Raw genomic sequence first — 121,819 nt, forward strand, 5'->3', positions numbered from 1 at the left:
ACCATTTGATTAAACCCAAAACTAATTTGCTAGAAATGGTTAGCAGAGCAACAACGTTGATGCAATGCATTTACATTCAATTATTAGGTGTTCAAACCACTGTTGCATGGAATCAAAGCAACCTCCATAAAATACAAAACTCTGTCACACCAAGTTTGGTACTCCATTCTCTCTTTTTATGGGTAAAAAGCCTATGTCTCTCTAATGCCTATTTTGCTTTTCTTTTTCTTTCTTTTTTTTTTTAAAAAAAAAATTAATTTTAAAATATTTGATCATCATCAGACAGAAATAAAGCAGCTGCTGCTTCCCCCATTTTGGTTGTATAAAATCTTGCATAATTTCCCCTAAATTCCCTACTTCTCTCCACCCACCACGTTCCCTGTTCCCCCACTTTCTTCCAATAGGATCATGCCTCATATTGCACGTTGGATCTGAGTCTCACATAATGTACGCTCCAGATCGCTTATATTAATACGCCAGATTTCTATTTTTTATTTTTCACTTAAAATTTAGACTTGTGGGTTTTTGTTTTTCTTTTTTTTTAAAGAAAAGAAAGATGAGGTATATCTGAAACTTCTTTGTCTATCTTCTACTTGCTTCCCTATGGTAGTGGCGGTGGTGAGATCACAGTTGAGCTAGTCAAAGTACGTCAAGGTCAATCTGGACCGTTGACTACTCCACGTGTCAGTCAAATTTAATAATAGTATGTCTTCGACTCGAATAATTATTCACTGCGTCACAAACTTAATTAGAAAGGTAGGCAGAAGACATCACTTTCTCATATGATTCAACGGCTGATATTTACCTGAGAATTGCAAATTACGAATTTTTTTATTGAAATAAAAAAAGAAAGAAAGAAAGTGGGTAGGACTTAATCGATCAACAGTAACTAAAATACTAAGGTCTGGGTCCACCGATATATAGATATTTATCCCATTAATATAAATATTTCTCTCATTTTATATAAATTATTGGAATTTAATTATAATTATATTGATGTATTGATTGAATTAAAAATTATTATAATTTATTTTTTATTTTTCTAACATATTAATATATTAATATTAAAAAAAATGAATAATGTTTATCCAATTGATAGAGTATGGAATTAAGTTATCCAACTTTATTCAAGGCTTGATGGACTATTAGTAGGCCCCAATTTTTATAATAAATCATGGATAATAAGCCTTGTAAACGGCCCCTAAATTTGGAATAATTTTTTAGAAAAATGCGTTAAAATATCTAGTGACTTTTGGAATCATGGTTATGCAAATGCATCACATCCACATGTCCTCCTAACCGACTCCCCAATGATTCGGATATAAATTTTTTTATGATAGGTCTTATATCCAAATTCTAAATATGTGCGTGCATGTAAGGTGTGCGAATTTAAAAAATATATATATATCATATATCAACAATTTCCATAAACTATTTTTATGGTACAAAGAAGAAAAATTTCTTGAGATTTTTCTCAATTTTTGGAAAGTGAAAAATAAAAGTAATTATATACAGAGAAATATATATATATATATATATATATATATATAAAGAGAGAGGGGATCAACTTCTCTTCTCATCGCACATATGTCGCCTTGAGAGTTCCATCCTCACTCGGGCGTAGCTCTTTATTTCAGATGTTTAAGGAAAAAGTGATGCCATTGAATCCTTTGTCAGAGTAGGAGCTGCTGTTGTTCAAAAATCTGTTTTAGAAAACATTTAAAAAATGGGTTAAATTCATTTTGACCTTTTGTGATGTGTAAGAATATCAAAATTTTTAATATAAAAAATTACTCCTATGTTGTGAATAAATAACTCTGGTCAACTTGAACCTACTTTTTTAAAAACGGTGACTAAAATACCCCTCTTAATCAACTGATCAAACTAGGTCTATTAATATATATTATTTTAATTTATAACTATTAAAATATACTTATAATGTATATAATTATAATTTATAAAAAAATTCAAAATAATAATTATAACCCACCCCCACCCCCTCCCCCATCCTCTTCCCCTGCCATCCCCACCCCCAACCCAATCCCAATCCCAATCCCGACCTCCTCCCTCTCCCCTTCCCACCACTCATCTGTCAACCAAGGGTGAGGAGGGCGCAGCTTGCAGTGAAACCGCTGTCGCTGTGTGTTTTTTTTTTTATAATATATAAATTAATTTTAAATTAATTTAATTAATTAATATTTTATTGTTAATAAATATAATATATATAATATTTTAATTAAATAATTATTTATATATTAGATGAGAGAGAAGAGCAAAAATGTCAAAACAAAGGTGTTTTCATAGTTGATTCACAGTCAAAGGACGTGTGTTCCAATTTTTGTATGGAGGATTTTTTTTTTAATTTTATATTATATCATAGGAGATGTATTGAATACTTTAATTTTCGTATGAAATTCTTTTTATCATTTATATTATCACAGGGGATCTCTGAATTTTTTTTCTTTAAAAAAGTAATAATATTTCAAATAAAAATAATATTCTCCAGAATTTATATCTTATCAATCCATAGGTAATATGCTTGGTAGAATAACTATACGTCTTTCTAAAAAGGAACTCACCGACGATCACTTACCATTCATCAAATGATCATTACCAAAATACACATCCATTTTCCTCTAAAATAAAAAGAATCCTGTTTTCACTTTTTAACAACCATTTGAAAGAGAAAAAATACAAGATCTATATATATATATATAACCCATATTTTAAGCCAGATCAAATTTGGCGTTACATGAAACAATTATATGGCAGGTATAATATATTTATTGTATGATTGGAGTGTATAGTTCATGAAAATTAAATCAATCACATGGCAAATGTACCACACTTGATCTGTGATTAATTTGATTTTCCCAAACTTGATTTGGATTAAAAAATAAAAATTAATTTATAAAAAAAATGAAAAATGAAAATAAAGGCAAGGCGGCCTCCATTCTCCATGGCCAATATATATCTCATCTCACCCCTCCACAACTCACACACACACACACACCACATACTACTTAGCAGCATTCTCCCAAATCCCCTCTGCTCTGCTCTGCATGCTTGCATTACATGCACCAACACACCCTCTCTCCTTAACCACAAAAACCCATCATCATCACTCCTTCTAAACCGCCATTCTCTATATATATATATATACACAATCACCTCCTCTCTCTCGCTCTCTCTCTCTCTCTCTCTCTCCATATACACGCACACACACATTTTCATGGAAAGTGCAGAGTACGAAATCCAGCAGCGTGCGGAGGTGCAAATACCACCAACAAAACCCTTCTTCCATTCACTAAAATCATCCCTCAAAGAGACTTTTTTCCCTGATGATCCTTTCAAGCAATTCAAGAACCAGACAGTTGCAAGAAAACTCTTGCTCGGCTGTCAGTACTTTGTGCCTATACTCGAATGGGCTCCCCGCTACACTTTCGAATACTTCAAAGCTGATTTCATAGCAGGGATCACCATCGCTAGCCTTGCTGTGCCTCAGGGCATTAGCTATGCTGGTTTAGCAAGCTTACCTCCTGTAATTGGCCTCTGTAAGTATTCAACACCAACCATATATATTGCAAGTTTAGAGTTCTTGTATCTGTGTGCATATATGTATCTATGGATGATGAATTCTTGTTGCAGATTCCAGCTTTGTGCCGCCGCTGATATATGCAATGTTGGGGAGTTCGAGGGATTTGGCGGTCGGGACGGTGGCCGTTCCGTCACTTCTCATTTCATCAATGCTAGGGAAGGAGGTTAATCCTCATCAGAACACTAAGCTCTATGTGCAGTTGGTTCTCACTGCAACTTTCTTTGCTGGAGTTTTCCAAGCAGCTTTAGGCTTGTTAAGGTGATTGATTAGTATATTTCTTCTCCAATAATTAGGAACTGTTATGATCTTTTATTACATTATGTTATTAAAATAATATATAGAAAGAGAGGGTACCGATTTTCTCTAGTGTAAGGGTTTTCCAGGAATCTTACTTATGAAAAGAGTAGAATTATAACAATGCTAGAGACGAAAAATAAAGTTGAGAAAAGAACAAAGTTAGATATGAAAAGACAGTGGCATTAATGTGTTAGCTTCCAACAATTTAGGTAACCACTGCGTAAATTTGGTGATCATGTTTTGTAATATTTGCAGGCTTGGGTTCATAGTGGACTTTCTGTCACATGCAGCGATAGTGGGTTTTATGAGTGGGGCGGCCACGGTTGTGTGTTTGCAGCAACTGAAGGGCATTCTTGGACTAGTTCACTTTACTCATGGAGCTGACCTTGTCTCTGTCATGAAATCAGTATTTACCCAAATACATATGGTACGTGTATATATACCACTTTAATATATATATATATATATATATAATTCTCTTGTTATGTACCACGTGTATGTGTAAGAATTGCATGTTTTTGTACATAATACTTTTTAGGACACTTTTCTTAATTTAGTGTGTTGTGTATGTTTTGATGATTGGTGATTCAGTGGAGATGGGAAAGTGGAGTATTGGGCTGCTGTTTCCTCTTGTTTCTCTTCACCACTAGATACTTTGTAAGTACTTCAAGAACTTCTTATGCTAAATATCCATATATTAACCCTTTCTTGAATTAGAGGATTTCCTCGAAGTTGGGAAATAAATTCAAGAACTTCTAGGGAAATTCTAATCTTGACAGTCGAATTTGGTAATTCACTTGAGTGTGATTGATGTATGACCAATCATATCATAATTAATTTAGTTCGATTAAACTTAATTTAGATAGAAGTTTTCCATACGAGTATTTGGGCTTGTTTACAATTCAATTATTTTCATTAAAAGTTACTCTGGGCAACAAATATGTGTTTGTATTGATTTTAGCCAATTTTGTGAACAAACAGAGCAGGAAAAAACCAGTGTTCTTCTGGATAAATGCTCTGGCGCCGCTAACATCTGTTATCATGGGAAGTCTTCTGGTTTATCTCACCCACGCAGAGAATCATGGCATAGAAATTGTAAGTCAGATCAGTTTCTCTTGCACAAGCACATACAGATAGCGCGGTAGCGTTATCATCACACGAAGAACTATATTTCTAGGTTGGTGATGATTTTGATGTCACAGATTGGACACTTGAAGAAAGGGCTGAACCCACCATCACTGTCGGAATTGGAGACTGCGTTTGGATCAGCATATCTCACCACAGCAATTAAGACAGGAATCATTACCGGTGTTATTGCACTTGCTGTAAGTAGCAACATGCATCTTATGCTGAAAACACAGGGACTTAAGGGTTGTTTTTAGAATGTTAGCCAATCATAATACTTGGTTAGTTGTGATGGTCTAGGGAGTCTAAATCTTGGATCCTCCTAAAATTTCCTGGGATTTAAGTCCCTGGAAGACACAAGTTCCAAGACAACGTAAAAATTCAACAATAATGGTCTGTGGAACAGTCAACTCAGTAGATCAGACAATATATAGTATGAAGTATATTTCATGGTGTGTCCTCCCTTTTGGCTAAGGCAAATTGACAATGACAACCATACAGGAAGGAATAGCTGTGGGAAGAAGCTTTGCAGTATTCAAAAGCTATCACATCGATGGAAACAAAGAGATGATTGCCATGGGAATGATGAACATAGCAGGTTCCTGCACATCTTGCTACTTAACCACAGGTATCTGTCCTCACGAAATTCTCGCAGTCGGGGCAATTTTCTAAGTATTCTGCCTATCTAACTTTATTCGTAACGATTTCCAGGACCGTTCTCGAGGACAGCAGTAAACTTCAATGCAGGATGCAAAACCGCAGTTTCCAACATTGTGATGGCAACTGCAGTGATGATAACCTTACTATTTCTCACACCGTTATTCTACTACACACCCCTCGTTGTGCTGTCTGCCATAATTATAACCGCTATGGTCAGTCTTATAGACTATGAGGCTGCCATCCACCTATGGGGTGTTGACAAGTTCGACTTCATCGTGTGCATAAGTGCATACGTTGGAGTCGTCTTTGGCAGCGTCGAAATTGGACTAGTGATCGCGGTATGTGAAAAGATATAATTACTTAGTCATGCCTAATTGTACAGTGATCCAGTTATGATATATTGTTAACTAATTCAATCTCCTTTAACGAGAAATAGTTACTTGATGACAAGTATATACTGGATTTCTTACATTCTTATTCAAAGAGGTGTTGTATCTGTGATAGGTAGCAATATCCCTGCTTCGCATACTTCTGTTTGTAGCAAGGCCGAAGACTTCAGTCATGGGTGGAATTCCTAATTCCATGACCTATAGAAGCATTGAACAATACCCAAAGGCAAATTTGGTTCCTGGAATTCTCATCCTTCACATAAATGGTCCGGTTTACTTTGCCAATGCCGGTTACCTAAGAGAAAGGTACATAAACTGCATGCAAATAGATGTTTACTGGATTCCAAGCTTAAAGATACTCACCCTAGTCGATTATGTTCTCAGGATCTCAAGATGGATAGATGAAGAGGAAGAAAAACTAAAACATTCGGCAAATGACCTGCAATACGTTGTATTAGATATGAGTGGTAAGTATTCAACTATGATAGGTCTCCAGCGATTCATTTAGTAAATTTACTTAGGTTACTTAAGATATACGATCAAACAACAGCTGTTGGAAGTATTGATACAAGTGGAATCAGTATGCTTCAAGAGGTCAAGAGAAATGCCGACAGAAGATCCGTGAAGGTGCATGATGTTCATCTTAACAAGCTGTTGATTCTACACTTTGTTATTTTACTAGCTAACCCTCTTTTTGTTATAATGCTCAGCTTGTATTAGCTAACCCCGGAGGAGAAGTAATGAAGAAGCTAGACAAATCAAAGTTCATAGACACAATTGGGCAGGAGCGGATCTACGTAACCGTTGGGGAAGCAGTAAATGCTTGCAACTTTATGCTTCAAACATGCAAGCCAAAATCTAAGGCAGTTGATGAGGAAGCAGATGATAAAGTTTGACAGGGGAGAAAGTTAGATCCCTATAAAACCATATTTTAACTGGGATTTGGTTTTCGTCCACAACAAGAGGAACCATTTCTACAGGGGATGTGAAGTCCATATGTTAGCCTGCAAATTAAAGCCTAAGGAGCTTGTCTTCTTGTTATTTAGTGAATCATGAAGCTATTAGATGTATATCGTGGTTCATTCTCTCCTCGAAGCATTTCAGGGGGAATTGTGTTAATTCCAAGTGCTTTACAATAATGCTCTCCCAATCTTGGCTGATATTGAACGAAGCAAGTGATTGTGAAGCACTGAACTAGCAGTGTGAAAGCACGTAATAGGACTAAAAGATTAAGTCTTAACTCAAAGCGTAGCTTCAATTGCCTATGTACATAGAGCAAGCTAGCACATGATAGGGACTTCAAAAACTAACTTGGCTCAATTATCCAGGGACCCAGCCTGGCCTAACCTGTTGAGTTGATGCCAAATTTATCATCACAAGAACCTTTTTATCTCTCTAAATTGTTTTTAGGTGCCCGTAGACTGAAAATCAACCTAACAGGCAAACATGGAAGTCCGTAAGCCTCTGGCTAAGCTCGTAAAATCGGCTCAGAGGAAAATTTTCCACTCAAACAGCTAAGTTGTTTATCAGTGATGGGTATTAGACAAAATCAGTACTCTGCAAATGGCCATAACAATCTTTGAACTGGGAAGAGTTACGAGACAATGTTGAGACAAACTTGGTGGAAATAAGGTAACTTTCTTACATGGACTTAGGCAGGTAGAGGGAAGACTTGTTAGGTTCCTGTTATCACAATAGTTGTACATGGCGCAAGGCGCTTCTGTTATAGTGATGCACGACTGACGCCATGGTGCGCCATTCTGCACCATTGTGAAATTTATTTATTTATTGAAAAAAAAAGAAAAATTATGAAATTTACGTAAATAAATAGGTCAAGAGTGAAGAAGTAGGGATTTGCTGCTTTACACCTTTCTTAAAACATTGATCTTCTACTACTGGATATTTTTTTCATTTTTATATTGACAATGTACAATTTACGTATATTTTGAACTCTACGTTTTCTCTAGGATTTGTTGTTTTGCTTATGCTTCTTTTTAAAGTTATGATTGGAATGTAGAAATAGAGTGGGAATATGTGATTAGTATAAGTAAAAAAAGGAATCGGTGATTCCATTCGCGCATTCTTACTCCCTTAGGAAAGGGAATAGTATTCTACTCCCACACCATGATATTACACATTCCTAATATATGGAGACTGATTTTTTTTTCCTTGACAAAATATTAACATCTTGATTCATATCACTATAAGCACAAGGTATTATATAATATATATTATACATTGTTGTATTTTGTATATTCGGTATGTATGCTAATGTATGTAAATAATAAATATTTAGTTACAAATAATTTAAATATAAAAACTTTCAACAATATAATTCAACATTCTAAAATAATATAGCTTATGTAATGAGAGATGTTGCTTAATTGTTTTTTTTTTTTTTTAAATTTTTCAAGTTTCATTATTTACAAAATATATAAATAAGTAATTTGAAATGCTTCGATTCAATTCTTTCTTTCATTTCTTTGATACGCCAAACATAGAAATGATATATCAAAATCATTTCATTTTTAAGTTTATTCTAATCCCTCCATATTTATTCTTACATATCAATTACAACCTTATGGTATGATGATTTAAATAATTTCTAGTGTTTATATGTAATTATTTGTGCATTTTTTATATGAATATATTGATGTATAAAATATACAATTTTATTTTTCTACATGTGCATCATACTTTATAAAAAAGCTGTGCGCCGTCATTAACAACTATGGTCCAAACTCAAACTCAAACTCAACATGTCAAATTCCTTGCTTGCTTAGGAGGTTAAAGCATTTCCTTCCTGTCTATTTATAGACTCTAAAGCATCTACATACACGTAATAGAAATTTCTAGTGTGAACGATGGAGCTGAGGGTGAGTGATAGTGTTTCCCGATATTTCAAGAGCTGCAAGGATCAGTATTACGTGAAGAGAAGTAAATTTCAAGACAAATGAACTGTTACACCAAATCTTTCGTTATGTCTATAACATGTTGGCCTGTAAATCAAGAGAATCAAAAATAGGAAAAAGTAATTTCATAAGCAAACCCAGAAAGGAATTCCAACCTTTCCTACCAAAAAAGACAAATTCATATCACACAAGCAACAAAACTGCCACAAATGAAATTTGTTTTCCTACAATTAGAGCATTCATTAACCGCAGCCACTCCCAGAGGATCCAGAAAATTTTAACTATTTCTAAGAAGAACCTGAATCTCGACGATTCTTAAGCTGGACATTGACATACAGGATCACCATCACTCCGCATCATGTCTATTCTACTTCTGATAGAACAGCTCCATGATCTGATTACCTGTGTCCTCTGAGACTTCATCCAGGATAAATTACATGGTTCATGTATATAGCTATCCCTGCTTGAATACACGAGGCAGAATTTCATGCACACCAATATCCAATGAAACAGGATCCCTGGAAATAATTTGGTTAATAGAGATGTTAGTCATCAATAATGAACTCCAACTACTCCATATCTGGCCCAACTTGCGTATAATACAATAGTAAACAGTCACAGCATTATCAGAGTTGTATATCATCTTAATTATTCAAATTTGTAAGTTTCTGGACCACCACAGTCATTAAGCAATAATAAACATCTGCACAACTAAAAGGACTGGTTCCAATGTTATCCAGTGGGGTTGCAAGTACACAGTGTATGGGGTAAGGATACATAGATGGACACACAAATGGATTATAAATCCATTAGTCAATAGAACCAAATCATACGCCTATCTTATTTCCGTATTAATGTCTGTGAGCAGATGTTTGAATGTCTGGGTGCACACAAATACAGACACACACATAACATGAGGTAAGTAGAGAGACCTGCACAAGGTTTGGCCCTTCTCGGTAGAACTGGGAATGAACCATATTTTCCGCAATGAAGGTGATTCAAATTGGAAAAAGAAACCATCATTCTGTCCGTGCTTCCATTTTCTTGATCCTTGGCCTTTCCACACCTACATTTACACAGATAAGCAGATATACATGTTCAATTTTGGAGGATGGGAAAAATTGCCGGAGAACAGGCTTAAATGATACAATGTTTTCTTTTTTTAAGTTAACACAGCAGAAGAAAGTTTATGCGAGACATGAACCATCGTGAATCAACACTATTATCAACAAGATAAAATAATTTCAAGCTAAATTCGACAGAAAAAACAGAATCCAACACATAAAATACAAATTAATATCTTAAGTTAAACAGCAGAAGGTGGTTTATGGAAGACAAGAACCATCTTGAATTAACACTATTACAAAATCAACAACATAAATAAATAAAAAATATTCTCAACAGACAATACAGAGTCCAACTCATGAAATACAAAGTTAATATCTTACTTCTAAGATTTCTAAGTTTCTGCTTCTGAGAACTTAATTTATTTCATTTCACACCCACTATAATGAAATATCATAAAAATGGATTCAAGCAAAGGTAAGTCTGGTAACTCAGGACTCACAGCACCAAACCTCTCATGTTTGCATTAAATAGATCATGATTATCACTACTCCCGATGAGTAAATAATAAATATCTCCTACCAGCCCAAGCCCAAATCTACAGGTTAAAGTTGACAGTTCCAAGTAGGTTCGAACACCTCTAAGGCATTCAACTTGCTGAGGTATATATGCATCTTAAACATTCGAGCTAAAAGGAATGGATACCTCATGGAAATTGAACATTACCCAAGGATAGGACATTATACAAATAATGGAAAAGGTTATGGAAGTTAAAATTACCTGGGGATAGGATATTAAACTTTTTGGTGCCACTAGGCAAGCGGCTCTAGAGAAAGACTCTTCAGCATACTGCCTGAGGAATGAAAAACAATTGCCGTGTGTATGGGGTGATTCAAATGCCTGTAAAGTAGCATAAAAATTAAGATTATATTTTTATCCATAATATTTGCCCAATGATGTTTTACATAATGAAATAAGATGCTGAATCAAGTAAAATTGCATTAATATCCATGCAGAACCACTGGGGCATATTCAAATAATGAAATAAGATGCTGAAACATGAGCAAGCCTGCAAAACCATTTAAGTAGAGGGATTAACACCTTATCAATATTAACCACTGGGGCATATTTTTCAGTATCGGTTTTATCCTTGTGAAGTAGGAAATAAACTCTAGGATCCACAGTAGACTTCTCATGCCATGATCTTACAGCATTCTCCATTGTTTCAACAAGAAAAGAGAAAATCTCCTTCCAATTGTCTTCAGCTCTGTGCTTCACAGACTGCAGAAATAGAAACCTATTTCAGTCAATCTCAAGGTATATAGGTGGGCCTAATCGTAATCAAATAATAATTAGCAGACATCGAGAGGAATTTCTTATATGTAAAGCGGGCTTATAACATATATTTTGGCCCTTGTGCATGAATCATTCATGCAGAACCCATCGCCCAACTCTTAAAAACTTCAACATATACTCCAAATTGATGGAAAAATTGAAAATATCATAGAAATTCACGATTCATCTGAAAATGACATTGCAGAGAAGGTATTGGATGTAATACTGCCACAAAATTGGAAGCCACCGAAGGCATGTTTCTGTGAAATACAGTTTACGTGAGTATGCACTTACTAGTTCACTTTTCACGGAATCCAAATGTTTTGACATGTCCACATTTGATCTCATAGTTTCCACTTCTTGCGCACGTTTTTTATCTCTTGCCAACTGTGTGAGCCTCTTGATCTTCTTTGACACCTCAGAACTCTGAGAGTTGTACTTCAAGGCAACTTCAAAAGCAGCTAAGGCCTGCACAACAACTCATGAAAATCGGTATTTGGTGTCTAATTTGCTGAAAAAGCTGCGTGTGAAGTATAAAATCACATACATCTTCATATCGTTCCATAGCTTCTAAGACGCATCCTTTCCTGAAATAACCCTGTAGAAGCAATCAGTGGCATTTCTTACGCAAAAGGCACAAAACTAAAAGATAGAAACGAATAATGCCTAAAAAGTGCACCTTTTCCCAATCTGGTTTCAAACTGATAGTTGTCTCAGCATCAGCAAGTGCTTTGTTAAGTTTTACCAAGTGCAGAAATGCTGCAGCACGATTGCTGGTAAGGATCATAGTGAAAAGTGCACGGAAACAGTTAATGATAGGAAAATACAAAGTATCTTCTGCAAGAATCAATATAACACAGGCAGAAAAACAAAAGCTATTGTCTACAAACCACAAATGCTAATGAACTGAAACAGAAGAAGAAAAAGAAAAAGAGAACCCAAAAGGGAACACGGGAGAAAGGGGAGCAGGATCAGTTATATCACATGACTTCTCAGGTCATCCAAGCACCTCCTTAAAAGGATACTACAAACAAATTTGTCCTAGAGATAGGAACTGCAAATACTTAGTCAGATCTTTCCAATATTTATCTAGATCAGGAATCTTGTTGTTTCAGAAAGTGCACATTATGAATCTTATCACAAATAATATGCAAATTTCTTTGTCCTTCTGAAAAGTATCATTCTGTACTTCAAAAGATGCCTAAAAGCATGTTCAGATATGCTTTATAATGTGCTTTGGCCTTTTAAGGTTCTCTCCTCAAAGCACTTCAACCTTACATTGCTGCAAGGAATCAATTAAGCAACAAGGATACTCTTTCCTTCTCATATGGAGGCAAAAATATAACCTGTTTATGCACGTTAACTAATCCGTTTGAGGCTGCTTACTCTACATCCTAAAAAACAGATTCATTATGGCAGAAACACCAGCACAAGAACAGCAGAGCAACCGGAAAACTCCACTATCCCATGACATTCTATGTTGAGACAACCAAAGATGATTAATCTTGGAAAAAAATCAAAAGAAAATCTTGGTGAAGAAAAATAGTAAATAAATATAACTGCCTTAAGAGTTTAGAAAGTAAAATCATTAAGTAAAAGAAAGACGACTCTGAAGATCGATACTGCAAACTTGAAGCAGCAAGTAATCGATACCTCACGCGAAATACGAGGAATACATAAACCAAAAACAACAATGTGAAGAATTATCCGCATAAATTGAGATATGCACACTTGGATAACAAACCCAGAAGCCAAAAGAACAACAGTTAAGCCAAAAATCCAATCTTGAACTGAAAAAGAAACTACAAGCCACCCTAAAAATGACCCAGACAAGAAGCCCAAGTGGGGTTGCCGCACTTAATACCTGTAAAGAGTGGGATTAGAGGGGTCCTGCTTAATAGCCTGAGTATACAAAGCAGCAGCTTTGAGATAATTCCCCCCTTTGAAAAACTCATTTCCCTGATCTTTCAGTGAAATCTCTGCCGCTTTTTCCCCCGATTCTCCCATTTTTCCTTTATACAGTAGTTATTAACACTATTCTTCTACCTTGATCTGGGTTTTGCTTAGGGTTTCTGAGGTTCTTGATGTGCTTGCTAGCTTCCTGTAGTACACGGAGGAACTGATTTCATAAATCGTGGGATATCTAAAATCGTGCTTCTTTTTTGTTTCCATGAACGAGATAAAACTAACTTGGAATTATGATTTAATGTAGAATTTTCCAATCATTTTATTCCGTAAAAATATGATTTAATGGATTTTAGAGCAAAATTATATCTAATATAATTCTGATTTAAAATTTTAAATTTGAACAAAGCATTTATAATTATAACAAATCTCATAAAAATCCGTGATAATTTATCATTATTATAGTTATGGTCTTAAACTTTCAACTACATATATAATCTATGTGATATATAAAGTGAGATTGGTGTCTCACTTAATTTTGGTATGTCGATTTTTATTTTTTAAATATTTAATTAATTTTCTTTATATTCTTCGTAACTTTCCATTTTTTCTTTTCTCAACTTCCACATCTTCTCTCATATTTCTTTATTATTTTCTCATTTTTTAGAATTTTTATATTTCATTAATTTAATTAATATATTTTTAATATATATTTTAAAAATTTTAAATTAATTATATACAGACATATAAATGTGCCACATACAGTCATATATACGAAAGCCCTTACATTTGATTTGGGGTGTATTACCTTAACTTTAAAGACATAAATACGACAAAACCTACCACTTACATATTTTGACACGACAACATATCATTAGACCCTATCAATTATTGTCACCAAGCCAATCTATTAACATACCTTGTACATAATTCACAATCATAATTAAAATAGCCACCTAAAATAATATATGCCTCTCGTCTAAGTTTAATTTCTATTCGATACTGCAGTAATATTTTGTTTCTATATTCATTCTCAACCAACTAAAAAAAAAAGGGCTAAATTTATGAATTAACGGAAGTAAACGTATTAATTATAACTTGAGTCCATAAATATTTAAATTCTTTGAGAAAGTATTATGATAAAGAAATTGAAATTGAACACTTCTCATTGACCGATACTTCATATACATATATATATATATATACGAGCATTAAATAAATCAAGCTTGAAAATTTTCTTAATTATGTATACTCGTCATTATTATAATGCAAAGATAATACAATTCTAATTAAGTGGACATATTAAATCTAAATCAAGAAAAATAAAGTTGCACTAGTAACATACTGATCACGATGAACATTTACTATATATGTTATGTACAATATATAGTTAAATTTTAGCTTAATTTTCTAAGTAGCTGTTCCGCAACAGCTAAATATTTATTTCTGCTGCCGATGACGCATGAGATTTTTATATTATATGAGTTCGTCTGCTGAATTTGGTAGTTTTGACTTTTGTTATATTTGCAGAGAAAACTCAAAGGATATATATAATATATATTAGTTTTCTAGAATCGATTATATACTTGTGAAATTTGATGTAATTTTTTTTTGGCATAATCGACATGTTTTTGTTTTTGTTCTTATTGATAACAAAAAATAAATTACAATAATTTTGAATAATACTTCAATATGACTAACTATGATAAATAAATTACTATAATTCATATAAAGTAAAACCAATACTCACATAAAATGAAACAGATATCCACACATTTGATTGGACTTAAACCCATAATTTCAAATGAGACAAATTATTTATGTGCGCTGATTAAATTTCGAAGAATTATTTTTTCTCAATAATATAATAATATATATTGTAGTTTGGGTCTCTTATATGTATTGGGTTCATATCTTTTCATATCTGATAAATTCCAACCTAACTTATGAAGTCTGACTTTCACAAGTTTCCACATGCAAGTGGAATTAAATTAAACAAAATTTAAATCACAAGACTCAAGTTAATAATTAACAAACATATATATATATATATTGAGGATGGTAAATGACTCTTTCCAGCTAGCTATTATATAAGTTCACCTGCCACCTTATGTGACTTTACCTTATACGTTGATAAAGTTTCAAAGACCATTTCTTCAATCAAATCAAGTGACAAACATTCATAATTTCACATCCAACAACTTTCCCAAAACAAAAATAGATTAATTAAATAAAACTTTTTGTACAACAATTCATATATATATACAATTAGTTATAATTAAGGTTTTAGCCAACTTCTACTGACTCAGTTTGTGAGAACCGCTACATTTTATTAGAAAATTGTGTGTTTGATTCTTTTTATCGATGCGAGTTTTGTATTAGTAAGTAAATTTATAAGTATCTCAACAAACAACTTGTGGTTTATCGAGTCGGGATTTGTGTTTAATTCTGCACGTATTTTTTTTTTTGTGATTTATAGTGTCTTAAATAAAATCGAATTGAATTTTCTATTCCAAATTATATTACATCTTCTATCTTGTGCAACATATATACGTCATATGTATAAAAATTATATTATTTATTTTATTTTTTAAAAAAATTAATATGCGTAACGTGTATATGTTAAATGAAATTGAAAATATAATATGACTTGAAACAAAATTTTATCTAATCATGTGGAAATACAATTCAGTGACTTGGAAGCCAATGGAATGCCGTATTACTCTTAATTATTATTTTTGGAAAAGGTGAAAAAGAAAATTGAGCATGATTATTAAGGTTTCACATCATTTACTTTGTCAATGCACGCAAGACATGCAATAAAATACAAGTAGTACAATCATACGAAAACCTAATTTGCTTGATTTTGGCAAGTCCAAATTCCCAACCAACATTTATTTTCAAGTGTAAGAAGGAGGCCTGTACTTATCTCTCCTCAGTCTTCTTCCAATTAAAAATTATAACAACATGCTTTATAATATAAACAAATTCAATGAGCCCATTTCCCAGTACTTAGATATTGCGAAGACCATAAATCTCTGTCAGGGTGCAAACATTAGTACATTACTTACATATAACTTAACACACACATACGGAACATTAATTTTAGAAAAGGAAAAAATAACAATTTTCTACTATAATTTAGGGCTTTTACGATTTTGGTTGGATGGTTATGAGATGTTTTTTTGTCTTATAATTTAAAAAAAAAATAGCATTTTTAGTCATATGACACCTTTTCATTTATTTAAGGAAAGACCAGCGGTCGTTAAGTTTCAAACTCAGCACTTAACTGTACGTAGGTGTCATTTTACATTAAATATCTGACACAAAGGTATTAAGGACCAAAAAGTGTTATTTTTAAAAGTTATGAGATAAAAGTGAAAATCCGATAACTAATGAGACCAAAATATGAAGGCCTTAGGTTACGGGATAAAAAGTGTTGTTGTCCCTTTTACAAATTTACAATAAATGAAAGTCGCATTTCTATAATATTTTAATTTCAGCTACCAAAACTTAAAACCGTGTTTCTGGTGAAATCAGAAGCTAATCTGCACCCGGCATACCTCTTTCACAAAAAAAAAAAAGAAGAATAAGAAGAACCATCTGTTTCTGTTGAAGAAGCAAGAAAGTGTGATTAAAATAAAGGTAAAAGCGTAAAACATATGGACAAGAGGAACTTTCAAAGCCACCTTCCATTTGATCACTCAAGCTCAGATTTTGATCCTTATATATATGCACTGAACAGCTGTGTATATACTCCATTTTTAGCTAATCGCATCATCCAATCTTGAATAACACTGATCTCCTGCCTTCAACCTTAGCCAAATCAAACACTTTGATGAAACTAATCTCATCAAACCAGCTCTAAACCAAGAAATAAATGAAGAACACGCTTTTAGCATTCGCGCTATCACTTCTAGTCATCTTGATCTTCACAGAACCATCACTCCAAGAATCAAACTCTCCCACTCTACTCCCAAACCCTAGACTTCTCAATGCATTCATAGCCCTCCAGGCCTGGAAACACTTGATCACTGATGACCCTAAAGGCTTCACTTCAAACTGGTATGGCCATGGTGTCTGCAACTACACCGGAGTCTACTGTGCGCCCGCCCCCGATGACCCTCATATCACCACCGTTGCTGGGATTGATCTAAATCATGCGAGAATCTCAGGATCATTGCCCCAGGAGCTAGGCCTGTTAACTGATCTAGCTCTGTTCCACCTCAACTCCAACAGGTTTAAAGGCTCTCTCCCTGACGCTTTCCGTCATCTTCGCCTCCTCTACGAGCTCGACATCAGCAACAATCTCTTCTCCGGAGAATTCCCTCCGGCTCTCCTCTGCCTCCCGTCGCTGAAATTTCTTGATATTCGCTACAACAAGTTCAAGGGAAAGGTCCCTTCCGATCTTTTCAACCTGAAACTCGACGCCCTTTTCATAAACAACAACAATTTCGACTTCACCCTGCCTAAAAACATCGGAAACTCCACGGTTTCTGTATTAGTCCTGGCTAACAACAATCTCCGGGGGTGTTTGCCAACAGGCATAGGCAAAATGGCTAAAACCCTGAACGAGATTATCCTCTCGAACGCCGGCTTAAGTGGCTGTTTGCCTGAAGAAATTGGATCGCTGACGAAATTGACAGTGTTTGATGTGAGCTTCAACAGTCTTGTTGGAAGTCTGCCCAAGTCAATGGGAAACATGAAGAGTCTTGAGCAACTCAACGTTGCGCATAATAAGCTTTCGGGGGCGATTCCTGACAGCATTTGCTCATTGCCTAGGCTGGAGAACTTCACCTATTCCGATAATTACATCTGCGTGGAGCCGAGTTCGTGTTTGAAGCTGGAAGATAAGGATGACGCCAAGAATTGTATACCTTACAGACCCAAACAGCGTTCTCCGCAGGAATGCCACGACTTTTATTCACATCCCGTGGATTGTAGTGCTTTTGGCTGTTTGCCGCCTTCTCCACCACCACCTTCGCCACCACCTCCGCCCTCACCGTCACCGCCTCCACCTCCGCCACCACATTATTATTAGTATCATGATCAAGTCCATGTTGACTTTTTCCAAAAAAATAAAAATATACATTATTTGCTTTAATTAGTTCATCTGTTGTTACAAGAAATCATAATAAGGTGCAATGATGGATGTTATTTCCCTCTCACTTAATCATTTGTGACCTCGTGTATATGCTGAAAGAGTTTGTGTATTTCCTATGATGTTGTTCTAATTTGTTTAATACTAGAGTAAGATTTCTGTACATTCCGCTGCTTTAATGCTGACTGTTCATGCTCATTTTTTATTCCATAGAATTAATGGTAAGGAATAATTATTCATGAATGAGGAACTCATGCACTCAGGATGTTTTTCCGAGACATTGAAGTTTCAAGGTTGTCATTGACCGGCACCCAATTATGAATCTCTACATGATTGTGGATGGAATAGTCCAAGATATATGCATGCCTCTGTCCAAGCTAACTTGATTTTTCTATTCCAAATTCGATTGTATCTTTTATTTTATTTAATTTATATACTTTACGTGTTTAAAAATAATATTATTTATTTATTTAAGAAAATATTTATACACGTACTGAGTATATGTTAATTGAAATAAAAAATACAATATAATTTGAAATAAAAAGTTCAATCTGTTATCAAACATTTTAAATAAAAAAATTTAGTGACAAAATATATTAGGATAATTACATTGTCTTCATATGAAATTTGATATAATTACACGTAAATCCCTATATTTAAAAAGTTACATCTAATACTGCTAATGAGTTTAACAAATAGACTTATTTGTCAGCCAAAATTTATCGAATTTAGTGATATTCATAAAAAAGTTGAATAAAAATATATATTTACCATAGATTAACTTATTATTGACCTATCATAAGTCAAATAAATTATGTTCTAACCAAATTACCATTATACATTTTCACAAGTTAATGCATGTGATGATATATATATATATATATATAAGTGCATTTTCATCAGAAAAGATTTATTGGCTATGCATTAAGCGAGTAATAAGTCAATTGAGGGTAAATATAAATTTTTATTCAATTTTGTTAATAAGATAAACAAGTTTTGTGTATTTTGATTAACAGATGGATCTATTTATTAGACGGAAACAAACGTCAGGAGTACTATATGTAATTTTTCAATTCACATAAAATTTATGTGTAATTACATCAAATTTTAAAAATGGATGATGTAATTATCTCAAATATAAGTACCTAACCTACAAAAAATTACTAAAGAACTATCTACCTGCCAATGTTTTTTCTTATAGGTATGGTCAATTACATTATGCATTACATCCAAATATCAAAAGCTGAATGTTGATACTTATATCAATTAGTTATATATATTTGATACTGATAATTATTAATATATATTAATTATTAATAATTAAAATTTATGATATAATTGGAATCAATTCTTAAAAAAAAGTAACCATGAGATCTTAATAATTAATACTATTATTGAAGTACACAATACTTATATTCATATGTTTCATTGTCGATAAGTAAGAGCCTCAATTTCATCGATGCCTCGTTAGATTCACAGGGTAGACTTGTAAATGCAATGAAATTACAAGGACAAAGATGACTTTCTAGTTATTTCTTTCTGGGTTGGGCTGGGTTGAAGAATCAGCCAACACAAAAATGGAAATGCTTGTCAAGGATTTTGGGCCTAATTAAAATGAAATGGGCCACCAACCACCAAATTAGTATGGTATTGGGCCTGATAAGAAAGGGCATCAGACCCAATCAGGTGAAACGGGCGTCGAGCAAGTGAATATAAAATGCAGAGAATAGCTAGGGTTTTGGCTGAGCGCATTTGTTTTAAGAACAGAAGAAAAAAGAGTTTCTCTCACTGAGAGCCGTCGCTCTATCCTCCAAAGCTCAGCTGCTCCGCCACCATGGCCGTCGGGTACGCACTCTTCTTCTACCCATACATATACATACATTGATGAAAATGTTTTAAGGCATCATATCTAGACTGCTTTCCTCATACAACTTTGAATTTATATGTATTGCGGACTGTTCAATACTGTTGCTTTTCTGATTTGACACAGGAAGAACAAGAGAATTTCCAAGGGGAAGAAGGGAGGCAAGAAGAAAGCGTGAGTCTTTTTTAAACTTTTGTTCTCAGTTTTTCAATTGTAAGTAACATTGTTGTGTTGGGAGTTCTTTGAGAACGTATTTGCTAATTTATTTATTTATTGATTTTATTAGTGCCGATCCGTTCGCAAAGAAGGACTGGTATGATATCAAAGCCCCGTCAGTTTTCAACACCAGGAACGTCGGCAAAACTCTAGTTACTCGTACTCAGGGTACTAAGGTAACTTTTTCTTTCAAATTTCTATGAACTGATTTTCAGTGGCATTGTTTCGTTCTAGCTGGATATATCGATCTTTATAAATTTGTTAGTTTCATTCTTTGAGCAGTTTATAATTACTTCATCTCGCTTTTGTTTGTCATGTTTTTATTTTTCTTCGTAGTTGGATTGACGACTTCATTTTCTGTCTAAAGTGTAATGATTTCTTCTCTGATTGCTGCTTAATTTGTTTGCTAGTATTTATTAGTTACTTTAGATTACTTGCTTTTGTTTAATGGATCTTGGATTTGCGAGAATATTGAGGAAATGGCCCTTGTTTGTTTGGTTTTTCTACTACTACATGAATTAGACGACTTCACTGAAATGTATGTTTGCAATATCATGCTGCCACTATATCTGTTTCATTGTCCGGCTATGTGTTCTGTTCACTATGCTCCTTACCAGCAATCGTGCTGTGAAATTCTTTGGTGGAAAGCATGTGTTTTGAAATTTTTACACTTTCTTCACTTAACTTCCCCTTACTTCAATATCTGAACTTTAAGTCAATCCCTTGATTATTAATTAAAGAATCTGAATCTCGGACACAGAATGGTCAACTCTTAAGGGAAGATGTAATTTTCAGTTTTGTTGATTAGTTGGTTATTTTAGTTTTGAAATATCTTTCTTGCTTGTTATCTGCTGTCCAAGTATCTAAGTTCCACAATTTTCTCAATCAGATTGCTTCAGAAGGACTCAAGCATCGTGTATTTGAGGTGTCCTTGGCTGACCTTCAAGGTGATGAGGATCACGCCTTCAGAAAGATCCGTTTGAGAGCTGAGGATGTTCAGGGGAAGAATGTCCTCACAAACTTCTGGGTATGGGGAACCTGAAGGTTCTGATTCTTGTGTTTTATTGATGAATACTGAAGGCTGTACTTCCTCTTGAATGCTGCAGGGTATGGACTTCACTACTGACAAATTGAGGTCACTCGTCAGGAAATGGCAATCACTCATTGAGGCCCATGTTGATGTCAAGACAACTGACAACTATACTTTGAGGATGTTCTGCATTGCCTTCACGAAGAAGCGCGTGAACCAGCAGAAGAGGACATGTTATGCACAGTCAAGCCAGATTCGCCAAGTAAATATTTCAATTATTTCACAATCTTGTTCCTTATTATTTGATTGACATGAATTTATAAGATATTGGTGATCTGTAATGAGGCTAAATTTTAGGAAAAAGGTCATTTTCTTATCGTTATTTTAGTCATGTTTTATTAGGTGATAACTCTGTTTTCCCCATTATTTATATCTCATCCGGTCTTTGGTTAGATCCGGCGAAAGATGAGGGAGATTATGGTTAACCAGGCACAATCATGTGATCTCAAGGATTTGGTTCAGAAGTTCATTCCCGAATCAATTGGCAAAGAGATTGAGAAGGCAACGTCAAGCATTTATCCTCTGCAGAATGTGTTTATTAGGAAGGTTAAGATCCTGAAAGCTCCCAAATTTGACCTCGGGAGGTTGATGGAGGCAAGTATCTTTTACTCCTTTTCTTCTCCTAAAATAATTTATACTGCTTGAGGTAGGCAATTTTTGTCGCGTATGGCTGTAATTAATGGTTACAAATTACATTGATACTATTTTTCACTTTCATTGGTACCATTGTAGGACGCTCCATTCATTTGCTGTGTAGGTACTAGATTGCTCTTTCCTTGGTGTAGTTTTATTTTTTATGACTGGAATTACTTTGTCCCGATTCTTGGAAGTTTTGGATGAACCAAGTGAAACTGTTCTATACATCTTTGAACAATAGAGCTTGGGCGGTGGGAAAACACCCATCCCCTATAATTCTATGGTCGCTTGTGGATTAGGTGTTGCGCATGGTACAGCAGAGAACCTGTATTGTTACTGCTTGTCAACTTGGATTCTCCTATGAATTTTCACAGCTTGAATCCACTTCTCTTATACATGCTCCAGAACAATCTGATTCCAATGAAAAGTTACTTTAATGGCGGTTTTTGATTTAGAGCTTCATGTGGAAATATCTCGTGAACAAAATGTTTTTGATGTTTTGTAGGTTCATGGTGATTACAGCGAAGATGTTGGTGTGAAGTTGGACAGGCCAGCTGAAGAGCCAGCGGCTGAGCCAACTGAAGTTGTTGGTGCCTAGATCAATAGCCTCCCAGTCCTTCCTCCATGTCGTTGATTGCAAGTTTATTCTTGGAGTGATTTAGGAAGAGATTTTGTTTTCAAGAGTCCATTTCCTCCCAAAAACCATTAGATAAAGTTACGTTATATTACCAGCACATTTTACATTTGGTGTTCAATTTTGTTGAGTTAGATTTAATTTGGAATTATTTATACCGTTTGCTTATTACTTCCCCGTTCGGTTTACCTTTTGGTTACATACAGAGGTTGTAGTTCTTTATGGATGCAATTTTACGCCTCCTTTATAACTTGTTCCTGAAAATTAATGCATGAAGCTGTTGGTGTTGGAAGATGGCTAAATGCCAATAGTGAAATTCGTAACCAGTCGATGCCGGAAGGTTGAGAAAATTAGTTATCTAATCTAACCTGATGTTGGACTTTTCAAAACCAGAATTTCAATTTCAATAACCAAATACTGATGTGTATTATCTATTTAATTGCAGTGGGTAATAGTTATTAATCAAATTAATGTATGGAAACAAATTTACTATACGGTGTACTAGGTAAGATTCAAATGTAATAGTTGAAATTAAGTACTTAACATTATTATCAAGTGCAAAAAATACTGAAGTTTCAACTTTTTTCCCAACCATACTGAAAAAGAGGGCAAGTTGAAAACGCAGTGTATTTTCTTAATTGGTAGGGAACAAAGTAACACCAAACAAAGTTGAAGAGGGCAAAGTGAAATTGAGATTTTAATTGTTAAATGCAGATTTTGGATGAACAGCTCTCTGTTCTTTTTTTTTTGGGATATTTTTTGATGAATCTGGGGACTCTGAATTTCTGGCAAAGCAACCGACATATCTACTTGCCAAGATCAAGTGACTTTGCTGGTTTGCTTTCAAGATTCACGATCATGGATTCTTGTGATAGACAGATGCCATCAAATATTGCACGTGAAGCAATAAAGAAAAAAAAACAGGTGTAATTAGATAGAACCACGTAGCTGCTCAGAAGTTGCATAGCGCATGTTTTTTGCATGTAAATTATTGATATAATACCAACAGATTTAGTTGAAAATTTGTAATAACAGAAGCAGACAATTGGAATTAGATAAAGTCTAATTCTTGCAGCTCCTCTACACTAAGGAGATCGGTGTTGTCCTATTAACATAATGCAATTACCATTCCAAAAACAGTAGCGAAAAACTCAAGGGCTGCGCCCATTTCTACTAGTTGATGGCCTAAAACATGCACAAAGAGGACCCTTCTTACGTCTTCCGCTGTTAGTCCTTCTATTGCGGATGAAGTCTCTCAGAACAATCGTTTTACTCCTTAAAAATCTGCTTCTCCCTTTGTTTTTCTTTTCATCCTCCAGCTTCAACAACATGTACTGAATTTTCTGAAGCTCTAACTGCAATCTGCCAATCCTTTCAGACCCTTTTCTTGCCTGTTCTATGACTTTCCTTCTACGTGTTTTCATCGCCTCTTTCAGCTGTGGCGATGCCTTTCCGTCAGGAGAAGCGCACTCTTCTATGTTCTTTGCCAGCTGGCCATTTAAATCCATTAGATTCACAACAGCTTCCTCTGCTTCTAGTAACTGTTCTTGAACTGTTTCAAAATCAACATTCTTAGCCTTTCTACTCTTTTTGTTTGTCTCCAGTTTCCTTCTCAAGTTCTCTACTGCTGTCTGAAGAGTTTCCAGTTTCTCAGCATCAGAGGCAAGTCTTTCCAGGACCCTTCTAACATTCACTTCTCTGTTGGGCTCAGAACGTCTTGTTGATAGCATCAACTTATCCACACCCAACTCTTTCTCGACATCTGAATCTGTGGAGGGAGTCTCAGACTTACGCTTTACATTTTCAAATTGATCGTAAAGTATATCCTTTTCACTCAATTTGTATGACATCCTTAGCGACTCGCCAATTGTTAGATCTCTTCGGCTGTCTTCAGCAGTTTCCCATAGCTCGAGCATCTGATCATCTGCTCCAGCGTTGCTTCTCTTGCGTCTTCCATGTAGTGAGCGGTCAGAGACTTGATCAAGAGGAATATCCTTCATTAGCATCCCGTTCCGAGCTTCAGAGGCTTTGGTTTTTATTTTGTGCAACTTGGGAGTATCACTGAGTTCATTTGCATATCCTTTCTTTCTGCTGTGGTCGTGTTTGTCTCTGCCCAAGCAAAGACGGGATTTTAACTGCTCAATTTCACCCTTTGCAGGTTCTTGTTTGCTATTGGAGTTTGATCTTCGATGCAATAGGGGTTTGTTCATTTCTTCCATCAACTTGCCAACTGCTTTAATTCTCATCTGCAAGTTCTGCAAGCTAACAAAGGATTGATCTTCCTGAAGCACTGCAGAAGTACTTCTACTGGGATCAGCAGCAACTTCCAAAATCTGAAAAGATGAAGGAATTTAATTCCTGTGGTTCAGTAAATCCATATATATATATATATATATCATGTCAAGAATGCCAGAATATTACCTCAGACTCCTGATTACGTGATGCTTTAAGCTTTGTCTGAAGAAGTGCATTATGCTCAAGGCGGGTTATATCATCTCTTAGGGCAGCTACTAGTGGAGCATACGCATATAGCTGCGATTTTAACCCGCTAATATCACCCTCCATCAGACAAATTTTCCCTTTCATTTCCTCAATCTCCAATGTTTTTGAAGCATTTTCATTCTCAAGAGTCTGACATACCCCAGCAAGCTCCAGCACCTTATTTTGGAAGAAAACTTCATGGATGGAGGAGACCTGAAGATCAAAATAAAATGCTGTAGCTTCTGCCTCCCATAGTTCAAACTCATTGTTCTTCTCCTGGAGTATTGAACTTAGAGTCTGCTCTCTGATTGCTTTTTCTTCAATTTCTTCACGAAGTAGGCCAAGTTCAGACTGTAAGTTTGTGTTAATTATATGAAGGCTCTCAATTTCCTTCTTATTAATGGAATTATTTTCAGACAGCTGGAGTGTGTTCTTTTCTAGATTTTCCCTTATCTGCATTGATTCTTGAATATCAGTCTTCAGTTCATCGACCATCCTGCCCAACTTTAAGTTCAAATTTTCAGCACCTTCAAGTTTTGCTTCTGCATTCAGGAGCTTTCCTTCCGTTTCAAGCAAACATTCCTTACCAATTATAATATCCTTCTTCATCCGAACATTATATTCTCTGATCCCTTGCATCTCGCTTTCCAATCTGTGAACAGCATCTTTTAGTATTATCTTTTCCGCTTTTTGCAACTCCAACTTCTCTGTCAATATACCCATTTCCCTTTCAAGCCTACTGTTGATTTCATGTTGTCTGTTCAGATCTTCAAGAAGTAAGTTCAGTTCTGTAAGTTTCTCCTCCCCAAAGCTCCTAAAAGTTTCTGATTGGCTAGCAGTTGCCAGATATTCCAGGAGAGCAGCATCGTTATACTGATCTAACTGGAATTTCTCCTCCTCTAGATCAGAAAACTTCTTCAGTAAACTTCTGTTATCCTGATTTGCTTGCAAGTATGCTCCCTCTAATGCATTGTAAGCTTTACGCAAATCAGCTTGTCTGCTACAAAGACTCTCCAATTCAGCCTCAAGTATGGCAGCATGCTGATAACTCCCACTCACATCTGATTTCAATTTCCTGTTCAAGTCTAGGAGCTTTTCTTTCTCATTTTTCACCACGGCAAGCTTCTCTGCCATGGCTTTGAACTCCTGCTCCAAGTATATCTTCTGCGACTCTATTTCCGTCCCCTTCGACTCCAACTGCTCAAGTAGAGTTAGCAGAACTGAGTTCTCAAGCAAGAGCAGCTGTTTATCATCCTCATGTTTTGAGATAGAACATTTCATGTCTTCAATAATTCCTAAAATATGATGCACAACAGCCTGTTCATTCTCAATAGTGTCCTCAGGAGCACAATTGGAACCAATTTCAAGGGCCCTGGAAACCTGGTATATGCCCAGTTTCAGTCTTTCAATTTCATCCAACATGAGTTCAGCTTCTACCTGCTGTTCAAGACTTTCACTCTCCAGCTCTGAAATCAGCTTCTCAGCCAATTTGGATGCCTCCACATGCTTTTGACACTCAATAATAAGAGAGTAATTCTTTTCTTCCATGTCTTTTATGAATTTCTGCAAGATGGATATCTCAAACTGAGCCTTTAGAGATTTGTCCAGTTCTTCTTCATATTCCTTCTTCCTCAATCTGATGTGTTCTTGAAGGAAATGAATCTGGTTTTCTAGTCCAGCCAACCTGGTCTCACTTTGGAACTTGGTGCTTGTTCGTTCTTGCTTCTCCACACTCAAGGAAACCTTGAGTTCTTCAACCTGACAGTAGGCGGCTTCCTTTTCCTTCTCTAGGTCAGCATATTTTTCTTCCAGCCCCACATATCTTTTCTCCAGGCTTTCAAGTTTTCTCTCAACATTTTCCAACTTAAGAGCCATGGAGCCTCTTTCAGTCAAAAGATAGGACCTTTCATTCTTAAGCAATTCACAGATCTCTTGTAATCCCTTTGATTTTTCCCTCAAACCTTCAAGCTCAACTTTTGCAGTAGACAGAGAGTTCTCAAGAACAGCATTTTTCTCCAATAGCTTGTGCATATTCTCAGTTATAACCTGTAACTGAGACAGAAGAGAATCCTTCTCAGCAATAAGTGTGACTTTATCTCCATGGAGAAATTGGCAAGACTCTAGTAGTGTTTTGACCTTTTCTCTTGAGCTCTCCAGCTCACTATTCAAGTCTGATAGCGAGCTTTCTACAGAAACCTTTTTCTTCAAAAGTTCTTGCATGCTTTCCAGCTTTTTTGCCATAATTTCTTTCTCATTGCTGTCCTGCTCATGTAATTGTCTCAGCTTTGAGTTCTCGGTCTGCAAGCTCTTCATGGAAGTCCCCAAACACTCTGGTTTCAGACCTGCTGCTTCCACTTGCTCAACTAAAGCCTGGTAGCTCTTATTCAAGCCTTTTATTTCCTCTTTCAAATGCAAAATTTCCTGCTGAAGGGAGTTACTTAGATCATTATGGTATGAAACTTCTTTTTCAAGTCTCTCCTTTATCTCCCTTAAGCCAAGTATTTCATTTTGCATGTTCTCCATGGAAACAGCTGAAGACAAGTTCGATTGACTCAAACTCTGATTTTGATCCCGAACCTGCTGCATTTCCTCTTCCAAGCCATGTTTGCTTGCTTCCATGTCTTTGAGCATTTGAAGCACGTTTCTGAGCTCCAGTGCCATAGCTCTTTGATCATCTTGAGATTGAGAGTGCAAATTTTGCAGGGTCTGGAGAGTGGCCTCAATTTGTGCATGGCGCAAGTGCTCACCTTGCATACAAGTCTGAAGGTTTTCCAACTCCTCCTGCTTCTCTGAAAGTTCTTGATCTTTCATAGCAATCTTCTTTGCAAGATTATCTGCCTCAACTCGCAGTGACAAATTCGACATCTCCAACAGGGTACACTTCTCTTCAGCAGTCTTAAGTTTTAAACTTCCAATCAAAATATCGTTGTTAAGGCGCTTTACATCTTCTTTAGCACTGGATATATCTTTCTTGAGCTTCGATATAGTCTCCAAGCAGCATTTGTACTGGAGTGCAGAAGCTTCTTTCTCCTTGTTCAGATCAGCAACAGACTTTTTAAGTTCGGAGACTTCATTTTCAGCACTTTCTGCTCTCTTCTTAAGCAGTTTTGCCTCATTTTCAATAACTGAGATTACATTCTGTAGAACTGAAAGTTTGCCAAGACACTCGTTGTACTGATGAAGAACCGTTTCCTTCTCGAGCTCTAATCTTGAAATCTCATCTTTCATAGTTTGAGCTTCACTTTCTGCTTCTACGGCTCTTACGTTAAGTCCTTTCTTGTCTTCTTGGACTTGAGAAAGCATAGCCTCCAGATTACATATCTTCTCCAGATACTCCTTGTGTTTGATCAGTCCAGCATTTTTCTCAGCCTCTAACTGAATGAGGGTTTCCTTCAGTGTCTGGACTTCAATTTCAGCTCGGCTGGCCTCGTCATTGAGCCTTGTTGAATCCTTTTGCGCATTATTGAGCTCTCCCTCCATATTAGATAGTTTAGCCAGACACTGTTGATACTGGAGGAGCACACTTTCCTTTTCAGTTTGCACATCAGCAAGAGCTTGCCTTAAGCCTTCAACTTCACTCTCAGCTTTTCCCTCTCTTTCTGTTTCCTGAAGAACCATCTCTTCAAGATTCTGATTTTCATTTGACAATTGGAGCACTTCATCACTAAAGCTTTCTTCATTCTCTTTTTCCTTCTTCAAGCCTTTCCTGACCCTTCCTCCAACAGATCTTGAACTTTGGGCTGCTGCTTCTTTGTCCCCTAACTTCCCATGTAATTTCTTCAAACTCCTCCTCTTCATTCCATCTTCTGAATCTTCTTTATGAGACACCATCGTAATTGTGGAATGTGCGTCGGAGTCAGAAAGCTCCTGTGCATCATCAAGCAAGTCGTCTCTGTCAAATAAAGCACGCACAGGAAATTTCATTTCTGGCGTGTTGGGCTCCTTGTCTTGTGCCAAAGGCTTCGAAGGTGAATTTTCAACCAGTTCGAAAGGTACATGGTCAGGAAACGCTTTTGCGATTGTGCGATGGGCATGCCGGAGTTCTGCTGTTGCATGATCATATCTTTCAGCTAAGGCACGGTATGCGCGGTAGAATTCCTCAACCAATTTCATCAACTCGGGCCGTTTTTTGTAGTACATTTCTGCCCGTCTTGCAAATGAGTCTGCATCTTCTTCAATTAGCTTGATCATGGATTTGACTTTGGCATCCATATCTGTCATGCAATGAACAAGTTCAGTAATTTCTAAACACTCAACCCAGGAAGCAACCAAGAAAAGTCGATCAGTTAAAATTCAAGCAGGTTTTATAAGCAATCAAGAACGTGAATGTTAAAGACGAACTGGATGAATTTCCCACATGATAAGAACAGTGTTTTTGTTTATCAGAACAAAAAAGATGACGTGTGTGTTGGATTTGACGGATACTAAACGTATTTATATAAACAGAAGTCATGAAGCATATTGCCATTTCAAACCAATCAAAGAGGAGAAATATCCTATGCCATTGAACGATTGAAGACGGAAGACATGACTAAACGTGTACGAGAGGAACTAAATACTGGACTTTACACATAAGGCCCATGTAAGTCCTGGTGGGTTGGTCTGCACTAAGGTCATAGAAGCATTTGAACACAACCTAAGTCCATTGTTGTTGAAGAAATTCTTATCTATTATTGTAATGATGAACCTACGGTATGAAGTTAAGTTTTACATCAGACATCCTGAATCATAAAATTTTCATTATGAACATACATAGGGAAAGAACACAAACATGACCACAATCACCAAATTCCATAATCTCAAAAGGGTGATAAGGAGTTCAATGGGAGGCAGAGTGTGGAAGAAAAGTATCCACCTGTGAGATTTTCTTGGAGCCATTTAGAGTTCTTTGGGCTGATGTGACTATCCCACCACCAAGAGTACAACCGTCTGGTTTCAGAATGTGTTAAGGTTGCCATAACTCCAGCAAAGAACAGAAACTCAACTACCTCCGACCTTGTAGAAACCTGATCCTTACACCAGTAACACAATAAGAGGCCCTCTGTCCAGGCCAGTAACTAGAACACTAAGCTGAACGGACAATGTCTCACACCTGGAAGAATAGAATCAGATGTAACAAAATATGCAACAAACATTTCCCAGCGTTATCAATGAAATATGCCCCGAGAACTAAAGACTCAAGCTTTTCAGAGTATCAAGGGATTTGATAATACCTGCTTGGTCAGAAACCAGTTGCAAATGCAGAAAATGATTGCTGCACCTCTATGCTAATCAATGAAAGAAATCCTGAACCAAATAAGTATAACATTACTCAGACGTCACATGCATTAAGCAAACTAAATGTAGTATATTCACAGAAAGTAACACAAAGTAAAGAATCTAGTAAAAGTAAATAGGTTCTTGAGTTGATTATAGTCCGCAATCGAAAGTATTCTTGAAACAAAAATAAATTATACACTTATAGTAAAATTATCCAAAATTATCCTCTATCATAATATGAAAAGAAAATAAACAAAGCCCTAAATTAAACTCAAAGAAGTGAAGAACATCAAATTGCCAGCGCTTATGGCACAAAACAGTATGAGCAACGGCTGGAGTGTTATTTAAAGAATCAGCTGAGGGTGAAAATTCCAATCCCTCCATGTCAGGCAAAGTTAATATTCATTGTAAGAGTTAAATTTCAACAAACAACTTATTCAGACAAAAATTACCTCAAGCACTTTCTAGAATAATTGTAAGAGTATTTTAACAAATGAAAGACAAAACACTGCATATATCAGCTACTCCATCAAACAAAGAGACAAAATATTTAACAAGGAAGATGGCTTTTTCAAGCCAATTAGCTTCCCTAAAACTGCCAAAAAACAAAGAATAAAGAGGTGAATCTTCACTCATAACTCAGATCAAATCAACAACTTTCAGAAGAAATGACTCTGGAGAGAGAGAGAGAGAGAGAGAGAGAGAGAGAGAGAGAGAACAGCAAAGCACCAAAATTCACACAAAGTCACATTCTCAAAAACATCTCAGAAACAACATGACATTCATGCAAATGGGCTGTCCAGAAAACCTCAAAAGATCAAATCTTTGGACATCAACAGAAAAGATGAATTTCAACGGTTTTACAAATAAATATTGAAAACTCACAAAAGAAAAAGGAAGGAAACAGAGTCTTGATCAGCAGCTGTTGTCAAGAAAACCACCCCAGCTGCTAAATTTCCACATTCACCCCATTCTTTCTCTCACTACGCTCTCCAGCTTTCTTCTCTCCCTCTCTCTATGTTTGATGGGTCATCCGCAATATGCACTCAGACTTTGGTTCTTGGTTGGTACAGTGTCAGTATGACAAACTGTAAAAGTACACCCAAGTGATAAACTTTTATCTCTAGACCTCTGACTAGTACTACTATACAATACATCTAGATGTATGTAGACGTATATTCGTATATATAGTATATACATACATACATACGGCTCTGTTGTATACGCAGTAAATGTGAATATGATTTTTTTAAAAAAAGGGAAATTGACGTTAAATGATTTCAATGAATAGGGATTCTGATAACGGACATATTTTGTGTGTGGACTTTGATGTCTTTTGTCTTTGCTTTATTGGGTACAGAGAATGGTGAGTACTCATTACTCAGATCACTCTCTGATCTTTTAAGGATTTCCACTGCTGATTTTTTTTTCCCCTAACTTTATTTATCTTTGCAAATCAATTTGTATTAAGAAATTAAATAATTTCTATATTAATAAATTTGAATCTTTACCAATTTTAATTAATCACTTTCACTTACACAGATATACTTATAAATTATCTATCGATGCAGTTCTAATATAAACTTCGAGTACACGACTTTTCCTTATAGAAAATGATTGTTTTTATCAACTAAAATTCTGTTTATTTTATAATATGAATAATTTTAACAATTTTAAAAAGAAATCCATATAATAATGATATAGTAATTTGTATTGAGTTTGGGAATAAAAATTGAATTCTCATGAAAAATTAGCACTTTATAAAAATATATTGAAAAACTTATCTAATCTAATAATGAAAAGTAAATTAAGCCTAAATCAATATGTGCTGTAGTAAAAAGTGAAAATAAACAAGAAAATGTCGGGGCTTGATTCGAGGTACAACCGAGCAGCCAAGACGTACAAGTGAAACAACATAATTCACCTAGATATAATTTTTAAGACACTTGTGCAAGATTTGGTGTCCAATTTCAGATGTAACATGCCGACTAACTTGAAAAAGAATGGCCGAAAGTTGAACGACAAGCAGCTTAGTAAATGAGTTGGTTTCTTGGTGTGACAATTGTCAAACAAATAATAAATCGACATTAAGTATAAATTATTATTTTAGCATAGGCATATATAGGGATTTTTCTAGCTCATTTAAATCACTATCCAAAAGGGCCATTTGCTTATTAAAAATTAATGTAAATCACATTGATATGTATTAAGTTAGGTTTAAATACATATATATGTATATACATCACAACATTACACGTACACTTGAAGAGATATTAGTATAATGTACATCATAAGATATTTGTATAAATTTTTATTGCTGAATAAAAAATATATTTATAATATTGCAAAGGCCACCAAATATTTATGCATTTAAAGCTAACTTTAGAAGACGTTGCATAAAAATTAATTACATTTATATATGAGAAAAAAATGGGCAGAAGTAGGTTGTGGGGGGGGGGGGGGGCAGTGCTGCTTGTAAATTAGTGCAATGATTTTATTATGTTTGATTAATTATGGTGGAAACGGATCGCAAGAAATACGTATAAAATAGAATTCTTGTACTAGAATTATGTTGTACTGAAATCATGTGAATAAAATAGTGCAAGAGTGTCTGTGTATAAGTACAAGAATGAGTGGATCTATCAGTCAGTATAGATCAGGTACATATTGATCTAAATATAGACAATATATAGTAGAATATTGTGTAATTAATCTCTAACATCGTGTCATAATCACCAGTAGCTACTAATATATATATATATATATATATATATAAAATCCAGATTCAGTTAATAATTAATTCTTGAAGCTCTATTCTTTTCTTTTCAAACTTCTGTTTCTTTTGAGGAAATAAAATGATTAAATTAATCATCAACATTGTTATAAAACTATCGACAATAAATTGCTATTCAAATAATAAAGTTGAAAATTTTAAAAATTGAGCATGAATTTAATCATGTGAAGATATATATATATATATATCGTTGATTCACTAGAATTAATTACTTTTTCACCCCAAATTTCTTAATATATATCAAGTACGGATTTAAATAAAATTTCAAAAAAAAAAAAGGGGGCCCCAAATTACTTATTATTTATTAAAGCAAAAGATTGTATTTAGGATAACATGTTGAAACTTTACAAAATGTGGGGCATGTAGACACACACATATACACATATATTACCATATACATGTATTATATATATATATATATATATATATATATGTAATTAAGTAGAAGTTGTAGGTGCATGGTCTGTCTTTGTGTGGGATTGGCAAAAACATAGGATGCGACCAAAACATATAAACATGGGCTGCCCCTTCCACACTGATTCTTCTCAATAATTTGCTTCCACAAAGAGCAACCTTGTATATGTGTATATGCACATCACCTATCTTATAATTCACATACAAAAGTTGTGGGAACTTAATTATAATTTGGTCAAACTTCACTCCCTTTTTTCACAAAAAAAAAAAATAATATTAAAGATATTTTGACTTCCTGCCCTTCCAAAAAGTTTTAAGTTTACTTTCTCATTGGGTTTTGATCCGATTTCTCTTTCAGCTTCAATATTATACGTACCACTTAATGATCTAGCTCAAATTAGTAGTAGTGACATAATCGATTAGAACTAATTTATTCCTTGTGCTTATATGTATTGAAGTAAACAATATATTAGTAAACAAAATTGTTAATAATCTATATCACAGTATATTATAATTTCTCTTGTAATAATAGTGGGAGCAATTTTTGACAGCAAGAAATGGGCAGCAGGTATGGCTGAATATTAGAATGTATCGATGGCTCAAAATTTCTTTGATTTATTTATTTATTTATTGGTGTTCTGAGACAATGAATTGAGGCATGCAAAACGGCTACATTTTGTTGATATAAAGTGACATTCATGAGCACGAAAAAGCAGTAGAATTTATGAATGTGCACATGGAAGTTGCAGTCCGGGTTTTGTAAACAATTTGTTGTCATATATAATCATCCACTCCAGGTGCAGAGGGTCCCCTTACATCATGTGGATATGGTTTATTTGTCCATTCAATACTGTGAGCTAATTAAATTGGTTTGTTTCTTTGAGTAACATAAAATCCACTTATTTGATACACAATATTGCATTCAAGTGTGATCTTAAGAAATGATGCTATGCACTACTGCTCATGTATTAGCCTTCACATGCAGTTGGGAAAATTGGGCATTAATTCCTCTATAAATATGTGCACATGTACCGCCCTTATAATTCTTGTTTGCTTTGTTTTTACATAATTAAATAAATCATTCAAGTTGGAGATAAAATTTTGGAATTTGGTGTTTTTTTCACATTAGAATATGGTGACTTAAGACAAAACTTGGGCAAAATGCAACTATAATTTTGAAGGTGGCACTTTTTGATCCATTCTAATCTTGATGTTGTAATTGAGGACAATAATTTTAAAAAACGTAGTCCATTTCGTCTAATCTCTGTCAGAAAGTGGCAATTTATCTGGAAAAAAAAAATGGGGTTGTCATGTGCCAAGCATGCACATTTTGCGGCAGAAATAGGATCAACTGTGCTACCTTTTTTAAACTTGTCTTTAGTTACAAAATTAAAAAATTGAAAAATGCTATCACACGATAATTATAGGACAAAAAATATATTTTTTCCACTTATTTTCTGTCGACCATTTTATTGTAAAGACAACGACATCTTTAGGCCTGCATCAGTTAAAACAATTACTTGCTTTATAATTAATTAGTGTAACTAGATCTTGAAAGTGAAGAATATCATATAAGGGAAGTAAGGAATAGTGTGCTTATACATTATTATATATGGATAAGTAAAATTGAAGCTACTATATATAGGTGGTTTGCATTATTAAAATAAATAAATGGGCATTTGATTAAAATACTTAATAATATTGTAACTTTTAGTATAATCACGTTCTTGTATGATACACTCTGCATAAACTATAAACATGTCATGCATGCTTGTCTTAAAAAATCTCAGAATAATACTCTACTGTTAAATTTTTTAATGTTGCACAAAAATTACAAGTGATCAATGGCTTTATAAATTTGTTGTTATTTTGTTGTTTATTACCAACTAAATTAAGTTTAGTCGTGATGGACTTTTGTAGATAGAAGTGGGAAAGTATCATTGGATAACAAGACAATGTTCTAAAAAAGACATAATTATGGGATGCCATCATTTTACTTGTGTTTGGCACAAAGTACCAATGTTTCCACTTGTTACCTAAAAACAACAACAAAAAAAATAAAAAAAATCATGCATATGCCTGAATAAGGTGTGCAGGAGTAATCAGCTTGTAGAATCAATCTGGCACATATATATATATATATATATATGATTAATTACATTTAGCATTATCTGAAAATGTAATATTATATTTTTTTTTAAAATTATACTTACACCCTTTCCAAAAAAATTGGTTTACATCTGACCCCCTTTCATTAGAGTTCAGACAAAAATGATTTACATAAATTTTTAATTTTTTCGCTTATTTAATATTTTCAAAAATATTTTTGTAATTATAAATGAATAATATAATATATATATATATATGGAGTGTAAGGTTAACATCATTACGTTTTTTTTCCTTATAAGTACAAAATTATTACATAGGAATATTAATTGAGGGGTAAAATTATAAATTTATGTATTTTTTTTGCTAACTTCAGTATTATTCGTCCAAACTCTAATGAAATGGGGTCAGGTAGGATTGTAAATGTCATTTAAAATTTTTTAAAAAAATATATAACTTTATATTTTGAGAGAGGGTCTAAATATGTGTGTGTATATACATACAAGCAACTACGTTTTTAACAATATTTGTTTGTTAAACAAGCCAAAGTCGCATTTTTATTTTGCTTTAAGTTGGCATTATTTGTACCCCACTCCCAACTGTACAAGTACAAGACGTGGATATTAAACAAAAACAAGAACCCAATCAAATCAAGGGAGAGATGATTTTGTCTTCAGATCTGCAATTGCAATAATTTTCTATTAGAACTTTCAAGAATTATCGGTTAGATTTGAATCTGTTTTCTCCTTCCATGAAAAATGTTTGCTCAACTCCATCTATGTTGACACTTAGTTAATTGTCTTTGTCTGTTTTGTTGAGACCAAACATGTTCATGGCCACACAATATTTAGATTCAGACTCATTGTAATTGCTAATACTCATATTTGGACTCAAACACATTGAAATAAGGTTTGAATATAAGTCGAATGTAGGCCCCTAAATACTCGTGGTATCGAATGAGTAAAATTTAATAAATTCCCTCTCAAAACAAATAAATCATAAATCTAGGCCCCTACAACTTCTATATATGTGGCCTTTAATTTGGTTGGTATGTGGGGAGCGATAAAGCCACGTTGTTAATCATCGTCACACATAACTTGTTACTGCATGATGTTTTGTTGAACTTATAATGTTTCAAAATAAGATTGAGAATTTATGATGTTGCAATTACAATTAAAATAAAAAAGGTCACGAATTACTTAAAAAAAAAATGGTACATTACATCAAGATAATAATACAAGTAGAAAAAGTTCTTATCCAAACCAATAAAAAGATCATTTGCTACATGACTAATTATTTTTTTTGAATTATACACCAACCATACTATAAATATAATATACTTATTATATAATTAATTCAAATCTAATCAGACTCAGTCTATATTAGAATTTCCCTTAAAATAAATACTTGGACAAAAATAGCCTGATACAAAAGGTAATTGCGTAAGATTTGTGGATTCAATTACAAGAGAAGGTAACAAACAATCTAACCCAAAAGAACTGTCAAACAGTGTTCTAATGTTTCTCCAGAGTCACATCACTTCCTACAACCAAAATGACAGCAACACATATACATATATAGTGTGTCTATTTTGCAATTTGGTGGTTTGTCCTAAAGCAAATATTACTGTCTACTGGCCTTGATGTTGCCCTCCACCTGTTTGTACAATGCCTTGAATTTATGTGAACTATAGCTGGACTTTACCGACACACATGATGCCCCCCCTCTCTCTCTTCAATAATATTGGGTGCGAGAATTCGGTAAAAGGGATAATTTTGTATGAACACTTTTGCATTGGACTTTGAATCCGTATCATCAAAATTTATGTATGGATTCTTGGTCCTTAGATTTTGTTTTCTATAATTGGTTGGATTAAATTCAAAATAATTGGAAGAAATAAGTCGTCATTGGATGTTTTTTCACTGAAAGGTATTAGAACATTATTTAACTTGCTCACTCTCATCCTCTAATTCACTCATAGAAAGTAACAAGTTTTATATTTTCACTTATGTTTTCGATGTCTTTGTCATAAATAGAATTCCTCAATATTTGGATCATTCGGAGAATATTAGGAAAAAAGAGAAAAAAATGTAAATGAATAACATTTGATGAGGAGACGCACATCTATAGACAAGCGCCCATGTGAAAATATTTACTTGTATGCATGTAACGTCCTTCCATCAAAAGTCCCGAACAAGAAAAAGAAGAGCTTGCGTGCCCGGAAATCGAGTAAAAGCCAATTAGAGAGGATATTAAAAGTGATAAAATGGGGCCTAATTGCGTAAAAAAGTGTGTGGTAGGACTAAACCAGAAAGAAAAAGTAATAAAAATGGGGCCTAATTGCATAAAGATGGGAGATAAGATGCAGATTGTGATTTTGTTTCTTAGTGAATTGGGAGCTTTAGACACTGACGTTCCCTCAAAGATTCGAACCCAATTTTGTGGGTTTCTTTCTACAAATAGTTGATTGTTTTTTCAAGTAACCAAATGGAGAAAATGGGAAGCCATCTTTATCTCCAAATCCACCAAAATTTTTAGTAGCTTGAGAAAAATCTAGCCCATTTATGACCCAAATGTGTTTTCTTTTTTCTTTTTAATTGTGTAACTTAGGTTGTTCTTTGAACAAATTAGTTTTTTTCCCCCGTAAAAACTTAACCTAACAATTAAAATCAAACCCACGTGTCTCTACATATAATATGGACTCGGATATGGGCCAAACAAACGGGGTTTGGGGATGGGCTAAACCGGGCTGATCCTCTGAGCCCATAATTCCAGCCCACCTCAAAACTTCCTGTTATTTCGTAAAATATCTTGAGTCCAAACCACTGAGTCGTGCTTCGAGAACACCAAGGCAGAGGAATTTGCAAAAACCATAATTTTTTTTCAAATGAATGAATGAAGATTTCAAGAATTGAGATGCGATGAATAAACAGTGTGCGTGGTGTGTGTGTGTAGTATACTCAAGCCTAGATATTAGGTTCTTGGAATACGTACAATACTTCTTCATAAAACAAGTAGTTTTATTTTGGGGAAAAAGAAAGAAAAAACAGCAGCACTACTTATTATACAAGAATTAGAAGGGCAAAACTCAAGGAAGCATAGACTAACACAACATATATCTTACATAACTACAAGGGCCACATCAAGAAGCTCACCGCGCGGAAAAGATCGGTTCACTGATTTGGGGTGAGAGAAGGGAAAGACGGTATCGATTGAAGTATCAGTTTTCTGCTGCTCCGGAGACCGGGGGACGTACCCACAACACCATGAGGAGGAGAAACTCTCTTCCCATTAGGAGACAATGATTTGATGCCACTGACTGGTGATCCTCCCTGAAGAAAGTCGGGCATTTCTTCTTCTCTAACAGTTTCAAAATGCTTATCAAACTTGGGTGGTGGTGGCAAGAATCTTGGCTTGCCGAAACCTTGGCCAGCATAGATACCGGATGAGGAGCCGATAGAAGGAAAAGAGGACCTTGGTGGTTTCTTCTTTGAGGAAAATGGGAGCTGAACTGATTGCCTGGCAGAACAATAACATAACAGAATTTGTGGTCAACACAAGGAGAAATGTTAATGAGCATGCAAAGTGAAGATACTACTGTTAGTGTTTTTGTACCTTCCAGCCCGTAAAGGTGTTGCCGGAGGCGCAGAATCAATGTTCTGCTCCAGGTCATTTTCGACTGCAGTGTTCTGGAAACTTGGGTCCAGCATGCTCTTTTCTGGCATATCTGTTTCATCTTCCTCGACTTCCACTTCCGTGCTTATTACACCCGATCCTGATTCAGAAATGTGAAGAGAATTTTAAAAATGGCTCAATCGGTAGTGACAAATTTCATAATTCTGTCTCTTGTTCTTTGAAAAATACATTGAATCGATTCCCATGTTAAATTTTATAAGCAGTAGTGACATATCTAAATGTATGCTCACCATCCTTTCTACCAAATGCATTTTTACACCCTTCACATCGGCAGTTAATGGAGCAGCCAACACCACCCTTCAAGAAGAGGCGAAAGTTCCCATCAGCTGACAAACTAAAGATAAAGCATATCCTAACAGAAAGATGAAAAGAAACCTGATAGCATTCACAGTATTTCTTGAGGCAACCAGATTTCTTGCAATTGCATCCTCTTTTATGCCGAGCGGAAGCAGGAGTTTTGCTGGAGTCGTCCTGCAAGGAACAATTAAACAGAATAACTAAATGCACATAATCATAAGTGAGCATAACGTAAGTCCAGAATCAGTTTCTAACCCCAGTTTCTGATAGAGAATCAGGGCCCCTGATCACTTTGGGAGCAAAAGCAAGAGGATTTCTTGACTCTATCTGTTTGCGTGTTGCGAGGACAGTGTCTTCATGGATGGGTTTGTTGAAGCAATCTATACAGGCGCACGGCTCCACACAGTACACCCCAGCAGCAAAGCACTCACAGTAACTGCATGCAAAAGCTACAGGTTATTCATATGTGTTTCTTGAGGCAATATATCAAGCAATAAAATAGGCCATCATATGCAATTATCACCAAACAGATTAGATGTCACATAGAATATACCAACTTGGTAAGACTGCAAAGTAAGAAAGTAGTCGAGCTCATAACTTAAGGAGGCTCCAATTGCAATGTGAAGGGACAAGATTTGTGCCATAGGAAGCTCCGAAGATAAAAGAACTTACAGTTTTAGGCATTTTGATTTCTTGCAGTTACACCGCTTACAGGCTTCACCCTCCCCAGATTGTTCCACCCTACGCCTGAAAAGTCAATTTGAAGTTGACAAGAATTATAGCAAAAACCAGATATTGTAATTAATCGGTTTAGGAAAAGAAAAACAAGAAGATGTACCTCTTCTTCTTTGGACTATTCTGATTGATCTCTTCATTCGCCATATATCCCGATGCCTGGCAATCTTCAACGGGCAGAAGAGCATTATCAATGCCATCAATTTCTCTGTCCGATGGGGCAACAGATAAAATGTTGTTCAACAGTTCTTGACCAGTAGTTGAAGGATGGAAATTGACCGATGTGCTAGGTCCAATCAATAGTCTTCCAGAAGCTGACGAATCATGGTTGACAATTTTGTAGTCCTTAGGAGTTGTTGCAAGAGCATTCAAGTGTAAGCCAATGCCAGGCAAAACACGACGTGAAGAATCATTTCCTGTTCTCATGGGAAGTAGTTTCTGGTCATTGGAGGAAGTGCTGCCATCAGATTGCAGCATTGCAGAAGAATCAGAGCCTGAATTCTCATCCATATGCTTTCTGCGGCCTCCTGCCATCTCAAAGACAAGACAGCGTCTTCTCATACCGCGGTAAAGACCAGAAAGATGCTACAAAAGCAGAGAATGGAAAACATTAATAAGAAATACAGATTTCGGGCACCAGGAGTAATCTATGCACAGACATACCCATGCAGAAACAGAAACAGATGCTTACAGGTCCTTCAGCAGTTACATACTAAAAGCAAATGGCAAAGAAAAGCATGTTATTTTATATTATATGCTTGGTACTGGATCCTTTATACTTAAAAAGTGAATTACAAATTTGACTATGCCTAATCTTATCATAATTTCATCTTCTTTTATTCCTCGGCTATCAAGCACCACGTCAAAGTAACTGCAATTCAATATTACCTCATAATCCATCTTTTCAGCAGGATTGTCCATTTCAGGACCAGCAATTATGTCATGGCTATCAGCAATTTCTGTTATCTCACTTCCTTCTCCAGGCTGGGTGGACAAGTGCTCTGGTTCACCTCCCTCTCCAGCTTGCTCACCAGGACCCGCTGCACAAAGAGAGTGCATATTCTGCATGTCATTCGGTATACTTGCGTAGAAACTCGTCCCAGGATCAGTTGATTTCTTGTAAGAATCTGTACCATTTGGTGATTCAAAAATTAACAGATTGGAGGCATCAGAAATCAAGTTCTCCCAGTCACACGATGAGACATCTTTATCTTGATCAACCTGGCTTACCCCCTCAATATTCACTTCACTTCCATATGAACCCCTTTGAGAGGCCTCTTGTACAAATGGCACAAGTGTTGAACTGTTGCACGCATAATCCGCCATGTGTTTGGCTTTAAGACCACAGCTAGGTCTTAAGCCGGAGTTGGGACTATTAAAATCATAACTCGGATCTTCTGCAGACTCAACTACAAGCTTTGAGCAATCATAAGATGGCCCACCAGCCACTTCACCATCAGATACCCTTTGGTTGAGATTTTCCCGCTCTTCATCCGATTGTTTACTAGACTCAATATTTACCTTATTTGTATCAATTGTGCTCCGTTCATCAGAAGAAAACTCGGGTTTTGATGGATCTGAAAGCTGATGCCTACAAGAAGATAAACAGTTTAACCAAGAATGCTAATAATTGATACCAGCCCCGGTAAAAGGTGTAACATTTGTGAAAGGTGGATCCATTACCTTCGAAGAAATCTAGATTCCCTGAGAGAACTAACATGGGGTGAAGTGAAAACAGATGGAAGAGTTGCAAAACTAAGAGGATTGATCGTCTGAGTGATGTGTATGGATTTAACTGGCTTGATGGGGGAAAGACTGTTGAGAAAGTTAAAGACAGGGGAGTCCTGCAATCAAAGAAGAAAAACTATCATCAAAGAGAGAAGAAAGTGCCAGACAAATTTACTATCAGTTCAAAGCAGAGGAAATCAATAAATTTGCATTAGCTAACAACTCAACAATAGCAAGATTGCATTCACCTGAGCGCAACAGCACAGAGGTAGATCTGCTGGCTACTTTATGCTCACGAATGATTTCAAAAATAGAAAATGACAGACTCAAAAGAAAGATTTTGAAGGCATAATTTGTGAAATGAAAGGAGCGCTGAAACTAGAGCAGATTTACAATGAAATACTATTAATTTCACCATGTCAGATAGACTGAAGCAAAAAAAAAATCCAACCAATAAAGGGAACACTACCATTGAGAAACTTCTCCATTTGACCAAAAAAATTAAGATAGATCTCACTTTTGGTGACAAAAAATGACATGCATAAATGAACTTACAATTCCACCATACTTACTGATTTACTAGACAAAGAAAATTCATAAACCAAAGTATACATTAAAAATAATTTTCACAGGGTTAAAGGATATCAAGAGAAAAAATTAACATAACAACTAAAAACCTAGATACCAGATCCTTCAGTAGCCAGACATAGCCAAGAAAAAAAGAAAGAAAGATAGATATGCATAAGCATGAAGTCCTAGAAGACGGAAAACCGTTCAAACTATGAGCATTCATCCAATTGCTCCATACTCTTTTCCCATTTTTTCCCAGTAATCAGAGAAAACACTTGAATGAATTTAACAAAAGTCAAGTCAAAACTTCACTTCAAAAACTGAGCAAGATTTTGCTGGAAATGACTTTTGTTCAGCAGATCAAAAAAGCACAAACCAAGATTCAATACACCTAGAGCCCAAAATAAAGAAACAAAAAGACATCCTTCACATAATTACGAAGAGCACCAGACATCCAAGATCAGTTCAGAAAGAGAAAAAAACACACACTTTACTGAAGCCACTCAAAACTCACTTTTCAAACCATTTCTGGCAGTCAAACAACCCAAATCAGCACAAGATAAGAAGAAAAGAGGGAAAAAAAAAAAAAACAATGCAGGGTCCCCAAAAGACCCATTAGAAAAATTAAACCAAGAACAACAAAGATGCAAACTTTGCGTGCAATAAACCAATCACCAACCTCAAATTTGCTTATAGAAGCTGCGATCTGGTTGTTCTTGCTCCTCTCGGGAGTATCCATCACTTCCCCTTCTTCTTGATTGCTCTCTTTTGCAGAAATCTCAAACCCCTCCCCCATCTCTTGTTTTTATGTATACGCCTATCTATCTCCCTATCCCTTCTCTCTTTGCTTTACACCACACCCTCCCCAGAGAGGAAGAAACAAAATGGTCAAATTCAAGAAGAAGCGGGAAACAGAGTGCCGAGGGCAGTGACTGAGAGAGGAGTGAAGATAAAAAAAGAATGGATTTTTCTTGTGCTGACAAAAGAAATGACCCCACCACCCACCAAAACACACACTACACACAGCTGTTGTCCATGTGTTGTTTTGTTGCGGGTGAAGTTATATGCAAAGCCAAAGGAGGCAACGTTAAAAAAGAGGGTTGGGAGGGAAACTAAAGAAGATAAATGTTTTAACAAAATGGTCCTTCCCTTTTACAGAAATTCTATATTCGCCCCTCTTACTTCTTGATTTTGTCATTTTCACCACACTATGTTTATTATTCAATCATACGGGATTCCATGTGACTTTGTCAATTGAAATCCATTCAGTTTCCACGAATTTCTGCTAATCAGATTTTATTTTTGGATTTCAGTTATGAATTTTTGTTGGCGAGTCGGTTTTTATGCAGACTGAATATCTTTTTATTTATTGTGGTGTAATTTTCATTTAAGAAAATATTTGGTCAGTCAATCACTGGCTTAGATGCTATTAAATTTTGTTTTAATGCCATTATCTGACAATTAATGTATTACAGGATTTAATCATATATTTATTATTTGGGTATAGGCTGATTTGTCTCACTATGATTGTAGATTGTGAATTTATTTTGTGATTATCATAATTCTTTTTTCTTCGATATAATGAGATTCAATCTGGAACTCAATCAATTAGTTGATAATTCAGATATTTTATTTTTGATATATGTATTTTATAGCATACCTTTGTTATATTTCAAATGTTCAATCATTGGGTTATATAATGGCAATTCGATAATTATGAAAAAAATATATACGTTCAATAACATATTGTAAAATATAATATTGTTGATTATAATCTCGATCAAAATATTACGAATTTAAATATTAAATAATATGTTACATTTATAGCTAGAGGGTGTTCGATTACATGTATTTAAAACGTTTGACGAGCTTGTACATCTTATAATGTATTTTTAAGAGATAGGTTTTATTTTAAAAATATATAAACCCTCAAAATTATGAAATTTATAAGATGTGAATAATTTATAATTTGGGTCAAGAAAATGGATAGTCCAAGATGCGGACGGAAGCGGGCGACCCGGGAACATCCGAGACAGGCAGGGGCTACAGCTACAGTAGTCAGTAGCATTCATGTTTAGGCGCGGCACCGAATTTAAAAGGGTGGACCTGGACCATCCATACATCGATGGGTCCCACTCTCGCACGGTCCCTCGACATAGCCATGATTATGATAATCAACGGTGCTCATTTCTTGAATGCATCATCACATTTTCTCGTGAACATACAAATTTATTATCACACCTCTGATCTCACATTTCACTCAATACACTGAAAAATATGTTAACTGTAATTCCAACATAATTTTTTATTTAATTTGAATGATAAAAAATTTGGGTTAAGTTATTACTATTAGTATTTAGAAAATTGAAAATATTATTATATGAAATTTTATTATATGCAATTAGTATAAAATTATATTGTAGTAAAATAGAAAAAAAAAACGTTGGAGCTTATTACATATGGTTGGTGACCACGACATAAAAATTATAAGAATAAGTATTTTTTATTGCGACCGAATAAAATAATACAAAAACTTATATATTGGCCATGATTAATTAATATTTACCATTATTTTGATTATTGCTAAAATATTTGCTACGAGTTTTAGTTATAGCTAGTGTTTTAGCCTTGTCTGCAAAAGCGAAAGATAAAGCCATTGTGTCCATAGTTAAATAAAACGCAAATGTTATGGTCAAAATTTTTGCCGTGATTTTCAGTTATAGTTAGTGTTTTACACCATTACTTGCAAAAATAACAGATAATAGTCATTGTGCCTGTAGTTAAACAAAAACCGACGATTATGCAAAATATTTGCATAATTTTTAATTATAGCTAGTGTTTTACCCTTGTTTGCAAAAGTAACAAATAATAATCATTTTATCCGTAGTTAATTAGTATTTACTATAATTTTTTAATTTTAACCTTGATATATATACCATAACAAAAGTCATATTCTTTTTTTTCCTAATGATAGTATCTTTTATTATAGCAGCCAGACTATGTTTTTTTTTTTTTTTTTTTTTATAATTGTCATTTGATTTTGCAGTAACCTACCTACCTTATATTTGTTGTGATGTTATTTATTTAAGTAAAATGTGAATCGACTTTAGAAAAAAAAAAGGTGATATTTAGTTGTTTGTATGATGTGGTCAACATGTGAAGTCATAATCAAGGGTGGCAACAATTGGAAAAATTATGTCCCTAACCACTCTTTTTTTTTGGATCAAACATTTGTGTTCTTCCATATGCTCATCTACCTTTTAATTTGTTATATAATTTCTTAATTTGCTAATTGTGTTTGCACAATTATTTTGTTCATGTAACAATCATTTGGGTAATTAATAATTTGTAATAACCCACTAAGACATCTTGATGATGATGATAACCAATTATTGAATTTTACATACCAAATCTAGCTAGCTAGGTTAAAACTCCCAAAAAATTTATAAGGGTTTTGTATCTTTTATAAATCATCTGATTATTATGATAATATAACGCTCTATTACACCTAATCTAATTGAATAAAATATAAATGATTGATATTTTTTAAGAGCAGATCGATAACTATACTATTATACTAAAATATAAATTAATAATTTGATTATACCCTTTAACAACTTTTACATGAAAAAATAAAAACATACTTATAACATATTAAAATTTTAATTTGTAAACATTAAATTGAAATCTATTTATTAGTTTTTGGAGTTGGGGCAGTCAGAAATCCTACCCAAAGGTTGGACCCATATAAGTAAATTTGGATGTTTTGATGAGTCAGCTTGACATGTGTAAGTTGGTTGCCATGTCTCCATCATGATCTCATCATTGTTAATTTATTCTGTCTTTTTTCCCCCTTTGATTTTGTAGGCGTTAGGTTTTGAAACTACATCTACATGCACTCTAATAAAATATTATTAATTTTCTAAAAGAAATTAATCGCACAAGAATTAGAAACCCTAGCTGATAAAATGAACTTTGGGGCAATTAATTTTAAAGAGATTAGGTATAACTTATTTTGTTTTTTTGTAGTTATATCGATCTATTATTTAATTTATTGAGATATTGATATAATTATCTAATTATAATTTAAAAAAGCAAACTAATAATATGTTTATGGTATATAAATAATTTAGAAAAATAGGAAAAAAGTCCAGTCGGGTGGAATTTTTTAATTCGATCTAGCTTACTTACAAGTAGTAATTATATATAGTTCAAATTAAATATTTTTCTATCAACAAAAACTTTTAATTAATTAGCGTAAAAAGTTATTGTATTAACGGAATAACAGGTACAATTTACATTGTACCAATATAGATTAAGATAATCAATGATGTCTTAACTTAATGATTGCGGCTAAAGATGAGGTTCTATGAACAAATTCAAGATTATGTGTTTAAGTTCCATAGATCGTGTGAATATTTATCTTATATTATGTAAGTTGTTGTAATTTATTTATTGTTGTTGGTTATATAAGATATTGTTATCGAAATTAAGTTATTATAATTTATATATGATTATTAATAAATAAATATATATATAGAGAGAGAGAGTAAGATATGAGGTATTAACCAGCTTTTGATTTTTTCCTTAAACCTTTGCATTTTACCAAATTATTGCAAGTAATATGGTTACCTGCTTTGTTGGTGGTCCCTTCGCATAAAGGTCTTCTAATCACGTGACGTTTCCCCCTCCTCCTCCACTACACTCCACTCCTAAAGTACACACAAATTTTTTCATAACATTGATAAACATTTCTCGTTTTCTATGTACTTTCCCACCTTCCCACATTCTTTCAGACATCAACTTCATGTGTTATGATAGTGTCCATGCATGCGTGCTCTACCACGTGACAACCCTCTCATAATCTGAATTCTTCGCCATAATTATTGAAAAAATAAAAGTACGTAAAGGGATTTTTTTGAATATATATATATATATATATATTTTTGGTGCCGTTTGATATATTGTAAACAAAACTAGTATAAAATAATAAAAATAAAAGATTATTTATTCGTAAAGTACAGGAAAACGAACGGGCACTACTACCAAATTAAGTTTACATGTCGATGAATTCTTTTAATAAGATAATCTAGAACTGGAAAAAAAACGTCCTTACTCTCCAAGACTTTTGGTAGAGATCAGATTCCCATTTCATTGTATATTATTAAAAACATCGAAGTTGACTAAACTCGTAACAACACTAGATTTAATAAAGTTCAGTCTAATTACAGGTCGCAACGGGACAAAACAAGAGTCGGTAGAGGTATAAAATTATTTTAAGTGTATGTTTTTGGTTGTAGTGTGGTATTCATGAGTCCAAGGCGTAAGTGGACAGCTTTGTTGCATATTTTTGCAGTTCGACAAGGCTGGGAAAATGGGCTTTTTGTCTCTCATTCATTGTTTCATGGGAAATGGAGATAAATATGTGTTTGTTGTAATAGGGCTTGTCCAAACATAAGATTCCTAACTTAGTCAACAAATTTTGTCCTAATGTTGCATTTTTCTACTTGTCCAAATTGATTCATTTTGATTCAACTTTGAAAACCTAATGATGGTACTTGTGATTGGTTTTAATTTGATCTGGGATTGCATCATTATAAGTCAATTGCATAGTTAAGCTTGACTTCGAGATTATAATCTAAGTCAAATAATAAACTTTTACAGGCCATCGTAATTCTTAAAAATATTTACGGTATTTAGTTCTTGGATTTTAGAGAGAAAGGTTAAAATAAATAATTTCCTGACTTTAATCATTGTACTTTGCATTTAATTTTATTTAATATTTTTTTCTTCACCCAAATATTAATTAAGCCATACGTCGCATAATTAACATATTATTTCCTTTGATTTCATGAGTTAGCAGGTGTTTAGTCATGATTCAAAAATATTCCATTAAATAAAAAAAGTCGAAGTTACATTACATTTAAATTAGTAAAACACTTTTTATATACTTTTAATATTTCATATATTACCATTGTACAAAACATATTGCAGGACATAAACTTTGGATTGCGGAGATATATAGAAACTCAATAATAAAATTGGAATTTAATCTATAACTTTGACTTATTACTAATGTCTTACTCATTACAGAGCATAAGGAGTGCTTTGAGAATGTGGACGAAAATTGTAAGATAGTCCAATTTTAGGGAGAGGGTCAATCACCAAATTCTGTCCTGCTGCTGCATTTTCCTGTTTGTCTTGACTCCCAACTGTAATATAATTAAATTAAATTAATCGTTGCATGAATATTATCGTATATGGTTCATTGTGCAGATCCATGCAGTCGTATTGCCAACGTTCACGTGATTATACGTCTGTAGATGATCAAGGATGCATATATAGACTTCTTTTTCTTGTCAAAAAATGTATATTTGAGTATTTTTGAAATATATTAGAATTCGTGGTCGAGTTCTACTAGAAGATTTGATGATGAGCTTTGTCTTTATGGATTGTAATGAGACGTATAATCTGATTATGGATTACATTAAAAATACGTAATTTGAAAATTCAATTGCGCCTTGTGCAAGAATGGAATGCGTGGAACAACATTGAGATGATCTCGATTAGAATTCTTCAATGTTTATTTTAGCAATGTCGTAGGAGAGAAAGTATGGAGGCTGAATGTTCGTGTATCAAAAATTGTACTTAAGGCATGTATTGAGAGCTAACTAGTATATATTTACAGACGATATTCTTGAATTGCAAGATTTGACGTCAGCCATTGATCCATGAAAGATCGGATGATCATTATGAGTCCATACATATCTGAAGTCAAATCAGGGTAGGATAAGATCGATACAACCCTATCAAAATAAGCACAGGATTTGTCATCATTTGTGAGGATATTGAGAAGTTTGAAGGCATTTATATAAATTTCATACACCATTATGTAGCTACCCCCCTGGAGTTTTTGAATAATATTGAATTGCGACATACTATCGTGAATAATAAATCAAACATAACGTGGGTTCGAAGTTTTCGTCAATTACGACTGTAATTGCTATGTAACTATTTATGTACAATAATTATGCCATTTTAAAGCAATAAAAGAATATTTATTAAATATATACATTACAAAAACAATAATTTTTTTTCATTTTTAGGGACACTATTTACTTTTTAATTATTTTTCCTTTTCCTTCTAATAATACATATACAAGAACAACATTTTCCAACTTCCGAAATTCTAATTCAAATCAAGTTTGGTTGGATCTGAATCAAGTATATGATAAATGTAATTATACTTATCGTAATGAAAGTGATCAATTATATAAAAAATATATTTATAATTGATTTAATTCGATCGAATCAGACTTGAATAATAATTTTCCAACATATTCAGCCAACAATACTTGTGATTGGATGGTTTTCCCTTTCATCACTGCTCTTCCTGCACCTCATCAACATCAGCCATTTAATATTCAACTACCAAATGCTGTAGTAGATAGATATTTCTCAAGTAAAATGGTTAAGTTCATATCATTATTTCAATTTCAATAAACTATGTATTAAGTACAAAATAATTATGCCACTAACATATATCAAAGTATCAAATATTTTCGATGAATAACGTATAATTATAATTCTTCGTTGGAAAATTCTTGTCCAAATAAAAGTCTGATCAAATCGAATTAATAATGCAACAGACGCAATGTATTTGTATAATATTTGCTATATGAGTAGATGTAAAAATATTTTCAATCCAAAATGTGAAATGAAATATATTTTTGATTTTTTAAAAAGATAAACATTAAAAATTCGAAACAACTGAGCTATTGGAAATCTTTATCTGTTCAAAGCTGACTCCAGATATAGTCAATAAAACATTTTATTAACAAAATCCAACATATTAATTAAAAGTCCCAATATTAATTTAATTTTTTATTTACACTATTATTGTCCGGGTTGAGTTGAGAGATCCGAATTGAAACATGCAACCCGGTCAAATGCGATGCGGGATGCCCAGGATCCACCCACTACTTCACTGCTTGCAGATTTTTAGCGCTGTTCTTCTTTACTTCTTTTCCCTTTTTCTTTGAAATTGGAGATTTTTCATTAATTTTTTCCTCCTTCTCATGGCTGTATAAAAAGTTATAGTAGATGCGTTGTCTGAAACTGTGCGCATATATATAAATACACGTATCGATATACTTATACTTACATGTATATCCATTCATCACAACGGCCACACCATCATGGTTTAATGGGTCGTGTTCTCTGATTATAAAAGAACATTAGTTTTCGAGTTTTTTTAAATAACTTTTTGTTGGGCTTTCTCACAATTCAGTTGTTCAGAAAAGGAGATAACTGAAAATCCGCATAGAAAATGAACTACAACAATGAGAAGTGAGTTTCTTGAATCTCCACTTAATTTTTCCTTTGTTTTAGATTAGTGGGTAGTTTTGGTTTGCATTTCCTTATCGATCCTTTTCTTTTTTGGGAGTACTGCTGCCCATTTGTTGCAGATTAAGCTTATGGTGGGTTGTTGAGATTAGAAATGCTTAATTTGTATGATATTTTTTGTGGGTTAGCTTTTTTGATCTGCTTTAATGATGCCAGAAAATTGGTGTGATAATGAGGATTTTTTGTAAGTTTTTATCGGCCAATGCCTCTTGGGTTCTGTTCTTTTTTGACAATTTTATTGAGCATTGCACGTATTATTGATTCATTGCCAGAAATGTAAAGGATCATGTTAGTGTTTTTGAGTTAAGTGTCTATGGAGGATTAGTTAGTCATAATTTTCAAGGCAAGTTATTTGATATTTTGCTTGGTTCTGCTGTCTTTTACACTTTGCTTAGCAAGTTTTCTGATTAATCTGGTCAATGATGAACCTTTTGGTTATTTTTCTTGCAAATAGAGGGCTTTGGAGATCTGAACTTATTTTACATTGAACCGGCCTTCGGCTTCTTGAGAATTGTATTTTTGTGGTTTCATGTTGACTTTATGATTTTGGGCATACAATACATTAATTTTTATCTCTGGACCAGTAACCGTGACATGTGGGATTGGCAAGGCCAGGACTATGATCTTGAAGATAATGCCAGCACAGGTGAGTTTGTCTTGCTTTAGTTTTATAGCTCCTATCCCTGATAGAAAGCTGTTAACTGAGGCATTGATTGTGTAGCTTGTCTTACTAATGTTGGCAGACATATCCAAATGCCTGTTGAATGGAGTGAACCAAAATGAAGACCATCTTTCTTGTGCGTTCGATAGTGCAACTACACCAGTCAAGGCTTGTGGGGATTTAGCTTACCATGTAACCAACAGTGGTAGGATGCAACTTTCTTGTACATTTGTTTTCTCCTTCTTTACCCTGGTCTCCATTGGACATAGCTTATTTCTGTATTTTCTCTCTCGATGTTTGAATGCAATACCTTTTCAAGTTAGCTATTTTTGTTGGAAGTAACTTTTGTATGTGCATGTGAGACATCATGTAGCTTTGTAATGGTAGCAAGGTTTAGCACTAAAATGCTAATTATGCATTGGGTCTTGTAATTCATAACCCCTACACCTTTACTGGCTTTAGAAGATCATTTTCTTTCTAATGCATTGTCTACACACTATGCTTATTCCCTCACCCAAATTCCAGATTTCATTGGCTGAATGGTTCATGTTTTATCTGGATATCAAATGTGTTACATGCATATGAAATTGCATGAAAGACCATGTCCAACAAAACCAGAAAGGGTTAATTAAGCACCAGCTAATATGCATTTCTAAATGAACTGCAGAAGTCATGGGGAAAGAGTTAGAGGAATACAGAGAGCCTTCCTATCAAGTAAAAAGGCGTCGGATGCTACACTTTGAGTCTGAAGTCCTGGATGCGCCTCTTTGCGATGATGAGATCTTTTTAAGATCTAAGGTTGATGCCAATTCATGCTATTCTTTTGGAGTTGCCATGCCTTAGGCTATGTGATTCTGGTACAACCACATATACCGCCAGCAGTGATGTTGACTAACATCTGAATTTGTTTTACTACACCTTCCAAATGCTCTATAAAAAGTGAATGACCTTCCTTTGAAGCATATTTAGTTTATTTGGCCATTCGTAGATTTGTTATCCCTTCTGGAAAAGATGATAATTACATATTTGAATTGAACTTTACATAGAAAAATCTGTATGTCAAAATTGAGTTAACGCTCTGGTGCTTCAAACAATCAGTTTTCTTGTCGAAGAGTTGTTCTATAGCCTTATTTATATTGCTTTGTAATCACTAAATCTGCTGTTGTTTGGTGTTCAGGAGACACAGGATTCCCTTGATGATACTTTCTCTGAAATTTCAGAGTGGGTTGCTGGATTTTCAGGTTTGTTTCCCTCAAAGTATTTGTTTGAAGGTAGAGAGGAATTGAATTGATGTACAGAATATATAGTAATAATTCCCGGTATTGCAGAAGGCACTTCTGCATCCAGCAATGAGTACTTGGACCCATCATCTGAAGGATGGATTGTTGATTGCTTTAATGAGGCTGAGATGCATGTCACAACTGAAGAAATGTATGTTTGCTTAATCTTTATCTTTGAGTTCACCAAAATAATATTTCTGATTCAGCTTTCGTGTGATATATAGGATGCCCGGATCATCTGATGTTCAAGTCGATATTTCAGGTACCCAAAAGTTTTCGGTCCGTTAATTATTGCTGAACATTGTTATAACAGCAGCGTTTTTATGTTGCATGCTTTATTTTCCAGCAATTTGCCTCCCCATCTTAATATGGATAATGTTCTATTGCAGAGCTTTGCAACACTCCTCCTGAATATGATGTTAAGGCAGTAGAAAAACATCCTGTTCGTACTCAACGAAATGTTGTTTTCAAAGGTAGTTATTCCATATAGTAATTTGTCATTTAATTATGATAACCAAGTGCCATATGGCCCTTAAGGCTCATTCTTTAACTGCTGGAAATGTCCCATTTCCTACCCTGGTTTTCTTTGGCCAAACAGGTAGAAAGTCGTATATGCGCACACCTCCTAAACTACCCTCTTCCGTTGTCTACCCATTCACCTTCATCAAACCATGTGGTGTCCATGGCGATGTGACTCTGAAGGACATAAACCAACGGCTGCATACTCCACCAAAATCGAAGCAAAACGAGCAAGACCCTACTGCTTCTTACCCCACATCAGCATTTTCTGGGAAGCCCGTTGTTGGGAAAACTAAAATCCGCACAGAAGGTGGAGAAGGCAGCATTACTATTGTTAGGACCAAAGGTTAATGTACCTTTCTCCTACTCTTTGATGCCTGTTTCTGCTACCCACTGGAAGAAGCTATAACAGAAGCTAACTTTAAAGTTAACATTATGCATAGAGTTCATAATACAGCATATGAATGCACCTGCAAATTGTCTGTCTAGTGTAGCTGTCTTTACATATGATCGATGATTTAGTAGTGTTTAAGGATCTTCGCTCTTTAGAGGAAACGTTCGTACTTTCTACTGTGAAAAACATGTGTTTAGTTCGTATTTATCGTCACTTGTGTGATCCCTTTGTACTTAATTGTGGAACTTTAACATTGAAACCTTATTACTTCCTTAATTTCTCTATTCCAACCTTATTAGTTTTTGTTTCAAGAGCTTCCAGAAAAGGCTGGAAATATTTGCAAAGTTCGATTTTTTGGTAATGCAATGGAGATATTATTGTTTGGCGTCCCTGCAGCAAAATGATTTTGCGCCATGGTTCATTCTTTCTCTTTAATTTTAACTAGTTTTCATCTCTAATTTAGAGGTAAATGTGACAACTTTCCTCTTCACATTGTTGCAAGTTTAATGCTTTGACCACTGAACAATTTCTTTCCCAATTTTTTAAAAAGTAAAAGCAATCAATTATTATTTATTGAATAAATTAGTTCAATAATTAATATTAAATAATAATAATCGGCAACTATAATAATTATATATTAGTCATTAATATCACATTAAATAGAATAATAGATACTATTAAAGTAAAACAACATTTTTTATTATTATTATTTAAATAAAACAAAATCTACTATTAAAATGGAACAATATTTTCATATGTTAGTGGGGTTCGAACATATAATCTTAACATATGAGGTCTCAATTTTATCAATTAAGATAGGTCTCACCGACCAAATCCTTCCCCCAATGGGGAATGAAGAAATTAGGGTTGGACTGGGTGAGCGGTATTGTTGGGAGTATGAACCCCATGTTCAGAGCCCACCTTGCAATTGCACATAATACATTTTCCCTAGGGTCACGAATAATCAGGGTTGTTAACGGGTAGGATTTGAAAAATATGGATTCATCTACCAGAATTTGAATTTGCTCCCAGTTGGATTCTTTGCAAGTTAAACAAATCCATAATTGCATCCAACCCAAATTAGGGTTTTTTTTTCCTTTCTTTTTTCCGATTATAACATGATTAAGGTTTTTACTTGTAGTTGTTTGAATTTCAACCTAATCACCACTCAATTAAGTGAAAAAAAATACTAAATGATATAGGATTAGTTTGGTCTCAATAGCGAGATTTTTACTGTATTGAGTTGACATGATTCACCATATTTTTCCAACTTAAATAGTATAAAATAAATTTAAAAATAAAAAGAAGTAGAATTTAATATCAAAATCTATATAAAATTAACTAATTAAAATATATTTTTATTTAATACCAAAATCTATAAAAAATTGAAATACATATTTTCTACTTAAAATTAAAAACATAAACAAAGAGGATGGTGTTTGGTAAGTGTAAGAGGTGGGTCAATTACAAATTGGGCGTATGACAAATTCTTGGTATGCATGACTTAATAAATTTCTTTAATGTCAACAATGTGATGTAACATTATTATACTTTAATTCCAACAGGAAAACTTATGGTGGCAAAAGACAAATGAGTTTCACATGTTCACAAACTAGTTTTACCTAAGCCCCTCCTCCCCCTTGTCCTAATTAATTCACAACTATATATGGACTTATACTAATTATTCCATATTATTTTTATTTTTTAGTTCAAACATAAAACTCAATAATAATTTATTAAATTTAAATAATAATGTATCTGGCTTGATTTCTGTAATTGCATGAAAAATATTACTATAAGTTTATCTTAATTGATTAGTTTCAATTTTTTTAACAAATTATTTCTATTAACAAAGAATAATTCGTACGATAACAATATTTTATTCTCATCTTGATGTGTGTAATTTAATTTTAAATTGTGTTTACGTGAAATATGCTTTTCAAATGATTTGAGTATGCCCAAAAAAATAAGTCAGTTCACAAAATTGAGGTCCTTAAATATTTATAAACAGTTAATTAATAATTAATAATTGTTTCCTTATATATAATATGTTAATATTATTTTATATTCGATCACTTTACTACACTATAATTTATTATTGTTCAGTGAAAATGAATGATGATGAGCTTTATAAATTAAATAAATTTAAAATTCATGAAAATTGGAAAGCATAGCAGACTCAAATTATTAATCCATAAATAAAAACCTGATCAAATTCTTGTTAAGTAATTGTCTCCGGAATCCAAAAGCAAGCCCAAATATTTGGATGAAGGGCATTTTGGTCCATCCGTTATTGCAATTTTACAGGTAATTTAGTTGCAAGGACATGCACGGAACAGTACATTTGTTCTTGGGTATCGGTAGTATCTTTCTATGCTGTGCTGTCCCCCTATTTTATTATATATATATTTATATATGTATATATACCTCTCTCTCTCTCTCCTCTACTGTTTTTCATTAAAGAGAACGATGCAAAAATAGAAAACCTTAATTGTGGGCAAGCCCCGCGCTTTTCTCTCTCCCCCCCTCTTTCTCTCTCTAAACCTCCTTTTCTCATCATTCTCCTTCTCCACATATAATTGCTCTTATTTCCTTTCTACACATATATTGACCAGAAATCTGTTCTTGATATCTCCTTTGAGCTCACGGAAAGGTATTCAAAGTGTTTTGGTCAATCTTTGCGTCTCTCTATCTTTGTACTCTATTTCTTGGCCCCTTCTTTTTCTCTTAAATCTTTTATTTGGGTTTTGAGATATATAAATTTCTGGGAACTTTTAGTTCTTTTTTTTTTTGGTGGTTGGGGGGGGGGGGGGGCTAGAAGCCCTTGGTCTAAGAAGAAAAGATGGGGTCGTTTTCTTGGGGGTTTACTTTTCGGTTTAGATTGAATTTTTGTTGGGTATTATCAAGGTAGAGTGGTTGGTGCTGTGAAAATTATTGGGCTATTGAATTTTCCAAAGTCAATTCATCCTTTTTTTCTTCAATTATTGATCTTTTTTCTCTCTCTCTCTCTCTCTCTCTCTTTTATTTTGGATACTCATGGGTTTAGAGTAGGCCTTGCAATTGACTTCTGGTTTTAAGAATTCCATTGAAGAACCCCTTTTACCCATTCTTGTCTATATAAAACTCAACCCAAGAAGCTTATTTTGGGATTTTCTTTGTAAATTCAGATGAAGGGTTGGATATTATTACATCTTGTGTTGTTTTGCTTATTTTATTCTCTTGGTGCCTATTGCTGATGATGAAAAGTTTCTTTCTTTAGAAAAAAGTTTGATCTTTTTCGTAAAAAATATAAATCCTTGTCTATTTCATGATAATTTGATTGGTTTCTTTGGAATTGATTGTATTGGATTGATTATTTCAGTCAAGTTATTGATTGAGAAACATATTAAGATTCGTTCTTTGCTGAGTTGACAGCAGAAATTTCTGAATTTTTGGAAACATGGAAGGGAAAACGAGTGAGGAAGGTCTGGAGGTGCCCAAACATGAGAAATCATTGAGTCAGAACGTGGCCTTAGGGGGTTTGAAATTGAAGGGCACAGGAAGTTTAAGTGATAAGGGCATGGAGCCGAAGAGTGTCGGAAGCATTAGCAGCAAAGACATGATCTTTCGGGCTGATAAAATCGATCTCAAGAGCTTGGATGTGCAACTTGAGAAGCATTTGAGCAGGGCTTGGTCGAAAAACGTTGAGACACAGAATAAGCAGACACCAAAGGAAGTCTGGGAGATCGATCCTTCGAAATTGGAAATTCGGTATCTTGTGGCTCAGGGCACTTACGGGACGGTTTATAGGGGTACTTATAATTCGGAGGACGTTGCAGGTAGCTATATGTATTTACTACAATTTTGTCTGTTTTGTATGCTTTACGGAATCATAGGTAGATGGATAGATTTGATGATGTTGGTTTTCGGTCGCGTTGATGTTTTGTGATGTTGAATTATTTTTGTACCTAGTTGTTAGGTACAAGTATGTGGAGTCTCCTGATGTCATCTCAATAGTTTGTGCTCAGCCCTTTTTCTGACAATGCTTATCAGTTTGCCTCTTATTAATACCTGTCCTTATGATTGTTTCATCGAAGGAATAACTGGGACAATCTCAGTTCTCTGACAGATTACAGTGCATATGCTTTTCATTGACTATAGTTGCCGAATAGTTTAATGACGCCTGTAGGACAAATGTATTAGGCTGCTATGCATATGGTTAGTTGGTCCATCTTGACAGATATTTTAGTACTCAGAAATTCTGTCGCTGGTATATGTGTAATACCGGAACTACATATTTAACTTTAACTATTGAAATTGTTTTCATCTAAATGTCAGTTACATTGTAGTACATGTTTTTGCCTATGTTTCTGCTTCCATGATTTTATGGGTATACGAAGAGCAATTTGTCCTCTCTGGCTTTGAAGACATTTTGCTATATTCCAAATCTATGTGAATCATATCAGACTTGCTTACAAAAGAATTCTGCACACATGCATTTTCTGCCTACTGGGTGTGTGATCAATTCGTTAACTCATGAACATGTATGTACTTTGGGACTAATTTTCTTCGCAATGAAAGTTCTTGACATCATGATGCTGGCAACTTCACCTCTGTGTTTGTATCGACATGCCACTGCAGTAAAGGGAACCCTCTTGCTTTTACCTCTTTGCAATATGAGGACCTCAAATTTTCTCCCCACAACAAGCGCCATTTTAGAATGTATTAGTACGACGGAAATTCGCTTGGCGAAGGTTTCTTTAGATCTCATTGAGCTTTAGATCTGAGATATGAACATTGACAAATAAATAGATGGCAATTACAAAGTTGTTCTCTCAGTTCAACATTAGAGATGTTTGCATGTTGCAGTACTATCCACATTGTAATATGGCCTTTCGACTTCCATATTGCCAATGATGACAATTTTGGAGTCCAATTTTCAATTAAAGTGTTCTTTGAATTTATTTTCTATCTTGTTTAGTCCTCTTTTCCCCTTTGTTAGAGTTCTTACTGTAATATCATCTATTTTACAGTAAAGCTATTGGACTGGGGAGAGGATGGTATGGCCACAGCTGCTGAAACTGCTGCACTTCGGGCATCATTTAAACAGGAGGTTGCTGTTTGGCACAAGCTTGACCATCCAAATGTTACTAGAGTAAATCTCTAAGTCCTTGACTTCCCTAGTTTATCGTTTCCTGAGTATGTGTTTTGTCATCAAGTTCATGTTTGATCTTCACGGTGTCAGGTTAGAGATCTTAATGTCTCCTTAATTCTATTTTTTCTTATTTACAGTTTATTGGTGCTTCAATGGGCACTTCACAATTCAAAATTCCTTCCAAAAACCCGTCTGAAGGCTATACCAACCTTCCATCGAGGGCATGTTGTGTTGTGGTGGAATTTCTCCCTGGAGGGACACTGAAAAAGTTCTTATACAAGAACAGGAAGAAGAAGCTTCCCTTTAAAGTTGTGATCCAGCTTGCTCTTGACCTATCTAGAGGGTAAGTATCCATTTGTACGTTTTTCATATCGATTCTTTTGAGTGAATGTTTACCTTGACTCATACGACTTGCAGACTCAGCTATCTACATTCCAAGAAGATCGTACACCGTGATGTAAAAGCTGAAAACATGTTGTTGGATACTCAAAGAACACTGAAAATTGCTGATTTTGGTGTTGCTCGTGTCGAAGCTCAAAATCCAAGGGACATGACCGGTGAAACGGGGACCCTTGGCTATATGGCTCCAGAGGTATTCTTTCTTTCAAATTTAGCCAGATTTCAGAAGTTTTCCTTTGTGGAAATTGTAAATCATTGCAATAAATATTAAGTTAATTGTATTTTTTATATTGAATGCATATTTTCCTAGCATGCTAAGATAGTAGGTCATCTGACGAATTGAGTAGAGATTGATGCCGTTTTGAACTACTCAGGTACTAGATGGAAAACCTTACAACAGAAAATGCGATGTCTACAGCTTTGGAATTTGCTTATGGGAAATATACTGTTGTGATCTTCCTTACACAGACCTTAGTTTTGCTGAAGTTTCTTCTGCTGTTGTTAGCCAGGTAAAATTTCTTGTCCAGACAAAAACTTCTACCTGCTTTTGTCGGATTGTATTTCGTCCTATTCATGGCTGGGTCAAGTTGATGGGAATGCTACTCATATCTGGAAACTTGCTTACTTTGTGACATATATCGTTTACCTTTGTATTTGTACAGAATTTGCGGCCAGAAATCCCTCGATGTTGCCCAAGTTCTCTTGCAAATATCATGAAGAAGTGCTGGGACGCAAACCCAGAGAAACGGCCCGATATGGATGAGGTTGTGAGGTTGTTGGAAGCAGTCGACACGAGCAAAGGAGGAGGAATGATACCCGAAGACCAAGCCGGAGGCTGTTTCTGCTTTGCTCCCACACGAGGACCATGAGAAATTATTTCCCTCATTCCCTCTCCACTTAAATCTACCGTTTTTACTTGTTCACCAGGCGATTGAGATGTTTGCAAATACGTGGACTTAGAGACGACTCTTTTAGTTAGTTGTTGATGTGAAGTATCATTGTTTTATGTCGGAAATAATTGTCTGGTTATTCCTTGGCGAATTCTTTCTGCAGATGCAGACACATTTTATACAGTCGTGCTCTAAACATTTTTCTGACTTTCCGGCAGTGATGGATCGATCATACATTGTATATAGCACAAAAAACCAACATTCATAATAGCACTACTATGTTGTTTTTGTCATATGGACAGAGGCAGATGGAATCCTACTCTGTCCAAAGGTTGATGTCTTTGTGGTAGATTCTTACAAGTGGATTTTTAGCCTGTGCCAGTATTAAGACAAGATGGTAGCTGACTACTCTCCCATTCCATTTACTTTTTACTTCTTGTTTGGCAAAGTAGCAGACATGCAAATCCAATCTAATGTTCTAACTCTTTTTCTGTGTATAAAGAGGGTTTTCGACTAAGTTTATTTAGAATATCTTTATGAGCTCGTATATTTTATAAGATCTCATTTTACTGGCAAATTTTTAAAGTGTTTGAATAAAATAAGATTATAAAATTCATAAGATGTCGGTTACGATAATTTGGTAACTAATTCGATTAAAATTGAAGAAATTTGTAAAAGTATTAAAATAAGTCTAGAATTTCTTACTTCTTTTAAAAGAATTTATACTGAATATGTTATTTTTAAATCTTATAAACTCATCCAAACACCCTCTAAATGATACGAATGTTGATGGATATAATTTTAAAGCTCGCTAACTTTTTTACTTTTTTAATAATAACAAGTTTTTGAATCTAATAATTCACAAACTAATGACAACACGTAAGGGAATGTGTCTGATTGGAAGAAATGGTATTGATGATAAGGTTGTCGTAACTTTGTTTGTAGGGTTGATTTTGGAAAAGGGCAGCAGCTGAAGAGATAAGAGTGAGTAGTGATGATGGTGCTGACATGACCCTAATGAATTTGGTCTCTTGTCCAATTGATATACATATTTGTTGGTTGCAAATTGCAATGAAGATAAAGGTGATTGTGCTATTATTATTATTATTATTTCCGATTCTAAGGTAGGAAGAATGTATATATATATATATATATATATATATATTAATGCTATCTGAAGGGGCTTCCTCTAATTCTCTATTTCCTTATCCTTTATTACCCATTTCTTGCACGCATGATAAGACTTAAAGCAGACTTTTCAAACAACCTTAGTGGATACATGTCCCTAAAATAAAAGGACAGCTGAATTACAATTATCTCAAATTTGATATAATTATTTTGTTATTTAAATAATATAAAATTATGATTCATGATACAAAATCATACTTTTATCACAAAAATTGAATGAAAACCTAATAAAATCTAACAAAATGGTCCAGTTGTTAGATAGACGTTAAGATAAAAAGATACTTAAAAATTTTCAAACAACGAGGAGGTATTATAATTATGTCAAACTTTAAGAGATTTGACTGTAATTCAGTCTAAAAGAAAAGGAATAATCAATTTTTGTATTTTTTTTATAAAAAAAAAAAAGCATTTTAAAGTAATAAGTAGAGCCATAATTTGTAAATATTATAGATAACTGCTATGGAAATATGGTCAGGACTTAGGCTGAGTATTACGAGACATAATTTTTAAATTTTGTTTGATGTAAATTTTATCGAAAGAACATTATAGATCATTTTCAGTGAAAATTAAATTGTTTGTGGCAGACCAGAAATTAAGTGATTTTGTTTATATCCCCATATATATGGACATTTGGCATATGCTAAATTCACAGATTCTCCAATATTTTGATAGTGTGATCACTATCATCTCATGACTACGAATAATAATGCTCCAAATGCCACTCTCATTCTCTTCTTTTCTCCCTTTCTTCTCTATAATTTTTTGTTTTAGTAGAAACCAATTCATGTTCTCGTTTCCAGTATCTGCCTCTCTAAAATATTATGATTTTTTGTTATTATTATAAAAATATCATTGCAAATACCAATTAATCATAATTGGTTTTATAGGAACAATGGTCATAGTTAAACCATGGTAACTGTTTACACATGTGAAAAATTAATTATCTTCGCAATACTTAAATTTTTGTATTGATTTTGTTTAATCACAATAAAAATATTAATTTCTTATGATTTTTGAAGTATAGTCATTCATATATATATATATATATATTTTGTAGTATACTTTACATTTTCAGAAACTCGTAAACTATTTTTGGAAATTCCATATCATAATTTTGAAAACAAAGTAAATGCAGCATATTTTTAAAAACAAATATAAAAGTTAAGAAACTAGTTATGATTAATATTTTTCTAAAAAATTATTATCTACTAAAATATATATTGTTTAGGCTTAAACTTTTTCATATTTATAATTTAAAATATTTACATTTTTCTTTATACTTTTTCAATGTCAGACAATAAACTTGGCTTAAGCCTGTTCATATTTATAGTCTAAAAAGTTCAAATTTTGTTGTATACTTTTTCAATGTGGGACAATAAGCTTAACTTAAGCTTTTCAATGTTTATAGTTTAATGTGTTAGTATTGGCTTATGCCTTTTCAATTTGGGATAATAAGTTGGGCTTTAACTTTTGATATATATAGTCTAAAGTGTTAAATTTTGACTTAAGCTTTTTTGATATTGGATAATAAACTTAACTTAAATTTTTCATATTTATAGTTTAAAGTATTCAAGTTTGACTTATACTTTTCTAATGTGGGACAATAAGCTTCATCTGACAACCAATGTTTAATAAATTAATATATAATGTACTGATATGTTATAAATTATATATATAACATATTTCTGATTAACTAATTTTTTGAATTCGATTTGAACGATCGAACTAATGATCCAATAATTCAATAATTTATGCAATTCAATTACGGGTCCAATTTTCAAAACATTGGCATTATCTATGTCGCTATAACCACTGCCATATTCTTTACCAAAAAACAAATTAAGACAAAAAAAAAAAAGTGAATAATTAATAAACAATAAGGGTTTCAAAAAATAGTCAGCATTTGCGTGACACCAACCCTGACCGAAAATATTTTTAGGGACAGTTGTCAAGAGACTGGTTACAGCAGACGCAAAATCCGTCGCTTATAAATTGGGAGATAATGGTTTCTCCTCATTCCTGCCAACTTTTGCTTCTTTCTCAATACAGAAAGAATAAAAACGACTCTTCTTTCTCCTATTACGATAACTGCCACCGCCACCACCGCCATCATCGCCACTAAAACCGTGGCAACCACCCCACCCCGTCTGCGGAAGATATATAGACAAAACGAGAAGGAAAGATATAAATTCTGAAAAAAAAAATCATGGTTCTTGAAACTGTAGTTGATCATCATCCGAATTCGTCTTTCATGGCAAGTTTCCTCCGGCAGTGCGGTGGCTACGCGGTTATAGACGGTGGACTTGCGACGGAGCTAGAGCGCCACGGCGCTGACCTCGATGATCCACTGTGGAGTGCGAAGTGCCTCATAAACTCACCTCATCTCATTAGAAGGGTACTGATTGATTATCTTTACACGAGATTCTTAATTTCCTAAATTGCTTAGATATTACGAGGTTCTTTAGAAATTTTTACCTCAAGTTAACAGTTTTGAGTACGAGGTTTCTTAATTCAAGAATTCATGCAACTATTCTGTTTCGTGGTTTACTGAATCACTTCAACACGCACAAATATCACTAGGAAAGTGCGAGTATTTTACTGGCTGCTTTATTTCTTTAATCATGATTTTGATTAGATTAATTACAAAGCTTTATCTCTCTTCTTCCTTTTTTGGTTAAATTTACAGTTCTATGTCTGTATATTTACATTTATGTATAAGTCGGTCCTGTTGATTCTTTTCTTTAGTTGTCTGAGGTTTTCAGTTCCATTGTCATTAGTTTATTTCAGTAGTTACGTGGAGAAGCCACCTCGTTCTTGTTTCTTCCAGCAGTTCTTTCTGTACGACACGTGTTTTCCTTCACTGAAAATTATTAATTCTATTATAATCTTTATTTTATTTTATATTTGGAAAGAATGAATACAAAAATATTTTAATTTCCTTGTAAATTCAGAAAATAACAGAGCCCAGATATTAGGAGGTGATTAATTAATTAGAAAATTTAAATGCAGCTTACCATATTCACTAATTTTGATCTTCAGACACCAATTTGCATTAGTAAATATCTGCTGGATCAAGAGGAAGTATAATACAGTTATGATTGATCATTTTTTTAATTATATTCTAATTTTACAATAATAAGAATATTATACCTATCATATAATTAACATAGAGCTCCCGTAGAAATAAACGTAAACTAAACTATAAGTTACATGAATGTTGCTTGTCAACAGGTTCACCTGGATTACCTTGAAGCTGGAGCAAACATCATTATATCTGCATCTTATCAGGTATTTGATTCCGTGAATTTATTACCCTTCACATTTGAGATTCCCACAAGACGGATGTCCTGAATTTTCGGGGTTATGCACAAGACAGGCCACTCTTCAGGGTTTTGAAGCCAAGGGACTTTCCAGGAAAGAAGGAGAAGCCTTGCTGGTAAAAAGTGTGAAAATAGCGTGTGAGGCTCGGGATATTTACTACGACAGGGCCACCAAGGGCTCCTGGGACATTTCTGGAGATGTACTAACGCGACAACAGCGTCCTGTTTTGGTTGCTGCATCGGTCGGAAGCTATGGAGCTTATTTAGCTGACGGGTCCGAATATAGGTCGGTCTATCCTGTAAGAACGTTGATCCGGATATTGCTCTGCAGCTGTTTAATGTTTTATAGTGATTTGTATTGCTTTTCTTTTGTTTTGCAGTGGGGTTTATGGAGACAACATTGGTTTAGACACACTGAAAGATTTTCACCGTAGGAGAGTTCAGGTTTTGGCTGAGTCAGGGGCTGACCTGATTGGCTTCGAGACCATTCCAAATAAGCTGGAAGCTAAGGTAACTTTGATGTTTGAGATTGATTCAGACCATTTCATCTGTTTGAGGTTAATGTGACCTGTAGCGAATTTCTGATAGCTGTTTGACGGCACAACGGTTCTTTTCCATGTAATAGGCATATGCAGAGCTTCTTGAGGAGGAGGCCGTAAACATTCCTGCTTGGTTTTCCTTCTCTTCCAAAGACGGCATCAATGTGGTTAGTGGCGATCCAATTCAAGATTGTGCGTTGATTGCCGACTCGTGTGAGAAGGTTGTTGCAGTTGGAGTCAACTGTACCCCGCCAAGATTCATTCATGGGCTGATCCAATCAATTCAAACGGTACGAATCTCCCGTGGTTCTTGCCTCTTTAGGTTCCTTGTTTATTGTTTTCGTAGTAAATTTGCTGCTTCTACACCCGGCCAATTTGCAGGTGACTGCCAAACCAATTCTTGTATATCCCAACAGCGGCGAGACTTATGATGCCAGCAGAAAGGAATGGGTGGTGAGTCAACTAATACTAGCTTCTTCGCGGATACTAAGAATGTAATACTATGATGAACGAACTCGTGCCTATAGGCCAAGAGGGCTTGTTAGCTTCCATACTGATCATACAATGGGCCTAATCATCAGTTTTCATGACTTTTTCGTCTTAGATTGTCTGATGATATGTAGTTACTGAATTATTTACTTGTCTCTTGATGAAGCCATCAACTGGAGTGAAAGACGTAGATTTCGTATCATATGTTGGGAAATGGCGCGAGGCTGGTGCTTCTCTAATTGGAGGGTGTTGTAGAACTACACCAAACACCATTAGAGCCATTTCCAAGACTCTTTCAAGTTCTGCTGTAAGGACCTGATTTGGGAGAGAAGACAAGTTGCTCAACTTTGTGCTTTGTATCTGTTCCGACCACATTAAGTTTCCGAGCTTATGTATGAACCTTATGAAACGAGCAATAAAACTGTATGATATTTGTTTCCTTTAGATCCAGTACCATATATAGTTTCTGAATGCTTACTGGATTGATTTTTTGGTTGCAACTTTTTAGGTGTTTAGGGATTTGATATCAGTGAGAAAATATTATTAGATCTATTTTATTTTTAATATGGGATGAGGTTACATGTAACGAAAATTTAAAAAAAGAGTGTATTTTTATAGTTAAACATTTGGGTAAATTATAAAGGATTTTTTTGATATTTATTATAATTACAATTATTTTAAAATTAATAGACGTCTAACAAAATACACTTTAAAATGGACTGACACAAAACATATTTATTAAATGATGTTTAATTTTAAAAGTATTTATAATTTTTTCAATCGATTTAGAATAATTAAAATTATTGCAAATTTTAGAGTTTGTTGTAAAAAATTCCACCGAAATCTTTTACAAAATATCCGTTAGATTAGTAGGAGTGAACATATAATTTTAATTTTGTATTGTGATTTTAATTTAAATTATTAAACATTAAAAAAACACAAGGAGTAAAAAAGAATTTAGCCTTACTTTAGTCAGTTGCTTTTGACTGCAAAAATAATGTCAGGAGAATTAGACAAGTTATAGAGGTCATTCTATTTTGGACACACCTCGGGAGGTTTATGTAATTGTTTCTTTTTTAATATGCAAAATTGCTATGGTGTTATCAATTTTAATCTTGCGATTGGATAATTAAAATTCCATTATTTAATTCTGAACAAAATGAGATAATTAAGACTACGCGAAGCTGCAAATGAATAAAACTGCGAGAATCGACCGGCGGCTGCTGGCAGTCAAAGGTTGTGGAAAGAGAGAACACTGCGCAGCTAAAATACTGTAACTCGCTATGACCTCCACCGTTGTCCTCTCCTCACCTCCCATGACCATCCCCTCCCCACCAAATTTAAACCCACAAATTCAAGTGCAATCAAGACCCATTTTATACAACCTCGTACTGGAAACTGGGTCTCTCAAATCTTGCAAGAATCTTCAAGAGATTAAACAACTACATGGACAGTTCACAAAACATGGACTAATAGGTGACGCCGCTGTGCTAACGAAGCTCATTGACAAGTATTCGCAATTGGGGTCTTCTGAAAGCTTAGAGTATGCCCAAAAAGCCTTCAAGATATTCAAGAACATCAGGGAGGATTGCCGTAGTAGGATAATTTACCTGTATAATTCTTTGATAAGAGGGAGTTCCTCGGTTGGAGCTTTTGATGAAGCCGTTTTGCTGTATGTGGATATGTTGTTTGAGGGTGTTGCGCCTGATAACTATACCTATCCATTTGTTTTGAGTGCTTGTGCAAAAGGCTTGAGGCTTTCTGAGGGAGTACAACTTCATGGTTCTCTTGTGAAGATGGGCTTTCATAGTGATATTTTTGTGCTGAATTCTTTGATATATTGTTATGGAGAGTATGGAGAAATTGATAGAGCGAGAAAAGTGTTTGATGAAATGTGTGAGAGAAATGTAGTGTCATGGACTAGTTTGATTTGCGGGTATGCCCGGAGAGAGAGCCATAAAGAGGCTGTTTCTCTATTTTTTAAAATGGTAGAAGAGGGAATTGAGCCCAATGAAGTTACCATGGTGAGTGTGATTTCGGCTTGTGCGAAGTTGGGGGATATGGATTGGGGGGAGAGAGTTTTGGATTATGTGGAGAAGTCAGGGATAACAATCAATACTGTCATGGTAAATGCACTTGTTGACATGTATATGAAATGTGGAGCTGCTGAGAAGGCGAGGCGACTTTTTGATGGATGTGTTGATAGAAATTTGGTTCTTTACAATACACTCATGTCTAATTATGTAAAGTTGGGGAAGGTGAGAGATGCACTTGATATATTTTGTGAAATCCTTGATGGAGGAGCTAAACCGGATAGAGTTACTATGTTGTCAGTAATCACATCCTCAGCTGAACTAGGTAATTTTCGCTTGGGGATGCAATGTCATGCATATGTCTTAAGGAATGGGCTTGAGAGTTGGGACAACATTGGCAATTCACTTATTGATATGTATACCAAGTCGGGCAAGCAAGAATGGGCTTTCAGAGTCTTTGATCAAATGTCCAACAAGACTGTTGTTTCATGGAATTCTCTACTCGCAGGTTTCGCCAGAAATGGTGATGTGGAGTCAGCTCAAGGATTGTTCAATGAGATGCCAGAAAAGGATATTGTGTCTTGGAATACAATGATTGGTGCTTTGGTCCAACAAAGTTTCTTTAGAGATGCAATTGAGCTGTTCCACTCCATGCAGAATGAAGGGATAATGGTAGACGAGGTCACAATGGTGAGTGTTGCATCAGCCTGCGGCTATTTAGGAGCTCTGGATCTGGCAAAATGGACTTACAATTACATTAAGAAATATGAAATTCACTGTAACATGCGGCTTAATACAGCTCTTGTCGACATGTTTGCTAGGTGTGGGGACCCTCAAAGTGCATTAAAAGTTTTCAGCACAATGAAAGAGAGGGATGTCTCAGCTTGGACAGCAGCAATTGGGGCAATGGCCATGGAAGGTAATGGGGAACGAGCGCTTGAGCTTTTCCATGAGATGCTCGGCCAAGGGGTTGTGCCTGATGAAGTAGTTTTCTCTGGAGTATTGACAGCGTGTAGCCATGCAGGTTTAGTTAAGCAAGGAATGCAAATATTTAACAGTATGAAAGAGCACGGAATCACTCCGCATATTATCCACTATGGTTGTGTTGTTGATTTACTAGGCCGGGCAGGTTTGTTGGATGAAGCTCTTGATTTCATCAATACCATGCCTATGGAGCCTAATGGTGCCATTTGGGGTGCTTTTTTAGCTGCTTGTAGAATACACGAGAACGAAAAGATGGCAACTTGTGCAGCCGAGCTGATAACCAAATCTGCCAAGGACAAAACAGGAGTCCACGTTCTCCTATCGAACATATATGCTTCTGCAGCCAAATGGGATGATGTTGCAAAGGTGAGGATGCAGATGAAAGAAAAAGGTATGAAGAAAACTCCTGGTTCAAGCTCAATTGAGGTAAATGGAGTGGTCCATGAGTTCACTTCTGGAGATGAATCTCATCCAGAGAATGCACTCACTGCCTCGATGCTTCAGGAGATAAACTGCAGACTCAAACATGCAGGCTATGTTCCTGATTTAACGAATGTTTTGCTCGACATTGATGAACAAGAGAAAGACTTTTTGCTCAATCGACATAGTGAGAAGCTAGCCATTGCCTTCGGCCTTGTCTCTTCTAGTCAGGGAATGCCCATACGAGTTGTTAAGAATCTGCGGATGTGCTCAGATTGCCATTCATTTGCAAAGATGGTGTCAAGAGTGTACGACAGGGAGATAGTTATTCGAGATAACAACAGGTTTCACTTTTTCTGGCAAGGCTCATGTTCTTGTCGTGATTACTGGTAATATAACCGAAGTATCTGGGCCTAGATTTTACCAATGACAACAGTGATGCTATCAGCATATCATCCCTCTTCTTGTGTCAGATGTATATACCATTCTTTTCATCCTCAGTGATGTAAAATATATGTTAATTTGTTGTTGGAGTATCAGTATTATAGAATAGTTTTACCGACACATGGGGTAAGAAAACGACCATCACATGTAACCAAAAATCCTATATCTAACAGGCAACGGATATCTAAGAACAAATGCAAAGCTTAATAACCAAAGCTTCTTCACAAGCCTGGATACCCTATTGGATTCTAGGAACATAGATTCCTGTTCTTGGTGGTTGTATTTCACGACCCCAGCTTAGGGAAAACGGCATCAATGAAAGAATGATACATTGGATCAGCTGCCCAGACTTGAGCCAGATGATGAGAAGACGAAGTGCGCCGGTGGACCTCTTCAATGAGCCAGATGCTGGCCTCGGCTTTAGACGGATGGATGATCATGTCTAGGGGAACATCCTCATCCTCCGCTCCAAGCCTCTCTTGGTCCAAGCGTTTCAAGTGAATATTGGTGAGGTAGTGGAGAGGTTGCTTATACATCTTCTTCATCGAGCTGCCTAGTCCAGTCCATGAGGTATAGGGAATAACAGTGCCACGCTTAGTTGGTATTGGGATCAGCTTCATGTACTCTTGGTAACTTTTTGCTCTTCTGAACAGCCATGCTGCATTCCAGGGCACAGGAAAAACATGAAATATCGAATCCATTCAGGCCCAACAATGGAGGTAAACTGAATTTAAACTAGAAGTTGTGGGATAACATTAAAAGATTTAAGTCATAATCAAGGCTACATTCGACTTCATCATTTGCAAATATTGCCATTTAAAAAGCAACCAGATTTTCGATTTCGGAGTTCTTAAAATCATGCGTGCATCTAAGTTCTTGGTTGTAGAAGAAACACAAACACCCAAAAGCAAAGGTAAGTAAGCAGAAAAAAGGGGCAACCATCTTTCAGAAAGATGGTTCTTTTGTGGTGAAACATAGATTCCTATAAGAAATTAGGAATGAGAACTTTGCTTCCACATCAATTTATAGATATGAATCAGACATTGGTTATGATACATAAAAGTTTACTGAAGTAACACTTAGATCCACAGGGAACTAATATTGTATTTTTGTAGCTCTTTGTTATTTACTGGTATTGATACATATGCACAGTTGTACAAGAAAAGAAACAAGTCGACACCTTTGGCATTCACAAAAGATTCGTGAGACAACTTTTTGTCAATTAAAAAAGGGCATGCAGAATCTCATATTAGAAGAAACGAGAACAAAATCCCAGATTGTTCCACACTCTGCACTTTGACACCAAGGCTGAAAGAAATTTTCAGGGCAACAAAATGCATTCTTATATCAGTCCCATCAATTTCTGTTGTTTATGAATTTTGAAATAACATATCCAGATCCACATTATACTAAGGTGCTTCAAGTAAATAAAACATAGATGGTGATGATTGCACATCAAATTCATAACCCTTGGTATTTCACATCAAGATCAACATTATTTACGTATGATATAAATTGTACGAGCTATGTAAACATGATCAACTAAAATGCAAGGTTGAACAGTTATTTAGGTCATAAACAAGACCATCCATATATATAAAGCAATGGACCATGAACCTCCCCAGCAAAATGTTTAGATTAGAAACATAAAATATACTTAAAGACTCCTGCTGTGGACATAAGTCAGTAATCTCTTGCTATTATGTTTTCTACAAATATAAATTGCAGAATGTTTTGTAACTGACAGAAAAACAAGGTCATAAATAATGCATAGAGAAATAAAGTCATAAGGGACTTCACCAGTGAAACTTAATTACCTTCAGAAGATAATTCTATGGAAGGGTCATCATTCAGCTGCTGGCTCATCAAGACATCATTGTCTGCATCGGAGGAAGAAGAATCATCTGATAAAATCTCTACTTGCTCATTAGACAGCATAGGTCTCTTCATGGCTGCACATATACATTTGCATTACAGAGGGACCTTTTACATAAACTAGAAAGGGTTGGAGAGGAATCACTGGAGACAAAATGCGATTAAAAGGACAGGAAATCAACTGGAAAATGAAAATCAAATACTAGTGGACTTCTTGGTTTCAGTTAAGTTGGTTATTGAAACCCCCAATAAACAATGAAGATTTTCACCCTAAAAAATATATCAGTTGTGAAATGAGAAGCAAAGGACTTCCCTAGAAAGTCTATGAACGCTCTCAAAATTACACCAAACTTTCCTATAACTTCTTATTTTATTTAGTCCCCAGGCATAAATGTAATACTACTTGAAGCCATGCGAAATTGTTGTATTTTAGTAACACTAGATGTTCAATGCAGAAACCCACTCATGCAAGGAAAATATCCGGTGTCCAGAAGGTTATGAATTTACTGTAATGTTACGAAAACATGAGCAAACAACACTAAAGTAATTCTAACCAAAACAGAAAGCAGTGCACAAGCTACTGAATGCCCTCTATCAAATACCAAGATGGTTTTCGCCTTAACAGGTTAACACATTTTAGTTTGAATTTTCTAAGTCAATCAAACTTCAACACCGTGAATCAAATATTAATTCTATGTGCGATGTATATTATGAAAAAAAGTAATCTATATTATCTCTCAGCAGCAAACTGTTGTTTACATTAATGAACAATTTTTAGTATATAGTTTGCTTGTTATTGTAGCTGAGGAAAAAGGGAACAATCCAAAAAATTAGTCCGCTGTCCCCCATGTCAATCTTACAAGATAAAACACCATGTGTTTATGTATTTTAAAGACCAATGAGTTCGATAAGCCCTTTATTCCAAACAAGACATCCTATTACAAGCATATGGACAAGCGTCATGCTATATAAGCAAAACACTAAACTTCAACTAAGAAAGAAGCTTGAAAAATAACATTACCACATAAGAAGACTAGAAATGTCCAGAAGAATGCAATGCTGTAACCCTGTTTTATCCTGATGCCCACCGTAACCAAACCCCCAACCCCAGCCCCAAAAGAAAAAGATGCAAAACCTGGGCTGCCGTTTTTCCAACTGATCTCAACTTAAAAAAATTAACGTTCCAGTAATAAAAGAAACTCTGGTTAGCCAAGAGAAACGCTATTAGCACAGACGACAAAGGGTTCAAGAAGGACAATAGAACATTTCAAGAATGTAGAATCAGATATCACAGACACCACAAAATCAAGAAATAGAGTAGAGAGAAACAGGAGAACCTACAAAACCAGAAATCAAGAAATAATAAATGGGTTGGCGCTCTTGATAAAGAAACCTAATCCTAGTTCAGTGTAACAGGGAATGCTCTAAAGAATTCTTTACCACCAATTGATCAACAAGCACATACAAAGAAAGAGAGGGAGAAAGAGAGACGTTACTTACTATGGGGAAGAGCGATAGCGAGAGCGAGTAGTGCCTGTTTTCTATGACTAGTGTTTCCAAGGATCTGTTAGATTGATATTAGATTCAAATAATAATTTCAATTAAGAAAATAATACTAAGAACAAATGAAGGACAGTGAAAAGAAATAAATGTTAATAATAGTAAAATTAAAAATAATAATGTTTTTTGAAGTAATAAAAATAATGTTTTTTCATCAACATTGAAATAGGACTCAAATGGGCTTCCCACTCTCCTAGCCCAAAGTAGTGTTCCCAATAGTTGGGCCTTTTGGGTCATCTTAATGGATTTATCAAATTACTTGACAAATAAAATAGGCCCAATGAAGGAGTAGGCCCATCATTATCCCCTAAAACCAAATTCTTAATGTCAACTTCAAATTTGATTGGTAAGAGAGAGAGTGAGAGAGAAGCAAAGCATAATTGGAGATGAGGTGAGAGTGAGCGCACAGGATTAAGACAGAATATGTCTTATTAATGAAAAGATGAAGGAGTAAAGACAAGGTTAAGGAATATAATCCAGCTTCCCAATTCCCAATTCCCAAATCCCCTCTCTCTCTCTCTCTCACTAATAAAGATTTGAATCTGCAGCACAGCAGCCTTATAATTCTTTGGGATTCTCTCTCCCTTTTCCTCTTATATATATAATAGGGATAATTACACTTCTTTTCTTTGAAATTTGATGTTATTACATATAAATTTTTTGTAATTTGAGAAATTACATCTAACACTCTTGAGGTTGCTTCAATCCAACAAATAAGTCCATTCGTTAGTCAAAATTCACTAAATTTGCTTAAATTAATAAAAAATAAATAAAAAAATTAATATTTACCTTTGATTGATTAATTACTGGTCAAATATTTTTTTAAAAAAATTAAAGTACCCTTATAATGAAGAAGATATACCTCCTTACGTGCATTGATGCATGAAGATATATGAGGTAATTTGATTATAAAAAAGATTTATTTAACTTGCAATAAGTGATTAGTGTTAATATAGATTTTTTTTTCTAATTTTTTTATTAATACAGCAAATTCGATGAATTTTGACTAATGGAGGGACTTATTTTTATGATAGAAGCAAATTTCAAGAGTGCTAGATGTAATTTTTAAAACCACATGGGGTTTACATGTAATTACGCCAAAACTTAGGAGAGGAGAGTGTAATTACCCCTATATATTATATAAATGTGTTTATAGAAAAAAAATGTAATTTCCTTCTATGATATGAAAAATAAGTAAAAAAAATTTTGTAAAAAAAGAACTAACAAATTATCTCTACATTTAGCATAAAACTTTTTACCCATTTCGCATATTAAATGGGGTAGATTACATTTAATTCTGTGTATATACGAATTTTTATGAAAAACGATCCTTTAAAAAAAAATCTCTAGTATTATTTAGTACATGTGAATTATATCCATATTCACAGGGTTAGAACCTATTTTTTTATTTTAATTTTATATTTCAATCGTAGCGTGTCGATATATTGAATTAAATACGTGGGAAAATATTGAATTTGGTGGTTGGTGTAGATCATATGCATGAGATGCAACACGGGAGGAGTTGAATCACAGCCACAAACGCGCAACGATTTTGCATTTATTTCTAAATTTAATGCACCAACTATAATAATAACAATACAAACATCTTCCTTTAATTTTCTTTTTTTTTAAATGCTACAAAAAATGAAATAGAAAAAAAGAAAGAGAAAAGATTATATTGAGTTAGATATGAAATGTTGGTGGATACATAGCATTAATAATTTTGAGCCAAATTGAAGGTACAATAGAAGATTGAGTTGTTAAAGGGAAAAGGATTTGGTGATTTGAATGTCATAGGGACCAAACCACAAGGATAAATGCACCAAACTAAAAGTATATATATATATAGAGAGAGAGAGAAAAGCAGAAGATGAATATTTCCCATCTTTGACTGCCTTTCTACTCTTCAATTTTTTCCCTTCCATTAATCTATCATATGGGATTAAATTTACATTTTCATAAACTATGGGATCAAATTTGAAATAATCCTAAAATATAGGTTAACTTTTGCAATTTTGCCACCCAATATATATATGTTGCTCACTCGATATTTATACTAAAAACTTAGACAACTCTTGATATTATACAATCCGAAATATTATCGATTTGGATATTCAGTTATTGATTTCGCAATCCGAAATTAGAAAACTTCAATTATTTATATTCATTATTGGCAAAGTTTTTCTTTTGAGAAGTCATTTCTTGGTACACTTATATTTCAAGAAACAACAATACATTATTGTATGCATCAATAAACAATTATCACAGTATAAATATTAATGAATGAAATAATTGACAGACTATATCAGAATTAAGATGTTTTGGTTGATTTTTAGAGGTAATTTATTTACGTATATGAGAGATGTTGTCATGGAAATCTGAGTCAAAGATAAAAGTATAGGACCATATCTTCTTCTTTGGCCTTTAGATATTCATTTCCGAATGATGGGCCATCCCCTCTTCGTTTTCACCCAATTTCCCACTTTATCACTCCCTTTTTATTATTCAATTTCCGCTTTTCCCATTTCAAATAATTCCAAATTATAAATATATATTCGAAATTATTAATTGTAGTGCAAAACTATATAATTAAGTAAGCTCATGTTGGTGGGATGCGGAGTAATTGATAGTCTCACTCTCCCATTTATTTTATTATATTTTATAATTAAATATTTTTATAAAGTTATAGAATTAATACCAATATTCTATTTTAAAAATTTATTGAAGCATTAATGTGGTCAGAGGTGTTTGGCAAGAGAAAGAGACCCATCGTCTTTTTTTTTTTTTTTTTTCTCTTTTTTCGGCAGAGTGGGAGAGAAAAAGTAAATACCGATTGTTTTGAGTTCGGAGTTTGTTAAAATTTTAAAATAAATTCAGTATGTAAGTTGTTTTATAATTTTTTATTTTTAAAAATTATAGATTCAGTTTGCTGATATATATATATATATAAGAGTTAATTGATTTAATCGAAATAATCATTATAAATTGTATATATATGTAGTGGTGTGTGGAATTATTAAATTGAATTATGACACCAAGAATTGAGCATATGATATGGCAATATTTTGGTGAGACAGAGTTCGTATGATCATGACTCATCTATCAACTTAGAAAAAAAGGTAGATTGCGAGATCATGCAACGTTTAACTAAATAAATGTAAGAACATAGTTGGAACATGCATTATGTAATTCCATAATCACTCAACATTTTAACTAATTAACATATGAATTTTCAAATAAAAAATCCCCTATATTTTCTGTTAGTTACTTCATTTTATTGTAGCAGAAAAAAAAAAAACCACGCATGTATAAGGAAGACATACAATTTTCACAAAAATAAAAGATGCCGGTAATATATAATTACACATAGCATGTAAAATTAAATTTTATAAAATATTTTTGTATTCTTGAATATATTAAAAGACAAAAAAAAAGAGAACTTATTATAACATTATGGGACATAAGGGGTTTAATTTGAGATGAGGTGATGCATCCACCCAAGAAAATGGAAATATGAGGAGGAGGACAGGACAGTGGAGAGGACAGGGCACGCCCTTATGTATAGATGGCTTTAATTTTATGAATATATATACCTTAATGATCACAAAGTTTTTAATTTGGGTCCCAAAATGAGTAGTGGATGCTTCACTTATTATGGTTAGTGGAGGGGTTTTCTCAAGATTATTACCATTTCTATTCGTTCATGGCTGAGGTTCATGGGACCTAATTAAGCACTTCCGCCGTCACCTAATTACTGTACTTCTAATTAATTAATTATGCCTGCATAATCCCATCATTAATTGATTGTCTTGGCCCCTACACAATCATCAACGTTGTTCATGATGACCCAAAACCCTACAAGAAAATTAAAAATTAAGGAAAAAAATGAATAATTTTAATATTGTCATTAATTATATATATTTAATAATAAGAAATTTTTATTTTGTCACAATCTAAATTTTAAAATTTTAATGATGAAAATTATTTTATAAAAAATATAATTAGCAAGAATTAGTGATAATATATTGTGTATTAAATTGTCACTATAGTGACACGGGTATAGTGAAAACCTAGTGATAATAATCACTTATTGTCACTTATTTATATTGTCATTATAGATATGTCATTGATTCTCTATAGTGACAACGTTATACACAATTTTTGTCACTCATAACTATATTATGACAGGATCGAAATCGTTGCCACTCAATCAATATTTTTTAGATAATTTAAGAATTGTTACTTAATATTTTGTCACTAATATTATATTTTTTATAGTGAATAATTCGATCTTTTACCATAAATTTGTATCGCAATATTTATATAAATACATATGTGCTATAATATGCCTAAAATACTTTTCCAAATGTATAAAGTATATGAATTTTATACATGTAATGTAATACATGAATATGTGAAATGTAATACGAGAATATGTAATATTAATTTAGAATAGATGGAGATGATATACTCACAAGATATGTACGGAAACAATTTTAATTAATTTTTATTTATTTATTTATTTATTTATTTGTGTGTTTTGAATGTAAATGAGGGGTTTTGAGGATTAGTCAACCAAGATTTTATTATAATGTAAAAGCTAATATTTAGTACTAAGTGTTTGTTTCTTGAATTTCTTTTTAACCTTATTTTTGGGCTTTTGATGCTTTTCTAGTTGAGCATGGTTTTTAAATATTGAGCCGTGGGATGAGCGGATGGTTGCATGTAATCCGAGAGACGGGTGGCGGCAGGCGGAGCGGCCGCCGGCACGGCACAATAACCTAGTATGGATTTTTGCATTTTGACCATGGGAAATTTGGGGTTAATTATGTATTATTTTAAGAAAAAAATAATAATAGAATAAGCCTTATAATAAATCATATTTTATTATTATTATGTTAGAATATTCTGTTTGGGCAAAAGCCACCAACCCTAAAATAGAAACCTCAACTTAGGAGGAAAAAGAAAATGAAAAATACCAAGAAACCCTAGCTAAAAAGCCTTCATTGTAACATGCATATTTGAGATCATTAGTACAGTTGTTAATGTTAAGATATTGTGAGTTTTGAGTTCTACTATACAGTTGAATCTTTGTCTAACTCATTATAAATTATAACGAGTAAGTATTTGTCTTATTTAATATAAATTTATTTTGTAAAAAAAACTAAAATTCTTGGTAAGAAAAACCCAAACCCAAAATATTGGTCAGTCAATGGTAAGGCAGTTAGAACCCCACATAATTGTCAGCTTGTGCTATATAGCAACTTATGCATTGTAAAGAAAAGGACCACAACCCCCTAAATTCAGACATCTTCTTCTGTCTATATGGCACAAACCCATTTTGAGCCTCAAATTCTTCATAAACATTCCCTACATCCCTCCCAACCAATATAGTTGCTTTTCGACATTCTACAATTACTAATGAAGTTAATGTTTGCGCATCTGTTAACTAGATGTTTCATATTTTTCATCTACAAGGAAAAGTAGTTGTTTCATCGAATTTTACATGTGCTGTTTGTCTGTATATTTAAGATGAAGTACTAATAGGTAGTTGGCAAAGCTGATTGATTTTTAAAGTGAATTCTAGTAACGTATAGATTTTTTTTTTCCCATAGTTCGACCCCTTTAAATTTGATTCGATTGGTGATTTAGATCGCATATCAATTGGTTCTAATCGAGTGTTTTAGAAACTTGAGAACAAAAAAGATGAGTGGCCCTCAAAGCCCACCAGTATTTAAGTCAATTTGTAAATTTGCAGTACCCCATCCCAATATGATTGCGAAGTATTTATAGGGTCAAATGCTCGTAAATTGATTTCACTCATCATGATCTCGAGATCTCCAATACATAGTGATCCAATGATCTTGGCTCTGAATCCTTGTATTGGGTCGATCTGGTCCGAGTGCGATTCAATCCGGATAAAAAGTGCGCGGATCTTCACTTACATGGATATATTGCCTTATTGGGGAGGGGGTAGGGGTATTTTGGCCCTTTTACCATCAGATTAACATATCCCCATCAAAGTTGTATTTATTTGACTTTTCTTTTAAATACCCTAGTCCTAATCTTTTAGGTATCTATCGTCCCGACTATAATTGAGGTTTACATAGTATTTCACTCATTATATTTTGTTAATATAGAATTTTGAGAATTTGCACATTTACAACTTGATACATGATAATTGAAGGAGATGATTATTAAAATCAACTCCACATCAATGTCAAAATCATCGAGACAAGTTAAAATAAAACAACTTTCAAGATCCCGTTGCGTCGAGGAATCACTTGAGCCCAGGTACATTTTCATGGAGCTAAACCAATGAGCTATTAGGCTTTCTTCGGAAGATGGTTGCTTCCAAGCCCACCTCCGGGTCATATTCGCTCCATCATCTTCCTTTTCCACTAAATACTATATACATATATATATATAAATGTAAAAACTGATAAGACATAGTCCAAACAATTCTCTGTGGTGGGTAATAATATGATTACATATGTGCATTGGACAAATGATGATACTATTGAAGATTCTAATAAGACCACAAACGCCCAAGACAGCCCTTGTAGTTGTAAGAGAAGGGGAATGCTTTATTCACAAACAATTGACAATACCTTAGACCACCACTCCTAAATTCTTGCAGTTGGGGACAACAAAATCCAGAGCCCAAGAAAAGAAGAAACAATGTATCTTTAGAAGAGCAACATTAAAAAAACCTTAAAAGAATCACACATAACACAAGAAAGAAAAAATGAAATACAGCAATGCTACTATTGCTGCTACGGACTAAACTTTCTCTTTATCTGCTTTAACTTTGATGGCAAGACCGAATGCCAAAGGGGAAACAAATTTGTATTTACTCTTTTTTACCAAATCTCACTCTCTTGACACTTTTGCTGACCGGTGAGGGCAGGTACACGGGCAACTAACCAGGTCGTTTTAGGCTTTGAAGGCTAGCAAAACGACGTGCCCAAGTTGCCCCATCAATCATGCTGGGCCGGCCTTGGGGTTTGGGTTGAAAAGGGAAAGCAGCACGCACACACCAATGTGGGTGTGTGCGTGAGTGAGATAGAAAGAGTGCCTGTTATGTTATGGCTGCCCCTGCACTTTATTCTATTCAAATTCGATGCTTTGCTGTTACTTATATTTTGCTACTGAGAACGAGGCTGTGTTTCAAGAAAAAGGGGGAAAGGAAAAAAAAAAATTAAAGAAAAAGGAAAAGGCCCCCTTGAGAGTTGAGACTCTCTCTCTCTTCCCCTCCCTCTCTCTCTCTCATAATTGCATTGTCTTGTTCTTAAGTTGGTCTTGTCTCATTTTTGTATTGCTCATTCGCATTTGGGGTTCTGAAGTCGGGCTTCTACTCTCTCCTCTCTCTGCTGTAGTCGCATTCAGTGTGTGTTGTGTGTGTACACTAGTTGTGTGAGCATTACAGAGGTAATTCACGAAAAAAAGATTGAATTTTGATGTGAGATTCATGGTGAGATGCCCAGGAACTAGAATGCTGGAAAACTGAAGATTTTATGAAACCTGAGGAAGCCCATTTCAGTTTTTTCACTTTTTGCATGAGAGTTGGTTCTGGAAACAATTGAAGGCAGAGAACAGTAGTGAACTTTAAAGGGCTTGTATTATTGGAGTATCTCCTTTCCACGATTTCTTCTTGAGTTGATTTGAGCAAAGATCAAATTTCTTTTGGACAAGGGGGGTGGGAGGCGAAGGGTATACAGATTACCATATGAAGAAGTAGTGAGGATTCTGGAACAATGAAAGATGAAAATTCCAAGAAAAGCAAGGTTTCTATTTGCCCCCGTCTTGTTTTTCTTTCTGGGAAAAATGTAAATTTCCGTTTACTTTTTGCTGAGATGAGTTTTTCTCTTCTTTTGGTGTTATGTGAAGCTCTCCTGGTCCAAGAAATTGATTAGAAGATGGTTCAATATCAAGTGCAAAAGTGATGAATTTCAAGCTGATGAAGCTGTTTACGGAGGTGAGTATTCAATCTTGAGTAAGTGTGTCCAATTTTCCAATGGGTTTACAATATTTTGGAGTTCTTGATTACTTTATTGAGATTTTTTTGTCAGATTTCTTGTTATTGAAATGGGTTGCACTTTGAATTTTTTTGTTAATTTCGTTTTCCTATTTCTGGTTTTTGTAGCTCTGTGTTCTTCTTCTCCTCATTTTGTCTTACTTCTGCCTTTACTACCTTATAATAATATAAATATCATTAATTGGCTGCTCAGAAATCCAAATGAAAAGAAACAATTTGGCCGAGTTTCCAATGATCCTGTTTTGTCTTTCACGTGTTTGTCTTACTTCACAAACAATCAAATAGCTCCTTTTTGTATTGAATTTTAATGAATTATTTCTTACCTCAGCAATGCTAATTTGAATATATTTCTCTATGTTGAGAAGGGCTCTGCTACGGGAATATCTATTGTTTCTGTTTAATCTGCCTTTGAAGAAATACTGTCAACTACAGGGGATTCTGTTCAATTGTTCTGTTTTTAAAATAGCAGAATACAAATTGATTTGCGATTGCTTACTGTTTAATTTTGAGAATTGAAGTTCAAAAAGTATCTATTTTCTCCTTAGGTGGTGATGTGGAATGGAGGAACAGCTTTCCTGAGAGGGAACCATCCACAGTCAAGAAGAGTAAAACTGGTTAGTAGCATCATATTTCTACTCCGAGTCTACACTTGCAACGTTTCAATCATCCATGAAACTCCGATAAAATTTTTAGGGCGTTAGACATGTTACTCTGTTAATAATAACATGTCGATTCATAAATGTGTGAAAATATTGCACCTTCCTCCGTGTTGATGACAAGGATTTTGAAGAGATTATTGACTTGATTTTTCAGAAAAATCAACCAAGAACATAGAGAGATCCTTTTCCCGTTCACGCTCCCGTTCGAGGAGGGGGAGAGGTTATCTTGACCACCCTCAGATTATAAATGTGCAGAACTACAGGTTTGTTCCTTGGTAGATGTTTCCATTTTCTAGGCTTTAGCTCTTTCTTGAAGTTATTAACTCCTCTGATCTTTTGAGTAGTGTTTTTGTATCAACATGGAATGTGGGAGGAAAATCACCACCAAGCAATATGAATTTAGATGATTGGCTACATTCTGCTCCTCCTGCTGACATATATGTGCTCGGGTACGATCTTGATTTATGATTCAAGGGACTGGATATTATCCAACCTTGCCTATTCTTTTATAGCTAACTTTTCTTTTTCCCATCTCGAAACATAGGTTTCAAGAAATAGTTCCTTTGAATGCTGGTAATATTCTGGGAGCTGAGGACAATGGTCCTGCCAAGAAGTGGCTTGCTCTGATAAAGAGAACGTTAAACAATGCTCCTGGCACTAGTGGGGGCAGTGGCCGATATACACCATCACCTGTTCCTGATCCCATTGCTGAGTGGAATGCTGATTTTGAGGGATCAACCAGGCACAAAGCCTCGACCTTCTTACCTCGTCGATCGTTCCAGACGCCACAATGCTGGAGAATGGAGAATGACATTTCAGCCCAACAACCTCGCCTTGAGAGGAGATTCAGCGTATGTGACCGGGTAATTTTTGGTCATAGGCCTAGTGATTTTGACCCAAATATGCGATGGGGTTACAGGCCAAGTGACTGTTCCTCCAGTCAGAGGCCAAGTGATTATTCTTCTGGTCGCCGTCCAAGTGACTACTCTTCTGGTCCCCGGGCAAGCGACTATTCCTCTAGTCGGCGGCCAAGTGACTACTCTTGGGGTCAGAGAGCAAGCGATTTTTCACGATTAGGTTCGGATGAAGATTATCTCCCTGGTGATTCACCCAGTACAGTTTTATATTCTCCAATGTCCTACAGTGCATATGCACCGGCAGAAGATGCATGTGCTATGCCTGGACGCTCGAGATACTCTTTAGTTGCTAGTAAGCAAATGGTTGGCATCTTTCTCACTGTTTGGGTCCGAAGTGAGTTGACGGAACATGTTAGGAACATAAAGGTTTCCTGTGTTGGCAGAGGATTGATGGGCTACCTTGGTAATAAGGTAGTCATTTACATTAATAACAGTTGTCTTTGCTAGTCGTTGTGTGGTTTTTGCAATAATTAACTAAGAGGCGTGACCACCTTTTATTGCAGGGATCCATTTCAATAAGCATGTTATTGCATCAGACCAGCCTTTGCTTTGTGTGCAGTCACCTGACATCTGGTCAGAAAGAAGGTGATGAACTACGCAGAAATGCTGATTTCATGGAGATCCTAAGGAAAACTAGATTCCCACGAGTTAATGGCATCCATGACGAGAAATCCCCTGAGACAATCCTTCAACATGAGTAAGATTCGCTTGCTTTCTGTTCTCGTTCTATCACCTTGTTCCCCTAATTCAACTCCTAATTAGGAGAAAGAAGAAAGTCAAATGATGAATAGAACAATAATGTTTCATGGCATTATTTTTTAATCAAATGTACATGACATGTGGTTGTTTGGTGTCTTTATGCTAGTTAAAATGGAACAATAATGTTTCAAGAATTGATCTTCTTTTTCTTAATTTGCTGTTTACTGATGATCAAAATTTGGATGCAGTCGAATTATCTGGCTTGGCGATCTGAACTATCGAATAGCGCTGCCATACCGGTCTGCCAAAGCACTTATTGAAATGCAAAACTGGAGAGCTCTACTAGAGAAGGACCAAGTAAGGCATTGATTCTCTCACCAATGAGCAATTTGTTCAGCTCATTGGAAACTATTTGGCCTGATCTTCTTTGTTCACTAGCTAATACTCGTTCGACTGAACAATCTTTTCTTTCCCTTGGCAGCTGAGGATAGAGCAGAGACGAGGTCGAGTTTTTGATGGGTGGAAAGAAGGGAAGATATATTTCCCACCTACATATAAATATTCACATAATTCAGACAGATATGCTGGTGATGATATGCACCCAAAAGAGAAACGAAGAACACCTGCATGGTAAGTACACCTAGCATGACTTTGTTCTTCTCTAGGTTCCTGCATCCACTTTTTACTGAAAATAATACAAGTTAAATGCATGGAGAACTGTATAATTTGGCTTGGATGCATTGCATCTGTTGCTGAACAAAGTGCTGATGGGGGTACTTAATATCTGAAGGTGTGACCGAATTTTATGGTATGGAAGTGGCCTCCAGCAATTATCATATGTCCGCGGCGAATCACGGTTTTCAGATCATAGACCAGTTTCCAGTGTGTTTTGGGCGGAAATAGAGTCAGTCCCCAACCGTTTGAGAAAAAGCATGAGTTGCTCAAGCTCAAGAATTGAAGTAGAAGAGCTGTTGCCTTACTCGCATGCCTATACAGAACTCTGCTTTTTCTAAGGAATGTAACACCGACGATTCTGATATGGGTATGCCCTCTCTCCACCCTCGCAATTAAGTATCATAGTAACATTATCATCCATATGCAGGTTTGACACGATAAAAGTCTTATTCCTCCTCACCATAACTTAAACAGCAAAATGCATCTAGACCACATTTACAATCGCAATATGCATAATTTCCAATATTTTATTTTCCATATGGATATTGTTGATTTTGCACTAAGTTGTTTGATCCCTTTGTTTTGTTTCGCATTTTTTAAGCTTTCTTATTCACTTCTCTTATGCATTTTTGGTCCCCATATGCAGGCGATAATCTCTTTCAAGAAACTCAATCTGAAGAACGATGGGGACGTCTCTTTGCCCATTACCCGAGAAAGGTGAGTCCTTTCTCTTCACTTTCTACATACTGCTGTGCACTTCTGATCTTTGTCTAATTTTTTCTTCCTCATATCTTGACCAGATGTAGATACTTACAATTTCAACCTGCTAACTTCACACAACGTGGCTTGATTACCTCTGACCCCTATTTCCTCCTAACTGATTGCATTTTGTTTTGGAGTCTAATTCAACTTCAAGATTGGCAAATTCCTACAATGAGGTATCGTGTTTATCGCCCGTTACTTGCTTTTTATTCTTTCAGACGGAGGAGTTCGCTTCCGAGCTAACGATCAAACGCTGTCTTGCAGGATGAAATTAAAGCCACAGAAGTGGGAACACAAGGCTCCTGTTTGTTTTCCTTTTCAAATTTCAACCCTGAAGATTCTTTATTTGTTAGGACAGAGATTCTTGACAAGAAGAGAATTAGAGATATGGTGAAAATAATGATACCCCTTTTCTTACCTTTCTGTTTTAAATGAAGAGAAGTGAGAATGTGATGTAACACTCATTGCTAACGTGATAGGAGAAATATAGTACTGAATGTTGCTGTAAGAGGCCCTCCCACTTTGTTTGTAGCCCAATGATTTTGCTGAAAAGTTGTTTTCTTGGTTGCCTCACCATCATGCTCTTTGTCTGCTTTATTCTTTCCTCTTCTGAAAAATTAAAAGACAAAGCTACTCCCCTCACTACAACCTACAAAAAGTAAAAGACAGGTTTTGCAGATGTATTGTGAGTGTTGATGTGTTTTTCTTCTGGGGAGATGCTATTGCCAAGTATTCTATGATCACTTCACAATGTAGCAACATGCAGCTGAGATCCGAACAGGGTATGACCCTAGTAGTGATTGTAATAAATCGAGTTGAGACAAAGATGTCAGTTCTCCTCAAACAAAGTAGTCTGATTACGATAGAACTCATCCGAGTGAAATATCGTAACTGTTATACCTATGGTAACGAGTATGAGATCTCGATTGAGTCCCTCAATTCTCGTGTGGTTGTCCTTAATCTTGTGATGATAGATCCGTAATTTCGTTGTCTTTTTCTTTCCATCACTATGGGCCATTTTTATGAGTTTTCAGGACAATCATAATCATTTATGTGGCATTCATGTGGGTCCCACAGTACGCTGATGGTCATAATTGCACGAATTTTGAGGCCGTTCGAATTTAGTTAAAGGGGTTAAAGTAATTTTATAACATTTTTCATGAGCTTGTAAGATCCTTCAATAGAGAGGTTGATGTTCGCCTTTCGAGTGCATAATGTAACAATGTTGTCTAAAGCAGTCTAGGCAACTGAAGATTGTTAATAGGCAGATGCACTAGAAACGTACACTAGACCATAGAATTTTAGGATTCTTCCCATCATTGTAAGATGAGGAGCTAATGGTAAAATTATGGTTGCTTGTGTTAGTGTCAACTGTGAACTAATTAAGGGTCGTCTTCAACGCATGTAGGGTAGGGGGTGGGGGTTAGGTGCTTTTAGTCCCACGCCCACCCGAGTGGGCTGTCATGTTGACAAGCTTCTGCACCACTTTGAGGGGCAGCATCACCCTACTGCACCATCGGAGGAATAAAGCCAGGCGCATGGTCAACTACGTACTGTCACGCTAATAATCTTCCTCATAAATCCGTAAAAATAAATTGTGAATTATATTATATCGCCGCATGCTCGATTTCTGTGCATAATTTTTCATGTAATGTATAGTTTGCATAATTTTTAAATATCTCTTATGTATCTTTAAATAAAAAATTAAATTTGAGAAATTACACGAATCAAATTTTCTTACTCTTGTTCTATATTAAACAAAAAAAATTGTCCGCCATTAATGGGGAATTATGCATTCAAAACTTGTTTGATATCTAGCTTTTATTTTTCAAAATTTTGAATTTTGATGTAAGTTTGAAAGGGCATTTATGCTTCAATGTAACTGCTGCAGTAATATATAAAATATGTCGAGATTTTAATTTATTTAAACCCATTCTTTAAAAAATTAGAAGCATGCATGTAATCGAAATTCGAATGATTCCACCTTTCAAATGATAAAGGAACAAATATCCTTCAAATGTTTCAATTTTAAATAATTACTGACCCTTATGACAAAACTTTCTGCTTTACTGTTTTTTTTTTTCTTTTTGAGAGAGATTAAAAATAATCGAGAAAAATGAATCTCTCACACCCACCCACCCACATATATGTGTATTTATCTATACTATATATATATATATAAAGGTCTTACACATTCATAAATATTGGTTAATAACATCACCGAATTAATTTTTGTAGAGCCAAAAATGTCCATAAACTGATAAGATAACTAACTTATTCAACTTTAAAAATTTTACGTTAACTGATAAATTAGTTTTTTTTTTCTTTTTATTTTTTAATATAATGTATTGACTTATATATTTTATTCTTATATAATATATGTTAAAGTATGAAATATTGTTTATTATATATATGTAAATTCGGCGTGCCACAACGGCTAGTATATTAATAAAGAAAAATACACTTTTGACTCTCAAACTGCAATTTGTTACATCACTATATTTGTTGACCTTAAGTTGATTTTTTTTTTAACTTTTTAAAGTATGATTGGGTTGATTTATATATTTTTTTTTTATTTATAATATATTTTAAAAAGGAAAAATTATTACTTATTTTATGGGATAGTTAGTATTAAAAAAATCAAAGGAAAATCGGAAAAAAATTTAATTAATTGAGGATGAAAGGTTTTAGAGTGGGAGGTAATGATGATGATAAGCAGATGCAGCTTTCTTTTTGCTGCTAATGCCACACCCACACTCACACTGAAAAGTTTGATGCCCATTGCCACCGATTAATTATGACAATCCCCCCCTCCTTACATTCTATTTTCTCTGCAATAGTCAGACAGCATAACTCAATTAGACAGAAAAAATAAAAGACAATTTTGCAGATATTTCCAGACCATTATTTATTTGGACACCCTCTTCATCTTTCTCTTTAACTCACACCACTCCTTGCATGTCTCTACCTTCTTTGCAGAATAAAGTGCCTTTTGGTGAAAATATATTGTAAAAATAGTCATAATGTTTGAAAACAAAATTTCAAAGTGACAAAATATTGAAGTTGAAACATTTGGGAAAACAAATTAATACTTATGGGTAGAAGATGTTTATGACTTTTAATTTAAACAGTTCAAAATAAAAATTAAAAATAAAAAGCACTATTTTTAATTTATTTTCAATAATAAGCTGATAATCGCTTATTTTAAGCAGTTGTATATATTCTGCTGAAAGAAAAAAATGTGCATAATTTGGGGATATCCACCCATGTTGGATCACTACTTTCCATGATCATTAGGACTGTTTATCTGTGGATGGTTTCAGGGCATGTTGGGAGGTCAAGAATTGCTTTTCTTCTGATACAATCAAGACCAGCTTTTGTAGGACCATCAACACCGTTTGTCCCCTCCAAAATTTATACCAAAGTACCATGTTGCAATGCACTAATATTCCATGTATAATTATAAATATCTCCTCTAAAATTTATCTGAATTTATTATAACTTTTTGTCAAGATATCATAATTATCAATACATTTTCTGGCAAATGAGACGTTTTCAATGCACAAATTAATTATTGGAGTTTTGTTAATTTATAATTACACTTCATTGAAGCTGTAAGGTTACGTGGAATAATTTGATTTGGAAAAAACATTTAAAAATATTTCAAATAATTCTATATAAAAAGAATTAAAATATTTCAAATAATTCTATATAAAAAGAATTTAAAAATTAATTATTATTGTAGAATGGAACAGCTATTCTTCTCGGAGATCAAATGGCGGCCCAGTTCAGAAGGGCCGGCCCAAATGCCTAAAGTTTCAAACTATAAATGTACCGTTTGCTTTTGGCCCAAATCCAATTTAAATATTCAATATCTAATGTGTTCGGCCTCATTTATGCAAAATTAAAAGGATAAATACAACTGCCTCTTTTGAGATTTATTATAATTATAAATACACCCTTATTGTTTGAAAAATTATAAATATTTTTAATACTTAATAAAATTATGTAATTTTTGAATGGAGGTAAAATTATCAACTTTGCTCTTCTTGTATTTTTTATTTTATTTTTTAAATACTTATAAAAAATTGAACTGGTGGATGAATTTTTTTAAAAAATTATAAAAAATTTAGTCCATAAAAAATTAAAAATTTTAAAAAATAAATAAAATTATAATTTAATTCATATGAGTATTTTGATCAGTTTAACACAAAAAATAGATGAAAATCTAATGGATTGAGCTAATTGTTAGACGAACCGTTAAAATTAAAAGGTATTGATAATTTTTCAAACAACAAGGAGATATTTGCACTCATGCCAAATCTCAATGGATGTTGTTGTAATTTGTCCAAATTTAAAATATTAGAAACAAAATTGATAAGATTGTGACCGATACTAATTTCTATGAATAAAAGAATATATTTAATAGCAAGGGAATTTATTTTTAGACTAATATTGAAATAACCAAAAGAAAAACTTCAAATATAATAATTATTATATTCCAAAATATTCATACAATTTTGGTTGAATTGAGACGCGGAACTGGGAATATAATTAAATGATGGGTAAATTATAACTTTTGAAATTTGTTACTTATATATATTTTTTTGTTATTTGAATAATTATAATATTTTATGAAATTAATAATTATCTAACAAATAGTTCTATAATACAATATAAAAATTAGATAATTAGTAATTTTAGAATGTATATATAATTTTTTAAATAATAAAAAATATTTATTTTTCTATTTAATTTGGCAAATTGGTTTGTCGTGGCGTCATCATGCATAGTTCTAATTATTCGATGTGGTCTTATTATTATTATCTATATTATATATAATTCAAAAGGGTTGAATTAGTGTCTTCAGTATATTAATTTTAATATTTTATTATAAATTTAATATGAATTTATTATTTTATATATACTTTATTAAATAATAAATATTTTATTTTAAATAATATATATAAAAGCTGCACCTATACTAAATATGCCACAAATTACAATTTATTATAATTATTTTCTTCCTTTGAATGATGAACAACCGTACAAGTGCATGCACAGTGACAAGTGTTTTCATGGAACAGGACGTGTGCTTAAGTCATACGACGAGGATGCCCCTATATGCGTCATTAATCATGGATGATGTCGACTCACTTACAATGTAATGATCCCCACAAATTAATAATTAATGATTGTATGGAACTGTAATCTTTCAATCAGTGTTCACGTCCTAGTATGGGACAACCCACGACCCAATGATTTGAACTATAACTGAGAGTCTCAGTATTGAATTCAAATTTTGAGTTATACATAATTGTGTTGATTATGTATATGAGAAGGGGAAAAGAAAATTTGTTCATATCATACTTTATATATGTATAAAGCAAGCAGAAATACACATATATATATTTGTAATAGTTACGAATAATTAATTCAAATTTTAATTGTTCATGTCGTATCGTGAATTTTCTTTCTCTGAATTGAATAATGTAATGGTAGGGGAAAGGTTTGTTTTCTCTCCACAAAAAGTAAAAATTGAATGTGGTCGTACTGTTATATTGGGTCGCTTTACTATATTATGTATATTATCATTATTATTATTTTTAAATAAAAATAATAAAGTAGTATTTTTTTTAATTAAATTATAATTATTAATATTAAAAATTTACATCCACCAATCGTGAATAATTGTAGTAATTATCTACAAATATCAACTCAATATATTATCTAAACAAATAATATTTATTATTAAATTGAAATAATATCCTATATATTGTTAAAATTCGAAACTCATAATTTTAAAGTCATAAATATTAGCAAATTGAACAGGACCCGTCCACGTTAGTTTTGTGCATAGCTCAAAACAAAAGTTGTAACCAAAAATAGTAAATTTAGACAAAAATAAAAATGATTGAATTAAGCAGGGGTGAGGAGTTCTTATCCATTCGGCTCCATATTTCCACGTCCCAGCTACACAACCTTGTTGTCTACCTACTACCGAAGTCGTACTTATCCCTTTGTAGCATAGGATTGTTTGCAGTCGAATTGGATCTTTTGTCGCGATTCTTGTCGAATGTTCTATTTCACTTTATATGTGGAGTTAAACGTAATTTATTCCTCTGTAGAATGCGGAAATAAACATTTATAAAAAGAAAAATTTAAATTATCTTTCTATGAACAAAATAAAAAAGTTTTTTCTTTTTTGCCCTGTTTTTTTGAAAATTGAGGGTGGAGTTTTATTATTTGAATTATAATCAAATTAAAATAATAATATTGATAAACCAAACTATATAATCCCTTAATCCATTGTCCAATTTCGCAATGAAATAAATTAACAAGTAGATTAATTATGACAAAAGTTACATAATATTTGAAATCAATTGGTCATAATGCTCAAACCTATGACTAATAAAAGAAAATAACTAATTAGACATATGGAAACTAAATGAGATTTTAATTGAATTAATATTAAATTACCAACAAATATAAACTTTTAGAGCGATTTAATTAAATTTGTGTCTAAAATCACAACAATGCCATGCATGCATATATTCCTCTTTCGTTATACACTTGTCAACCATGCATGCCGAAATTCATTAAACCCCACCATGATCATCCACCACACTACTCTCAAATCCCCAATCTATAAATCATCACCGTTTCTTTCCATTCCAATATATCCCCATCATCACAAACTTCTTGTTCTTGGCATCAACAATGGCTATGATCAACCTCAACACCAGACTCTCTTTACTTCTTCTCTTGACTCTTTCTCTTCTTCTCCTTCCCTCCCACTGCTACACAAACCCCGAGCTGCAAGAAGGAGAGGAGGAATCAGCTGAAGAAGGGCTGTTTAAGTGCTTTGTCAGCTGCGAAAAGCGACGAGAGAACGAGCATGAATTAAGCCAGTGTGAGAAAAGATGCGTGCGGGAGTATCAGGAGAGAAAGAGAGAGGAGCGAGAGGAGAGAGGCGGCCGCCGCGGTGAGGAGACGGTTGTGCCGAAGATAGACGAGCCCAGGAAGGTGTATGAGCAGTGCCTGAGTCAGTGTGGCAAGACTGAGGGGTCGAGGCAGCAGTTTGATCAGTGCAGAAGAATCTGTGAACGTCAGTACGAGCAGCAGCAGCAAAGGGAAAAACGTGGCGGCGGTGAAGGTCCATAGAATTTGATTGTTTTGTTAATTAATTCTGAAATATTTTGCACGGTTGTAATCATATATGATCGTAAGTATTGCAAACAGGTACAATAGAAAATCATCACCGCCGTGATCCCGAACAGCAATACAAACAGTGCCAAAGCAGATGCGCGAGAGAAGAACGTGGAGAGCAAAGGCAGTATTGCCAGCAGAAATGTCAATGGGAGTATGAAAGGCAGAAAAGAGAACAAGGGCGCGAGCACGGCGGAGGAGGAGGTTCGACGAATCCCAGAAAAGAAAGGGAAGAAGAAGAGGAACAAGAAGGCAAGAATCCATACTTCTTCGAGTCACAGAGGTTTGATTCTAAGTACAGAACTGAAGAGGGGAACGTCAAAGTCCTCGAGAGGTTTTCCAAGAAGTCTGAGCTCCTCCAGGGCGTCGACAATTATCGGTTAGCGGTTCTGGAGGCGAATCCCAATACATTCGTGCTTCCTCACCACTTTGACGCTGAATCAGTCCTTGTCGTCGCCGGCGGTGAGTTCTTTACATCATATATACACATGTACATATACATATATACTTACAGATATTATAATGGGAATTCAGTATTCTTGAACTAAGGGGTTTTTTGAGGGGTATATATATATGTTTGAACTATGCATCTCGTGACAGGGAAAGGAACGATAAGCTACGTGTGGCAGAATCGAAGGAAATCCTATAACGTGAAGCTTGGAGATGTAATGAGGGTCCCTGCTGGGTCAATCGTGTACTTGGTAAACCGCGATGACAACGAAAAATTATATGTTTTGAAGCTGTTGCAGCCTGTAAATACTCCAGGCCGCTTTAAGGTAACTACCTGGATCATGTCGTCTCGTTTTAAATTGAATATGGTTTAAGGAAGTGACTGGACATCATGATATATATACATGTATCTAGGAATACTTTGGTGTGGGAGGAGAAAATCCAGAGTCGTTCTACAGGACCTTCAGCAATGAGATTCTTGAGGCTGCCTTCAATGTAAGAAGGAAAATCTCCGGATGAAATATTGTTTTCCTCTGTTTCATGCTTAAGTCATCAAAATTCCTGGCTTACTTGGATTCGTCATTCCAGGTTCCAAGTGACAGGCTGAAGAGACTTTTTGGACAGCAGAAGAAGGGTGTAATAATCAGGGCTTCTAAAGAGCAGATCAGGGCGTTGAGCCAAGAATCTGAAGAGTCCTCCAGGGGAAGAAGAGAGGAGTCTTGGGGCCCATTCAATCTGTTGGAGGGACGGCCCTTGTTCTCCAACAGATACGGGCAGTACTTCGAGGCCTCTCCCAATGATTATCAGCAGCTAAAAGACCTGGATGTTTCAGTTGGATTCATGAACATCAACAAAGTATGTATGATTAGTCTCTCTTTTCACTATATTCTTTAGGTTGAGCCGTAGTTACCGAAAAGTTCTTAGAAATTCTAACTTGGAACCCGAATTTGGTCAAACCAAATCCGATTTTTGTGTAAGAAATTTTAAAATAGATGCTCAATTTTTTAAAATTACATGATTATAGGGGGTACTGGTGTAATTTTTTAAACTTGATAAACTTTTTTGTAATATATGAAACATCATAGGGCGTTTATTATTTTTCCCAGAACATATAGCAACTAAAACTGACTTTCTTTTGTCCGGAACATGAAGGGTGGAATGGTAGCACCTTACTACAACTCAAGGTCCACAAAGTTGGTGTTGGTGGTAGGAGGGAATGGCCGCTTTGAAATGGCATGCCCTCATCGCTCAGCCCGAAGCAAACAAGGGAGGAAAGAAAGGCAAGGAGAAACAACTGATGTACGCTACCAAAGGGTGAGTGCCCGTTTGTCCATAGGCGACGCATTCATCGTCCCTGCCGGCCATCCTATCGCTATGATTGCCTCCCAAGACTCGAACTTGCAACTAGTGAGCTTCGGGATCAAGGGTTCTTACAATCAGAAATATTTCTTAGCCGGTGCGTTCACACCTGGTGTATTCACGAAGTCGTGTTTTACTTACAAAATTAATTAGGTAAACTATTTGTTTGATGTAATAATGCAGGACAAGACAACATATGGAACCAGGTTGAGTCAGAGGCAAAAGAGCTGTCGTTCAAGATGCCGGCAAGAGAGGTAGAGGAGATATTCAGAAGGCAAGAACAGTCGTATTTTCTGCCTGGTCCCGGACAGGGAGAGGAGAGGGGAAAAGAGCACTATGTGGCTTCGATTTTGGACTTTGTTGGCTTTTGATCCGAAGATACGATGATGACTTTTGGTCTTTTCTGATGTAAATTTGAGTAGCTGTGCGATGAGTTTGTGTGAATAAATAAGAAGGTGAGGCGATATGTACTTAGCTAACTATAATAAGTGATGGAGTTTCAAACCTTTTGTATATTTCTTGTGAAAAATGGACCAATTTTTATTCTAATTGTTGCTTGGGGTCGGAGGATTTTAGTTTTGGTCTGGAAATTCAATTTCTCTAACATATAATTTGATGTAATGTAAAAACGCTATTGAGTAGATGTCCAAATTCGAAGGGATATTGGGGTTCGAAATTTTCAATGAATTTTCATCAAATAACTTAGTAGTTGCACATATAAGAGGGATCCGTATCTAGTTGAGCACCAAATGACCTACCTTTATTTTACAATACTTGGGGAAGCAAAAGTTTTAATGAATAATAGGTCGTGGACTAAGCTAATTTAAACTGGAAGTCAATGCAGAGATTGCGATCTATTTCTGGTTTAGACAGGGTTTTATTTGTTGTAATGATTTCAATTAAGTTGAAGTAATTATTTAAATATTTTTTTGATCAAAATTTAAAAATTTATCAATTTAATTAAAATTGTGTTAGTTTGTTTACCTAATCTGTGATTGAGCTAATATAATTTAAGTCCGGTTTAGATACTTAAATATTACGAAGAAGAAAACGAAGAAAGTGCGAGAGCTAAAAAGAGTACAAGACATAAAAAACCTTAAAAGAATTGAGAAGTCCAATTTTAGTAAAGGCCTAAGGTGTTCGAGAAAATTTAGTAGGAGGTCCTAAAAATTCACATGGAAGGTCCCTCTAGAAAGTAAATTGGTCTAAGGAGGCCTAGTGACATAGAGTCAAGAAGAAAACCGTCCAGTCTATGACAAGAAGAAAGCCGTCCAAGCGCACGAGGAAGTGAGGGGTCCAAGTTCCCCAACCAAAGTAGGGGTCCAATCACACTCAAACCATACCATGAGACGTTTAAAGATGGTCGTCCAAGTACATCCACATTGGACCTCTCAGGCTACGTTAGCAAGCCCCACAAGATCGGATAATTAAGTACTAACAGCAATAGGAACACATGGTGACTGTAGGAGAAGGGTTAGGGGAATCCTTATTCCTAAGGTAACCACATCGATGGGAATCCGGGAACCTCATCCACTATAAACTCTCTTATTATTCTCACGAAAATTAGGGATTCCAGCTGCTAGAAGATAACCCTTCCATCAAACCCGTTGAGAATTCAGATTTATCCAACGAACTGAGGAGTTAGTTATAAAATGCAAGCTCTCCCAACAGAAAAAGTCAATTTCATTCTCCCATTTCTCACAAAAGAAACAAGTAATTTCTCTCAATTTCACTCATTGTACCCTATTAATTTCTATTACATTACTTTATTACTTTGCGCTCCAACTGAATTTTTCTTTAAAAGAACGCTCCAACTGGACTTGAGCATCATTTTTTAGTTGCATCACAAACATACCCATATTTATATCATGCATTTGTCTATCATCCCCATCTAATTTAGTAAACAAGACCTTAGTTTGTTAAAAATTAAATTAAATTTTCACTAAATTAAGTATTATAAATAACATTAGTTCATAATACATACACATAAAATGATAAGCTCAATTTTCATTAAATCAATATTTTCAATCAATCTTAATTAATTTATAATACACTCACATAAGACAACAAATTTTATATTTTAATGAGATTTAAATGTTTAACATTTAAGTGGAGAACTAGTGGTTTGACCCTTACATCCTAGGCTTGATCATCAACGTGGAAAATAGACAAAGCACAAAGCAAACTTACACATGGACAGCAGTTTCAAGCCATAACGTGAAACGAAAGATTTATTTAGCCTTTCTTTTTTTGAAACAAAACAAAGGGGAATTGTGGGGATCCACTCTCATCTAAATAGAAATTAATTACAGATCATTGTCACAAAAAAAGGCCCAAATAGTGGTAAAAACCCGAAGAAGCTGCATACATGTCGAAAGGCCAAGAAAATTAAACTAGCGCAGTTAGAACTCGTCTGTAGCCCATAAAGGGGCCAGTCTGTCCGCCTCAGGAGAGCCCAAAGGTTTCCAGTCCAGTTGGTCTCAAAAAAGAGTATGAAGGCCCATTTTCTAATTTTATCTGATTTATTTAAGGCCCAGGTTGAGAGACCTGATTGTTGTAGCCCACAGTACAGAGGCCCAACTCATCCACAGAAGGATCGGAAACAGCCCAAATAGGGCTCAAAAGAATCCAAAGCCCATAGGAAAAGCGTGATTGCGAACAGGCTTCTTGTTCTCCAAGACGCTTTCCCTCCTACACAGAAAAGGAAAACATGATCGGAAGGCAAAATCAAATACAGATCTGACTGACAAATCAGGAGATAATCGATATCTCTTTGCGTAAATATTCAGTAGAGAGCAAAAATGGAATCCGTGTTTGGACTGGTCGGCAAAGATTTCGCCATAGTGGCGGCGGACACATCGGCAGTCCACAGCATCCTCGTTCACAAGACTAACGAGGATAAGATCATGGTGCTAGATTCTCACAAGCTCATGGGAGCCTCCGGAGAGACCGGCGACCGGTGAATCCCTTTTCCCAATTGCTTACCAATATGTGTTTGTTTCTTTATTTTATTGGTCTTTTGTATGCCTGTGTCATTGAGCGTGTTTGGTTGATTTTGATGTAGTTTGTTTGTTGATGTTTAATGTACTGATTCTGTTGGAGTCTCTGCGCGCGCGATGTGTACAATCATTGTAAGATTAGGGTAAATCTTTTGGGCAGAAAAGTGTACTCAGAATTGGATGAAATATGTCTGATTTGAGATAACTGGGAGAACGCCTGGTTCCCTTTCCTATAGTTTGTGCTGGGATGCTATGGTTAAGGTAGAATATTTAAATACTACGAATTATTGCAATCAGTGTTATATGAAAATGAAAACATATTTTCTCAATTGTGTACGTAAAGAGAGTAAGTCTGTTGAAATTTCTTAAGCTTTAACTTAGTCTATGATGAGTTAAAATTTTAGAAAAAACATTTATTAATATTTGGAGAGGGTTAACTGACAATAAACTATTGGTGCAACAGACAGCTCTAAAACTTACAAGATGTAGTGAGTGAAGGTTTTAACGATCAAGGTAGTTGCTTTAGGCCTTCCTCGGTAATGTATGCTAGTTTTATGTTTGATAGTGAGCTGATCATTGTTTTCTAGTGCAAAAATATGGATTAAAGGCAATTTTAGTCCACTAACTCCAGCCATTTCCCATTTTAGTCCTGTAACTTCTTAGGGTTCCATTTTAGTCCTCAAATTTTTGAAAATGCTCAATTTTGATTCACAATTGGCCGGAAAATTTCAAAAGCCACCAAGGAATTAGAGGACTAAAATGGACCCGAGGAAGTTACGGGACTAAAATGGGAAATGGCTGAAGTTAGTGGACTAAAATTGCCTTTAATCCCAAAAATATTGTGGGTGTCGCTTTCATTCTAAGTTTGTAACCAAGATATTTTCTTTCTGCCATCTTGTTTATTTTGGCAAATTGATTGAACTTTATTTGTTTACATTTGGGGGCAATAATAATTTGTTTCTGGAGTGTTCATGATTAAATACCATCATCGGATCATAGTTTTACAAGGTGATGTTCCATTCTATATAAAAAAAATTCTTAGCTGTTATGCTTAGTTCTTTTTCTGAATCACTTATCTAGTTGCTCTTCTGATTTGCTGAAGCTCTATCGCATAAGTTTATAAGTTTAAGTGATTAACTTTGATGGAATGGTGTCTTAGGGCTCAGTTTACAGAGTACATACAGAAGAATGTATCGTTGTACCAATTTCGTAATGGCATTCCTTTGACGACTGCAGCTGCTGCAAACTTCACCAGAGGCGAGCTTGCCACAGCCTTGCGAAAGGTAATAAAGTTCTTTAGGGATTCCTCTATGACTGTTTGATCTATCTAGTAGAAATTTTAACCCTTAGACTTCTTTCCTTGATTACTTTGTTATTACTGTTACAATCCTTTGCAAGATTGCTTGGGATCATGAAGTTTTAGATTAGGGCATAGATTAACATTGGTGCCAGTTTGTATGTTTTGAACTTGAGAATATACTTTTGGACTTCAGGGACATGGTTGATGATATATATTATTTTCAATCTTTTTCTTTATCCATTTCTTTCTTCGTCGACTGAGTGATTTCTGTTTTTGTAACTGTGATAGGAAAACCTCAAGAATGTAAAGATACAATTATGTCTGGTTAAATTGATAGCCTAAAGAGTATCTTTAACTTCAGAAAGATAGTTGTTTGGTTCTTCGAAGTTTTGCAAGACTTTGAGTAAAAACCATGAAACAACATCCAACCTGAGATTCTTCTAGCACTTCCATTAATTTGTCTTCTCCCTAGTCCCTATGGCTTTAAGTACTTGAAGAATATTAGCTGATTGTTCATGGTGATTGCCTTTTCTAATTCTTAGGTTTATCAAAACTTTCACAATACATTGGTCTTTCTCTGTATTGCATGTTCGGATCAGTGATGATATAAGAAGAATAGGAACTATAAGATAGGTGCTCAGACATTATGCAAAAAGTGGAAGAAGAATGAAATTAGATCACGCTCAATTCACAACATTTTGCTTATTGCTTGTATTTTATTTGACCTTTTCATTTTGCTGTTTTTCTGGTTATCTCAGAATCCATACATGGTGAATATCATTCTGGCTGGATATGATAAGGAGACAGGACCTTCTCTCTACTTCATCGATTATATTGCATCCCTTCACAAGCTTGATAAAGCAGCATTTGGTTATGGATCCTACTTTGCCCTCTCCATGATGGATAGGCACTACCGTCGTGACATGACAGTTGAAGAGGCCATTGACTTGGTCGATAAGTGCATAATGGAAATAAGGAGTAGGCTGGTCATAGCCCCTCCAAACTTTTTAATCAAAATTGTTGACAAGGACGGGGCGAGAGAATTCGCGTGGCGTGAGTCTATCAAGGATGCACCTGTTTCTACCGCAGCATGATGCTCTTTACTTGTTTATTGCTGCTGAAAATTGCAATAGACTGTGTTTACATCTCCATATACTGGAAATGCTTTGTTCTTGCAGTTTGGGGAAATGTATGTGCGCTTAATGAACTGTGAATGTGAGATGTCCTCCTTGCTGAGAGTATGCTTCAGTTTGTTTATCATCATTATTACATTTCCTTTCCCCCACCCCGCCAAAACCAGTTTATGAATAAAGAAAATTATAACGAAATTGATCCAGTTGGCCATGTCAACACATTTTTGGATCATGTTAATAAACTATGATGACCCGGAAACACTAGCAATACCCTTCACATAAGTGAAGTACATGATCAAAAACTGGGTTCAAATCAAATAAGACCCAGTTAAAATTTTATAACGGATGTCATTAGTAATAAAAATACCAAAATTTGTCAATATTTTACGAGCTTTGCAGGAGTATGGTAACTAGTAGTCCCATTCACTAAGCGGTGACTTAAATGAAGGACAAAGTCACTTATTAGTACCAGGTAAAGAATAGTAGACTTTAACATAGAGGAATAGACGGTAGGCCCACCACTGCCTGGACACCCGCAGCGTCCTGCTATTTCAATACTCTACTGCCACTCCCAGTTCGCATTCGCCCCTTCAACTTTCCTCTCCAAACTCAGGAACTAATCATTCAACGTTTAAGGGAAGAATTGTTTGATTCAGTACGTTTTGTTGACCCTTTTCATCGCTTGCATTAACTGTGCGTGCAATTGTTCTTAATAACTTCCTCTTAGCTTAAAGAACGTGGGGCATGTTATGTGTGTTGCTTTTTCTTTTCTGAGAACCCTTGATTGGTTTTCTTAATTTGAATGCGTAATCGGAGTCTGTATATGTTTTGCTTCGATCTGCATTGATGTTTTCTGAGGACCCAATTGAAGAAAATACGGTTTCTGTTTTCGGTGAAATTCTTGTGATTTGACGTTTTGGGTTTGGAGCATCTGAAGTACTTTCTTACGTGTAATATGATCACCTGATAAATACATTTGTAGGTCATGAATTTATGTTAACTTAAACTGGTTGTTGCCTTTATGGTATTTCTTCATCAATTGAATGTTCTTGTTGATTTTGCTTTGGCTTTGAGTGGGGTATTCTGGGCATCAGTGTAATACATTGTTGACCTCTGCATTATAAGGTTTATTTCTTCATCAGTACTGAACTGATCTCGGTTTTATCTTCGGCATGAAGTCGGTTCTCGGTTGGTTTTGGAATAGGCTTGAGGAATGTGGAGTGAACTCTTTTTACTTAACAGAGAGTGAAGTTCCAGGATACTTTTTTGCTTTTGACAATTCTAGGTAGTCAAATTTTTACCACTGTATCAGTTAATCCCTTTAAAGTTTTAGTCTTCATTTTCTATATGTGTATTTTTCTAAATGAAAAAATTATAGTTTTTGCATTAAAGAATGCATTACCTGTGCAGTTCTATTGCCAAAGGAGAAGGAAGAGTTAGCGAAACCTGTTTTTAAGATATATCAGCATAATCAATGTTTTCAGATATGTTGGCTTTTAGCTCCTTCAAAAACTTGTGAATAGGTTATGTTTCTGCGATGCAGTATGTGATGACTGATGAGGCGTAGCACTCAGTTTTTGCTTACTTCTTAGATACATGAATGTGTTGTGTCCACAACGCTCTCATTCTGAACATCTCATGAGAATCTTAACCAGTATATTGGGCTGTTTATTTTCTCCAAACACATCAGATCAATATTCACAATGTCTTCATGAATTGAGAAGCAAATGTAACCCATCTGACAAAATAGTTATTTTATGCCATCCCTTAGGATGTCCCAAGCTAAGTGCTTGATCCTCCACCAATTTGTCCTTCATTTTGGGTAGTCATCTATATGTAAACATATCTAATATAGCAGCATTACCTGTCCAATGAAATTATTGTCTTGAGTCTTATCCTGGGTGTTCACCTTTTTTTTTCCAATCAAAATACTTTGATTTTCTGCTAGAGATGATGAGATTGCTTTCACATAGCTGGTTGAATTGAATCTTGCAGAGCTTCTAGAAAGCTTCCTGCAGTCATTGATGGGTACAGTTCGTGATAAATCAGATGATGAATACTCGGTCATTGGAGATAAAGGTGACATTGGATTCATAGATATTGAAAATTGTAAATCTATTTGTAGCTACAATCCTTCTGAGGAGAGTGAAATAGTCAATATATCTGTTCCATTTCCTTTAGTTAAAGGAAAACCTCAATCAGGATTTGTTGGAGAGACACTATTTGACTCGATTACTATAAAAAACACTACTGGTGAGCCATTAGATCTCTGGTCAGTCAGTATTTATGACTCTAAACCAGAGAATTCATTTACAATTTCCATAATGGAGCCTCCAACAGTCAAATCCGACGTGGAATACATCCAAGATTTCATGGAATCATTCTCCTTGGAAGACAGAGTGCTGAGAACAGATCAGGCTCTGACTATCTGGTTGTCATGCAAACCTAAGGAAATAGGTCTGCACTCAGCCGCTGTGCACTTCAGTGTTGGGGATGAGACAATAGAAAGGCTGGTGTTTGTGCTGGCAGAAGATAAAATCTCCCAGTCTCTATCATCTTCAAAACCATACCGAAGATCTAGGAAAAAGAAACAAGATGTGGTGAATGCTCATGCTGCAGATGCTGCATATGTTGTGGGACGCCGTCCTTCCAGAGGTTCAAATCGTGGGTTTAAATACCATCTACCTGACTATCCTATTCCAGCACAAATCCGGGACATCGTAATTAACCAGCAGATCCCCGATGTAGTCCATGAGGGTTTAACAGAGACAAATTATGGTCCATTCTTCAAATCTTTACTAGCTATGGAAGAGATAAAGTTAGAGGTTTGTGCCAATTCATTTTAGGACGTAGATCTCTTTTTACCTGTGTATTTCTCATGGAATAATGTCCCTCACGTTAGTTAGCAATTAAGAGCCCTTTTCTTCTCCAGGAAGACATGCGGGCTTATGACATGGAGTGCATCACTATGAAGAGGAAAAGGAACCAGTTCTTGTCTGTTGAGGTCCCTGGACTAGCTGAGAAAAGGCCTTCACTTGTTAACGGGGACTATATATTTGTGAAACTTGCTACGGAGGACGAAAGTTCAAATGTTGCATATCAGGTTGGTCCAAACTGCATAGACCCATTGGTTTACTCAATTCCATTATCTGATGACTCACAGATGATCCATCTTGGAGCAATGCAGTTCTCCAGCGCTCCATCTTCTACGAAGATTTATGGTGGTCCCAATGACTTCATTTCTTTGTATTACTAAAATTTCCCCCCCACATCTAATTCTCTTTGTGAACTTAAGACCCAAAAATTATCCAATCCTCTTAAATAGAGCCATTTCTATTGTGCTTGTTTGCTTTGATTTTTCCTGCTTTCGCATTTGCTCACTGTAGGTCAGGGTCTAGAACAAAAGATCTGCTTGTATATTCTCCTTTTCCTCTGTTAGATTGAAACATAAAGCAGAGGAATATGTGGGCAGGAGTGACAAGTTATCATGGTGAATATACTCACTTTTCCTTCTTTTGACAAAAAGCATGTAAAATGAAGATAACCAAGAGCCCAACCCTTTGTCATCAGTGAGGTCTTAAATGATTAACTCAAGCAAAAGTGACAACACATTGTATAACTGGCTGAATATGATAAAGTGATTCATTAATATTAGTTGTCATCAATTGATGGAACAAGTTGGGGAGTCAGTCTTTTAGGAAGGATCTTAAGGCCTACAATTTTATTGTTCTCGAGCAGATTGGATGCATGTTTGATCTTTGGCTGTAAACTGGCTGGTATTCTACGTGAAGAGCCAAATAAGGCTGGGAATTTCTGATCATAAACCTAAATAGAAAAAAGTTATGCTACTAACTTTGTTGCATGCAGCTTCTCTTTAAAATATGGAAACCTTGCTGTTGGTTTTACATGCTTTAAGTTCTGATCTTCTGGATGCTGAAAATTTTGTGGTTGTTTCACAGGGTTACATTCACCGAGTAGAGGCTGAAGAAATATACTTGAAGTTTGACGCAAAATTTCATAATAGTCACAGAGATAGTGACCTTTATAATGTACAATTCACCTATAATCGAACAGGTATGCGCCGGTTGTATCAGGCTGTTGAAGCTGCTGAATGTTTGGACAGGAACTTTCTTTTTCCATCTTTGTCGTCCAAAATCAGGCTAGCGCAACACAAACCAATGGTGCCGATGTCTTGCAACCTCAATGAGGAGCAAATGAGTGCCGTTGAGATGATCCTTGCCTGCAAAGGAGGATTTCCATATCTAATTCATGGGCCCCCAGGTACAGGCAAAACAATGACTCTTATCGAAGCTATCCTGCAGATTTACAATAACAAAAGATATGCTCGGATTCTAGTCTGTGCACCTTCAAATAGTGCAGCTGATCATATATTGGAAAGACTCCTCGGTGATAAATCAGCAAAGCTTCACAAGAATGAGATCTTTAGGCTTAACGCCTACACACGTCCTTTTGAAGATGTCAACCCCAGTTACATTGAGTTTTGCTGTGTTGAAGATTCCATTTTCCAGTGTCCTTCACGTTGGGACCTGGAGCAGTATAGGATCATTATATCAACATATACAAGCGCCTCGCTTCTCTATGCAGAAGGCATCAGGAGAGGGCATTTCTCATACTTTTTCTTGGATGAGGCAGGCCAAGCTTCGGAGCCAGAGACAATGGTTCCATTATCCCACCTTTACTCGAAGGATACAGTTGTTGTTCTTGCCGGGGATCCTATGCAGCTAGGCCCTGTAGTATTTTCTAGAGATGCTGAAAGCTTTGGACTCGGAACCTCGTATTTGGAGAGACTCTTTGACTGTGAACTGTATAGCAGTGGAAATGAGAATTATATGACGAAACTTGTTAGGAATTACCGGACCCATGAGGCAATTCTACGCCTTCCTTCAGAATTGTTTTATGATGGGGAATTGATCCCATGCAAAGAGGAAACTAAAAGTTTTTCCAGTTCCTGGGAAGACCTCCTCCCAGATAAAGAGTTTCCATTGCTTTTTATAGGCATTCAAGGTTGTGATGAAAGGGAAGGAAGTAATCCTTCGTGGTTCAATAGAATTGAGGCTAGCAAGGTAGTTGAGATAATTAGACTTCTAATAGAGGAAAGGGGGTTGAAAGAGGATGATATTGGGGTTATAACACCTTACAGGCAACAAGTTTGCAAAATAAGAGGTGCACTAGAAAACATTGGTAAGCCCAACATCAAAGTTGGAAGTGTCGAACAGTTCCAGGGACAAGAGAGGCAGGTAATTATTATATCTACTGTCCGTTCGACTGTAAAACATAATGAATTTGACAGGGTTCACTATTTGGGATTTTTGAGCAACCCAAGGAGGTTCAATGTTGCTATTACCCGAGCCAGATCTTTGCTCGTAGTTATTGGAAATCCGCACATCCTCTGCAAGGTAAGTTTGAACTTCTATTTGTGATAAACTAATTTTTAAAGTGATATCAAACTTCACTGTTACTAGTCCTGATGCCATTTCCATATCTGCTAACTATTCATAGACTAGTATATTCTGCTTCCTTAGGTAAACAAAAGCTAATGTTCCTTTATTTTTTACTCTCACAGTCATGACATCACCAGAGTCCATTTCCTAGGAAATTTATTGCTCTTATATTTGCTAATACTTTTAGTTTTATGAATATGGTAGGACTCAAACTGGAACAATCTCTTATGGTATTGTGTGGAAAATGGCTCCTATAAAGGTTGCTTCCTCCCAGAAAGGGAGGTTTTCGGTTTGGAAGGACCTGCAGGGACTGAACACACAGACGCACCATACTTGGGCTATGAGGTGGAAAATGCTTGTCAGCCATCAAATGGAAAATGGGATGAGGAAGGGGACAACTGGCGGCCTTCTGAAACACAATGGGGTGAAGAGGCGGATGATTGGAAGCCTTCCGAAGATCAATGGGGTGACGAAGCTAACTGGAAACCGTCTGAAGGTCAGTGGGTTCAGGAAGATCATCAGAGTCAGCCATCTGGCATTCCTCAAGCTGAAGCAGAAGACCATTTTGTGCCATCTGATGTGCCATGGGTGTGAATTTAATGCAGAAGAGACCGCAGGAACTGTTAGTGATGAAGCTGAAAGTCAGATGGTTGCAGATAATTTGTTCCCCAGTGCAGATTTTACAGAAAGTTGGTTGATTTCTCTGTGTATATATATATAAATTTTTGTTTTATGGTCATGAAAACCAATGCATCTTTGCTCTTCTTATCTACTTTGACACAAAGTGCGCCAGTATAGGATTCATGGGATTGACACAAGAGTTTAAACTTCTACATAAAAGTTTTGGTGGTATGTCTTATTGATAGTTTTAAGAATGATGAGCCACAATTACATTTAGAATGCATGGAGTGGAACTAAAATATATGTAAAAGAAGAAAAAGGGAAGAAAAAAGGCAGAAATTTGATCTCCTTGACTTGACGGTGCATTATGGTATCTTCTAATTTGAATTCTTGGATATTTCTCACATTTCCTATGCTGCAAGGAATGAAACAAGAGAGAAGGTTATGTTTCAACTACTTTGGGAACCTCTATTTCAGTCAATGCTACACATCATTTGAACAAGAAATGAATCTTCAAAAAGATACAAGCACTGTTAAGGGACAACATCCCAATTGGCAGTGTTTAGTCACTGGTCCCCTAAACTATCCTTTACAAAAACCATTCTATACAAATCAATGTGGATTCTTGGCTCACAGCTGCTTATTTATAAAGGAGTCAAAATGTAGACGGAGAACCTTAGCAAAGTCCAAGTGAAAGTGAAGGTCCTTTGTGTTGCAGATGAAATTGTTGTAGGGATGGTTGATGAGCTTGGTCGAGGAGGTAATTTATCTTCTGCTTCTTCAGTTGATGAACTGCCACCTGCTGGTTCATCAGTTGATGAATTGCCACCTGCTGGCCCTTCAGTTGATGAATTGCCACTTGATTCTTGAGGTGAACCCCTCAAAGAGGGTGGAGGGCTATCGGCCCCTGCCAAATGGGGTTAAAGATTCAATATTTCAATTTTGTATCATTTGCTTGATAACAACCAGCAACCGTAAAGAATGGGGACTGCTTTCGCTTTTCCCACATTAAAATTTGCTATTACTTTATTAATGAACCTCTTTGAGAACACAACAGTCTTATCTTAATCTAAAACCCACAACTACTGATCTGTGAATAAGGATATAATAGTAGCAATTGTATCCTCTTGCATGATACAAAGAAAAGTACTATCAGCTTGGCAGAATTTTACCATTATTGAGAGGCTTTGCGTTGCTGGGACCTGTTACATAAAATCGCATATGTTTAATACACATAATTTCACCATATCAAGAGATAAAAACAGGAAAAGATGGTAATAAAAATAGACTTCGCTGTAGCTTAGAAGATAGGAAAGAACCTGTTATGCTTTGAAGCGGAGGCAAGGCAGCTGATCCTGATGGATCCATCACCCAAAAAAAAAACCATAATTGTAGGTTAATTTAGCTTCACAGTCTAAGAGTATAAACATTAAGCAATCAACAAAAGAAGAATAAGATAGATGTACTACATTAGTTAAAGAAAATAACTATTAACACTAGTTTACCAAATTTAATTAGAAAAACTATCGAAAACCAAATAAACTCAACATAAGAAACACTTTACAAATCACGTAATCACTGTGTATCCAATCACTAAAGTATGAAATTAGGAACCAACACTCATAATTGACAGCATGAACCATAAATTGAACGCGACCCGTCAATAATTTATCTAAAAAAATATATAACTTTGCAAATAGAAGTTACATAGGCAAAATGCGAGAAAGACCTGAACAGAGTGTCTCGAGAGAGAAATCAGCTTTGGAACTTTTATCTTTCAGCGGGCAAACAGAGGTGAGAGACAAGAGCTTGGTAGAATTGAGCGGAAATCCAAGAATTTTAGGTCGGACAACGAAGTAGCAGAGACAGACGGAGGAGCCGTTGCCGAGGACGGCGGCAACATCGTCGCAGCAAAGCTGCGAAGGAGAGTCGGTCAGATTGTTGGGGAAGACCGCGACGTAAGGGAGACAAGTGGAGAATGTGACCAGCTCGTCGGAGCAGGCGGCTGATCCAGTCGTGGGTGGCGAGTCGGCGGTGGTGGAGGTGACGCTGAGGCAGTGGAGGAGGAGGAGGAGGAGGAGAATATGATTCATGGCGGTTACAATTAAGCTGCTAACAGAAGCGAAGAGCCTTCTGGGGATGGCGGGGTAATATGAAATGTTTTATTTTACCCAATTGCCCTTCGGTTGGAAGCTTATTTACGAGACAAGAAGACGATGTATATACTATATACATACATATTCTCGCATCTAAATCTTTTATTCCAAAGTGGTGCTATATCATATATTAGGCTTCATTTAATAAAACTCGCGTCGCGTATATATTTAGAAAAAGTATATGTGCATCTGGTATGTAAATAAAAAAATATAATACGAGATACGTTATACTTCCATATAGAAAATTGAATTGTATTTTCTGGCTTTTATTTTTTTTGATAAACGGAACCTTTTCAACGTGATTTTAAGACGTTGGTATTTGTAATATGGTAGATATAAACCAGAATTTCGTGCAAATTTCGATAGTTTTAGGCAGATCATAAGACAACTATCTTAGCTAACTTCATCACATGTAAGAATTATAGGTGGGCTTTCTGTATTTTATGGTCTTACTTAAGCATAGCTGATGTCTAAGAACATGAGAAATATTTGTACTGTATCTGTCACTAACATAAGAGATCACATAGTTTCCATAGAACAACAAACAAACAATATTCTCATTACAAATGTCAAGATATGAAAAACATCCTCACTCCTCACAAGTCCAATCACTCAAATATATGAACAACCAAAGAATATTTCTTTAATACAATCACAAAGTTAAGACTTCCACTAATAATTCTTCAAAGCAATAGCTCCAAGAATAGCCATAATATGAAAAGGTGAGATGCTATATGAAGGGTGGGCTGCTGATGGTGTCACTCCTGCCCTGCTCCCCGTGTTGCTCGTTGGGGCTCCACCGGTAGTCGTTGGAGCTGGTGGGGTTGGAGTTGCATCGGCTTGTGGAGCCTGTCCGGGAGATACTGGTTCTGCTGCTGCAGCATATAAATTGTGCATCAGATTCTTGTTAAATTATTAAAAATCCATAAAGTTCATGTTGGATGAGAAATGCCACTAATTTTGTATATACTAATAGAGTGGCTTAATTAATACCGTTGACACTAGGAGAAGGAGCTGCATTTGGAGAAACTGATGGTCCATTTGCCACAGGCCCTGTCGTAGTAGTATGTTATGGATCAAACTATGCATGTACCATAAGAGTGGTAATAAAGAGGGGGGAAAGAGAGAGAGAGAGAGAGAGAGAGGAGAGTGAAACTCGGTAAGCTCATAAAGTACCTGGAGCGGGAGCTAGAACTGGAGCACCAGCAGCTGCAATTTGAAAATACATCAACAGATTATTAGCAAACTCAAGTTAAATCAAATACTAGGATTTCAGTTTAAGTAAAGGAAATGATTTTCACCTTTGCACTGAAGAGGCACACCGGGCATGTTGCAAGCACGAGGCAGAGAAATGGCAAGTGATTGATTAATGGGAATACGGAAAGGCATGCTGCCGCTGGTGATTAGGCAGAGGCAGTCCCGTCCATTGCTCATGAGGGACTTGAGTGAATTGCAGCAATCTGCAGGAGGAGCAGTGCTGTTGACACTGCTATTTGTGAGGAAATTCATGCATGGTGAGAAGGTCGTGATCATTGAAGGTGTACATGGCATAGTAATCTGCCCGGAGACAGGGGAAAGTAATGCGGCTGCAGAGAATGCCAGAGCAAAGATCAAGAAACGGAAGGCCATTGGAAAATGATTGTGTTCGTTTATATGTAAATTAGAAGGAAATGTGAGAATATGTAGATGAAAAGAGAGGTGTTTGTGATTGGATAGAATATGTTGATGATGGGAAGAGAATGAGGGGAATGAATTTATAGATGGAGAGTTTGAATAAGAAATGAGGGGAGAAGGAAAGAAACATGAACTTAAAGTGGTTCTTGTGGCTCAACTACTTCTAACTAATTATTTGGGATGCACTTTCATAAGTTGCCTTTGGCTTATTGGTTTCGTGCAACCTGGTAAGTTGTTAATCATCGAACACCCATTGACCCTTTCTCTCGGATAAAAACTGACATGTTTCAGCTTGATGATTGGCTGAGAAGATTATGTAATTCTGAGAACTGTAAATGCAGAAACGTTATAACTACAGAATCTAACTTAAGAGTTTTAGTTAATGCAACATTTAATCTTGCATAGGTTCAGACGATAGCAGTACACATGATTAACAAATTACAACTATGAAGTCTAGTTTTTGGACCGACGGTTCCTAATCAGATTCTTTGTATACAAAATAAATTGCTAAAGAACACAATCCAAATAGATTAAAGTATGAACTTTAAGTCAAACGGCAAGAAGTATTAGGTAACCAACCAGATGTTTTTTATTCTAAGCTATTAATATACAGAGAAACCTTTGCAAAAGACTTGGTAATATTTAGACAAGTACATCCCTGAGACATTTATATGACTTCTTTATGGTAGCATAGCATATCTGTTGTCTTAATATGGCACGTTATGATAGTTTTGATTAAGTAAAACGAGGTTCTTACCTCATAAGACCTTTTTAGTTTACCAAATACTACTTTCTGGCAATTGAAAAATAAAATCCATAATTAATTAAATGAAAGAACTTGTAGTATAAAATCATTCCCCTGTGTGAACCCAGTGACACCAAAAACACATAGCTTTGTCTTTATTCACATTTCTTGGCACAATACTCCAAAGAATTTGAATTCATCAAATGGCGCCAAAAGCAATCAAAGTTGGCATAGTGCTAGTTGTGCTAGCCTTTCTCTGTGCAGTAGCTACGGCTCAATCCGGCTGTATGAGTGTGATCATCAGCATGGCATCGTGCCTCAATTATGTGTCGGGAAGTACCCCTACACCGTCTGCTTCGTGCTGCTCTGCACTTGCTAACGTGGTTCAGACTCAGCCCCGGTGCCTTTGCACCATAGTCAATGGTGGTGGTGGCTCATTGGGCGTGAACATTAACCAAACGCTAGCACTTGGGTTGCCTAGTGCCTGCAAGGTGGAGACTCCGCCAATTAGTAGGTGTAACGGTAAGATTTGAGAACTTATGAAACACTTTTACGTTCATTTCTTTCAAGTACGGAGTCAGAATTAATATTATTAGGAAAAAATTTCAAAAGTTGGACTTTCACGTAAATGAGAAGGGCAAATTTTTGGGGTGGAAAAACTTGAATATTTCCATTAAATAACCTAGTAATTAAACATTGAACGCTTGAGAAATTAGCATATATTTTTTTGGTATGCACATTTTGATATGTATGTGAATTTGATGTAAATTTGTTTAGTTGTTAATGGGCCTACAATGTCTCCTGTGGGTTCTCCAGAGAGTGCACCACCTGAATCCGGAGATGGAATTCCTGCTGCTCCAACTACCCCATCTGTAACAGGTAATTAAGATTCACATATTTATGTCATCATTTCCATTTTGTGAAAATATTTTAGAGGTGAATGTATCTATTCTATTGAAGGAGTTAATTTTATTTTTCATGCTACACTCGATGTTTTGTTCATTGAAATATATGGATGAATGACAATTTTAAAAAATGAAGTACGTGTCAATCATTCACCCACCCAATATATTGTGCACCTAGTGTGCTATACTGGAAAAACATAAACATTTTTGGAATTCAAGAGCATGTGATTAGTATAATAGGGATGAGTTCAATGCATATTAATATTTTGTAATGATCAAGATTAACATTAGTAACCAAATTTCATATGACTAATATTCAAGGGCTAAGCATGAGTTGAATAATAATAATGCTGAGTTACATGTAAGAACAATGATCATGAAAATCAATTTTTTTAGCATTTGCTGAATTAGGGTTATGTGTTTAAGGAAAAAACATATATTAGAATTTGTATTATCTAAAAGATTTTGAAAATATGTGCATATTATATTGATAATATGTCTATCTCAGCTTCTCGTTTCTTCGGCTTGTTTGAACGTATTCGTTGGTTTGAATTATTGATGTATTGAATCAGTTTTTGAATTTTAATGTATTAAATGATATAATGAATTGCATACTATAAAAAAAAATAACTGAACTAACATTTATTCGACTCGTATTGTTTACACACACAAAATGAGCAGGATCGAAGACAACTCCCTCAAGCGGCACAACCTCAAACAGAAGCACAAAGATGAATGTTCTTGGAATTTTTACCAATGTGTTCCTCTTCGCCACAGTTTCATATGCCTTTGCAGCATTCAACAATGTCCTTTGAGTTCAGTGTGCTCACTAATATGTGTTTGTGTGTGCATCTTAAAGCTCTTTATAAAGTTTTCTAACTGCGTTTGAGATTTATGTTTGGTGAGTTGGAGTGTTACTTTCTCAGTGTTTGTCTGCAGAAGTTCGTTCAATACAATAGTTTGTCCTATGTTGTTCACTTTATGATATAAATGGGTAATGTAATAAATGTACTTGAATCTTTTTTTTTTCTTTTTCCTTTTCATTTTCTGGACAAAGGAAGTTGCTGTGTGTGATAAGCAACATTTGCTTGATGCAATAAGAAGTACGAATGCTAATTTTACATCAATGGATATTATATACATAAATAAGAAAGTATTACAAAAATAAACTACATTACTTACACCTTCTATAAGACATTTTCTCGTGCGTGGAACGTTTTGACTTATAATTATCATATATATCCGGATAAAAGAGCAAAACTTAGGGGTGCTAAAGTAATTCTCAAAAAGTTTGGTTTATAGCCTAGGATTATTTTATTTATTTATTTTCATTACTACTCTTTAAATAAAACTAAGACAATAGAGGAAATAAAAAATATATACTAAAAATATGTAATTTTTCCTATTTTCTTAATATAAGAAACAAGAACTTTTAAATGGTCATTTTTGTAGGTGAATATAAATGAAAGTTATCTGTCGCATGCACTTTACAGTGTTTTTCTAGTTTATTATTAAAATGGGAAAGTTAAGAAAACATAATTCTTAAAAAAGCTACCCCATGAACAAGTTGGTAGGCTAGTTTGATTTTCTACCTCAAAAAGTTGTGAGTCATGGACTTTGAACCTCTTTTGTATTAGAAAGGAGAATAATCACTTGCCCACATTTTGATTGAATTAAGAATAAGGTTGCTCACCCACATTACTTGCCATTTCCATCTGTCCTCAAGCTACATTTCTAAATCCAACTACAGACAGTCCCCTCCTCAAAAAAACCTTTGAATATCAAATATATGTCCTAAGACTTCAAGAGTTGGAGAAAGTTGGTAAACCACACACCCCCTACCTCCCCACCTCAGGTCTTCATTTGACTCCTCGCCCCGGTCTCCACTTATATAAACCCCAAAACCATGACCAAGGCTTTCCATCAAACACCAAACCTCTTCCCCATCCCACAAGCATTTCCAAGAAACTAACACTCAATAACTTCATCAATGGCTCATCAAGAAGTTTCAATGGGCCTAGCTTTGATTCTTGTCAGCATGCTTTGGGCTGGCACCACGGCTCAATCGACTGATTGCACCAACGTCCTCATCAGCATGTCTCCGTGCCTCAACTACATCTCCGGCAACTCCTCCACCCCGTCTTCCGCCTGCTGCACACAGCTTGGCACGGTGGTGAGGTCCCAACCGCAATGCTTGTGTGAGGTGCTCAATGGCGGAGGTTCAAACCTAGGCTTGAACATCAACCAAACTCAGGCTCTAGCCTTGCCTACAGCTTGTAATGTCCAAACTCCCCCCGTCAGCCGATGCAATGGTAAGAACTGATCACAAATTCAAAAAGCTTCAACTTTTTGACATTGAAGAAATCAAATTCTTTTGCCCCTTTCTCTAATCTATTTCTTGCAACTGTAGCTGCTTCTCCATCTGGCTCTCCTGGTTCAACACCAAGTTCTCCTAAAACAGATCCAGGTTCAACAATTGTTTTCTTTGAATATTGGTTTTCGCGAAGTTACTGACTTTTGGACTGGTTGAATTTTGATGCAGGGAGTGGATCAAAAACTGTTCCATCTTCAGGAAGTGGTTCCTCAGATGCAAACTCCAATAAGTTGGCTGTTTCTATGCTGTTCAGCCTTCTTTTCATAGCGTCCTATGTTTCAACGCTCAACATAGCCTGATTCTTCAAATTCAGACGTCCTTTCTTTCTTTACGAATTAGACATGCTGATATTACTCATGGCATGGATTCTTGTTTCTTTTCTTACTTTTTTCTTTTTGGTGAGGAAGTGGGTGGGTGGAGAGTCTTTCTATTTTGTGACCTGTTTCTTGGAGTCTTATCAAATTTTGTATCATGGTTGAGGAGATTGTTCTCGGTCTTCTCTTTACAGTAATAAAGATTATTCCTTGTGTACATAAAACGCGTAAAAGAATGCTTTTGCACTTATGAAAGTGTACTAAGAATCTGAGATTAAAATATTAATGGTCTCAAAAGCGACCACGAACCCAAGAAAGCCATTTTATGCTAAAAGTAGGATGCCAGAAGAATATGAAATTAGAAATAGAAGCAAGAAAGACGATGTCGCCAAGAAATTTTGCTCATAGAATGAACTTTTAAGATTAGGACAAACAGGAGTACGACAGCACATGACGGGGAATGACTACAGGATTGAACAATACAAATTACCTCAATGGTCTGATTTACACCAAAACCTATGCTCTCATCAGTCATACAAAAATGTGAATTCAAGATATCAACCAAGTCTTATGTACACAAATATACATCATCTGTCCTTAAGCCGAAAGTTCGCCCGCATGGCAGTTGAGGGGTTACCAAACAAGTGTGCTAATACATAGCAAGACCCAAGGTGATTATTAGCTTCCATTGTAATTATAATTGATACACATAAATCGGTTTAAGGAACTATAGGAATTGACTTGTGTCGGAGGCTTCACTTAATTGTGTACAAAATTCATCATGGCATAACAACAATCTGAATTCCACGCCTCATATATCGTTCTAGGACTACAGCAGTTGAGACCAAATAAAAAGCTCTAGCTAGAGATCTCATGTTCACTGTAATTAGGAAAACTAGGTGTAAGAAACTAATAAGCATAGTCCAAGAAGCCAAACCATACAAAACTAGATAGCATAAATATCAAGTGCTGATATGTACAATAGCAAGGGAAACATTTGCATCTCAGAAAGCATCATAAGCGGCATGTATGTGTATAAACTTAGAAGAGAGAAAGAACTATGGTAATTATGGTCAATACATAACACCCTGCTTCTGTATATTGCACAAGGCTGTATCACAAACAGTCAAGGAAGACTACCCACATTAGGCAAGTTCTCAATATCTCCACTGACTTCCGGCGTCATTAACTGCATCTGCAAGCCAAACATGTCATGGTTTAGTGCAAAGGAAAGAAGGATAAATCCTCCAGCAAAACATTTTCAAGATTACACTAAAGATTTTGTTTGAAAGACCAGATAATAGACATTCCAGTTCTCATTTATTTACAAGGTTCCATAAGAAGAATGCCGAAGGGAAATAAGGATAGAACACCTGGAGCCAAATGGAAAATTTGGTTAAACTTCCTAGGTCTCTCCTTAAGGAAGATGAATGAACACAACAAACTACTCTCACAAAAAACAGAATCATACTAATACCAACTCCTCAAGAACCAGGGAGAATATCAAAATGAGCAGAATTTATTAAGAATGAGGAATCAAATTCGAAGAATTATGGAAACAACCATGACATTCACAAAAAGGAAGAAACTAATATTCCATCAGTTGTTTGTATAATTTAAACCAGCAGCGAGTGGCATGTTCAATAAAATGAAGTTGACAATTCTCAACAATATTTCTCATGAATCCAAACATAAAAGCAAGATCTCATGTCAACATGCATTACTAGTGAACAGTTTCACTAGTAAATACCACTCCTAGATCCTGAAGTTAGTGTATGTAATCCAGAAAATACACAAACATATATATAAAACTAAGTGAGGTCACATCTAGTCACATCCATAAAGCTTGTTTCGATTTGAGTCTTTTCACGCTTCACATGCCAGACGGTTGACCACTTCATAATACCTAATTTCAAATGAACTTTTAACACAAAGGCCACAACAGTGATGGTTCCCACGTAGAAGTTCAATATTGGAAGACTCCAAAAAGGAGGTTTGAGTAAACAGAAGGACATTTATGCAGTGATCATAGTAGGCAACGGCTCATGGTGCACCGTGGCGCAAAGGGCCCCTGGAGCCATGGCGCGGCACGCGCCTTTGCTAAGGACGGCGCTAATGCACAAAAATAATTTAAATATTTGTATAATTAGAATTTTTATTGAGAATAATATAAAAAAGTACATTTTATTTCTCATAAATCAGAAATAACATAGAAATCAGATTTTTAGTAAATTTCTGCACTTTTAATTATAGCATAAATATACTTAATACTCTAGTATTCGAAATTAAATATCATCAAACTATTAATTAGCAATAATAGCATAGTAATTTCAACAATAATAAACAATTAAACCTTACTAATTTACTAGTAATTACTAATTAAAATAGATATTAGAATATACAAGCAGAAAACAGAGAAAGAACAAAAGAGAAGAGAAAAAAGACAGAAACCAAGTTGTACAAAGAGAAAACTGAAAAGGAGGTCTGAGATCTGAAAGAAAATGAAGAAAGGAGAAAGATAAAGCGCAGAAAAGCAGCAAATATCACTGATTCTGAAGGAGAAAGCGATAGGCATGCAGCAGCCAAAGGGTTTTTATCGTTTTGGACTCTTATTTTTTATGTTTTTCTATTCCTTTTCAAATGGCCCCAGGCCTGGGCTAGCAAAGGCGCACCAGGGCAACAGCTGAAATGGCGCCCAAGCGCACGCCACGGCGTCGCCAGGGATAAGCCCATCGCCACAGCAGAAGAATGGCAATTAGCTTGCGCCTCTCGCCATGGCATGCGCCATTCTGCAACATTAACTATTATGGCAGTGACTTAGTCATAGTTGAGTATAGCCAAAGTCACTTGCAATCAGCTGGTCCTTAATGTAGTCCAGCTTCTGGAACCAACTTATCCTTTCTTTCAACCACCATAGAACTTCTGAGCTTGTGAAAAACAAAGGATTTAACAAGGTCTGAAGCAACAATGTCAGGTTAATAGACCCTTCCTCCAAATTCTCTGCATTCTGGTGCTTAAGAAACTACAGGTGATGAGTAAATCATGCAGACTACAGTATTTCATCAACCGCATGCTCCCGCAATACTCAAATATATAAAACCAAAATGATTAAACAAAATAGCAATTCTTAACCTATGCTAGGATGATTATACATCCTTCAGTCATAGACTTAACTAAATCTGAGAAATCATTACATCCACAGGCTGACCCAAATCCAAATTTTCAAGATTCATGAATCAAGTTCCATAATTTCTAAGTGAAAAAAAAGAGACATTAAAACAATATCATTAATAAGATCTTGTCAAATGTCAATATCGCATTAGTAAGACGCACTTACCTTTGTTGACATTTTGGTGTATGTAATAGCTAAACGGAATTAGCGAAAAGAATGAAACATGAAATAGAAAATTGTCAAATAGAAGAATTAACTTACCCTAACGAGATCGAGATCGCATAAATTCTTCAAGTTTGTCCCACACCTCAAGAGCTGCAGCCCTGTCCTGGTGTCTCTTATTTTTGCTAATCTGGACATTAATTCTAATTATATTAGAAAAAAGTCGAGATGTGATAGAATAATAATCACAGGTAATTAACTGCAATCTTTGGAGATATCACTGATCGAGGTGAGCAAAACATGCTTAGAAGTTACAAACTGACCGAGATTATTTTGACATTCCACTGCTTTACAGTTTTTGCTGATTCCACGCTGTCATCCTCGAACCGCATGTAAAACCCAAGAACTGCAATAAAAGCCAAAGCACGTTTATTCGTTGTAGTAGTTACGCTCCAAAGGAGAAAACTGACAAATACCCATTACATAAAGTCCAACATCAGTGCACTTGCAATATCTTTTGCCAATACAAGTCATAATTTATTAAATCATGCATTATGTAACAAAATCAGATGTAGTCATAAATGTTGTTCCAAATAAACCACATCGCTTGTGGGCCACACTGTAACTTTACGCAAAGGACGCCGAATTGGGTCTAATCTTTTTCACTACATCATATGTTATCCCAAAGATTACAGCCATCAAATCTCCAAAACTAGTCAAAAAATTTGATACACGTGTCCCCAATGCAGTGATACGGCGACAAATGTGCACTTTATTACATAACAAATCCACAAATAACTCATTTGACATGTCAAACATTACGAAGCTTCACTCCGTAGTCCGTACCAACAAAACTTGTTTAAACAGCAGGATTATGACCCCCAAAATCTGACAAAATCAACTCTATACATATGTTCATAAGGTGACTAATTCGCGCTATTATTGTATACATAGTCCAAGATATGCTCAAAAGCAGAGTAATGCACACTACCATATTCAGCAAATGTTATATGTAAGTTATTCAATGTGTCAATCAACATAACATCCATAATGGAACACAGATTCAAATGCAGCCAATTAATTCCTGCTATAACTCACTCTTATTGAAGATCTCGACATGGTCCTTAAAAGGCCAGTCTTTGAACTGCCACTCCTTTCCAAGCACAAAAACTGCAACCACACGATCCCAATCATCACTTTTAAGTGCAGACGGCTTGTCTCGAACCTCATACGCTGTCACCACACGATCCCTACTGAACTTCTTCTGCACCGTCACACAATCAGGCTTCCCCCCTTTCACCTGCTTCAACTTCACATCTGTCGGAATAAACACCCCATCCTCCAAAAATTCCTTGACATTATATATCGTGATCAGAGTCGAAAATGCACTTGGTACCAAAATAATAGGCACCCCTTCCCCAATCTTCCGCATCTTCGTCGCCTCCTCACCCACGCCAAAACCCCTACTTTCAATTCTATTCTTTGCCACAATGTTATCTTTCCTCTGTAACGCCTCCATCCTTTGCCTCTCCTCATCTCGCTTTGTGGCTGAAGTCAACACACTGTAAAAATCCCGCTTCTTGAACACCAGCATTGCTTCCCTATCTTTAATTGGCTTCTCCTTCGCCATAATCAGTTCAATCGCTTTATTCCCGCTCTCCAAACCCACGGCATGACTCGCGTCATTCTGTACGTTGCGATCTAAGTTAGTGATTTGAGGATTAATGTTAGGGAAATCTAGGGGAAGAATGGAATCCGAGGATTGGACTTTCCCGGTGAGGTAATCGAGGAGAGGTTTTCGATCAGGGAGAGTGACGGCGGGAATGCGGAGGGCCCGGGCGTTCTGGATGTAATCGGTATGCTTGAGGTGGTGGTTGGTGATGAAGTGGACTAGGGTTTCGAGGGTATAGCGGCGCGTCTGTTGTACATGCTTGGAGCGATAAGCAGTTTCAATGGTGGCGGGGAAGGAGTAATCGGTGCCGAAGCGGAATTCGTCGTTAACTCGGACAATTTTGTCGAGGGAGTTCCGAATGGTGTACTCGCGGAGGAGGGTTAAAGGGTCCATCGGAATCGGAGGCGGAGCGGCCGCCTAGGTGGTGGAGAAGAGGGGACTGAAGGTGTGTGTATTCGAGTGAAAATGCTCCGCTCTATTTTTGTCTATGTATTTTGAATAATATTGGGGATGGCTAATTAGAGAAGACAACATATGAAATAAATTTTCCTACTATTTAGCATGGCATGGCTCCTTCAAATCCTAGGGTTCTAACTTCTAACAAGAAAAAGAAAAGGAGTTCACATCAATTAATAAAATGTTAATCCTCCTTCATATCTTAGACTTCTTTCAAAACAAGAAAATTGATCATAAATAAAGGATTAAAAAAATAGCTCTTTGGATGAATGTAAATTGCATAAAATATAATTAGTTTACATACTTGTTTTCCTGTCATGCTTTTTGTATTGTAAAGACTAGTTATTGACTGCAGATTTTTGAACGCGTTTCAAAAAAAATTTCGATTCTATTTTGTCCAAATATGATAAATAAGCAATGCCAAGTTTTTTAAGATTTGCGACCTGATCTGTTTGACTAATAGCAACCCAATTGATACAAAATCCGCAGAGCAGCTGTTACAGGAGCTGGCCACTCCGACCAGACTACCCAGAAATCAATTCCCTATGAACGAGCAACCAGATTACCTATTCAAGAATTCGGAGGAGAAAAACCGAGTGATGAAACAAAGGAGCAACTCTTGTGGTCCGAGAATTCGGACAAGGCGAATCAAAAGAAGATGGCAGCAGAAACACAAAACATAATGTCGTTAGAAGAAATTGTTACAATGTAAAGGAGTAGTATTCCTCCGTTTATGATTTTGTTGCAGTAATGATGTAGTGATGGATGTTAGTTAAATTTCAATAAAGAAGGGACGGGGACCTCGAAAAGCTTCCCCCACCTTCGGGTGTTAAAAAAAAAAAAAAGTAACGCTAGGGCAGCTCTCATCACCATCGTACAACCCATTTAATGCCCAAGCTCTGTTATGTCCAAAGCCAATGCCATCGTATGCTCCTTCTGATACCTAATACAGGTTGTAGAAAAAGAAAAAAGAGGTGAGTGGCTCTTACCCACTTGATCATCACATTGAAGGGATCGGTACAAGTTTCGAATGTAAAATGAATAACTAGCCACCTACACTAACACACATAATATACGATTCCCTCCTACATGTTGCAGCCATAGTGATGTATATTGGTAGAAAATATTAACCTGCAAAGATAAAAAGTAATTTAACATATATGGGGCACATGTTAAACGAATGCAACCTACCATACAATATAACTCCTAATACTACTATAAATACTAAAAAATATTATTTTTTAACCTAACTACTATTCATTGATAGCGACCACTCTTACTAAAAAACTTCCTCGAAAATCGTATTTTTACCTGGAGAGTTATCGTGTCGCGGGTAAGATCTCAATTTTATCCCTTCGTTAAACATCGACCATATCATTAGCGCCTTTTGTGGGAATATTTACCTCGACACTGAGTATGCAAACCAAGTCTCGAGCTCGTGATGCCCACGATTTGGACGTGATTTGCAAAGCTCAGGTGAACGGGGTGGAACAAGACCCGCCTCGCGAACAGTCACCACTCCATGAGGTAACCCCCCTAACTTATTAGCAAGTACCCCTCAATGGGGAGATCCCCTCGCCATATCGACAATCTCCGCCCGAGCCTCCAAGGAAAGCACTTCCCCCAGGAAGCTCCTCCCAAGAACCAATGATCCAACTGAAGCAAGAAGCTTTGCTAATCCTAATACGCGATGTATCTACTCAAGCAGCGGCACAAGTCGTGGCCCAATTTGTAGCGCAACAACCTGCGAACTCGCCTCTTCAAGCATGAAGTCGCACAGACTCAAGATCAAAATCTCTGTAATCTAGAATCCTCAGTCTCCCCACCACCTAGGGGAGCCAAGGATTCCTACTTACCGTTAGTTATGGCCTCCAAGATGTAGCCCTTTTGCCCCAAACATTCTAGCTGAAACGCTCCCAGCAGGTCTCAAGGTGTTGAATCTATCGGAATATGATGGGACAAGATACCCACAAGAACACTTAGACAAATTTTATGCCAAGATTGATTGGTACGATCTGAGTGACGCCGCTTACTACAAGGTCTTCCGCACTATGCTCTCGAAACGTGCATTAGCCTAGTTCAACCAACTGCCCGCTGGAACTATTTCTAGCCTCGAGTAGTTGGTTCTGCATTTCTTGCATCACTTCTCCACTAACAAAAAAGTTCTGAAAATGGCTGCATTTTTATTCACCATCCGCCAAAGGGAGGGCGAGACTTCGAGAGACTACATGCAAAGATTCGTAGACGCAGTGCATGAGGTTTCCCATGTTAATCATGAGTTGTTGGTCAGTATTGTCCAACAGAACCTGCTACCGTGAAGATTCAAGGAGTCCATAGCCGGCAAACGCCCTAACACTATGTAATATTTACTCGTGGGATCCCAAAAATACATCCGCATTGAGGAGTCGAATGAGTTAGATCCTTCCCTTAACAGCAAAAGGACGGTCGGGAAGAGGAAAAGGAG

The 121,819-nt window shown here is 35.3% G+C and overlaps 20 protein-coding genes across 29 annotated transcripts; 13 read left to right on the forward strand and 7 right to left on the reverse strand.

The window, feature by feature from the left end:
* Positions 1-2,984: 2,984 nt before the first annotated feature.
* Positions 2,985-7,208, forward strand: LOC105171308 (sulfate transporter 3.1). Its single transcript, XM_011092378.3, has 12 exons — positions 2,985-3,554; positions 3,649-3,856; positions 4,151-4,322; positions 4,487-4,552; positions 4,877-4,990; positions 5,098-5,220; positions 5,522-5,648; positions 5,732-6,018; positions 6,185-6,375; positions 6,454-6,536; positions 6,620-6,696; positions 6,780-7,208. The coding sequence occupies exons 1-12, from the start codon at positions 3,233-3,235 to the stop codon at positions 6,963-6,965; spliced, it is 1,956 nt and encodes a 651-aa protein (XP_011090680.2). The 5' UTR covers positions 2,985-3,232; the 3' UTR covers positions 6,966-7,208.
* Positions 7,209-8,992: 1,784 nt separating this feature from the next.
* On the reverse strand, positions 8,993-13,544 carry TPR3 (Tetratricopeptide repeat (TPR)-like superfamily protein). Its single transcript, XM_011092379.3, has 8 exons — positions 13,246-13,544; positions 12,061-12,154; positions 11,929-11,979; positions 11,676-11,849; positions 11,148-11,327; positions 10,827-10,946; positions 9,914-10,047; positions 8,993-9,499 (listed from the first exon to the last, which is right to left on the reverse strand). The coding sequence occupies exons 1-8, from the start codon at positions 13,386-13,388 to the stop codon at positions 9,436-9,438; spliced, it is 960 nt and encodes a 319-aa protein (XP_011090681.1). The 5' UTR covers positions 13,389-13,544; the 3' UTR covers positions 8,993-9,435.
* Positions 13,545-16,981: 3,437 nt separating this feature from the next.
* Positions 16,982-18,550, forward strand: LOC105171570 (Leucine-rich repeat (LRR) family protein). The gene has a single exon (XM_011092732.3). The coding sequence runs from the start codon at positions 17,167-17,169 to the stop codon at positions 18,325-18,327; it is 1,161 nt and encodes a 386-aa protein (XP_011091034.3). The 5' UTR covers positions 16,982-17,166; the 3' UTR covers positions 18,328-18,550.
* A 1,542-nt stretch (positions 18,551-20,092) lies between these two features.
* LOC105171310 (small ribosomal subunit protein eS1) lies at positions 20,093-22,998 on the forward strand. Its single transcript, XM_011092380.3, has 7 exons — positions 20,093-20,232; positions 20,378-20,425; positions 20,538-20,643; positions 21,357-21,494; positions 21,574-21,759; positions 21,951-22,151; positions 22,699-22,998. Exons 1-7 carry the CDS (start codon positions 20,222-20,224, stop codon positions 22,789-22,791), a joined length of 783 nt encoding a protein of 260 aa, XP_011090682.1. The 5' UTR covers positions 20,093-20,221; the 3' UTR covers positions 22,792-22,998.
* A 778-nt stretch (positions 22,999-23,776) lies between these two features.
* On the reverse strand, positions 23,777-31,676 carry LOC105171311 (protein NETWORKED 1A). The gene is made up of 5 exons (XM_088885864.1): positions 31,453-31,676; positions 30,522-30,594; positions 30,164-30,400; positions 25,249-29,522; positions 23,777-25,160 (listed from the first exon to the last, which is right to left on the reverse strand). Exons 3-5 carry the CDS (start codon positions 30,264-30,266, stop codon positions 23,979-23,981), a joined length of 5,559 nt encoding a protein of 1,852 aa, XP_088741990.1. The 5' UTR covers positions 30,267-30,400; positions 30,522-30,594; positions 31,453-31,676; the 3' UTR covers positions 23,777-23,978.
* Positions 31,677-38,854: 7,178 nt separating this feature from the next.
* On the reverse strand, positions 38,855-43,959 carry TCX2 (TESMIN/TSO1-like CXC 2). Of its 2 annotated transcripts, XM_088886168.1 has the most exons (11): positions 43,587-43,959; positions 42,293-42,453; positions 41,743-42,200; positions 41,498-41,649; positions 40,713-41,194; positions 40,547-40,621; positions 40,130-40,310; positions 39,953-40,048; positions 39,808-39,874; positions 39,497-39,656; positions 38,855-39,400 (listed from the first exon to the last, which is right to left on the reverse strand). In XM_088886168.1, exons 1-11 carry the CDS (start codon positions 43,701-43,703, stop codon positions 39,055-39,057), a joined length of 2,295 nt encoding a protein of 764 aa, XP_088742294.1. In that variant the 5' UTR covers positions 43,704-43,959; the 3' UTR covers positions 38,855-39,054. The 2 variants fall into 2 exon arrangements, with proteins under 2 accessions (XP_088742294.1, XP_011090684.2); XM_011092382.3 differs by having other exon boundaries at positions 41,498-42,200.
* A 6,874-nt stretch (positions 43,960-50,833) lies between these two features.
* LOC105171573 (protein XRI1) lies at positions 50,834-54,478 on the forward strand. The gene is made up of 9 exons (XM_020697190.2): positions 50,834-51,256; positions 51,898-51,959; positions 52,057-52,179; positions 52,642-52,772; positions 53,152-53,215; positions 53,303-53,405; positions 53,479-53,516; positions 53,644-53,727; positions 53,853-54,478. The coding sequence occupies exons 1-9, from the start codon at positions 51,237-51,239 to the stop codon at positions 54,122-54,124; spliced, it is 897 nt and encodes a 298-aa protein (XP_020552849.2). The 5' UTR covers positions 50,834-51,236; the 3' UTR covers positions 54,125-54,478.
* A 2,150-nt stretch (positions 54,479-56,628) lies between these two features.
* On the forward strand, positions 56,629-60,883 carry LOC105171315 (serine/threonine-protein kinase 52). Of its 5 annotated transcripts, none has more exons than XM_011092383.3 (7): positions 56,629-56,820; positions 57,582-57,985; positions 59,180-59,301; positions 59,439-59,644; positions 59,719-59,893; positions 60,075-60,209; positions 60,363-60,883. In XM_011092383.3, the coding sequence occupies exons 2-7, from the start codon at positions 57,607-57,609 to the stop codon at positions 60,567-60,569; spliced, it is 1,224 nt and encodes a 407-aa protein (XP_011090685.1). In that variant the 5' UTR covers positions 56,629-56,820; positions 57,582-57,606; the 3' UTR covers positions 60,570-60,883. The 5 variants fall into 5 exon arrangements, with proteins under 5 accessions (XP_011090685.1, XP_020552983.1, XP_011090687.1 ...); XM_020697324.2 differs by having other exon boundaries at positions 57,585-57,985; XM_011092385.3 differs by lacking the exon at positions 56,629-56,820 and adding an exon at positions 57,093-57,341.
* Positions 60,884-63,781: 2,898 nt separating this feature from the next.
* On the forward strand, positions 63,782-66,570 carry LOC105171316 (homocysteine S-methyltransferase 2). Its single transcript, XM_088886144.1, has 7 exons — positions 63,782-64,173; positions 65,010-65,066; positions 65,155-65,384; positions 65,479-65,608; positions 65,724-65,927; positions 66,019-66,090; positions 66,293-66,570. Exons 1-7 carry the CDS (start codon positions 63,985-63,987, stop codon positions 66,443-66,445), a joined length of 1,035 nt encoding a protein of 344 aa, XP_088742270.1. The 5' UTR covers positions 63,782-63,984; the 3' UTR covers positions 66,446-66,570.
* A 717-nt stretch (positions 66,571-67,287) lies between these two features.
* LOC105171318 (LOW protein: PPR containing-like protein) lies at positions 67,288-70,102 on the forward strand. The gene has a single exon (XM_011092389.3). It carries the CDS (start codon positions 67,410-67,412, stop codon positions 69,954-69,956), a length of 2,547 nt encoding a protein of 848 aa, XP_011090691.1. The 5' UTR covers positions 67,288-67,409; the 3' UTR covers positions 69,957-70,102.
* Positions 70,049-73,516, reverse strand: RDM1 (RNA-DIRECTED DNA METHYLATION 1). Of its 3 annotated transcripts, none has more exons than XM_088886052.1 (3): positions 73,383-73,516; positions 71,825-71,959; positions 70,049-70,665 (listed from the first exon to the last, which is right to left on the reverse strand). In XM_088886052.1, exons 2-3 carry the CDS (start codon positions 71,955-71,957, stop codon positions 70,292-70,294), a joined length of 507 nt encoding a protein of 168 aa, XP_088742178.1. In that variant the 5' UTR covers positions 71,958-71,959; positions 73,383-73,516; the 3' UTR covers positions 70,049-70,291. The 3 variants fall into 3 exon arrangements, with proteins under 3 accessions (XP_088742178.1, XP_011090690.1, XP_088742179.1); XM_011092388.3 differs by lacking the exon at positions 73,383-73,516 and adding an exon at positions 72,904-73,373; XM_088886053.1 differs by lacking the exon at positions 73,383-73,516 and adding an exon at positions 73,224-73,367.
* Positions 73,517-80,561: 7,045 nt separating this feature from the next.
* LOC105171319 (type IV inositol polyphosphate 5-phosphatase 7) lies at positions 80,562-85,765 on the forward strand. Its single transcript, XM_011092390.3, has 13 exons — positions 80,562-81,229; positions 81,333-81,420; positions 82,026-82,094; positions 82,294-82,402; positions 82,484-82,588; positions 82,684-83,467; positions 83,560-83,753; positions 84,004-84,112; positions 84,237-84,385; positions 84,546-84,797; positions 85,077-85,147; positions 85,231-85,368; positions 85,457-85,765. The coding sequence occupies exons 1-10, from the start codon at positions 81,200-81,202 to the stop codon at positions 84,766-84,768; spliced, it is 1,860 nt and encodes a 619-aa protein (XP_011090692.1). The 5' UTR covers positions 80,562-81,199; the 3' UTR covers positions 84,769-84,797; positions 85,077-85,147; positions 85,231-85,368; positions 85,457-85,765.
* A 6,047-nt stretch (positions 85,766-91,812) lies between these two features.
* PAP85 (cupin family protein) lies at positions 91,813-94,759 on the forward strand. The gene is made up of 7 exons (XM_011092391.3): positions 91,813-92,348; positions 92,435-92,863; positions 93,002-93,177; positions 93,266-93,346; positions 93,440-93,706; positions 94,004-94,307; positions 94,394-94,759. The coding sequence occupies exons 1-7, from the start codon at positions 91,913-91,915 to the stop codon at positions 94,579-94,581; spliced, it is 1,881 nt and encodes a 626-aa protein (XP_011090693.2). The 5' UTR covers positions 91,813-91,912; the 3' UTR covers positions 94,582-94,759.
* A 2,095-nt stretch (positions 94,760-96,854) lies between these two features.
* On the forward strand, positions 96,855-99,772 carry LOC105171321 (proteasome subunit beta type-2-B). Its single transcript, XM_011092392.3, has 3 exons — positions 96,855-97,169; positions 98,369-98,492; positions 99,268-99,772. Exons 1-3 carry the CDS (start codon positions 97,012-97,014, stop codon positions 99,601-99,603), a joined length of 618 nt encoding a protein of 205 aa, XP_011090694.2. The 5' UTR covers positions 96,855-97,011; the 3' UTR covers positions 99,604-99,772.
* Positions 99,773-100,100: 328 nt separating this feature from the next.
* Positions 100,101-105,979, forward strand: SDE3 (P-loop containing nucleoside triphosphate hydrolases superfamily protein). Its single transcript, XM_011092393.3, has 5 exons — positions 100,101-100,297; positions 101,638-102,467; positions 102,575-102,745; positions 103,602-105,059; positions 105,309-105,979. The coding sequence occupies exons 2-5, from the start codon at positions 101,667-101,669 to the stop codon at positions 105,696-105,698; spliced, it is 2,820 nt and encodes a 939-aa protein (XP_011090695.2). The 5' UTR covers positions 100,101-100,297; positions 101,638-101,666; the 3' UTR covers positions 105,699-105,979.
* Positions 105,980-106,196: 217 nt separating this feature from the next.
* Positions 106,197-108,047, reverse strand: LOC105171323 (Bifunctional inhibitor/lipid-transfer protein/seed storage 2S albumin superfamily protein). The gene is made up of 4 exons (XM_011092394.3): positions 107,455-108,047; positions 107,045-107,080; positions 106,898-106,927; positions 106,197-106,632 (listed from the first exon to the last, which is right to left on the reverse strand). The coding sequence occupies exons 1-4, from the start codon at positions 107,816-107,818 to the stop codon at positions 106,370-106,372; spliced, it is 693 nt and encodes a 230-aa protein (XP_011090696.2). The 5' UTR covers positions 107,819-108,047; the 3' UTR covers positions 106,197-106,369.
* Positions 108,048-108,388: 341 nt separating this feature from the next.
* On the reverse strand, positions 108,389-109,617 carry LOC105171574 (Bifunctional inhibitor/lipid-transfer protein/seed storage 2S albumin superfamily protein). 2 transcript variants are annotated; one of them, XM_020697112.2, is made up of 4 exons: positions 109,183-109,617; positions 109,058-109,090; positions 108,875-108,934; positions 108,389-108,753 (listed from the first exon to the last, which is right to left on the reverse strand). In XM_020697112.2, the coding sequence occupies exons 1-4, from the start codon at positions 109,508-109,510 to the stop codon at positions 108,554-108,556; spliced, it is 621 nt and encodes a 206-aa protein (XP_020552771.1). In that variant the 5' UTR covers positions 109,511-109,617; the 3' UTR covers positions 108,389-108,553. The 2 variants fall into 2 exon arrangements, with proteins under 2 accessions (XP_020552771.1, XP_011091037.1); XM_011092735.3 differs by having other exon boundaries at positions 108,389-108,756.
* Positions 109,618-110,452: 835 nt separating this feature from the next.
* Positions 110,453-112,224, forward strand: LOC105171575 (non-specific lipid transfer protein GPI-anchored 26). Of its 2 annotated transcripts, none has more exons than XM_088886096.1 (3): positions 110,453-110,822; positions 111,078-111,179; positions 111,887-112,224. In XM_088886096.1, the coding sequence occupies exons 1-3, from the start codon at positions 110,504-110,506 to the stop codon at positions 112,018-112,020; spliced, it is 555 nt and encodes a 184-aa protein (XP_088742222.1). In that variant the 5' UTR covers positions 110,453-110,503; the 3' UTR covers positions 112,021-112,224. The 2 variants fall into 2 exon arrangements, with proteins under 2 accessions (XP_088742222.1, XP_088742223.1); XM_088886097.1 differs by having other exon boundaries at positions 111,117-111,179.
* Positions 112,225-112,887: 663 nt separating this feature from the next.
* Positions 112,888-114,117, forward strand: LOC105171325 (non-specific lipid transfer protein GPI-anchored 26). The gene is made up of 3 exons (XM_011092395.3): positions 112,888-113,517; positions 113,616-113,672; positions 113,748-114,117. The coding sequence occupies exons 1-3, from the start codon at positions 113,196-113,198 to the stop codon at positions 113,876-113,878; spliced, it is 510 nt and encodes a 169-aa protein (XP_011090697.2). The 5' UTR covers positions 112,888-113,195; the 3' UTR covers positions 113,879-114,117.
* A 715-nt stretch (positions 114,118-114,832) lies between these two features.
* On the reverse strand, positions 114,833-119,441 carry PHP (PLANT HOMOLOGOUS TO PARAFIBROMIN). The gene is made up of 4 exons (XM_011092396.3): positions 118,326-119,441; positions 117,551-117,633; positions 117,327-117,417; positions 114,833-115,088 (listed from the first exon to the last, which is right to left on the reverse strand). Exons 1-3 carry the CDS (start codon positions 119,290-119,292, stop codon positions 117,328-117,330), a joined length of 1,140 nt encoding a protein of 379 aa, XP_011090698.1. The 5' UTR covers positions 119,293-119,441; the 3' UTR covers positions 114,833-115,088; position 117,327.
* Positions 119,442-121,819: the final 2,378 nt, after the last annotated feature.

Source organism: Sesamum indicum, linkage group LG10 (assembly GCF_026168435.1).
Source record: "Sesamum indicum cultivar Baizhima isolate 11 linkage group LG10, ASM2616843v1, whole genome shotgun sequence".
In the NCBI taxonomy this organism is placed as follows: Eukaryota; Viridiplantae; Streptophyta; class Magnoliopsida; order Lamiales; family Pedaliaceae; genus Sesamum; species Sesamum indicum.

Coding starts and splice junctions, on each gene's coding strand:
- LOC105171308 (XM_011092378.3), top strand. CDS start 3,233: ATGGAAAGTGCAGAGTACGAAATCCAGCAGCGTGCGGAGGTGCAAATA. Junction 5,221..5,521: donor CCGGTGTTATTGCACTTGCT/GTAAGTAGCAAC, acceptor ACAACCATACAG/GAAGGAATAGCTGTGGGAAG. Junction 6,376..6,453: donor GCCGGTTACCTAAGAGAAAG/GTACATAAACTG, acceptor TTATGTTCTCAG/GATCTCAAGATGGATAGATG.
- TPR3 (XM_011092379.3), bottom strand. CDS start 13,388: ATGGGAGAATCGGGGGAAAAAGCGGCAGAGATTTCACTGAAAGATCAG. Junction 11,980..12,060: donor TGAAACCAGATTGGGAAAAG/GTGCACTTTTTA, acceptor TTGCTTCTACAG/GGTTATTTCAGGAAAGGATG. Junction 11,328..11,675: donor ATTCCGTGAAAAGTGAACTA/GTAAGTGCATAC, acceptor CTATTTCTGCAG/TCTGTGAAGCACAGAGCTGA.
- LOC105171570 (XM_011092732.3), top strand. CDS start 17,167: ATGAAGAACACGCTTTTAGCATTCGCGCTATCACTTCTAGTCATCTTG.
- LOC105171310 (XM_011092380.3), top strand. Junction 20,426..20,537: donor AAGGGAGGCAAGAAGAAAGC/GTGAGTCTTTTT, acceptor TGATTTTATTAG/TGCCGATCCGTTCGCAAAGA. Junction 21,760..21,950: donor AGTCAAGCCAGATTCGCCAA/GTAAATATTTCA, acceptor GTCTTTGGTTAG/ATCCGGCGAAAGATGAGGGA.
- LOC105171311 (XM_088885864.1), bottom strand. CDS start 30,266: ATGGCAACCTTAACACATTCTGAAACCAGACGGTTGTACTCTTGGTGG. Junction 29,523..30,163: donor GCTCCAAGAAAATCTCACAG/GTGGATACTTTT, acceptor ATTGCATGACAG/ATATGGATGCCAAAGTCAAA. Junction 25,161..25,248: donor CACGTAATCAGGAGTCTGAG/GTAATATTCTGG, acceptor TCATCTTTTCAG/ATTTTGGAAGTTGCTGCTGA.
- TCX2 (XM_011092382.3), bottom strand. CDS start 43,703: ATGGGGGAGGGGTTTGAGATTTCTGCAAAAGAGAGCAATCAAGAAGAA. Junction 41,195..41,497: donor CTGAAAAGATGGATTATGAG/GTAATATTGAAT, acceptor CTGCTTTTGTAG/CATCTTTCTGGTCTTTACCG. Junction 40,311..40,546: donor AAATCAAAATGCCTAAAACT/GTAAGTTCTTTT, acceptor TTTTGCATGCAG/TTACTGTGAGTGCTTTGCTG.
- LOC105171573 (XM_020697190.2), top strand. CDS start 51,237: ATGAACTACAACAATGAGAA. Junction 51,257..51,897: donor ATGAACTACAACAATGAGAA/GTGAGTTTCTTG, acceptor TCTCTGGACCAG/TAACCGTGACATGTGGGATT. Junction 53,517..53,643: donor TGTTCAAGTCGATATTTCAG/GTACCCAAAAGT, acceptor GTTCTATTGCAG/AGCTTTGCAACACTCCTCCT.
- LOC105171315 (XM_011092383.3), top strand. CDS start 57,607: ATGGAAGGGAAAACGAGTGAGGAAGGTCTGGAGGTGCCCAAACATGAG. Junction 59,645..59,718: donor GCTCTTGACCTATCTAGAGG/GTAAGTATCCAT, acceptor TACGACTTGCAG/ACTCAGCTATCTACATTCCA. Junction 60,210..60,362: donor CTTCTGCTGTTGTTAGCCAG/GTAAAATTTCTT, acceptor GTATTTGTACAG/AATTTGCGGCCAGAAATCCC.
- LOC105171316 (XM_088886144.1), top strand. CDS start 63,985: ATGGTTCTTGAAACTGTAGTTGATCATCATCCGAATTCGTCTTTCATG. Junction 65,067..65,154: donor TTATATCTGCATCTTATCAG/GTATTTGATTCC, acceptor TGCACAAGACAG/GCCACTCTTCAGGGTTTTGA. Junction 65,928..66,018: donor TGATCCAATCAATTCAAACG/GTACGAATCTCC, acceptor GCCAATTTGCAG/GTGACTGCCAAACCAATTCT.
- LOC105171318 (XM_011092389.3), top strand. CDS start 67,410: ATGACCTCCACCGTTGTCCTCTCCTCACCTCCCATGACCATCCCCTCC.
- RDM1 (XM_088886052.1), bottom strand. CDS start 71,957: ATGAAGAGACCTATGCTGTCTAATGAGCAAGTAGAGATTTTATCAGAT. Junction 70,666..71,824: donor CATAGAATTATCTTCTGAAG/GTAATTAAGTTT, acceptor CCTGGAATGCAG/CATGGCTGTTCAGAAGAGCA.
- LOC105171319 (XM_011092390.3), top strand. CDS start 81,200: ATGAAAGATGAAAATTCCAAGAAAAGCAAG. Junction 81,421..82,025: donor TGATGAAGCTGTTTACGGAG/GTGAGTATTCAA, acceptor TTTTCTCCTTAG/GTGGTGATGTGGAATGGAGG. Junction 82,589..82,683: donor GCTGACATATATGTGCTCGG/GTACGATCTTGA, acceptor CTCGAAACATAG/GTTTCAAGAAATAGTTCCTT.
- PAP85 (XM_011092391.3), top strand. CDS start 91,913: ATGGCTATGATCAACCTCAACACCAGACTCTCTTTACTTCTTCTCTTG. Junction 92,864..93,001: donor AGTCCTTGTCGTCGCCGGCG/GTGAGTTCTTTA, acceptor ATCTCGTGACAG/GGAAAGGAACGATAAGCTAC. Junction 93,347..93,439: donor TTCTTGAGGCTGCCTTCAAT/GTAAGAAGGAAA, acceptor TCGTCATTCCAG/GTTCCAAGTGACAGGCTGAA.
- LOC105171321 (XM_011092392.3), top strand. CDS start 97,012: ATGGAATCCGTGTTTGGACTGGTCGGCAAAGATTTCGCCATAGTGGCG. Junction 97,170..98,368: donor TCCGGAGAGACCGGCGACCG/GTGAATCCCTTT, acceptor ATGGTGTCTTAG/GGCTCAGTTTACAGAGTACA. Junction 98,493..99,267: donor TTGCCACAGCCTTGCGAAAG/GTAATAAAGTTC, acceptor TGGTTATCTCAG/AATCCATACATGGTGAATAT.
- SDE3 (XM_011092393.3), top strand. CDS start 101,667: ATGGGTACAGTTCGTGATAAATCAGATGATGAATACTCGGTCATTGGA. Junction 102,468..102,574: donor TGGAAGAGATAAAGTTAGAG/GTTTGTGCCAAT, acceptor TTTCTTCTCCAG/GAAGACATGCGGGCTTATGA. Junction 105,060..105,308: donor ATCCGCACATCCTCTGCAAG/GTAAGTTTGAAC, acceptor TGAATATGGTAG/GACTCAAACTGGAACAATCT.
- LOC105171323 (XM_011092394.3), bottom strand. CDS start 107,818: ATGAATCATATTCTCCTCCTCCTCCTCCTCCTCCACTGCCTCAGCGTC. Junction 107,081..107,454: donor TCTCGAGACACTCTGTTCAG/GTCTTTCTCGCA, acceptor TGGATCCATCAG/GATCAGCTGCCTTGCCTCCG. Junction 106,928..107,044: donor TCCGCTTCAAAGCATAACAG/GTTCTTTCCTAT, acceptor TTTATGTAACAG/GTCCCAGCAACGCAAAGCCT.
- LOC105171574 (XM_011092735.3), bottom strand. CDS start 109,510: ATGGCCTTCCGTTTCTTGATCTTTGCTCTGGCATTCTCTGCAGCCGCA. Junction 108,935..109,057: donor AGTTCTAGCTCCCGCTCCAG/GTACTTTATGAG, acceptor CTACTACGACAG/GGCCTGTGGCAAATGGACCA. Junction 108,757..108,874: donor TCCTTCTCCTAGTGTCAACG/GTATTAATTAAG, acceptor TATATGCTGCAG/CAGCAGAACCAGTATCTCCC.
- LOC105171575 (XM_088886096.1), top strand. CDS start 110,504: ATGGCGCCAAAAGCAATCAAAGTTGGCATAGTGCTAGTTGTGCTAGCC. Junction 110,823..111,077: donor GCCAATTAGTAGGTGTAACG/GTAAGATTTGAG, acceptor AAATTTGTTTAG/TTGTTAATGGGCCTACAATG. Junction 111,180..111,886: donor AACTACCCCATCTGTAACAG/GTAATTAAGATT, acceptor CAAAATGAGCAG/GATCGAAGACAACTCCCTCA.
- LOC105171325 (XM_011092395.3), top strand. CDS start 113,196: ATGGCTCATCAAGAAGTTTCAATGGGCCTAGCTTTGATTCTTGTCAGC. Junction 113,518..113,615: donor CCCCGTCAGCCGATGCAATG/GTAAGAACTGAT, acceptor TTGCAACTGTAG/CTGCTTCTCCATCTGGCTCT. Junction 113,673..113,747: donor TTCTCCTAAAACAGATCCAG/GTTCAACAATTG, acceptor ATTTTGATGCAG/GGAGTGGATCAAAAACTGTT.
- PHP (XM_011092396.3), bottom strand. CDS start 119,292: ATGGACCCTTTAACCCTCCTCCGCGAGTACACCATTCGGAACTCCCTC. Junction 117,634..118,325: donor TGTCGAGATCTTCAATAAGA/GTGAGTTATAGC, acceptor CTTTTATTGCAG/TTCTTGGGTTTTACATGCGG. Junction 117,418..117,550: donor GGAATGTCAAAATAATCTCG/GTCAGTTTGTAA, acceptor ATTAATGTCCAG/ATTAGCAAAAATAAGAGACA.